Source organism: Cupressus sempervirens, chromosome 1 (genome assembly GCF_028749045.1).
Source record: "Cupressus sempervirens isolate cs-2001-9-10 chromosome 1, ASM2874904v1, whole genome shotgun sequence".
In the NCBI taxonomy this organism is placed as follows: domain Eukaryota; kingdom Viridiplantae; phylum Streptophyta; class Pinopsida; order Cupressales; family Cupressaceae; genus Cupressus; species Cupressus sempervirens.
In genome coordinates this window covers 666,121,309-666,265,487 of record NC_143118.1, presented here as the reverse complement: position 1 = coordinate 666,265,487, position 144,179 = coordinate 666,121,309, and the positions used below count along the sequence as shown (strand labels likewise).

General features: G+C 35.4%; 1 protein-coding gene and 1 long non-coding RNA gene across 2 annotated transcripts; one reads left to right on the top strand and one right to left on the bottom strand.

Moving 5' to 3' along the window:
• Positions 1-39,238: 39,238 nt before the first annotated feature.
• LOC149579644 (centromere protein X) lies at positions 39,239-85,521 on the top strand. The gene is made up of 6 exons (XM_089786279.1): positions 39,239-39,443; positions 39,558-39,606; positions 39,743-39,780; positions 84,173-84,212; positions 84,795-84,848; positions 85,052-85,521. Exons 1-6 carry the CDS (start codon positions 39,414-39,416, stop codon positions 85,153-85,155), a joined length of 315 nt encoding a protein of 104 aa, XP_089642405.1. The 5' UTR covers positions 39,239-39,413; the 3' UTR covers positions 85,156-85,521.
• Positions 85,522-111,876: 26,355 nt separating this feature from the next.
• On the bottom strand, positions 111,877-112,269 carry LOC149579643 (uncharacterized). The gene is made up of 2 exons (XR_016359562.1): positions 112,199-112,269; positions 111,877-112,103 (listed from the first exon to the last, which is right to left on the bottom strand). It is a non-coding gene; the product is annotated as an uncharacterized LOC149579643 (long non-coding RNA).
• Positions 112,270-144,179: the final 31,910 nt, after the last annotated feature.

The following is a 144,179-nucleotide window of genomic DNA, read 5'->3' as shown; positions in this document are numbered from 1 at the left end:
TAAGAAGTCCATGTAAGGATTTGTGGGTCACACTCTAGTGAGTTTATACTAGCAAAGAAGATTCTTAGGATGGGTTATTTTTGGCCAACTATGGAAAAGGATTCTATCAACTATGTTAAAATGTGCAAAAAGTGTCAAATCTATGGTAACCTTATTCATGCACCAGCCCAAGAGCTCAACCCTTTGGCCACACCATGGCCTTTTTATCAGTGGGGCTTTGATTTGATTGGAGCCATCCACCCACCTTCCTCTAATGGACATAAATGGATTATCACTGCAATAGAATACTTCACCAAGTGGGTTGAAGTGGTGCCACTTGCTGCCTCTATGGGAAAACAAATCTCTTCCTTCATTCTAAATCATATCATTTGTTGGTTTGGCATACCTCATGCCATTCTTACAGATAACACCTTGTACTTTAAGAATCAATTAATTGACAAATTATGTGAGAAATTCCACATTATACATCATTCATCATCAATTTATTATCCCTAAGGCAATGGCCAAGAAGAGACCACCAAAAAGACGATTGTCAACATTCTCAAAAGAACCATCAATGACATTGGTCGAGATTGGCATTTACAATTGAACCTTGCCCTCTGGGTCTATAGGACAAGTGTTAGTACACCTATAGGTGCAATACCCTTCTCCTTGGTTTATGGTTGTGAAAAAATTCTTCCTTTAGAGGTTGAAATTCTATCCTTGAGAGTTACTCTTCATGACATCCTATTAGATGAGGACTATAGAGTGGCTCATCTAGAGTAGCTAGAATTATTAGAAGAACATCAGCATGTGGTGCATGAACATCTCAAAGTGTATTAGAATAGGCTATCAAGATATTACAAGAAAAAGGTAAAAACCCATTTTTAGATTGGTGACCTAGTCCTCCAAGAAAACCCCAAGAATCAAGCTGCTAGGGAAAATAAAGGAAAATGGGAGGCCAATTGGATTGGCCCTTACATTATCACAGAATCTTTCGGGACTAGTACTTATAGATTTTTAGATTGTGATGGAATAGACCTAGCAAAGCCCATCAACAGCATCCATCTCAAAAAGTTTTATATCTAAAGCTTTGAAGAAACACCTCATCATTGAAAATACCAAAAAATTTAAAATTAAAAACACTAGAAAACACCCAAAGAAAATGGCACAAAAGAGATGAGAAATACCATCTTTAATTTAAAAAGGAGCGAGAGATAGTACCTTTGGACTTCCCTAAACAACACAAGTCCTTCAATGCCAAAAGACAATCAAGGTAGGACTTAAGCAACTTTCTCAGAGACAAATTTTGCTTGTTTGTGACTTACCTAGCACAGCTGAGTTACTTTCACACATACCCAATTGGAAAATAATTGTGGGTTATAGTTCAGTGGTTTCTTGGCATCAAAAATAGTTCATAGTAGTAGAGATAGTCAACATAACAACAACAATGGGAAGAACAACAAATCAAAAGAAACATGGAGTTGGATAATGTATTGAGATACCATAGACATGAATTGCAGGAAAATCAATGCACATCTCAACTATCTGCCATGACCAATAATTTTGGATATCCATTGTCATCGTCATTCCATCCATTTGAAGTCCCAAATTTTCTTTTTGCCTCCATCATCTCAAATATAGCTCTCCAAGCCCACTTTTTGCCTTTTGGCCAACTTTTGATCTCCTTGACTCTTTAGGTGCCTCCATATGGTCCTAGTTATCTCCACACTCCAACAAATCTCACTCACATCTTTGTTTCACTCCCACCAATTTAAAATTTGTCAAAAATTATCAAAAACATTCAAAAATTATCAAAAACATTCAAAAATTGTCAAAAACATCCAAAAATTGTCAAAAATTATCAAAAACGTTCAAAATTGTCAAAAGTTATCAAGAACATTAAAAATTTGTCAAAAATTATCAAAAATATTCAAAATTTGTCAAAAACATTCAAAAATAGTAAAAAAATTCAAAAATTATCAAAAACATTCAAAAATTGTCAAAAATTGTCAAAAATTATCAAAACATTTAAAATTTGTTAAAAATTATCAAAAATATTTAAAAATTGTCAAAAATTATCAAAAACATTCAAAATTTGTCAAAAATTATCAAAAACATTCAAAACTTGTCAAAAATTATCAAAAACATTCCAAAATTGTCAAAAATTGTCAAAAAATTCAAAAATTGTCAAAAAATTCAAAAATTATCAAAACTTGTCAAAAACATTCAAAAATTGTCCAAAATTAGTAATTATATTCAAAAGGGGGTAATAAGTGCCAAAAATAGCCAAAAGTCCCAAAAAATTAACAAACATGGTTTACTTCAACTCAAATAAGCTATTTAACTATGCATAATTATTGACATATTTTTCAAACCAATGATCCATTGATTTCATGTCGAACTGGTGTCTGTCTATAATTGCTACTCCTTCGGGACAGGTTTGCATACCTCGACCGGTTTTATATGAAATCAATAGTGAGGCCCACTATATTGAAATATATTTAAATATTTTATGGCATGTTTTATGGCTCCATTACCTTTAGCAAAACAATAAAGAGTGCCTCAATAGCATTAAGAAGTAGCGTAGTTATGTCTTGAAACATCTCGCTAGGCTCTGGAAAATATGGCACAATGCGAATGGTGCAAGGGGCTTTAGTAGAGCCCACTTTACTTTCATGCTATCAAGAAACAATTCCCAATGGATAATTAGTTTTATTTATGTTGCAATGGCCATGATTGATTTAGATCCCTTCAACAAATATAACAATGCTATCTCGAAAAAGGCCTAGATATCCATCAAACTCTTTCATCATCACCTAATAGAGGGCATAGAATAAGCGTAAGTTTGAGAGATCATTGTGATCTCCTCTCCTTTTTGGCCCCCAAGGTGCCTTTTTAGGCCCTCAAGCACCTTTTCAGGCCCTTAAACACCTTTTTAGGCCAAAACACCTTTTTCAAGGCCACATAGCGCCTTTTTAGGCCCCCAAAATGCCTTTTTTAGGCCAAAACACATTTTTCAAGGCCCTGTTTTGCCCTTGTAGGCCCTTCTAGCACCTTTTTGGGCCCCTCAAGCACTTTTTCAAGCCCTCGACGTGTCTTTTTAAGCCCAAATTCCTTTTTCATGGCCCTATTTTGTCTTTTCAAGCCCCCAAAGTGCCTTCTTAGGCCCTCAAGCACTTTTTCAGGCCCCCAATGCGCCTTTTTAGGCCCAAATGCCTCTTTCACAACCCTATTTTATCTTTTTAGGCCCCCAAAGTGCCTTCTTAGGCCCTTAAACACCTTCTTAGGCCCTCAAACACCTTTTTAGGCCCCCAAGCATCTCTTTCAAGGCCCAAACATCCTTCCCAGACCCCAAGTGCCTTTTTCAAGGTCCCACTAGGCCTCTTTAGATCATTAATGCCTCCTGTAGCCCCAAATGCCTTTTTACAACCCTTGTGAGCATCTGTCTCGACACACACCTAGAGAAAGATCCCAACTTTGGTCTTAAGCTTGTCTGTAAAGGCTATCAATATACACAGAATTATGCCTTACAATTCATGGTTTAGCACTTCCTATTTTTTCCACCTCAAACACCATGACTTTCCAAATATTACACAAGTTTGCACTCATCTTTCATTGAGATCCCACACTGACATTCAATACCACATGCATATGTAAAAGTCTTTCTTCCTCTACAAATCATATTGTTCCCACTTTTACGAAGATTGACACCTTTCCCAAATATTTTCCAAAATCCCACAAATATTCAAATATCTATCAAACATCCCAAAAACATTCAAATATCTATCAAAATTTCCAAAAACATCCACATATTCCTCAAAATGCTAAAAAGATCCAAATACATTCCAAAAATATCAAAAAAACAAACACAACACTATTTATCCAACACATTAACATCAGCACTAGTTGTCCTTTTTCTTGCCACAAAAACAAACAAAACTTTTATACTATTACAATGGCAACAACAACATTACATTCAAATAGCATTTGGTGGATCATTTATTCTAGCCTCCTTGGGGGAGGTGGCAGGATAGGGCATCCAATCAATGGCATGTCTCTAGGCCTAGCTCCCAAAGAAGAAGCCCCTAGCATCAATCCTCTACGTACCCACACCACATCCATGGGAATAAAAAATCTACCACCATATAATTGTGCATTCAATAGTTGTGTAAATTTCCTATCCACAAACTGTGTCTCCTATCAGTTCCCTAATCTTGTCGGTTCTCATTAGGGAACACTTGATGATAAAGTCTCATATAATAAGTGGCTTCCTAGTGTATCTTTGTCATCCATTGCATATCCATGAAGACATTCTCCACCAATTTGTTTATTCATGATATAGTGATCACTCGTTGGGCCACATCCTGCTCCTACTACATTTGATCAGTCACCATTCCCCAACGCTCCACGTCCACTTTTGTCTCACCCAACTACTACTACAACTTTCTCACCTTTGACTCACTCAATGCTAACCACTCCTATAGCTTCAATGACAGGGTGTTTGATTTTGCAATTGCCTCCTTAAATGACTCAGATTGTGACTATAGTAACACCAACTCATTTTGTGTGCTCTTCAAACGCACTTGTGCCATCTTTATGGATTCTTGCAACCTCTAAGTTTGTGACCGCTCTACCCGCATCCCTATGTCATTCCCCTCTGCTCATGATTGCTCCACCCACAATTCCACTTCTAATGATTGCACTCACACCCACTTTATATTCACCACCATTTGTTGTTGTCTCGCCTGTGTCTGCACTCCATCTTCTCATGCCTTCTCCATCAACCCCAGCAAAAATGTGACTTCCTATTCCATATTCTTCACTTGAACTCTCTCTATGGCTAACATTATTTGTAATTCTTCCACGTCATTTGATGATTGATCTCCACCTCCCGCCTCTAACTATGGCTCCTCTGCACTCACACTAACAGTTTCTCCTTTCATTGACCCTTGTCCAAAAATCTTGAGACTAATCAACTAACATGTTCTGCTCATCACCTCACCCCCTCTAAGGCCTTCCACCTCTCTCAGAGCTTTTCCTATAGATTTTTTGGAAGAGACCATCACCCCCACCTCCATCGTTGCCTCTAACACACCCTTTGCCACTTTGGGCAGATTATTCTCCACCTACATTGTCAATTCATCATCCAATACCACCTATAATTCCTATTACACCATAGTCTCTAACAACATCATTAATGCTGACAAGGGTGTTTCTTCTACCCTAGCACCTACATCCTCAGGTTGTTCTGGCACCCATCTAGCATGACTTGATTCACCCTACTCCTAAACTAACACTTGAAGTTTGGACTAATACACTAGTTCCCCCAAGGTCTACCAAGTGTGCTTCGCCCTTTGCCCTTGCCTAATCCACCTTCCCTGGCTAGGATCACCCTCCTAGACATGCTTTCACTTGCACACCTCCTCAGATTTGTCAATATACCTGATGGCCACGTTATACTCTTCACCTTGCTTTGTTCTATCTCCATGCTATCCACCTATTTATAGCCATCACTCACCATGACTCATACGTTGCTGGTGTTGTCATGCATCCACTCTTTGCACCCCACCGCACTAGTACAAGGTACACTTGACACTCGACTCTATAACTTAAACTCCCTAATTTATGTTGACACATATTGTTGGATAGAATCTGTTGCTAAATTGTCGCTTACACATCCTTCACTTTGTTATCAGACTTATACAATAGTTGCTTCTAGGAAAAATTGAACAAACTTGACACTATTATGCAAATTGTCAACACTCCTGGTCTGCAAATAATGGGTTTTTCTACTGTTATGAACTTCTAGTACCTCGATGATGTACTTGACTAGGGGTACCAGGATGAAGTCATGATATTTTATTTGCTTTTGGTTTTTCACTGTTCAACTCTAGCGATCCTCTAATTGTATGCATTATAGGTGTCCACTTGTAAGTGCCTCCTCTTGTGTAGAAAGCCATGTATACCTTGAACAATTTTGTATGATATTTTAGGTGAGCTTCTTTATCTGACATGTGCCTATTTGCATGCCCATTTTACTTACTTCAACTATAACTTTTATTTTTAGTAGCTACCATATTTTTCATGTACATTGTCTATTTTTGGTGGCACTTCTCAGCATGATACAATATTCATATCACCACAGCTGAGCTAGTGGTGGTTGTACTTGGTCACTTTTTATTAAATGCTCTATGATGATAGTTAATTTGCATCTCTTTACCAAAAGTGACAAATAGTTGCATTCATTTAGTTTGCATTTTCATCTTGAGTACCTTGCAAACACATGGTTGGCACATAGATCAGGATAACACACACACAAGTCTTAACAACAATGATCAACAAAATGGCTAAAACAATTCAAGTAAGACTATCAAACAACAGGTCATGAACCAACATACTCGTGCATAGTTAATACTCTACTATTGTGGACTTGGTCTCCTCATAACCCTACCACCTTGCATCACACTTCATTCTTGCCTATCATTTATTCCACCTATTGCATTATGTGACCTTCAAATCTCAAACAATTATGGTCACTAATTTCCCCTATTCTTTACACCATGTCACCTATTGCATTATGTGACTTTCGAATCTCAAACAATTATGATCACCAATTCATCACACCATTCATCACATTTTATGCATATTATTAATGGGGTCTCAAGTTTCATTTCGTGGCTTTTGAATCTCAAAGGTTGAGTCCCATCCCATGTCTTTTCATCTCTAGCACATTCATTTCCTTCCATTTTTCACTTTCATTTGCCTCATTTTCCCTTTTCCTATTTTTATCTCATTATGTCCATCTCACATTTCACATCTCCTTTACAAATTTCATTTCATTTTATCACATTTCCGTTGATTTACAAATTTCATTTCATTTCATTCCATTATAGTTTATCACATTTCCATTCATTTATAAATTTCATTTCATTTCATTTTATTCCATTTTCTCACATTTCATTCTATTACAATTTATCACATTTTTCGTTCATTTAAAAATTTCATTTCATTCCATTTTATCACATTTCATTCCATTACATTTTCTCACCTTCCCATTTCATTTCATTTCATTACATCACATTTCTTTCATTACATTTCATTTTATCACATTATCATTTCATTTCCTTGCATTCCATTTTTTTTACATTTCATTTTATTTCATGACATCACATTTTATTCATCACATTTCATTACATCCAATTTCATGTCATTACATCACATTACATCAAATTTCATTTCACTACATTTCATTTAATCACATTACATCTCATTTCACCACATTTTATTTCATTTCATTACATTCCATTTACACCTATTTTATTCCATTCATAATATTATATTACATTACATTTTTATTCATTACATTTTATTTCATTCATGCATCTCATTACCTAATATTTCCTTAGCACATTTCATTCCCACATTTCACTCATGCATACCATTTAACCACTTCATTCACTATCCACATATATGTTATCCTATATACTATACTAATCATCCATAAATAGATCAACATCTACTACTATCCTATCAATTAAATCACACCATCATAGGCATACATGAGTCCATGATCCAACCAATGCACAAGTCCACACATCAAAAAAGCTTGACTATCTCATAAATCAAAAGATCGAATGACATATCAAAAGAAACATGAATATAAGATGGACTGGATCAACATAAACATCCAAATGATCAAATCACATGAACATAACAAGATCGCAAAGTATATCCACATGAACATCAAAAGCTCACCATGTACATCATCATGAGTATCCAATGGTCCTCATCAATGGCACATCATATGATAAGTACTGCAATGACAAATGATATGCAATCATCCCTATGTCTCATTGCCTCCATCATCCATATGTGGTTGATCTGAAGGTCCCTGCTCATTGGGGGCACTCGTATCCTCTCGTGGAGCCTACTTGGTCGCAACTATCATCACTATGATATGTATAGCCATGGGCATCTAATTGGTCATAGCCCCATCTATCCTCGGTGGTGGTGGTGGTAGTGGTGACCTCAATTTCATCGAAGCCATAAAATCCTGTAGCATACTCATCAACTCACCTATCTGAGCCTCTAGGGCACCATTTGAGTCTCCATTTATGTGGATCCCCTTGGTCTCTCTAGTAATGGCTACACATCTAGTGGTACATACTATTGCAAATCCTATGGATCTCTGATAGGAATCTATGTCTGTGGCCTCTGTTACCGAATAAATTGCACATTATTGAGTAACCTGGCCCTGACATGCTCTGTCCTACTCTATCCAACACCATTGTCCCACTGACTAGATCCTACACCACTACCCATACCTCATCTAACCCTTACCGCACAATAGCCACAAATCCCTCCAAACCTTCCTGCAACCACATCTACTGGCCTCTACACTAGACCTCTTGCAATAACCCTCAGTGGTAATACCACTGCTGCTTGGCCTTGGCCTCCATATATGCCTCGTGCTCTAACTACACTTATAGCTCTCCCTCTAGCCTGACACCTCCCTCTACCTCTCCCTCAGCAGCCATCCTCATCCCCATCCTCTCCTCCACTTGACTTCTCATCAATGCCTGGAATAGGCTATATTGGATCCGTGTATCTAATGAATGGATTTTCACAGAACCATCATGCATAGTCTCCCTCCATCCCTACATCAGCCTCTCCATCTCTTAATGCCCATGGTTGTGGAGTATCTATCATCTAGAGGAAGGCCTCAAGGCAAGCCTCATACTCCAAGGTTGGCTCCCATACTACCCTCTTTGCCTAAACCCAAGCATAATGGGTTGATCCCTATGGCATGCCCTATTGCCACTAAACTGTCTCACAAAGTGTTTGAAACAGAATCTCTCTATCACCCTGGGAATCCACTCAATCAAATATCTTAGGCCAAAGAAATATACCACCTCATCATGATCCTCTATCCACAGCTCTGTAAACCTGTATGGTCTCCATACAACCTTATCAATGTCATCCAATATCCATCACCAATACTCTGTCTTCCCCAAATGGGGCTACATGATCACTCCTAAATATGTATATATGTAAGGCATATTCTAAGGACACTATCACACACATATTGGGAGAGTAATGGGTAGGTAATCCCATGTCCATAACTGTAACAATATCACCCCTACTAATAGTGATGAGACCCCAAAATATACAACCTAATGCAAATCATGATATAAGTGGGCTAATATGCAACTCCCCCATGCAAATATCCACAATTGATTGATCATGTCCTATATCAAATGACCCCATCCAAGTGGACATCCCCACCTTGGTCTATCTGGCAACAAGAATTCTCCTATCAAACCAGCCAACACCATCGTCAATGGCTCATACTGCAACATTTGGAACCATGATACACTATCATCACCAATACTGTCATCTCCAAACAAATCTCTATATCTAGTCCCATCTACAGTTTGATCATAGTACACCAAATCTCCTACTATCATGATCTATAATAATTGATACACATCCTCTAGAGTTACGGTCATCTCACCCATGGTCATGTGGAAGGTGTTATGGTTTGAGTGCCATCGCTTAGCCACATCTGTCAATAGCCATCTGTTCACTCAGAATTGGGACATATGTAGTAAATAGGTGAAACCACATTTGTCAATCACCTATAGCTCCTTGACTGACAATATGCCTATAGCCTCTAAGGGTCATGGATACAATCCTCGCACCATGAGCTTTCACCCACATACCTATTGATCAAAGATTTAAATGACAATGTCAATTTTCACCCCAAGTGATCATCATACATCAATGTACTATCAAATATCTAGCTAAGTCAACTAATGGTCTTGCCTTGGACCTATTATTTATCCTACTCTATATCTTGAGTAGGACATGTTTTTCCCCTACTCTATATCCTGAGTTGGGGCATCATTCTTTATCTATATATTGTTAGATTGATCCTAAGACATCACTTTATGACTTCTTGATTGCTATTGTTTGCTTGTTGTGACAAATCACTACCTTACAGACTAAGAATCTAGCCTTTTGCATTATCTTATGTTAACTTAGGGTTTCACAATCTATTTCTGCTCTTCAAGTCCCTATTAGCGCTATTTTTAACAAGCACATATGCTTCAGAATTTGTTTGCACTATTTATTGGGATGCATGCGCTAATTGATCAAATAGATGCACTAAACCAATGTATGCACTACTAAACCACTTAAAAGCACTATTACTCACTTTGGATGCACTATGAAATGGGCAAGTGCTATTACAACATTCGTATGCACTATTTCAAATGGCATAAGCACTATCAAATTACATAACGTTAAAATATCTGTCCTAAGTGCTACAAGATCCCTCAAATGCATCTAATGATTTGAATACACTATTGGAACACATATATGCGCTATTATTTTAGTATATGCTCTATTCTCTCCTAAGGTAGAGTTCCATATGCACTGATTCATCCTACGTATGTGCTAAACTATTATTCAAATGAGCAATAAGATTTTAAATGCGCTAAAAGAATAGGTAAAAGTGCTAAAACATCTAAACTACCACATTTACAATAGAAATTCATGCAAAATTCATAAAACTTAGCTACAAATTCAAAAATCTTCAAAGAGGAGGATCTCAACAATTTACCAGGGCACTGTAGTTAGTTGGACACTCGTACCTATGACCCCTCTCGAATCTGTGCTCTCATAAAGGGACCACCATCCTCACTAGCTCAGAGCTCCAAATCGCTAAATGTAAAAGGGGAGTGTGAAAATGACATGGATAAAAGGTCTTTTGACCTATTTAACCCTCCTTAGGGGCATTTATATCACCTTTTCACTCTATTTTACGCAACATTAGAACTTTTTGCTCACTTTTGTGAATTGGGTATTGTTTTAAACCAAATTGATCATCTTCATTTGTCAATTATCAACATTTCAAAAAAAATTGGAACTTCCATATATTTTGCACATTCAATTTTTTCCAATTTCATTTATGAGTATCCATATCAAATCGGGGGATCCAAACTAGGGCATCAAAATTTTGTAAAAAATAAAAACATTCTACCCCAGCCAAAATTTCAAACACCAAATCAAAGAAAAATAGGGTATCCAAACAAAAACATCGCAACATTAATCAGCACAATCAGACATCAAGTATCGACAATCTAACATCATATCAACCTCAAAACATCAAAACATCATCACTTAGAAATTAAATCACCAGAATTTGACCTAAAATCAGAGAATCAAGATAGTCTTTGAACTAATCGTCACATATTAGCTTAAAGAGGGGCATTTGTAGACACCCAAAAATTGGTAAAGACCTAAACTACACCATTTCGATTAATCAACGCAAATCAAGGATGAAATCAAAGGAACGCAATAGACTTTCAAATCAAGGATCACATTAGGTCATTAATCAATCAAATCATCTATTAAATCAATAAGACCTAAATCAACTTTAAAAAGAGGAGAAAAATAATTCAAAATCATAAAATGAAATTCAAAAACGAAAAAGGAAGAAGACAAACTTTTGAAAATAAATAGAACATTTATCAAAACAATAAAGTCATTTATCCTCACAAAAGTGAAAATCCCCCTTTTACATTTAAAAGAATTGGAAAAATCCTCATTTATCCTCAAAACTAAGTATGTTGGACTCTTCCTCTTGGTCCCTTATGAGATATTTTCAATTTCACCTCCATCCTCCAGTCAAAGGTATAATCATGATTCTTACCCCAACCCCTTCTGAAATCCTATAAATAGGAGGGAAATCCAAGAGCTAAGGGACCCAAGTTTTGGGCATTTACACTATAGGCACATTTTGAGTTATCATCTTAGCATTGTCATTATAGCAAGTTCATGTCATTTTGATAGTATTTTAGCTTTCTATTCATGTTATTTAGTATCATTTTAACACATTCTTAGCTCATTGCATATTCATTTCATAGCATTCTAGAGTTATTACTCGCATATAATCTGTATTTTAGTCGTAGAGCTTGCATGCATTCTTGTAGATATGTATTTTAAGCATACTCTCATTCTAGAACTGTCACTAAAATGTTGGTCTGAGAGCATTCTTAGCACTTCTAGTTAGGAAAACATGGGACATTCATAGAGTTTACATTTTCATAATGATTTCTTAGGTTTAGTTTAGTTCATTATCATTTTATCTACACTCTGCATTAAGGTCTCATGAATACGTGAATATACAATTTTTGAATATTTTTGAAATGGAGAAATTTTGATTCATAAGTAGAGAGCTTAACATGATCCCAAAATGTGATATACCACTATTTTGGAGTAGGTTCTTGATGGGACTTATAAGATTGCAATTTTGGGGAATAAGCACAAGCTACCTTATGAAATAACAAGTTTAATTTTTTTTACATAGGTTGTTGATATGACCTTGCAAATGGTGATTATTAAGGTTTCAAGGAGCATGTAGAGTGTACAATTCAAAATGGAAACTTTTGCCAAATTGTAGGTGTTGTTTTTAAGAATATCTTGAAATGGTGAAAAGGGGTTTTTGCAGTACAGTAATGATCATTGTGGTTTTGGAAGAGGGAGCTAGATAAACACACGAAAAGGCACAATGACTGTTGTCATATAATATATTGAGAAGTACAAAGTAAATTTTGTGAAATTTTAACTGGAAATGATAGAAATGTTGTACATACACAAAATGTGTGGAATTTCATTGATGTAATTTTCCAATTAATGGGTTATAAAATGCTATTATTTTATTTAAGATCTCGTCACAAGCTAGATGTACAAGCAAAATTCTAATGCTTGTTTCTCTAGTGAAATTCTTCAAAGTGCGGGATTTTGGATCATAAGTGAAGGATGGGGTTGCCAATACATGAGCATCTAGTAGGTTAGGAGCTCAAGCCAATAGTGTAGCCTAGTGTTTGTACTAAAGAAGAAGACCAATTTGATATTGTTAACAATATGTACCAAGATGTATGGGACCTTAGGAATAATTATACCAATTATGCAAGCAACTGCCATGAACTTGAGCTAGAAGAGGACATGGTTGCAATTACACAGATGTTGGCAAAAAGAGAAGAATATTTAGGTGAACAAGCATACATCCATGACATGCTCAAAATGTTTTGTGGCCTTCTCTCCTAAGGATTGTGAATATTTTCCTTTTTGTTAAAATCATAAATATTAATGAATGGTTATAATTAGTTTAACAATTTTTGAAAGGGTCTAAAGCTTTGTTGCATCTCTCCATTTACTATAAGGAGAGGTACCAAGACCCAACACAATATAATATATGATATACTAACTTAATACCATACAATAAATATACAAATCATGACATAACACAAAAATTGAACTATTTGTACAAGTTTTGAGTGGATATTGCAAGCAAGCAGCGCTAAATTGTACACTCTTTGAAGTTAATAAAAATACTCTATTTCTCTCAAGAATTGTGCAGATTTATCTTTTGTTTTGTATAGATTGTCCTCTTGGATTCACATTTCCATTGATAGATTGAAATTCAATACATTCCTTAGATAAGTTAAAATTCACAAGCTATGTTTTTTATTATTCAATTGGTCTTCAAAGATTAAAGTTAAAAACAATTAAACTAGGGTTTATAGTCAAGTTCTATGTTTGGTGATTGATGGTTGGAGCACATTATCTCTGAATATTTTTGATAATCCTTGATCTTGTATTGAATTAACTTTGTTTTTCCCAATCAGAGTAAGGAACTAGTCTAAATTGATTTGAATAAAGCACATTATCAATTGAAGTTGTCGGAGTTCTTTATCATACTCAAATGCTCTATAATTCTTAAACTCATACTTATTTAAACACCTAAAAAAACATCCATGCAATAAAGAATTTAACCTCACATCATTAATTTCTCCTTGGGAATAACTTGCTATCCCAGGAGTATCAAGCAATAAAATCTGCATAAGCTACATCAAAAAGTTTTCATTAGGTATACTCACCTAGGTTTGCATATTCTTGACATAAACAATCACTTTGCTTTATCAAAGTCTATCTAATCAAATGTTTATTGTAACTCTCTTTTCATAACTCAACCTTTCCTCTAGGTGCTATTTTTATGAGAAACTTCTCAAATCCTCTTCATCAATCAAATAGATATGACATTTAGATTGGGTAATAATATGTCCTATCAATAACAAAACACACTATCCAAACACCTTGCTGAGCATAGCACACCATGAGGATAACTATTGGAAATTTGGATAGAAATATGTGTAAGGAGGATATAGGGTTTTCATTTATTGCAACATAGACCTTCTATAAATAAGACAAAACATAATATTAAGTTTTGGATATCTAGACTTAGAAATTGTCTAATTATACTTCAAGAAAATAGTGAATAGTTATGCATTTTTTTTAGCACAATTTACCATCTAAGAAGTTGAGTTATTGTGCACTTGAGGGAAGGAAGGATGTGATATAATAAGCACATGTCTAAGAGAACTTAAGAATATTCATTGTACAAAGAGAGTGATGGCAAGATTTACAAGTACAAGTTAAACATGCACAATAGAGAAGATAATATAGTAAAGTCATTTTGGTTAAGGGATTATTTTGGCTTACCAAAATAATGACTTAGAAATGTTGGGATAACATCTTATATGGTAACACTCACTTAGCAAAAAATTATTTTTATATTTTGGAAAGTGTGCAAGTATTGAAGGTTGTCTGGTTAAGCAATTGGGTATAGAGGAAGAAACTTTTTGATTAAAAGAAGTGTGGCATTGTAATGTAATGTTATAATGTTGTGATGCACATATTGTATGATTAGTATGGATGTAAACCTAAAGAAAATATGATATTGTAAGTTGCATGATTAGTTTTTGTGAAGAGAGCTACAAAGGAAAATTCAAATGTTGAAGATATCAACATAGTCAGAAAGGTTTTTGTATCTATACCTTTTGTGTAAATATTGTACCTATTGCATATGTATGTTTGAGAAATGGGTTCTTCTTGCTACTTTTGTAATTGTAATACCAACTACTAATAGTTCTAAGGCTTCTAACAAGGCCTAGTCCTATAACGAGGACAAATACACTATACAAATATAATAGAATCCTAACCGGGTCAATATCTTTCACAAGATATTTTTTATTAGTGGATCATTTTGTAGGTACCATCCCCACTAGGGTTTTCCCTTGGCAAGGGTTTCCCTATGGTCTTATGAGTTGCATTGTCTTAATGTTATTTTTACTTTTTAATTTGATTACATATGTTAGTTTGAAGATTGTAAATAATATCCATAGCTAGGGAATAGTTGTTGGAACATTAATTATCCCCCTCCTAGTATTCCTTATTTCTAACAATTGGTATCAGAGAATAGTTACTCAGAGGAGGCCTAAAATATTGAGTAAGATCTTTATGAATATGGACTAGTTATGGAAGAACCTTAAGGAAGCTCTTGAGGAACTTGATGTAATCAAATAGGAAAGAGATAATCTTTAGATCAAAATTAAAGATGCACAAGATTCTATTAATAAGTTGAAGGATCATATTGAATCTACTAAATCCAAGAAGGAGTCAAAAGATCAGATTAAAGACAGTGATGCATTTCATAAACTGGAGAAGGAGAATGAGATTCTAAAGGATGAACTTTAGATCACTAATATTAAGATGAGTTTGATGGAAGATGAGAAGAAATGTCAATCTAAATTAGGATCTAAGAATGCAGATCTAAAATCCAAACTTACCAAGGTAACATCTAAACTTGAGACCATAAATCTATAATATACTTAACTTGAGAAGTATAACACTATTGTTAAAGGAGATCTTACACAAACAAAGCAACATCTTGAGAGGTTTTATTCCATCACTAAGAAGCTTCATGAGAAGGTCATGGCACAAAGACCTATTTATGATAAGACAAGGATTGGATATAATAAAGGAGAATCATATAAAGTATCTAAAGTTATTGAGGAACCAGATCTAGTGAACCAATAACCTAAACAACAAGAAGATCTGAAGAAGGAAGTACCTAGTAAACCTGATCAACCTAAACAATCTAAGGAGGTAAAGGAATAATTTAATGGAAGATTTTTTTCATGCAATGAACTTGGTCATATGAAGAAGGATTGTACATGTAAGTATTCTAAACCCTTTTATGGTTATTGTTACAATTTTTTTGCTTATAGACATAGAGATAATGAATGTAAGAACCCTAGATTTAATAATAATAATAAATTGTATCCTAACCTTGCAAATGGGGTTATGTGTTATAAGTGCAACAATTTTGGACATATTTATAGGGACTACAAATTATAGACTAATCAATTTGGACCTAAATAGGAAACAATGTGATGGCATGTCAAATTTACAAGAATATAGGACACACAACAATATTGTGTAGAGTGAATAACATGAGAACACCGAGTATGAGATCACAGAATGTGAACTATAGAAGGAATGAAAACAACAATATGAGGAGTGAAAATAGTAATGAAAGGTAGAAAGAAAATGTAAAAGAGCTAGTGAAAAACTTCAATGAAACATTTGTTAAGGCAAAGACACCTGCAAGTACACAAGTATGGGTTGAGAAGAAGTTGAAATCCATTATAGTGGATAATAAACTATTATCAATTCAAGCAATTAATTCATTTGAAGAAAACATGGGATATCACACCATAAACTCAATAGACCCTAAAATTATGAGATAAATTTTTGTGCACTTAGGAGGAGCATGGAAATGATGTCTACAAGCTACAGTTAAAAACACATAAAATTATGAGATCATATGTGAACTTGAGAAAGAAAGTCAGTTTATGGGTTATAATATCATCTTTTTGAACAATTAATGCCAATCCAATTTGTGGTAGATAAAAGGACAAATATCTAAGTAATAATCAATCCTTCAAACATTTGGAGCCAAGAGAAACTTTTGGAGGATATTGAAGTGAAAATTGAAGGATAATTAAAGTCTTTGTAAAGCAAAATTTTAGACATTCTACGCTAAATCCCTAAATTCACAATTTCAAGGTATTTATTTGCATTACTAAGGCTACTATGAAGTCATTTGTGTATATGAGAAATGTTAGTATGCTAATAGAAACCAAATTTAAATAAAGCTTCTACAAACTAAACAAAATTCATAAACTTCAAGATAGACTAAGATGAGCTCTCAATTGAGAATATGAGCCATTAATGGGCTCTCTCAATGAGAAGCTCTCTTGTTGAGTAGCTTTGTCTAAATAGATAGGATGTATGCTCAAGCTTATCCTTCAAAAAGGGCTTCAAATGGAGTTGGAATTTGGGTGTGGGTGTATGGTTTTGATGTAAAATGGCTTCTTAAAATGGCATTATGACTTTACTTCATGGATTGTGTTGTTTTGCAAAGGGGAAGGATCCAATTTATAGGCAAGAGGCTTGAGGGATTGAGGGCTAAGATGCAAGGATGGGAAAAAGCTCATGGAGGGCTCAGATTGCATGAGAGGAGAGCACATGGATTGTGCTTCCTTACAGCCAATCATGGAGTGACACATGTCACAAGGTGAGAGGATGGAGGAAAGGGGAAGGATGAGTCAACAAAGGAGGCTCAAGGGATAAAATCTTCATAAAGACCCTCATAATGGCTTGTAAGAGCAATAAAAGGGCTTGGAAGAGTCATTTATGGCCTAGTGGGCTTCATAAAATTTTATGGTTGAGATATTTTGAGGGAGATGAGAGCAATTTCGACTTGGGCTTGATTAGGAGGCTTTTAAGCTTTCTTAGGATTGTGCAAATGATTAGAGGATGGATTAGGATGGTTTAGGATTAGCTTAGGGATAGGCAAGTGGATGGCATTTAATGAGGGTGGGTGAAGGAGGAGATATTTGTTAACTTTGGCTTGGGTTAGTAAGTCTTAACCCATTTTTAGAGAATGTGACAAGGTTAGGAGGGGATTAGGATTAGGTTTAAAGACATCTTCTAGAAGAGTCTAGACTTTGGATGAGGATAAAGACTTTCTAGAATAGTCTAGAATTTCCTAGGATGAGGATGAAGACTTTCTAGAAGAGTCTAGAACTTCTTAGGATGAGGATAAATTAGATTTTTAGAAAATAAATAAAGTTTTATTTATTTCAAGGGTTTGGGTTGAGGAGATATTTATTAAAACTTTTTTAATAAACATGAGGATTAATATTTAATCTTAATTAAATATTTTGAGTTGGGATTAGGGGTAGGAAATGATGGGATTAGCCTTTAATCAAAATTAAAGAAGGATTAGAAGATTTTGGAAGAGGTTAGTGGTCTTAAGGAAATTGGCCAAGTTTTGGGCAAAAAATAAATTTTTTATTTATTTTGGGTTTTTTGGTCAATTTATTAATTAAATAATTAATAAATAAGGAAATAATGTTTAAATAAGATTTAAACATTTTTGGGAGCGATTCCTTAATTAAATATTTTTAATTAAGATAAAGGGATTTAATGGCATAAAAATAAATTAATTAATTAATAAATGATGATGTCATCAGGAATTTTTCAAAAAATAAAAATACTTTATTTTCTAAAGGATTTTTAGGTGTCTACAATTTGAAATTTGAAATGGATCAATATTTATTTCATGATATTATAGAGAAACCTAGATATAAGTTTAAAAGAGGATCGATTGCACAATTTGGAGATGACCTTACTAGGGCATTCTCGCAAATATCAGATGGAGTATTGATTATAGAGGATCTACAATCTTATATACATTGTAAGTTTGAGACCTTAGGAAACAATGACATTTATAAGGAACTTGAAAATATTAATAAATAATACATGAGTTTCAAGGATGAGTACAACCACCTAGGTCAACTCAAGATTGGACAAACTATATTCTGCCATTAATTTGAAAATGAGGAATGGGCTAGAATCATTTTAAGAAGACTACATGACAACAAATTTTGGTTAAGAAATCAAGTATTGAAATCATAAGTTACCTAATCCATAAGGTGATTGGACTTAGCAACAAGGAAAATTTTCCTATCAATGAGAAAAATGTGAAGAAGATAATGCTAGCAAACACAAAGAATAAATGGAATGGTAGAAGCATGATGCTAAACCTAATTGAACAAGATGATGTGAGATTTATAAGTAAAAACTTAGCATATAAGATGATTTCAAGTTCTAGAGAGGATGAAGTCACTGCGGGCTTAATTAATGCAACATATAAAATATGTATTAACAAAATTGAAGTAAACCTATGTGAAATTGTGAAACAAAAAATTGTTTGACAACCTGGAGAGGATTAGGAACAAAAAATATGAAACTTTCATATTTGGATCTTAAATTACATACCTTTTCTTTCATGTTATGAAAAGATTCCCAAGTATGCCAGAATCAAAGTGAAATTAAAATAAGTGTACAATGGAACTGGTGAGCTATTATTATAGAAAGACACTTGAAGATTACATGGTTAGGACTATTAACAACTTTATGAGACCATTCCATTCAGAAATGAAAATTAGAATAAGGATACCAAAGTCTATTGTTGAGAGGTATAAGAAAAAAATTGTTTTATGGTTGGAACTGACAAAACATGCATGGAGACATTTGTGCCTAGAGTAATGTTTGTCATGTAAGGAAACTTGCAACAAAGAATATAACCGTTTCCACATAACCCACAATAGATCTAAAATAAATATTTAATTGAAATCCACATGTAAGAGAATAGACAACATACCCACAAAATGTGACACAAGATATACCTTGGGAAACCTTCATTGAGGGAACAACCTAGCTTCCAAAAGCATCCATCACTATGTATTATTCAGCAAAAAACACCATTGCAATACAACCATGGAAGCTTTCAAAGTTGTAGCCACAATCAAACAATCCATGTGAACAAGCATGACTCCACATATCACATGCCATGCTTCTAACCTTCACAAATGCTCCCTTGGCTAACCTATCAAGCCTTGTCCCACTCGACTCTTTTCCTTTTTGCCCTTTTTTTTTTCTCATACTAACAACTACCCTTGTCGCTGCTTATATAGTAGCAAGTCCCACAAAACCACCAAGTGGTATTACATAAACCATGGGCTACCTAACCCATCAACCCCACATTTAATATTAGAAATTTAATTCTTTTCCCCAATATTAAATAATTACATGAAATATTATCACAATGTTACAATAGAACTCATCAAGTATATCCCATGGGAATCTTTACATGTTGCACATCCATCTAGGTGCAAAATTACATAATAAAATAAAATAATACAATATAACAATATTATGCAATGTGTGCAACACCCATTATCTCAACAATCTCCCACTTGTTGTATATATTGCTTAGGGTCAATCTGTAGCCACATAAATGAACAAGGGAACAATCCCTTCTAGCATATCCACCATCATGGATCAAGTACATGAAGTGCTCCATCCTGGTACCCACAACAAAATCAAAGTATCCAACATCTCAAATGTGAATGATCTCACCTCCTATTATGCCACTGTCACCGAACATACATAGAAGCCATCCAAAGAGAAAGCCACCCAACCTATCACATATGTACCAACTGAAATGCCAAGCACAAAAACCTGATCCAAAGGTAATCACATGTATATATATAGTTTTCAAAATATCCATAGCTAAAATAGCATCCATAACAAGTGCCAAACCCATCCAACTATCCATAACTCCAAGGTATACCAAGTGAATCTCACATCATCAACATATCCAATCTGTAACCTACAATCACAAGCCTCGAGAGCAATACCTGCCACATATAAACCAAGAAGCTCCCACTACAAAAGATAATGTCAAATCTATAACCAATCCACTCACAACATCTCAAAGAAGTGAATCCATGTAGGCTCAAGGACATCCACAACACATAAACCAATAACCTGCAAGAAAAAATCTCATAAGAAATCTCCAATGGTCTCCCAAGCTCTCGACAACCAACAGAGGAAAGAGATAAAAGAATAACCATGTCATCTCTTGCATGACATACATGAGCACAAACTAGTGATCACAATCTCTAATGAATCTTAAATCCAATGTAAGCAAAGCCAAACATCCAGGAAGATAACCAAGACAAAAAAGAAACCATGTAAATCATAACCTGGATCATGTCCTTCTACACACACCTGTAGATGTAAACTGTGCAAGTATGATCTCCTCCATAAAACCCCAACCAAGAAGCCTCAACAACACCCAAACCATACCATATAACTAATCATGGATATAAGTATCTCACAAGAAGATCAAACTCATAAGTCATTCCTAATCCAAGGAATATGCCCAATATAAAACCATCTCCCAAACCCAACCAACATAACAACATATGAAAATGGAGATAATCAATACTAAACCATCTCTCAAATGAACCCTCTATAAATAATTCATGTACCATAACTTAAGATCCATATTCATGAAAGATAAGCATAAATATAATACACTTGAGATAAACAATGGGCTATACCTCTCAAGTAGTAAACCACCACGTACACCAAGAGTGGGGAATGAGAATGCTCATTAAGATATCCAAGTCTCCAACCAAGAATCAGTGAAGAACAATCTCCTCTCAAGTCTATATCAGGTGAATTCCCCTCAAACTTCTTGATGAAACCATCAACCGTCCCAACAAATACTTCTCTAATCTAAGATAAATCAACATTACCACCGTCTCTAAGTATTCATGAACACCTATAACCAATCAATCCATGCCAACTCCAAATGCAACATAGCAATATCACGAAGTATCCAACTTATGATCAATGTACTCAATACCAAGAAAGTAAACCAATATCATTGTCAAAGTTCTGACCATGGCCTGAGGAACATAAACATGATAACATGCTCCATATGAACATACTATTACATATCACAACTCTAGATGTGTATCAAGAGTAAACCATGATAATGAAAATGGAACCATCCTCACACCAAGGGTAACATGCCAAATGAAAGCATAAACCACACCTTTACCAAGAACCCCATTAGTCCTTAAGATGCAACCATCTCCACACACCATGAAGAAAACCATCTCTATACACCATGAAGGACCATCTCCACACACCATGAATATAACAAAAAACCCCATGAGTCCTCAAGATCTAACCATCTTTACACACCATGAAGATAACAAGTGCACCATGCAAATGTTAAAGATTCTTTTGCAACAACAAGATCTAACACAAACCTCCAACATCTGCAAACACTCAATAAATATATAATGCCAAAAAAATTGACTTAATTGTGGTACCAAGTCACCTATGGAATCATAACATCCATCTCCTACATGAAGATCCTCTAGGTCTACACTCACACAACCAAAGTTTCAGTACTAAGTAAAACCAAGATCTCCAAACCAAGAAGATACAAACCAAACCAGGAACTAATCCTGCACTGTCACCTCATCACTATCACAAGTTCCCACTAAATTGTGTATCCAAGCTATCGATGACATCATGATGAGAAAACTATCCTGTAACTATGAGAATCAACCAAGGCATCAAATCATCAAAGAACTCAAAGTGCACATCATGAGCTCCTCAAAAGAAACCAAATAATTGTGATCCTCAAACAAGAAGATATACCATCATAACCAAATCAAAAATCCAAACTAATGAACATCAAGGATGTGCCTATATATCCAATCATGTCATGCCAAAATCTATGACACTATGATCACATCCATGAACGAAGCATCCGGTCCTCAAAGTGTCCAACCTGTCAACATAAAATAGTCAAATACAATCCTCCACCATGACTATCCCTGGTAACAACATCTCATCCGTTATACATGAAGAAAAAAAATCAAAAAATCATGTGACTTAGCATATAGACAACCCAAATACAAGCCACCAATCTGAATATGCATCAATAATGAAAGATCAATGGGCAAAGACAACCCATATCCAAGCCATAAATGCAACCTATAAGTATAGACCATTTACAACATTGCACAACTTGTAGACCCAACAAGTCATCATGTACATATCCAAACCAAAAATTGATAACCATATCATCTTGAGACCAATATAAAATATGAATTGAGTATAAAATGACATCAAATCTTAAATCTCCAGACATATAATGTCATAAACTCACAATGCTACCATAGTCAATATATACCATGAAATGCTTAGATCAATATATCACCAAATAAACCATGTCAAACCAACACCAAATCTAAAGCAATGTGTAGAGCTCTCCAAGAACTTTCAGTTGACTTCTCAAAGTCCAAAATCTGACTCTGTATGCCCAAGTTATGCCCTAATTTGTGCTCAAAATAAACAACATCTAATTTTTGGGCTATTAAAATCTGACAAAATTTCAAAATCATAGAACCAAACCTACACCAACTTGTAGTGTTCTACATTAGCTTTCCAACACCTGTAAGAAGTCTGAAATTCGATATCCAGAGAGAAAGTTATGGTCATTTTACTAAGACAATCGTTTTACCATTTTTACTACAAATTTTTTTTTTGGTGATGAAAATTTTGACAGGTTTAAATCTGACAGCCATCACGGGCTAAAACTAAAAAACTCTTTCATTTCCTCTGAACATGACCAAACTAAGGCATATTATATATCAAAATTTATGGAAACATCAACCCAAATCCAATGGTGAAGTTTGTTTTTACCCAAGATGTCATTTCTGCAAGCTCACTCAAAAAACTCTCAGATCTATAATAAACAACTCATATATCTTGCCCTTTCTTTTATCCTCTCATGCATTCCCATGGATTCAATCTAGGGTTATAATAATAAAACTTGGCTCTAATACCACTTCTAAGGAAACTTGCAACAAAGAATATAAGTATTTCCACATAACCCATAATAGATCTAAAATAAATATGTAATTGAAATCCACGTGCAAGAAAATAGACAACATACCCACAAAAATGTGACACAAGATATACCCTAGGAAACCATCATTGAGGGAAAAACCCAGCCTCCAAAAGCATCCATCACCATGTATTATTCAACAAAAAGCACCATTGCAATACAACCATGGAAGTCTTCAAAGCCATATCCACAATCAAGCAATCCATGTGAACAAACATGAATCCACACATCCCATGCCATGCTTCTAACCTCACAAATGCTCCCTTTGCTAACCTATCAAGCCTTTTCCCGCTCAACTCTTTCCCTTTTTTTCCCTTTTTTTCCCTTTTTTTTTTCTCACACCAACAACGACCCTAGTGGTTGCTTATATAATAGCAAGTCCCACAAGACCACCAAATGGTATTACGTAAACTATGTGCTACCTAACCCACTAACCCCAATTTAATATTGGAAATTTAAGTATTTTCCCCAATATTAAATAATTACATGAAATATTATCACAATGTTACAATACAACTCATCAAGTATATCCCATGAGAATCTTTACATGTTGCACGTCCATCTAGGTGCAATATTACATAATAAAATAAAATAATACAATATAACAATATTATGCAATGTGTGCAACACCCATTATCTCAACATGTCAATCCTTTGGGATATGAAGTCATTGAAACATAGATTATTGAGTATGCAACAAAAATGTTAAAAGAAGATGTTGATAATGAGTGTGAGAAATGGGGCACTACTAAAGAAAGATTGGATGAAGCATTAGAGTTACATACATCCAAAGCAACCAAAAACTCAATGGAGAGAGTCATAAATAAGATGCTTAAGGAGACATGGATGACACATGAAAGTATGTGGAGGTAAAGTAAACTACATTAGAAATGCAGGCAATAGGCCAAAGCAATATTTTGCTAGTTCAACCTCTGTATGTTGCACTAAGTCATCTACCATCAACAACACCTACTCTAGTAGCACTTGTTAGTGTTATTCAAACAAAAACTAAAGTAAAATTAGGAAAAAAGGAGGAAATAATAGTAATTAGTGAGACAAGTTCACCCACAATGTCAAGAATATCCACAAGAAACACACCATCAGTGACTTTTACACCTGTCAAGGAGGAAAAAGAGGAAGAGAACAAGAAACAAATTTCACCTAAAAGATCAAAGAGGATTAAGGAAATGGCTACTGTTCTAGGACCTAGTAAGAAACCAAAATTATTAATGACATATAAGAGAAAGAAGGCTACAACAAAAAATAAAGACAACACAACAAGAAAGATGAGAGGGAAAATTTTCCTACCTCAACCACAACCACAATCACAGGAAATAAATAGTAGTGGGAAGAAGTGAAAGATTTGGAAACCTAAAATTGGTAGGATGAACTAGATGATAATCAAAGATGGAAATCTAACTTAGTTGATCAAATAATGATTTATATGATCCTATGCAAAAGAGGCAATCAAAGAATGCAGTAATAAGATATAAGGTAGACTTCAAAAAATTGTTTGCATATATTAATGGGAACATTATAGAGGAATTATATAACAAATTGATTAAGAAGAATCCTAGAACCAAGGAAGGGGACAATAAAATAAGAGAGCAGGAAATCTTGAAACTATATGATATTAGGAGTGATGAAGAAAAATGAGAAATCTTGAAGAAAATTACACCATTGCTATGAAATACAAGATCAATATTGTTGATGGGAGGAGTATATGATGAGGTTATTAAAGAAATAGGGGAGGTAGTAATAAAGGTCGTGATAGGGTCTACTCTAGTAGCAACAAAAGATGAACAAGATGACACTGCAATAGAAATTGATGATGCACCAAAAGTGGAAGATCACACCATGATCATAGGGAGAGCTACAATCACTATTGATATTGGTGAAGATACATTTTTTATTGTTAAGGATGATCCCTCTACATAATATAAGAAAGATGAAGTTGGCAATTTGGAGGCAGTCTATATTGAAGACTACACTAGCTTGGAGGAAGAAGAGGATAACAAGAGAAAACAAGATTCTAATGTTGTGCATAGTTAGGTAGTATGTATAGAATTATATATAGCATCTACACATGTGAGTGTATAATTTTACTATGATGCTAATTGGTTAAAAATTATTGAAGAAACTACATAAGGAATCATCTCTCTAAAATTGATAGAAAGAGAAGAAGAAAGGAAAGTAGTAGTTCAGACAAAGAAAGAGGAGGAAAAGAAAGAGGAAGAAAAGAAGAAGAAAAAAAGAGCAAGAACAGAGTAATCAACCATCCTAGCCACCATAACAATAAGCATCTATAGTTGAACGGAATATAACAGTGGTAGAAGGACTTGTTAAGGCAGTTGAGACTACACAAGCTAGTACTTCAAAATCCCTTCTTAAAGCACTAATCACAGGTTTTTCACATGATGTTACCAAAATGTTTGAGGGTAAAAGAGACATACAAAAGTATCTACAAGTCACAACATTTTCACTTGGCAAGATAGTAGAAGAATTAGGAAAGATGAGCAAGATTTCCCTAGACACACTAGACAAAATGATAGAGAAGATGCAAGACATTATTCAAATACGAGTAGATGAGCTAGATATAGGGAAAAAAAAGCGTAAAAGACAATGGAGGAATTTGATAAGAATTTTTCAACATTGGTAGAAGTTGCAACAATAAAAGCTCAGGCCACACATGATGCTAACCTATTTAGTACTATTTGTAACAATATCACAAGTGACTTATCACTTCTTGATGCTTGTATCAAGGTATTGAGGAAATGTATACAAGAAGGAAAATACTTGTATGAAAAATGTGCTTTATTTTTTGAGTACACAAAAGACATTGAAAAGGATATCAAAGAAAAGGAAGTTGAATTGAATAGCATTTTGGATGAATTATAGAATCCAAATGCATAGATAACAGATCTGGAAGAAAAAATCAACAACATTCACGATGAGCTAAAGATTATTTGAATTGAGGAATGAAAGAACAATAAATAATTTTTCATAGTTAAGGGAACACCTTACCGTGAAAATTGACCATGTGTATAGACAACTCAAGGAATGTACTGATACAAAGGATTCTTTAATAAGATTTCTCTATTCTGATCTAAATGTTGTAGAACTAGTATCCTATGGCTTTTGTGCACTAGAACCAACATAGCAGAACTAGTCAAGGATACATGGGACAAAGAATTCATGAGTTTGAAAATAAATTTTGGAGAGTGCATGCCACTCATTAACAGTGAGAAAACTTGATGCTAAAGAGAAGGTAACAAAATTTTGACATGTATATAGATTTTGTCTCACCTTTTTCATTGATGTCAAAGGGGAAGAGTATTAAGAAAAATTATTTACTTTATTGTAAGAAGTTATAAGTGGGATAAATTATAGTGAAGGAGGGAGTGAAAGTATAAAAAGATGCTAAATATATTAAATGATCCATATTTTGCAAAAAAAATTTGGCCATGTGAAGAACTTCACAAATTTTGTAGATTTTGGAGACTTGGCCAATGTTTCCACATGTTGACATCAATGCCAAAGGGGGGGATTGTTGGAAACCTAGCTAGGAGAATATGTAAGGATGATATAAGGTTGTAATTTATGGAAATATATACCTACTATGAAGAAGGAAAAACATAACATTAATTTTTGGATATCTAGACTTAGAAAATTGTCTAAGTATAATTCAGGAAAACAATGAACAATCATGCATTTTTCTTTAGCACAGTTTACTAGAAGCAATTGTGGCTATGCACAATTGAGGGAAGGAAGGATATTATATAAGAAGCACATGTCTAAGAGCAATTAAGACTATTCAATGTATGATCATAGTTATGGCAATATTTATAGGTACAAGTTAAACATGTAGAACATAGAAGATAACAGACTAAAGACATTTTGGTTAAGGGATTGTTTTGGTTTACCAAAACAATGAATTAACAAGGTTTGGAAAACATCCTAGATGTTAACCCTCACTTGGGAAAAGTAATTTTTATGTTTTGGAAAGCGTGCAAGGTATTGAAGGTCAACTAGTTAAGCAGTTGGATATAAAGGAATACACTTCTTGATTGAAATAAGTGTGGTATTGTAATGTAATGTTTTAATGTTTTGATGTGCACTTTGTATGATCGGTATTGATGCAAACTTGATGATAATAAAATATTGTATAATTGCACGATCAGTTTTGTGAAGAGAGCTACAAAGGACAAATCAGATATTGAAGATATCAACACAATCTTAAAGGTTTTTGTATCTATACGTTTTGTGTAAAAATTGTACCTATTGTATATGCATGTTTAAAAAATGGGCTCAATTTGCTACTTTTGACATTTTAATACCAACTCCTAATAGGGTTGAGGCTTCTAACAAGGCCTAGTCCTCTAAAAAGGACTTATACACTATATGGATAGAATAGACTCCTAGCATGGTCAATATCTTTCATAAGATACTTTTGATTAGTGGACCATTTTGTGAGTACCATCCCCCCTGGGGTTTTCCCTTGGCTAGGGTTTCCCTAGTTAGCAAATAATGTTGTTATGAGTTGCATTGTGTCACTGTTATGTTTACATTTTAGTTTGATTACATATTTTGGTTTTAAGATTGTAAATAATATTCATAGTTGGGTGAATATTTGCGGAACATTGATTCACCCTCCCCCCTCTTAGTATTCCCTATTTCTAACAATAACTACCACTGACAAGTGCACCATGCAAATGTGAAATATGCTTTTGCAAAACAAGATCTAAGACATCCTCCAACATCGAAAAATACAAAATAAATATATCAACACCAACAACTCCCACTCAACCATGGTATTGAGTCACCTATGGCATCATGATATCCATCTCCTAGATGTAGATCCTCTAGGTCTACACACACAACCAAAGTGTCAGTATCAAGTGAAATCAAGATCTCCAAACTAAGAAGATACAAACCAAACTAGGAACCAATCATAGACTACCACATCATCACTATTAGAAGCTCCCACATCATCATCATGAAAACCCATCATCTAACCATAAGAATCAACCAAGGAATCAAACCATCAATAACTCAAAGTGCACATCATAAACTCCTCAGAATAAATCAAAAACCATGATCCTCAATGAAGAAGATACACTGCCATAACCAAATCAGGAATCCAAACAAATGAACATCAATATAGTACCTATATATTTAATCATGTCATGCCAAAGCATATGGCATGATGATAACATTCATGAACTAAGAAAATAACTCTCAAAGTGTCCAACTTGTTAGTATAAAATAGTTAACCACAATCCTCTATCGTGACTATACTTGGTAACAACATCTTGCCCACTCTACATGAATAAAAATCAACAAATCATATGACTAAGGGCATAAAAAACCCAAATCTAAGCCACCAATATTTATATGCATCAATATGAAAGCTTAATGGGCAAAGACAACCCATATCTGAGCCATAAATATAACTTGCAAGTATAGACCACTTACAACATTGCACAACTTGTAGACCCAACAAGTCATCATACATATCCAAATCAAACACTAATAATGATGTCAACAAGAGACCGATCTGATATATAGACTAGGCATAAAATGACATCAAATCTCAAACCTTCAAACATACACCATGTCATAAACTCGTAATGTTGCCATAGTCAATACAAACCATAAACCATTCAAATCAGTATATCACCAAATAAACCATTCCAAACTTGCACAAATTTTGAAAAAAGGTGTAGATCTCTCTAAGAACCTTTAGTTGACTATTCAAAGTCCAAAATCCAACTCGACATGCTTAGGTTATGCCCAAAATTGTGCTAAAAAAAACAACATTTGACTTTTGGACTCACGAAACATGACAAAATGTCAATCTCGTGGAATCAAACCTATACTAAATTGTAGTGCTCTTAATTAACTTTCTAATAAACATAAGAAGTCCAAACCTTGACATCCTAAGTAAAAGTTATGGTCATTTTAACAAGACAACATATTTGGTCATATAAACCCTTTTTTTTAATAACAATTTTTTTGACAAGATTAAATTTGATGGTCATCATGACCTAAAATTAAAAAAAACTTTGACAAATTATATATCAAAATCTACGAAAAGGCCAATCTAGATCCAATGGCGAGGTTTATTTTTTCCTAGGAGGTCATTTCTGCAAACTCCCTCCTAAAACCCTCATTTAAATAAAAAAATTCAAAAACCCCTTTTGACCAACAATTTCACATGCCTAAAATATGCCAACAACTCATCATAATAGCAAACCCAAAACCCTTAGATCTATAATAAACAACCTACAAAACCAATGCATCTCGTCCTTCCTTTTATTCTTTCATGCATTCTCATGAATTCAATCTAGGGTTACAACAACAAAACAATAGCTCTAATACCACTTGTAAGGAACTTGAAACCAAAAATACTGTCATTTTTGCATAACTCATAATAGTTATGATAAAAATAACACTTAGAATCCACATGCAAGAGAATAATCAACATACCGAAAAATATATGACACAAGATATATCCTAGGAAATACTTGTTAAGGGAAAAACCCAACCTCCAAAAACATTCATCACCATGTGTTATTCACTATAACACCATTGCAATACAACCATGGAAGCCTTCAAATCGATAGCAACCACCAAGAAATCCATGTGGATATGCATGTATCCACACATCCCATGACATGCTTCCAACCTCCACAAATGTTCCTTAGCTAATATGTCTCACCTTGTCTTCCTCTATCTTACATCAACAACTATCCTTGTGGTTGCTTTTATAGTAGCAAGCTCCCACAAAAACATCAAGAGGTATTTCATAAACCATATTCTACCAAATCCCCATTGACCCACATTTAATATTGGACATTTAATTATTTTTCCCCAATATCAAATAATTACATCAAATATTATCACAATTTGTCAATACAACTCATCAAGAATATTCCATGAGAATTTCTAAATGTTGCACATCTACTTAGCTGCTTTTATGTGTAACATTACATAATTAAATAAAACAATATAAACAATATTATGCAATGTGTGCAACAAACACAATCATAACAATAAATACGAGCAAAATAGAGTCATGATCTTTTCTTTGGAAAGAAAGAAGCAACAAATTAACTTCATGTTTGAAGGTTTCCCATTTGAGATAACGAAGGAATACAAGTACTTGGGAATTGATTTGAATGATAAGCTCAATTGAGACCTATATGTCAAAAATAAATTAAGAAGGTCACAAGGATTCTTATCTCTTGAAAAAAAGATATAAAAGAGTTATGTGAATGGAAAACCAATAAATCCCTCTTTGGTTTGTTGGTGTGCACTAGATGTCCTTTATGGTTGTGAGATTTGGGGGAGCAACATGTCATTTATCACAAGTGGAGGCAATTAGGAAGAATCTAAAAGCATCTAACCATTATTAGTCTCAAGTTCAAGTGAAATGTTCCATATGATATTTTTTTACGATAAGCCTGATTGTTTCCTATGGAAACCTCAACAATAGTTTGTTTGTTAAGTAATTTTAAAAAGTTAAAAAACATGTCTAAACAATGGTAATCTAAAACAATTGTTGAGGAGGAATCAAAGTGGAGAAGAGAAGTAAAAGACTCTAAACAACAAGTGGGTGACCAAGTGGGATATTTTTTACAAGTTTCCTCAATAATAACGAAGTGAAAAAAAGTTTGTTTTTGAAAAATTTACAACTACCTCATGGACAAGTAGGGAAGTTAAAAAAAAATCTCATTGTATAAAAGAGTTCAATATCATTCAACCAAATCCAAATGGTGGGAGTAGGGTGGGTGAGTCAACATAAACCAAAACATCACTACTAATTTGTTTAGTCATCACATGAAGCATCTAGAAAGTAAGAAATAGATCCAACAACACATGAACACCAAATTTATATGTGGGGAACCCAATTGGAGGAAATCGTGATGAGTACTAGCCCATATAAATAATTCAGTAATATATATAATCTGATTATGAAAGATATTAGAAGCTCATTACTCCAAATTACAACCAGAGGCTCATTTCCAATGCAATGATGAATACCAATAGAAGCTTACTGCTCCAAATTTTCAAAATAAAGGTTCACTACCAAAGTAGCAAAATACTACACAAACTTGTGCACCTAAGACTAAGTGTCTCAAAAAAAGATACCTGTGAATCTCAACAAGGTTAAAGAGTGATTCTCCTGATAATGCAACTGATTTGCATGACACTATCAACCTAAGTAGAACACTATTGCTGCCTTTTCTTCTCCACCAATATCAATGAATTTTGTTATGCTAATTATAGACGTTTACTAGTTCCCACACTATCTAATTGGTTTACACCTTACATTTTGCCAAAACACAAATTGTACTTATATACAATATAGATCAATATTGGAGATTACAACAATTTTGACAAAGCCATAATACAATTTAAGTTTCAAGTTAGCTAAAGCAATAGGAAAATTCCTTAAGGTCCCATGCTATATAACCATCTATACCAAAATATCGAATGGACCTAATAGAATAAGAGATTATCATAAAATGCATAGATCAGATGTAGCAAAAACCCATATGGATAAGATGTAATCCTTGCATGCATAGCCTCTATCCAAATCAAGAAGCGTAAACCACTCCAAGAGAGAGAATGATCACATACACACTACACATAACTTGATGTTAGATTTTGTAATTACAAGAACTCCTCAAATGTGTAGACACATTACCTAAAGACCTTCTTAATAAGCCAACCACATCCAGAGCCCACACGTTATAGATAAATCAATACACTATGTCAAAAGCCATGCCATATGCCAATAATCCATGTCAAAAGTCATCACAATATATTTCCAGAACCAAGACAACAACTAACTAAAATTGCAGCATGGATGACACAATTTACAAAATACCATGATCAATTTCTGATCAATCTAGAGAATGTTATAACCAAGATCAAATTCATAATCCATCGACATAAGTATTAGTATACCTTTAACCTTGATTTTTGGATCAAAGCCATTTTAGAAAGCACAAATGAAACACAATTAACTGCAATTCTAAAACTATATTTATTAGTTCATTAAACCATAAACACTCAAACCATACATGCTTCTAGATACAACACCGAAGCACAAATAAACATTCCCTTCACATGCTCACAAGATACATATCTACCTCTATTGTCCTGAATATACACTTGTCTTCCACTATTCAAAATTTTCAACACACAAACTCCAAGAAAAACAGACTTTAGGCCATAGTGTTTCAACAACAACAAACACCTTTGAAACACAATATTGGACGTTAATGAAAATAGACACCAAACATATATTTCCAACAAATGCCTTATAGGAGCATGGTGAAAAAGGTTTTCTAAAGGTGACAATTGCATGAAGGGTAAACTTCTAGTCTTACAAATTAAAATTGAGTCACCATACTAGATGTGAAATAGATAGATAAGTAGTCTTAAATGAAAAGTGTGATGAAGCTGCTATGTTATAGAAAATGATATCCTAAGTGGATGCCAAAGAAATAAGTTCTGCTAGGGTTTGTATGGCCTCCATTTGAATCCTTGCTGATTTCCAATGTTTGTCATACCACATTTACTATGGGAATAATTTTATTTGTAATGATTTTAGCCTTCTCTGGCCCAACAATTGATGCTGGTACTGGAGTTGTTGTTGCTATTGGAGATAATGGCTCTGCTAACCAAATGCACACGCAAGTTTGTCCCCAAAGTGTTCCACGAGGTAATTTCTCTCCTGATATTATTTTGAATGCCAAAGAGTTTGATATTACATGCACCTGGTTAGAACAACAAACCCTTATTGGGTATTTGTGGGTCGTACTCCTTCTCAAAGCACGTCGTGAGAATGGGTTTCCAAAGTTTGGACACCTCAGGGTGTTCGCCTTGAAGGCGTTCAAAGCCTTACCAAAGGGTTTTTCCATTTTTGCTTTGGCAATGCAAGCTAAGCTGAACATGTTTTTGTGCAAGGCCCCTGGACTATAAGGTCCTCCCTCCTAGTTTTTCAACACTAGTCGTGAGATTTTGCTATTTTTGATGATTAGAAACTTAAGGTACCCATTTGGGTGGAGTTCCCTAGGTTTCCAATTCTTTGCTGGTCTTTTTTACCTACTATTGCGCAAACCGTCGGCAAGGTAGTTTGTCTTGAACTAGACAAGTTTTTCAATGCTCATCCCCAAGTAGGGCTTGTGTTGAGGTTGACTTGTCTAGGGACCTCAAAGATACAATGGATATCCAGATAGATGGTATCACCTTTAGTCAAAAGGTGCTTTACCTTAACCTCTTGAATACTTGCTATTGGTGCCAGTCAGTTGAGCATAAGATTAGGGATTGTCCCTTGTTGGATTGTAACCATCCCTTTGCTTTTGAAACCAAGCCCACTCTGACCACCAAGAAAGATGAATGGACTACAGTGGTGAAAAAAGGGAAAGGTTCAACTGTGGCTAAGGTGAGTTCTTTGCTTGTGGATCATGGTAAATCTAGCTCAAGCCAGATACCCATAGAATCCTCAATTCCATTGCTCCCTTTGCCTCCTATTTCAAACCCTAGAGGCCAGGGGTCAATGGGTGTTCATACCCTAGATTTGCGCACTCCTTGGACTCGAGCACCACAAGTGGCATCGATGATTGCCTAGTAAAAGCTACATTGGTCTCGCAGCCCAGATGGCCACGATGAGTTTTTTGACGATAGGGAGAAGCTTCAAAGGGTAATTGCTATTGATGACCCCTCTTTTTTGCACAACAGTTTCTCCTCTCTAGGGCAAGAGGATGACATGCAAGTTGGGTTACTGTGAATTGCCTTTCATGGAATGTGTAGGGGCTGACAGACCTCCCTAGAAAATATTCTATGCATGATACCAAGCGTCAGTTTGATCTTTATGTGCTTTGTCTCTAGGAAGTTAAAGTTGTTGGGTTTCTTCTTACCTTAGCCTATCGTGTTATTTGGCCGGATAGTGCCTTTTTTGCTTCTCAACATGAAGCTAGTCAAGGTAGTGTTGTTACTCTTCTCTCCCCTCGTTTAATTTTCTCTATTGTTTCACATGGTTCTAACCCTTTGCATAGGGTGGTTTGGATTTTACTATCTTTTCAAAATCATTCTTTTGGTGTTGTTAACATTTATTCTACCAATGATGTTGTTGAACATTCACACCTGTGGCATTGGTTGGTAGATCATTTGCCACCTGCCACATGGTTTTTTTGTGGGGACTTCAATATGGTTGAGCTGGCCTTTGACAAGGAAGGCCTCTTGCCCTTTAGATGGGTAGCTAGTGAACATGAGGCTTCGTTTTGCATGTGGAACTAATTAGGACTTTTTGACCTAATGTTACTCGCCATTGCCCAAATGGGATTTGACACATTTGGTCCAATTTTCGAGTTGGGTCTGACAGAGTTTTTAAGAGACTTGACAAGGCTATGATTTCTACGTAGTCCTTTTTTTTCTTTCCTCAAAAGCATGCCCTAACTATCACTCCTCTGCTTGATGTGATGTTGTTAGATCACTCCCCATCCTCTTTTCCATCACCTAGTCGACAGCTCAGCCTCACCCGAATAAAACCCAGTTTTACCTCAACACTTCTTTGTTGTCCCATCCGCTAACTGTTGCTCACATCCTACATGTTTGGAATCTTGAGCCTCGACCCTACAATCATATTGGATGGATTAAATGGTGGAATGACACTATCCTTCATATTGAGAGATTTCTTTGCATTTACAACAGACAGCTAGCTATGTACCGTAGATCTTATGAAGCCACTACTCTGGATCTGCGTACGACCTCCGAGGCTCTTGCCATGAATCTGTTTGATATGAATCTCCAGGTTTGGCTTGCCAACCTTTGGCACTAGAAGTAGGTTATAGATAGTTATGTTGCTCGAGGAGCTTAGATCAAAGCCCATCTCCATTGGTTGGAGGTCGATGATTAGGCTTCCAAGGAATTTTTTAGTGCTTTGAGGGCTTGTCACTCTATTGTGGGTATTAAACACATTCGAGAAGATCAACAGGTTCTCACCAACCTACCAAATATTCTCTATGCTTTTGTGCATCATTATGAGCAAGTTTTTACTGCTCAGGGGCCCTCTATTGTGCATGATCAAGTGTTGCAAGACTACCTTGATGTTACTCCCAATAGGCTTGCTCCTAAAAAATATGCCTTTTGTGAACAAAAGCTTATGTTTGCAGACTTAAAGGAAACTATCCTATCCATGGCTGTTGACAAAGCTCTTGGATGTGATGGCTTCCTTTGTGAGTTCTACAAGATGCTTTGGGATGACATTGGCCCTGATTTACTTCAAGTTTATCTTGAAGCTTACAACTCTAATTCATTGGGCAACATCATCAACAAAGAGAATATTCAATTCATACCTAAAGCTAGAGATCCTGAAGAAATTTGCAATTAGAGGCCCATCACTTTGTTAAATGTCTCCTACAAGATCATTGCCAAAGACCTCTCTCTTAAAATTTGGCATTTGTTCCCTCAAATTGTTCAACTTGAACAAATTGGCTTCATCAAGTCCCTTTATATTTTGGACAACATCATTGTTGTCTGAGAAGGAATGGAATGGGCCAGGCAATCCAAACAACATGCCATATTCTTGAAGATTGATTTCACCAAAGCATATGACCAAATTGAAAGGCCCTTTATTTTAGCTATGCTTCAAGTTATGGGTTTTGACCCAATATTTTGTCAATTGGTGCAAATGCTTTTTGGGGATGCCTTTGCTTGCATCACCATTAATGGTCATTAGTTTGAAGCTTTTGGGCTCTTCAGATCTATCTGCCAAGGTTGTCCTCTTGCACCTTCTCTCTATGTTTTGGCAGCTGAGGGTATTGGTTATCTATTGGCCAATGCTATTTCATGAGGTTTAGTGTGTGTTATTTCTTTACCAGAGTCGACCACTCAGCTGGGTAATGGCCATTTTGCAAATGATTCTTTCCTCATGTTGATTGAGGATGAGGAGAATATTGCCAATGCTTTGCAATGTTTGGATACTTTTTGTCTTGCTTCAGGGTTGGCTATCCAATGGCACAAAACCCTTTGCTACCGACAATCTTTTTTGCTAGCCCCTCACTGGTTGTAGCAATATGGATGGAAATGGGTCCAACATGGTGAAATTTTTAAATTTTTGGGCATTCCCTTTGCTTTTCAAACATCTGCTGTGGAGTTGTGGAATGTTGCGCTTGCTTGAATTGAGAAGAAACTAGAATATTGGATCACTAAGCCCCTTTCACTTGTGGGAAAGTTTCAAATATGCTCCAAAGTGCTTGTTGCTACTCATGCATATTATTCTTCTTGTTGGGCTCTCTCCAAAGCCTCATACCTTAAGCTTGAATGTCTTCTTAGGGACTTTCTCTAAGCCTTTGATGCTATGCATCATGGCTTTCATAGAGTTGCCTAGGACTTCTGTTGTTTACCCAAGGATTCTAGTGGTCTTGGCTTGCTTTCCACTTGCAAGCAGGGGATAGCCCTCTATGCCAAGTGGGTCATATGGGCTCTCACTGGAGATGAGGCCTAGAAAATTTTGTTACGTCATTGCATTTCTTCAAGTTTTCTAGTTAACCGACCGACCTGGAAGGGGATTGGTTTTCAAACCCTTCTTGTGACTTCTAAACCTATTTAGATTCAGACCACTTTTGTTGCTAAGAGCATTTAGAAATCTTGGGAAGCCATCAAACCTTAGTTTCATTGAGTTGGTAATGGATTCAAAGATGGGCTCTCGATGAACCAACAAAACTTTTGGTGGTCACCCTTGTTTGCCACTCAAGGTGTGCCTTTAGCCAAGATTCAAGGAACCAGTGCTTTGCATTTATTTTGTAGGGGTATTAAAACACTCAAAGATTTATTCTCTAGGGTTACAATGAGTCTTCACTCATAGGAGGATTTACATGTGCAGTTTAGGCTTATCCATCCAGATCGACAGACAATTGATCTTTAGTTTCTATGGTTCCTCCCAATTTGTTACACAAGCTTGGAATTCACTCATCCTGCCCTTGGTGGAAAGATTGGAAGTGGTACCCTGCCACTCCAATGACAAGTTACAAGCCTTGGCTAGGGTATCGGTGGTTGGTGTCCCATCTTTTGATAGTTGATACCCTCAATCAGCATTGGCATTTGCATTCTTCGCATAAGACTTGGAGTCTTAGATTTGCCACTATTTGGCATACCATCACAAAGCCAAAGATTGCTCACTTCGCCTAGTGTCTCCTTTTCCAAGGCTTGCCTTTGGGTCCTCGGCTCTGACATTTGGGAGTTTCCGATCCTAGATGCCCTTTCTGTGGCCAGACTAAAAGGTTTATGCATATTTTTTAGTTTTGCAGAAGAGCTCAGAATTACTGGCTCTAGATTTTTGATTTTTTCAGGCCTTTTCATCCAGAGGCCTTCACTTGGCATATGGTGGTTCTAGGTGATACTCCTAGACTCCCTTTTAGATATGCCCAGATTTGGCATGCTTTCAGAATGGAGATATTGTTAGCAATATGGAAAGATCACAATGATGTTTTATTCTCTCATAGCTTTCTTCATATTTATGTTGCAATGTACTCTAAAGCACGTATATGTAATAATGTTATGATGCAGATTCAAGTACAAACTGACAAAGTCGTGCTAGAAGTGGCTCACATGTAGGATCTACTTGCTCACTAGGGAAATGCCCCTTGTACGGTTGCCTGAGTCCTTCTGGATGCTTTAGCCGGTGACCGTACTGCTTGCAGTCACCAGAGAGGCTGGAGCAGTTCTGCTCGCCGCTTGCAGACCCTCAGGTGGCAGCCTCGTCATTGCTTTCCCAGTGGTGGCTTTTGTGGCCGTTGCCGCTCGATCTTGCCTCCTTGGAGGATAGGCTTGGGTTGGTCCTTGGTGGCTCCCCCTGCTATCGTTGATACGGGTTGGTCGTCTACTCACTGTGACCCCAAGTGGGCTTTCCCCCAATTGGATTTAGCCATTTCTCCTCTTAGGGCCAAGGAAGATAAAGACAAGGATGTTGATAAAGAAGCTGCTATTGCTGACAGTTGGGCTCCCCTTGAGCCAACCAATAACCCCAAGGATTTCTAGGGTTCTGATGACAAAGACCCTCCTTTGGCTGGCATTGCTCTTGCAACCTTTTTTGATGAATAATTGATCTCCGGCCTTAGGCTGTTTAAATTCGTGAGGTGATCATGTATCCCCTAGCCCCTTTTTTGTGAATATGTATCTTTAAATTTTAAATTAATGGAAAAGGCCTATTCATCAAAAAAGTGTGATGAAAGAATGCTAAAAATTGGTGAAGAACTAAATGGCACTTCGTTTTGAGTGTGCAATATATAAAAATATTCATAGACTATATCAAAGGAGAAATTTATTTAAAAAGACAAATTCTCTTGTACCCTTCGTGATTAAAATCGACTCCCAAAAAAGGACGAACAACAAGACTATTAAATTTATGAACATCATTCCAACTCGTTCATTTAGTTACCCAGATTTATGTATAAGGGATTTTTTTTTTTTCTTTACAACGTGGAAAGTAGTTTCATAATCTGACGCAGACGTTTATATTCCAAAACTTATTTTTTTCATACGTCAAGCTTATGTGAATTGTGCGGGCGGAAAGGGTTTTCGGCGGAAAGCCGTGGGTCGACCAATTTAAATTCTGTAGCTTTAAGAAACCAATGAAAACCATTGTTTCTTCAGCATGGACAACCATCCAAGTGCCTTCAACCCGGTTTGTGTCTCTTAATAGCAATCATTATCTTGTCTTCACAACTGGAACTTCAAATTTATTGATTCCGAACGGGGCCCTAAAAATGCTTAACGAGCTTCAATTCTTTCGGTGCAGGATACGATCAATGAGCTTTTCAAGCTGGTTTGGACACAAACCAGCAAAGGTAATGCTTCATTTTATGTAGATTTTTTACCCCTCTCTGTAAGCTCTCTTCATATGGATGTTAATGAAACTGGTAATTAGGCATATATGAAATGAATATCTCTCTCACAAGTTCACATTGCTATCATCCTTATCAGAACGCGCTCAAAAGGGGGAGGGAGAAGCTGAAATAGAGGTATATTTGTGTGATCTCACTTACCATGTGTTTTCATGCGGCTGCTTAAGTGCATTTTGTGCTTACATTTAAGCAGTTTAGTGTTCTCATGAAAATTTAAAAGTGTCTATAAAGGATGATTTAGAATCTCTAGCTATTTTTTGGAGCGACTATTATTTAGCAATTGAAAATAAGCTATGTCAAAAGAGGAGGGGCTGAAAATAAGCAATCACTGCTTATAGCCAAAAACACCACGTGGGTCCACAAACTTTTTCCTCTCCTTTTAAAAAATATTTTATTTCTAATTTCATCTTTATAAAAATATTATCTAATTAATTAATTCAGAATTTAAGTTCCTTGTTTAAAAATATGAAGCAAAGCATACATTCATTGGGCCGCAAGTTCCACAATTATTTCCTATAATTGTTGAGCAGCCACTGCTTACCAAAATAAGCTAAGCAGTGGCATGAGAACATGCTCTCTCCTTGGGCCTCATAAATTGTCGAATATATCTATGTAAAACAGAAAAAATAACAAATGAAAACGTCCGACCTAATTTACACGTGCATTGTATTTGGACATTCGGTCCTACATGATATTGTTCGTGGAAAAATTGGATGAGTTTCCTTAGAGAGGGAGCCTTGCTCTTTGATCTTTTGTTGTAGATTTACACAGTTTTAATTGCCACACTAACATGTTCTACGGTTAGTCAGCTGGCAGCCTCTGCTTGAGAGAGACCACCATAAGTTAAAATTAAGTGCCTTGCCAAAAACTCCGTTTTGGTATTCTGTGTTGGATTCCATGTATGATTATTCAAGTCTTCTGCAGTACAAAATTTGCCGTAGTGAGCAGGGATTACAAATGGGCACAATATTTGGTTCCTTATACACAAGTTGGGTCGACCATGTTTATGCATAATATAGGGGTACCAAATATTTTACATCTTCTAGCGACCCTGTATATATATGATATAGACCTACCTTTTGTACGGATGATGTAATACAGTAATAACCACCTTCAAATAGTTTTTTTTCACTGATAAATGAACAACATAAACTTGCCAAACAAAGGTACTCTGCTATTGTGAAGTTCTGATATGAATAATCAATGCACATCAACCACTGTACAAATTTTTTTTGATGGAAGATTATTCAAAAGCAGATATCTACATTGATTTACTGGCCGAGTTGCAAAGACTGGCTGAGTTTTCTGGTGTGGCGAGTTTTTATGACTTCTACTGCACTGAGTTTTGCCAAAAACTCGGTCTTAGTTTTATAACAGCGTTTAAAGGCAAAAATTGGCCCAAATTAATTTCATTTTTGATTTCTTCGCTTGTATTTTGCTGAGGGGGAAACTAATCATTCAAACAATTGCAAACTGATTTCTATCATTTTGAAGCAGATTTGAAGGTCTATAAACTAGGAGAGAAGGGCAGAAACTAAGAAAAGGGAAGAGCTTCAGGAAGATTTCATACAAACGTTTTCCTTTTGGGATGAGAACAAACAAATCGATGAGACATTGAGAAAAATCAAGATCATATTTGAATTGGTACTAAAAAATGGGTTGTAACAAATGGATTTTCATAACAAAATAAAGGTGATCTAGAAAGAGTTTTCCTCAACTAATTATTGAACAAAATATATTAAATTCCTTTTCATGAGACATTAATTGCTTTTAACTACCAATGATTAACTGAGATAACAAAACTCAACTGAAATAACTATAACAATGATCGATTGAAATAACTGTAATAGTGATTAACTGAAATAACTATGATAATGATCAACTGAAATAATTGTAACAATGATCAACTATAACAACGATCAACAAATATAACTGAAATAACTATTTACTATCTTTCCTTGCATACAAGTAAAGTAAATGCATAACATGAAATAGAAAGAACATACAAGAAGTATTTGGTGAGTCTTTAATTGGTTGTGCAAGCCTCGACTTTCGGTAAGAGGAGAAGCATTGACTTACACTTAACCTCCCAACTTCGGACCATATTCATCCCCACACAATCTATTGAATAGAAAGACCCTCCCTACCCTGGGATCAGGCTTGAGATACTTTTAGTCCAACCACCTGAGCATTCCGGTGTTTAGAATATCCGCACAGTTATGGACGAACATGTCTGAATAACTGGCACTATTGACACCAAGTGATCATAGATGGCAAACATGCCTTTAACTATTTTGGCGAAGGTTTTCTGATAGGTTCAATGACCCGATCACCACTGCTCGACTTGACAAGGAAACAATAGTATGAACAAGCATGAGCTATTAAATGAAATTAATTTAGAATTGTTATGTCATGTCTGACTTTTATTTCAATGTTATTGCAGATTCCATCTCACTTCTTCACCTTTTTCATGACTATACAGCCTGTGAGTCCCAGGTGTTTGAATCTCAGAGCAATCGGCTCTATCTGTTGGTCCTCAACTGATATAAGAATATTATATTTTTCCAGCTTATCACATTCTGTGATTTGAGAAATGTAACTTTAAGACTTGCAGAATAAATATCATTTGATTATGACTTTCAACGGCATAAATAAAATATGATATCATGTCACGGGTACTTGGCTTTTATTCATCATAATTAGTTTTGTCCTAGAGAGGGACTAACTGATGATATTTTAAACAAAGATGATTTGCATCCTAATCTGGAGCTGTAGCTTATTGTTATAATATTCAAAAGGCAGTAATATCTGATAATAAAACATATATAACTTGGTAAAATTTGGAAATAAAATGTTGTCTTGTTGGACACTAAAAATTAGCTCCTTCACGAAATAAATCTTTAGGTGCATATTTCAGTGTGATTATCAATCACGTCTTCTGCAAAATATCAATGAAAAAGGCAAATCATTGCAAGGAAAATGCAATAGTTATTAGGTGGTATATTGCAAGGATATCGTGTGATATATGCAAAGGTATTAGGAGATATGTGAAAAAGAAATCGGGTGATATGTTATATGCTCATGGTCTCTCTCACCTTAATAATATAAGAAGTATTCAAAGTCTCTTTGGCTTCTAAGAAGCCGTAACTTATAAAGAAGAGACTTGGCTCTTGATCGCCAATAAAATATGCCAAATGTGCATTTCGGTTTTAAGCAAGAAATTGAATAAATATGGTAAAAGATTTGAAGGTTATAAATCAAGGATAATTATAATATATATCTATCTACTTGCACGTAGATGTACTTATGAGGTGGCATAATATTATTTATTGTGTCACTTTTATTCCTATATCTATGTGTACATACATAGTATACATTATAATGATGTGGTGGACAAAATCAATCAAAAAGCATTTGAGGTACGCATTATTTTTAATTAAAATAATTAATGCTTTAAATGTTTATTTAATAGCTCATGCGGGTCCATCGATTGTATCTTGATGTTCAAGTCACTAGGTCTTTACCAAGGCAATTAAAGGTCATACCTGTCAACCTGATAATTGGACTAAGCTACTATCCCATTCCGTTGATCCCGTTTAGCAATGCTTCTCCCCTTCATCTTCTCTTGCAATCACCTGTGCAATATTTCCACAATAATAACAAGTTCCATAATAACATTTAATATAGGTAAAGAATTTAATTCTTAACCATAATTCCAAAATCAAGCAATTGCTAATCATCACGTGACAAATAATGGATAACGACCATCTTCATTAAACAATTTACATAATGAATACAACGGATATATTTAACTACCCTCTTCACACGATTATGAAAGAAAAATCCATTCAATCTAGCAGCTATAAATAAATTTAAAATTAGGTCAAAATTTGGGATGTAACATGGGTACTTAGAACCTAATCTATAACCCCACAGTTAGTGACTATTGAAGTTAGTAATAGAGTGGTTGGACAAACATGCAAAACCAATAGAGTGTCGATGTTACAAGATCCACAAAATGGAAGAATCGGATACAAAGATGGATATTAAAATAGGAGGAGAATGAGGATTAGAACTAAAGAGGGATTTTGGTAATAATTATTACAATCAACAACTCAATCTCTGGGAAGAAAACATTGCAACATCAGAAAGCCCAAATATCGCGAAGATACAGGACTAGTGAGAAGAGCCAATTGTTTCCTTTGTAATTTAACCATTGACAAAAAATGAAGACATGAGTAAAGGAAGTGCTAGGTAAAATGTTAGCGGCTGGTATTATCAAACCAGTTGAGGACTCTTAATGGATTAGCCCCATGGTATATAGAATACGAAGACATCGGAGATCCAAATGTGTGGACTTTAGGGAACTCTATAAAGAATGCATACATGACCCCTTCCCTACCCCCTGCACAGAGGAAATCTTAGAATTTGTTGTTGGAACAGAGATATACTCTTTTACTGATAGATTCTTTGGGCATCATTAGGTACACATAAGGGAAGAAGACCAGCCCAAAACCACATTTACCACAGAATGGGGGATCTTTCATGTATATTGTAATGTCATTTGGCCTTGAAAATGCCCCTCCTTTTTTCAGCCACATCATGATCAATACTTTTAAAGACTTCATTCATGACTTTGTAGAGGAATACTAGGATGAATGAATCGTTTATGGATTCGTTGAAAATTATTTTCAAGCATTCTGGATAATGTTGGGGAAATGTGGAAGTATGCAAATCTCTCTTAACTTAAAGAATTGCATCTTTGCTATCCCCTTCGGCACCCTACTGGGACATACCATTTACAAAGAAGGATTGATTTGAGAGCTAATAAAGATCACTCTAATAATGAATTTCCCACCACCAAAAATAGCTCTATTAGTAAAGACATTCTCAAATATACTGGAGGCCATATAAGATTCATCAAATGTTATGTTGCCAAAGTTACACCCTGGAAGAATTACTTAAGGACATAGAAACTAATAGAGCCATTGCATGGATAGAACAATGTCAACAATCTTTGATACCCTCAATTTTTTTAATTTGAATCCCACCATTCCATGTTCACGGTGCATCTGGCATAGGCATAGCCATAGGGGCAATTCTAGCACATCCTTGGGGAAATAAGGACCATCTAGTAGCCTTTGCAAATAGGGAACTTCTCAAGTAGAAAGAAACTATACAACTACTAAAAGAGAAGTCTTATCTATGGTATACACCCAACAAAAATCCTGACACTGCTCGATATCTACCCCCTTCACAATTTACGCTAATCACAAATGACACAGGTTTTCACTAAACAAATTAATGATACAAGAGAAATGCGCATATGGCTTCTTTAGTTCCAAGAATTTAATTTTGCAATAATGGTTAACACTAGAAGAAATAATTAGCGACCAGACTACTTCTCAAGGAATGATATTGATGAGGAACTTGAAGAAGATCTACTTGAGACTTATCTATTATAGATTACAATAGTTTGATAGAATTACACAATGTGGTTAAGCTACCATCTATTGGAACATATTCTTTGCAATGAGCACCCATGACTAACTACTACTACCGAGGAAGTCTTTACCATACATTATGATGAAAGTAGCCTCTTATTAAAAAGGTAGGGACAATGTACTTTGGAGAGTCGTCCATGCACATGAGAGGGAGTAGAGTTTGAGAGAGGCTCATGAAGGAATACTAGGAGGACATAATTGTAAAGACACTATAACAAGGAAGATACTACTACCTAGGCTATGGTGGCCTAGCATTTACAAAGATAGTAAAAATTACACTAAGAACTATGATATCAACCAAAAAATTGTGTGACCCATGACCAGGGATGAGATGCCACTACAACTAGTATTGACACATAAGTTCATAATCAATTTGAGAAATGAGCAATTAATTTTATTGGCCTCATTGACACCCCAAAAAAGCTGTCCAAAGCCATATTTATTATCAATGGAATGGATTATTTCACTAGATGTGCAGAAGTTGAGCTAACCAAAGATTATACTGCATATATTGCTGCTACATTCTATATGACAATATCATTACTAATTTAGATGCCCAAGTATTACATGTGAGCAAGGTAAACACTTTGTCAACAAAAAATAAAGGAGTTATTGAAAAATTTCATGATCACCCATAATTGGAGTACTCCCTACCACCCACAAGCAAATGAATCCCTAAATGACTTTTTTTTGAAACAACATGCAAAAATGTGCAATGCTAATAGAACTAATTGGGATATAAAGATATCGAGAATACTTTGAGCCCACCAAGAAATCTACAAGAAAGCTACAACACACTCCCTATTTGGCCTTGTTTACGGCTTGGAGACCTTCCTACCTATCAATATCATTGTCAACAACCTCTAGATAGCAGTGTAACTTCTACTTACTAATGATGCATCTATAAAGCATAAATTAGAAAGAGTTAGACAACTGAGAGGAGGATAGACAGGTGACACAAGGCCATCTCTTGGTAGAATATAGGCGACAAAAGGACTGGCATGTTAGAAACATCAACAAAATAATTTTAGCTTGGAGATGCAGTACTGCTACATGAAAAGTTTAAGAAACAGGGAAAAATCAAAGTTCGGTGACTAGGTCCATACAAAATAAATTATATTCTAGAGTCCAAGCCATTTGCTTGGAAGCCCTAGATGGGAATATTCGACAAGGTTATGTCAATGTTGCATGATTGAAACGTTACCAACATGATTCTAGATTGAGTTGACTTGAGGGCAATTCAAGGTTTTGAAGATGGGATGATGTTGGCCAGAAAACAGCAGACAAACATTGGATAGATAGACAAATGAAATTTTAATGTCCGCGAGGCTAAAATTAGCCTGTGGGACACAGAGGTCCAGAATAGGAGCTCAGAAAGATACAAGATAGCCTAGGGATTTTTTTTTTTTGATCGGTAATAGTTATTAATATCACAGGTCGTACTTTGAAAATGGATAGCCTAGGGATATTACCTAAGGGTCACACACCCTATTATAGCTATATAAGAAAATAGCAAGATCTCTTCACCAACAATAGAGATAGAGAGGAATGATAGAAAGAGATCTGATATACGAGGAGATATGAGAAATGTAATGAATGCCTATTGGTATATGAATATAATTAATTGCAAGTTCAGATCTATCATGTGTAAATGGTAGTTTATTCTAATATACCAATAGTATAGGCTCTGTAATATCTTTCCTTGTTGCCTCAATAAGACTAAGTTGGGTATAAGACTACAGCAACATAAATCCTTTGGGTATAGAACTCCGGTTTGTTTCCCTTAGATTTCTTGCTAACAGGATATTACAAGAAATCTTGGAATGGGTGGTTCTATCAACCACATCATTAGGGAGAGCATTTGGTAGTTAAGACTCCTTTGTTGGTTTATGGTGAATGATTAGGCAAGTACTGTACACTTGCCATTTATCGTGGGGTACGATATAACAACCCGATCTTTTTTTGGGTTAACTCGTCAAGCATTTTGTGTTGATTTGTCAAGTATTTTTTAGGGTTTAATTGTTAACCGATGTTTGTAAACTGCCTAAAGGACTATAAATAAGCTGCGGTGTAATTTAAAATGTATTAGACTGTAATTTGCTCTTTGTTGGATGATAAGATTGGACTCTCTATTTCGTGGACATAGTCAAAGATTGGGCGAACCATGTTAAATATTTGTGGCTTCTTTGTGCTTTGTTTCTTTGCATATGGCTATATTTGCATGTAACTGTTAGATTTTTGCCTTCTAATCGTAACACCCTCCAAATTTGAAGCAAAAACCTAGATATTCTTGTATTTGAGGGTACAATTGAAGCAAATTCTGTAGATAATTTATTTTACCATGAATAATTTTATCAATGAGGAGATGATCAAAATTGTACTCTTGAAAGTCTTTGCACTTGTAAGTGTTGGCAAGTTTATGCACCTTGGGAGTAAAACGTGATTGGAGGAAATTCTGAACCAACTTTGGATCAATTGTTGGAAAGTATCAAGGATGAATTTCTATCTTGAAGATTTCATAGAATGGTCACAGTTGTAATGTCTTTCTCCCAAAGTTAATTTGGCATTTGCACTGGATTTAAATATGCTTAATACTAGAATTGACATAATTCGCAATATGTAATCTTATCAAACTAGATATAAATAACAATATACACTAGACACGTGACAACTGAACACCACATCCTCATGTTTCAATTAGATTACATCATAATTATAGTTTTTAAAATTTAATACAGAACTGTATCACCACGCTTGGAAAGATCTCACTCACCTTTGGAAGTATTTAATGGCATTGGCCTTCACTATGACACACTTGGAGGGTCTATATGAAAACACAACATGTTCACATTCATACAAAGCCCTACACAGGGCAATCTTAAATGTACCTTGTACTTGAGTTGGACAGTCCCATGTGCCTCTCTCCAAAGCCCATAGCCTACCAAACCGCCTTCTTCTTCCTTGAGTACTCAAATGTGCCTTGTTGATTTTTATATTTATGGCAGGATATACGCAACAATATTGTGATGTGTTGTGTTAGATGATGCATTCTCCAGAATCGTAATTAGCAAATAATTCTAATGAACATGAGATATATGAATACAATACAAATCAATAATAAGTCTAATTGATATAAGGATTTTGTTGTAATACTAATCATTGATTAGTTAATTCATGAATGGATGCTTCTAATTATATGTTAGAAATAAATACTTAACAACCACATCTATTGGAAATAGACCCATCCTTTCATAGTAATGAGATATATATGCATCGAGTAAAGATCATTTTGATTGAATTGATGACTACAGAAGAACGAGAATAAAAGGTCTGTACTCAGATCGAGTATGCTTAGCAATTTGTTATCAGAGATACACTCATTTGGTATCAACATTAATTTACATAGCAGCATGCGAGTCTCATCAAGCTCTCTGATCGAGTATTCTCAAGATATTATTACTTGGCATCAGAAATTGTCATCAGCAATCTCTATATACACTCAGAAATATTTACCAGCAGTGATATTCACATATATCCATAGCAATATACACTCAGCAATCTCCATCAGTTGAAGATACATATACAGCAGGAGATATTAGTGATAAAATATATACATATTGCAGCATACACTGATTGCATCACTAACTTTATTACGTATTGGAGATATGTTTTGCAGATCAATATTGATCTTTGTAATCAGATCTAGAGTATTTTATTAATTATGTTCAGTAATTTATTGCTGGGTTTTTAACCTTCAAGATTAGAGATTTTCTGAGGGTATCTATTGTGTCAACTTAGTTAAATTTGTATTTTGCTATAATCTGATCATAAAAATAACATGGTATCAGAGCAGGCTTAAGAAAAGTTCGGAAGATTCAAAACAGCAGGGTTGTTCTTTAAATTGCCATTCAAATCTGATTGCATATATCAATGTTAAGATGGTGAATGCAATTAAAATCGAATCCAGACTTTAGGGAGCATCAAATTTCAACTCCTGGAAGCTCAGAATCATGTTTGCCTTGGAGGAAAATGAATTTGTGGAAAAAATAATTCCGGAACCAAACGAAGAAAATCAGAAGCATCAATGGAAGAGACATTTCATCAAAGCAAAGAAAATATCTGTTGACTTTGTGAAAGATCACATTGTACCAATCAAGTTAAGATCAGCATACAACATGCCCAAGACATTAGAGGAGATGCATGAGATCAATAACACGAGTTGAGCCCTTGCATTAAAATGGATATTTACCACATTAAGATGACAAAAGGAGAATCCATCATCCCATATTTCATGAGGATTACTGAATTGAGAAATCAACTCTCCACCATATAGATAATAAAGAATTATCCACGTTGGCACTTAAAGGTCTCCCTTCATTATGGGAGTCATTTATACAAGATTTAAGTGCAAGAACAAAACTTCTGAGGTTTGATTGTTTGAAGATAGATTGTATTGAAGAAGAATCTAGATTGGTTGCAAGAGTGATAATCAGAAACACACAAAATGAAGACAATCATGTTGTTACTACTCACACTACTAAGAAGGAAGGAAATTGGAAGGAAAACTATCAAAAAAGGAATAGAAATTAAAAACCAGACCCTGCACCTAACTCAAGGAAGAAGAAGGTAATTCCTTCAAATATTTGGTGCTTAAAATGCCATATGTATGGACCAGGAGACAAATATTAATGATCTCTCAATTAAAGGGGAAGCACAATAAAATTCGAATGAATTTCTGTTCATATCTTCCCTATCAAGTTAGTTGATAGTGGAGCTTCCCAACACATTTTAGGCTATTGAGAACATCTTTCGGATTTGGAAGAGAAAGAGTCAACCTTCAATAGTCATTGGAGATGATTCACGATATTTAGTGGAAGGATTTGGTGCTACATCACTCAACCTAGAATATGGGATTTCACCTCTTGTAAATAATGGCCTATTTGTGCTAGGAATTAAGAGAAATCTCATATATATTTCATCTTTGGAAGACAACAGCTATCAAGTAGCACTTTCAGAAGGGTAAAATATCTTATGGCCAAAGAAGTCTAGCATCAAGATTACATGTGTGATTGGATATCGACATGCAAGTTTGTACAAACTTTCCATTCAACCTACTCAAGCTCTTCTTCATGACACTTCAAACTCCAGTGAGCTATGACATAGAAGATTTGGTCACTTACACTACAATGCTCTTCCATCTTTGGAGAAGATAGTTTCAGGCACACCTAAACTTATTCATGTTCATGATGGTACTTGTAAAGGTTGTGCTATGGGTAAAAATACTAAGAGCCCATTTAACAATAGTGAAAGTAGGTCTAAAGAAGCATTTGAACTTGTACATATAATTTATGTGGACCAATGTCAATAGCATCCCTAAGTGGTTTTTGTGGTTTTTTATATTATGTTACCTTCATAGATGACTACTCTAGGAAGGCTTGAATCTATTTCTAAGGTCCAAGGATACTGATGAAGTACCAAGTAGATTTAAGGAATTTAAAGCTATAATAGAAACCTCATCTGGAAAGAAAAATAAAACTTTAAGGACTGATAATGAAGGTGAATACACCTCTCATAGTTTTCAAGATTTCTGCCTTAAGATAGGAATTAAGAGGGAGTTTTGTGTCCCCTATAACCCACAACAAAACGGGGTTGCTGAGAAAAAGAATAGATCCATCATCAAAGCTGCTTAAGCCATGATACATGATCAAGATCTCTCAAATTTGCTTTGGACAAAAGCCTCTAGAACAATGTATTTTTTCAAATTAGATGTCCTCATTGGATATTGAAGAGTATTACTCTAGAAGAAGCCTTTATAGGGGTAAAGCCTAATGTCAGTCATTTAAGGATCTTTGGTTGTCAAGTATATGTTCATATACCCAAAGATAAAAGAACCATGTTAGAACCTTTAGGCAGAAGAGGAATATTCGTAAGCTACAATGAAACCTCAAAAGCCTACAAAATCTACATGCCTAGACATAAGCAAATAGAGTTAAGCAGAGATGTTAGATTTGAAGAAAATGTTGCATTCAAATGATCTAAAGATTCATCCATGGAGATAGATGATGAAGATCTAGAGACTACACAAAACATGGATATTGATCACGCCTCTGAGATTCAAAGGGAGTCCACAAAACCTGAAGGGGCTAATGATCCAACTGAGCCATTGGATCCTACTGATGGATCCATAGATATCATTGTGAATAAAAAGAGACCTCTTTGGGCAAGGAAACCTATGCACGAGGCAGAACAATTGGCAACTCCTAGATGCACTTTTATAGAAAGTAAAAGATCACATAGATTATATGTATGTTGCATTAATGTGTAATATCATTGAGATCAAACCTTCCAATGTTGAGGAAACCTCAAAACAAGTCTAGAAAGATCCTATGGATGGAGAATATCAATCCATCATTAAGAATGATGTTTGGGATATTGTATTTGGACTTGAAGGGAAATCAATTGTTTCATCCTGATGGCTATTCACGATTAAGCATGCAGTTGATGGAAACATTGAAAAATACAAAGCTAGATTTGTTGCATGTGGATTCTCTCAGAAAGGAGTAGGCTATGAAAAAAACCTTTTCTCTAGTTGCTCGATACAGTCATTAGGACCACCATTGCCATTGCAACAACTAAGGGATGGAAGCTACATCAAATGGATGTGAAAACAACTTTTCTCAATGGTGTTATTGAAGAAGTGGTCTAAATTGAGGAACCTGAAGGTTTTGTAATTCATGGGAAAGATTCTCATATGTATAAATTAATAAAGCCTTACATGGTCTTAAACAGGCTCCTCAAGTGTGGTATGACAGAATAGACTGATACTTGATGAGCTTATGATTCTACAAGAATGATGCTGATCCAAACCTTTACTTCAAAGTAGTCAATGGTGAAGCCTTGATACTAGTGTTGTATGTTGATGACTTATTTCTCATAGGGGAAGAACATTTCATCTCTAGTTGCAAGGAGTTGTCTTCAGAATTTGAGATGAAGGACCTAGAACCTGTCCAGTTCTTTGTAGGGTTGGAATCAGAGCAATTGCCTGATGGTATCATCCTAAGTCAAGGAAAATACACTATTGATATACTAAAGAGATTTGGAATGTTAGATTGTAAATCAATTTCTGCACCAATGGAAACCAACTTAATGAAGTTGAGAACATCAACATTTAGTTCAAACCTGGCAGATCCTACTGTTTATAGACAACTAAATGGGTCCTTGATGTATCTAGTTAATAATAGACCAAATAGTTGTTGTGCAATGAGTGCGCTTAGCCAATTTATCTATGAACCCAGACAGGTACATCTAGTTGCAGCCAAGCCTACCTTGAAATACTTGCGTGGTACAGTTGGATATGGCTTGAAGTATTTTTCCAGTGTGGGCTTGGACTTGTAGGGCTATACAGGTTTTGACAGGGTTGGAAGTGTTACTGACCGAAAGAGCACCTGTGGTTGTTGTTTCACTTTGGGATTTGCTGGGGTTTCCTGGTGCAGTAGGAAACAGTCACTTGTTGCTCAAAGTACAACATAAACTGAATATGTTGCAGCCAAGCTAGTGGCACGGGAAGCAGTATGGCTTCAGAAGCTCCTTGCAGGATTGTTACGACGATCATTGGATCCTACAATTATAAGTGACTATCAAGGCTTTAGGGTTGGTTTTCAAACCATCACTCCCTTTTACAGAGGTTGCCTTTACTTCTTATTTAATAAATATAATCATTCCTCTTTTTTAGAAGGGTTTTCATAAATATTCTTCAATAATACATTTTAACCAAAGGATCATATCATCCTTCATTTTTCTATCTTTGAATGCTTTCATACCTTTATTTCCACTCTAGGGAAAAAGTTCCATAACAATAATGGAGGCAAGGACTCGAAAAGCTGGTCAATGCTAACACTAATACCTTCCACGATCTTTGTAATACTAGCACTTGCACCAGAAGATGGTGCAATGGTTACGTTGATAGTCTTATATAGGTTGAATAATATAATGTAGATTACAGAATCACAAAATGTATAAATTGCCTTTATTAATGTAGAAAATCATGTATATCTAATGCCCATGCAGGAAATATATTTCTACTCTTCTCGTGAAGAATATAATGGGTGTTGGATACCTCATTGAGCATGAGCAATAAAGGTGTCCAAGAATGTTGTTTTCATTCTAATTCCAGGGGTTATGACAAAAATATATATGTTCTCTCACATTGCATTCTACTCAAAGAATAGTTATTTTGTGTGATGCTGAACTAGAAGTTACATTTAGAAGCATGCAGAACAGAGTGTGTCAATATAGTTGTTGTACTTTATGTAAAGCTGTAAACTCTGTAAAAGAGATTTTCATGCAGAATTAAAAAGTACATTAAATTATGTTTAAGATCCAAACTGTCCTTTCAAAGCAAAAATAAATCAAAATGGTTATATCCTACTTAAAGTTGTAAATGATGCTAAGGGACTCTAGATTTAAATAGAATATAATTACTGAGAAACATTTAAATTTGTATAAGCAAAGCAAATGTTATCCAAATTATTGAGTTTGACATAATTTGCTGCAAAAATCTTGGATACATTATTCTTGTTATCCTGCCCCATGAATGCACACTGGCATCATTCTAATGAAGCCAGGGTGGCCCCTACAGTAGGAGCTACTCCTTTTTGTATTATATAAAGAAAGCACCTAGTAATTTATCTCCAAATATCATCTCACAAAGCCCAGGGACTAGACTGATTATTTGTCGTTCATGTCCATTGGTCTATGTGATTGGAGAAGGCTACTTTATCATTTCTATACATGGGTATTTCTATATCTTGCAAATACAGAATTGCTGGATTTGTTCTTGATGCACAAAGTGGTTGCAAACAATTTTAACTTCTCATTGATAGAACTTGAACTTCGAGGGGAACCAAAGCATTTCTACTCGTGAGTGCAATCCTCTTCATTCCACATTAGAGTTAACAAAGAATTGGAATCTTGCACCAAGGTCAGTTTGCAAACTCCTGAGCTTAATCAGACAAGATTATAGTGCAGGGATCTCTAGAGCACCATAATAATCAACAGCATCCATAAGGGAAGAATGCTTTTTGTAAAGCTTAGCAGCAGGCTCAAATAGCCATACACACTGGCTCAGTGATGACTCCATTGGCAACTCACTGTAAGTAGGTACAGAATCAACAGCAATAGCTTCAGAAGCTAAAAACCAAATTATGTGCTTGCGAAATCTCTGGAGCTTTAATTAATGCCAATGAAATTATGAATCAAGCAAAAGAACAGCTGCAAGAAGACTAAGCTTGGTACTCCTTGCATTCCATGACAATCTTTGGTGCTTTGATTAAAGCCAATAAATCAAGCAAAATAACAGCTGCAAGAAGACTAAGCTTGGTACTCCTTGCATTCCCTGAAAATCTTTGGAGCCTTAAGTAAAGCCAATGGATCAAGCAAAATACAGCTGCAGGAAGAATAATCTTGACGCTTCTTGCATTCTCTGTATTGAAATTAGAGACTGCATTAACAAAAGTCTCAAATAGTCCGCCTTCACGCATTGGAAGAAGACAATGAACAAACATTAACAAATTTTCAATATGTTTCCAACAGATAGATGAAGTTTTAAATCTTGAAGACATGCCAGTGATTCCTTATTCACATTCAGGAAGGCTTTACCCTAATTTTGATGGAGAATAAGCTCATCTGCAAGACCCTGATGCAAATCATACAATTAAATGTGGAATATCAGTCTAGCAGGCAAATGGAATGTCCGGTTTCACAAATCAATTCACCCTTGCATTTACTGAGCTTCTAGTACATGTATTTGTTGCATGAATCCTTCACTATTATTTTGAAATGACTATGTAATATTGGAAAGATTTTACAGTTCAATCTGTAAAAAGCAGAATTCAATGTTACTTAATCATATGGATAGGAAGAATCCATCAACTATCTCAAGAACAATTGTTGTTCAAAAATGATAAGGACTAGAATGGCTGCATGTTCCTTCATTCTGCAACAATTAAAATGGACCAAAGTAATACTGTGGCAGGATTTGCACAATACTACAGCCACAATGATTAATGTCCAAAAATAGATTCTATGGCTGTAAACTTGAAGAAAGTTTAATGGAAAGTGAAACCAGTATAAACACTGTAGTTGTAATCAGATTTAGAAAAGAAATGCCATTGGCAGGTGTAAAGTCAAATTCCACATCCTTTGGCAACATCATACCTACCTGTGTCAAAATGGAAGCTTTGCATAGACAAAACTATTAAAATATTATAATGTTTCTTTAATGGTCATTTTTGTCTTTAGTTTATTAAGTAGCTTCTATCTTCATCTTTAGTCTACAATTGTTTCTTTTAGAAACATCATTTTTGTTAATCTATATAAGGAGCATTCATCTCCCTTGTTTAATACAACTACAACAACATCAATTTACCATAACATGGTATCAGAGCGGGTTGATGGGATTTCATAAAATTTGGCGATTTTTTTCAAGAAAAATCGAGCCTCTTTTGATCTGGATTTTTTTCCAAATTTTTTTTTTTTCGGTTTTTTGAAATAAAAATTGTTAGAAGCATTTTACGAAATTTTTGTGGTTCGCCTTAAAAGTTTTTTGCTGAAAATCGCAAGCTTGGTTGAGGGTTTTCATTTTGCAATTTCTTGGTTTGGGCAAAAGTCTTTGATTTTCGAAGCTTGCATGTATTTGCATGTTCTTACATGTTGCTTGCATGTTCTTGCACACCCCTACATGTTGCTTGCATATACTGTTTTACCATGCGAAGTTTTGTGTTTAGCCGCCTGAAGATTTTTCTGTTGGGTTTTCATAATTGTTTCCCTCCAATTTTTTTTTTTGATTCTGTAATTCGCAAAGTTACGTGGGATTCCGTTGTGGGTTTATAATTTTTTCTTCAAAAATTATCATATGGGTTTTTATCATTCTTCCTATAAAACAAAGCTTTGTATTCTCTAATCCATGTCTTGGGTTTTGTTATTTGGTTTTGATTGAGTTTTTGCCAATTTTTGTTATAAAAATAATTGTGGCTTTTTGCGATCTGTTTTGGAGCATCATGCTCACTTGCACAGTTTGGAGGGTTTGACGATTTTTTCTCAAAATCATGTTAGTTGTTCTCAGTGTTTGTCTTTGTCTCTAGGAAAGAGCAGCTTTGTGGCCCAACATCAGGTTGGATGTTTTCGTGATGATTTCTGGTAAGCTGTTTTGCTGATTCTAGGAGGTTTAGTGGCAAACTTATCTTGGTGGCAAAGTCAGTGGCAGGATCTTGTCTCTTGTGGAAAAATATTTTGAAGATGGGGATACCCTTCTTTGTTTTTTATGGATGAAATTTGGCTTCTTGGTCATTAGCATTTTGTAGATCTAGAGAGGGTCTCAGTAGCAGCAAAATGTTTTGAAGATTTTGAGACCAAAAGATTGCAGTTAGGCAATGATCATTAAGGGAGGGTATTAGAATATAATAATGTTTTTTTAATGGTCATCTTAGTTAGTCTTTAGTTTGTTAAGTAGTTTCTACTTTTGTCTTTAGTTCACGATTGTTTCTTTTAGAAACATCATCTCTGTAAATCTATATAAGGAGCTTTCATCTCCTTTGTTTAATACAACTACAACATCAATATACCATAACAAAAATATGGCAGTATTTTTGGAGAAAAATGTTCTTTCATATCTTGCAATGATTGTAGCTATGTACATAAAAGATTTGTTGAAGATCTTTAGAAGCTTTCAAGTGAATGCAATTGTAGGTGTCAAGCCAGATTCAACAACATTTGCCAGCACTTTGACTACTTGTGATAAAATAGGAGCTTTGGAACAGGGCATGGACATCCATCAAAGCATTATGAAGGTGGGATAAGGTGGGATTTTGTGGTGAAACTGACCACTCAAAATTTACCTACATCCCACACTTGAAACTTGATGTAGTTGTATTGAACCGTTTCAATATTAATTCCAATAGCTGCAAAATCATCACGACATTTTGAAAATCCCCCAAAATAAAAATCTCGATTCAAAGTGCATACATTTGGAGATGTAAATAGAAGTTGTGTTCCACCAAGTTCCCTTTGTTTGAATATACAAAAGTATATCACTCGGAGTGTACCCAAGAATCTTAGAACTTGGACAGGCTCAAAGAGTTTAGAACAGATCTGCATGTTAAGATATGGTGAAAAACATTCAGCTCACCATTAGAAGGTGAAGTGGTCCTTGGAGGTAGGGGTGATTTTAGTGGCAATTTTCTCCCAAAGTTTACAATTAAAAATGATCAAGGGTGAGCTTAGGGTGATCAAGACAATTTAATTAACAAAGGATGTGTTTTAAGACTAAGGAAAAATAATGCAGAAAATAAAAACTAAAGTAACTGAACTGTGCTAACAGATAAATTTTTTCTGATTATTGGAAATAAAAGAACTGTCAGGATTGGCTGTCAAGCATTGTAGCTCATTCCCTTGGATACCTATGTGAGTCTAGGAATACAAGGCAGATGCAAGAAGTGTGCATGTCATGAAACTGTTCCATACAGATAGGGCACAAGAAAGGAGGCAGAAAGCTGAAATGCCAACTAACTTAACAGTAAGTAAACTAAGCTAGTAACAGTAAACGGAAACACATGATTATACGCTGAAAAGAACAGAAATGAAAGACAGGAGAGAGAAACATGCTCACAGTGGAGGTAGAAGAGTCTCATGAACTGCTCCTTCTCCTTCTCCAAAACCTGTGCACATGGAAAAAGACAGAAGCGTTGGGGTTGTTTGGAGACTTGCCTCAGTCCAGTCTTTGTTTTGGTGTTTCCACCTCCACAACAATCAAGTAGACAGATAATTGGCAATAGATAACCAAGAGATAGTAGACAAATGGTAGATGATAATCACAACAATAAGATTATAATAAAGAGAGTATGATATGCTAAAAACAATGAAGCGCTGTAATAACCCCTTCGACAATAAAATATAGTATTAAATCATAATTGAAAAGCATTTAATAAAATAACTCATATAAATAGAACGACTAATTGAATATTAGAAAAAATAATTAGAAATAGATATATTGTTAAATAAAATAAATAATTGATCTAATAAAGATTAATAAACGAATAAATACGAGTATAGACAATATAAGTGATTAATAAAACTACTAATAATAACTAAACAAATATTAAAAACAAATTAACTCCCTAATCCCCAAGTAATGTTAAATGGCTAAAAATGATCTAAGGATGCCAGGGTCAGAGGTCACAACCCTTGATAGGCTGTACGTAGGGTACATAAGTGGGAGGGACCATGAGAATAAGACATCGAAAAATAGAAATAAAAATAAACATATTAAAAAGAACATTTTGTGGATTTTTGATAGAACGCGTACCCTATCATGAAGGAATACTATTAGTGTAAATAATTAATTATTATTACACTTTACTTAAGTTTACTTAGGAATATGCATAAACATATGAGTTGTTTTGTTGACAACATAGGAGTTAGCAACTTATTTGAGCACATGGTGTCTACAACATCTCTTTATGAGATACACCTATATAAACTTATCCTCTCATCATTGCACAAACTCCTGTGCTCAATGGAGGATAATCCACTCTTGGTGGACATGTAATTAGTTGTTATGTTTATCTCTTTGCTAACTCCTAGTCATTCTAGTTGCTTTTATATACAGACACTTCTAGTGTGTATTCATCTGATATCCATTATCATCTTGATCATTATTGAGATTCTCATTTGATAACTATTTAGTCTCTCTTGTGCTATCTATTGAGCTTCTTGATCTTGGTGTTGAATTATTGCTTTAGGCAAATTCTTACATGGTATCGGAGTGATAAGAGATCTCTTCACATAGCCATTGAAGACCATTTTTGCTTCACCTCTAGGAGGGCCATGATTCAGATCCGAAGTATCTGCAGAAATTGAGAGCATTTTGAGCAATATTTGACCTCACCATTGTGTCCGGAGGATCGATTCAGCGAATTTTGTCTATAAATTTGCCTACCTTAGGCCACAGTCAAATCTGAGGCAAATTTTTTTTTGCAAACCAGAACCCGAAGGCCCAATTTGCGAAATTGGTATGATCTCTTTAGATCTGTGCAATTAATTTTTCAGATCTACATTTTTTTTGCGTCTTCGCTTTTGTTTGTTTTCGGATTTGCAAATTTTTCCGGATTTTCCTATCAATTGTGGAATTTCGTCAAAAATTTTGACCATTAGGCCGGTTGGAAAGCATCAGTTGTTGCAAGCGAATCAGGCAATTACACCTCGACTCCCTCGGGTTACAATAGGAGGTTAACTACTACTGGTCTCATAAGGGGCACTGCAAACCATGCAAGTTAATACACCGCGGAAAGAGATGCTTCACACAACCAGGCGAGAACGTGCACCATGGCTCTTAAGCCACTAGACACTCTGTAGCCTCTTGCTTTTAAAGCCCTCTGCACACATAAACAGGGCGAATGTGGGGTTAAAAATCCCACACCTGCCGCTCTCTCCACTCAGATTTGCACCAAGCCACCACCCTGTCGGTGCTGCGACACCATCAACTCAACCTTCCTTCTGCCACGTGGCCAAGTTTCCGCCAGACACACGATGACACAGAATTCCACGACTGCCACGTGCGTAGCCCATCAGCATCGCCCATGTGACCAATGACTCACCCAGTTAGCAAGTGACTCCGTGCCCACTCAATCGCCATATGTTAGGCCATGTTAGTGATCGTCAGCACGACACATGGATTGCCACATCACTGTACGGAACTGCCACATCAACATTTGTACCGTACGAATTGCACAGTCAGTCTGCCAGGCTGGTTTTTTGCTGACGTTATCACTTGACAAGCTTTAATTTGATGACCGTTTGACCATCACTAGAAAGCGAAATTGCACTGTCGAGACAATCGTTTGGATTTCAATTTTAACACAATGTTTTGCTGACTTCATCAGGGAAGACCCCTCACCATATGCAGTTTTGATTTGACAGTCTGACTTTGGGAGGCCATATCTCAGTCATCCGGACTCCAAATTAGATGCAATTTTTTTTGATTTGGGCTAGAATTTCTTGAATTTTTCATTGGTGTTGTATTTTATGGATTTGGCGCATGGATTTGTCAGAAAAATCAGTTTTTGGTGACTGTACTAGTCCAATCTTACATTTTGCAACTTCAAATGCTTCATACGGACTCATCTGGACATATTTAGGTTCTGTTTTTTTTGAAGGTGCATAATTTTTCATCTACTTTCGAGATCTGCAATCAGATTATAGGCTTGTGTGGATAGAAATACTACTTTCAAAAATAGGTTCTTTTTTGCATTGTATTGCTTTGATCAAATTTCAAATTTATTGTATATTTGAGCAACATTGCTAAGTATCAGATTTGAACTCCAAGAGTAGGTTGTAAGCAACAAAATCAAAAGTCCACTTATGCCCTAAAATGGCAAGTGGCTATTGTAATCGCACTAAGTATAAAGTGGCTAAAGCATTCATTTGGGGGGGGGGGGGGGGCGGGTTCTTTGATTGAGTGAAAAGTGGGGGTGTCTCTTGGTGTTGTGTTCCTTTCTTCTTGCTATTATCTTTCTTTCCTTGCATTATGAGAAACATTAATGTTCCAAAATTAACACCACATAATTATGCCACATGGTTAGTTCAAAAATGGTGTGAATTAATGAATGAAAAAGTTTCTCAATATGTCGATGGATCTCTTCTCAAAACCACAGGTGATAATGTAATTCAAAATGATATCCGTGCTTGGGAATTGGCAGATAGAAAAGCCCTAGGAATCCTTTGGGGTTGATGACAAGATCCTTTATCAGATCATAAAATATGATACATCCAAGGAAACTTGTGATGCCCTTAAAAAGCTATATGAGAAAGTGATTGAGGAGGATGTCTACAAGATTGAAGATGAACTTATCTCCCTAGATCCTAAGAACTTTTATTCCATCCAGGATTTTATCATTAAGGTGAATGAGTTGAGAACAAAACTTAATGATTGTGGTAGTCCCATTAAGGATGACAGGTTGATTTATCTAATTCAGAATAAGCTGCCATCAGACTACTCCACATTTGTCTCTACTTTCAACACCTCAAAGACAACCTTAGGGGCTTCTTATCAGAAACTCACTTTTGATGAATATGCCCAGTTGTTAGAAAATGAACAAGCTAAGTTGATAACAATGGGGATTCTCAAGTCTTCAAAGTCTAAGGCATTGGTGGCTAACAATAAGAGCTCCAAAACTCCAACTAGTGGAAGTTCAAACAAAGGCAAGGGTGAAAAGAAGAAGAGGAAAGATAACAAACAAGGGGACACAGAAAAGTCACCACCTAAATCAAATCAACAACAAGGCAAGTGTTCTCTTAATACTAACAAAAAGGGGGACAATAATCAGGAAAAGGAGAAGTGTGCCTATTGTAAAAGAATTGGTCATGTTGAACATCAGTGTTATCACAAGCAGATTGACGAATTGAAAAACATCATGAAGAAGCACAATGTTCCATTGCCTAATGCTTATAAGGAAAAGGGCTCTTCATCTTCAGATTCTAAGAGCAAAGGGCAAGCTTTACTCACACACATTGTCAGTCAGGAGGAATGGATTATTGACTCAGGTGCCACACATCACATGGGGGCTTCAAAGAGAGATTTTTCTTCAATGACACCTTTAGAGGTACCTCACATCTTTGTAGGGGATGATACCAAAGTGGAAGTTGAAGGAAACGGTGAAGTTAAGATGGAAAGTGGAGCGTTCAAGGATGTTCTCTATGTTCCTAATCTTACCTCCAACCTTCTTTCAGTGTACCAAATCACTCACTATGGATGTGGAAACAAGGTTGAATTTCTTCCAGATTTAGTTGTTGTGAAAAGTATTAAAGATGATTCTATGGTTGCAATAGGTGAAGCTAAACATGATTCAACGCTTTACACTTTCTCTTCCTTTGTGCCTAAATCTAATGCACAAGCCTTGTTGATTCATTCGAATACAGAAAGCAAACTGTGGCACGAGAGATTTGGACATCTCAACTATAGGTATCTTCAACAGCTTAGTAGCAAGAACATGGTTCATGGTCTACGTCAAGTCCAGTTCTCAGAAGATGTTTGTTCAGGTTGTACACTTGGGAAGCATCTAGAAAAAATGTTTGACAAGGGGAAGTCTTGGAGAGCACAAACTGTTCTTGAACTAGTTCATAGTGATTGTGGTGGGTCCATTTCCAGTGCCATCATTTGGAAAGTCTCGCTATGCACTCACCTTCATTGATGACTATTCTTGCTATACTTGGGTATTCTTCATGGCTCATAAGAGTGGAGTGGTTGCACGATTTCTTACCTTCAAGGTTTAAGTAGAAAAGTAGTTAGAGAAAGCCATCAAGGTTCTTCGAACAGATAATAGAAGGGAGCATGTGAACTCAAGACTTATAGATTTTTGTACTCAAGAGGAATTGACCCTCAGCATTTAGTACCATACACTCCACAACAAAATGGTGTTGCAGAAAGGAATAACCGAACCCTCAAGGAGATGACCACTTGCATGCTACTACATAAGTCTCTTGATCAAGTTTTTTGGGCTGAAGCAATGAATTGTGCAAACTACATCTAGAATAGGATTCCTCATAAAGCTTTGGATGGTTTAACTCCTTTTGAAGCTTGGAATGGAATGAAACCTACTGTAAAGCACTTTAGAGTCTTTGGTTGTCCAGCATGGGCACAAATACCTCCACAGAAATGCAAGGCATTGGAACCTCAAAGTAAACCTTGCATCTTTGTTGGTTATGCAGACTCTCATAAAGCCTACAAATTGGTGGATCCAAAGACACATGAAATTTTCTATGAGAGGAGTGTCCACTTTGAAGAAAGTTGTCCAAGCTTTACTTCTTCAACTCCTCCTTCCTCCTTTATTGAAGAGAGTGACAATGATGACAGTGACTTGGAAGATGTTCGTCCATGACGCAAACAAAGGCAGCAGACAGATGAAGTTCAGGAAATCCCTTCTACTTCTACATCTTCTTCCACTAGATCTAAATGGGCTCAGTAGACATTGGATGCAGCAGGACCATTGGCAAGGATCACAATACAACTCCTTCCCTCATGCTTATCTTGCAGTTGCTTCCAATCCTCAATCATTCAAAGAAGCTTCATGAATTCCAAAATTGGATAAAGCAATGGAGGAAGAATACAATTCTCTTATAAGAAACAAAACATGGGATTTAGTCTTTCTTCCTAAGGGAAGAAAATTGGTTCGGTGTAAGTGGATCTATCGGACCAAGTTTGTAGTAGATGGAAGTGTGGATAAGTACAAGGAAAGACTTGTTGCAAAAGGTTTCTCTCAGGTGCCTGGTATTGACTACACTGAGACCTTTGCCCCAGTTGCAAAAATGAACTCCATTCGTTTGACACTAGCTATAGCGGCAACTTAGAGATGGGTTGTTCATTAGATGGATGTGAAGAGTGCATTCTTGAATGGTGATCTTTATTAAGAGATTTATATGGAGTAGCCATAGGGGTTCATTCAGGATTCTACTTTGGTTTGCAAGTTGAAAAAGTCTATCTATGGACTAAAACAAGCTCCAAGAGCTTAGTATGCCAAGATGGATTCTTTCCTTCTCTTAGTAGGGTTCACCAAATGTCATTTAGATTCGAATGTTTACATTCTTCACCAGGATGATTCTCACTTGCTACTTGTGCTTTATGTAGATGACTTAATCATTACAAGGAGTACAACATCCATCATTGATAGTGTCAAGTCTACTTTGTACGACAGATTTTCCATGACCTACTTGGGTCTACTTCATTACTTCTTTGGTATTGAAATACAATAGTCTTCATCAGGGATCACATTATCGCAACCCAAGTATGCTCTTGATCTACTTGCTCGATTTCGTATGAGTGACTGCAAGGCTGCATCTACTCCATTTCTTTTAGGAGTTAAGTTAGAAGCAAAGTGTTCCACTCCACTTGTTGATGCTACTTTGTATAGACAATTGGTTGGAAGTCTCATCTACTTGACACATACATGCCCTGACATATCCTTTGTAGTTGGCATGGTTTCTTGCTTTATGCAAGAGCCACATGAACTTCACTGGAAGGCAGCCAAATGCATCTTAAACTATTTCCAGGGTACACATACATATGGGATATGCTATTCAATTGGTACTGGACTATAGTTAGTGGGTTATACAGACTTAGACTATGCAGGGGATCTTGATTCTCGCAAATGCACTTCAGGATACATGTTTCATCTTGGTTCCAGCCCCATTTGTTGGCAAAGTAAAAAGCAAAACACTATTGCTCTTTCATCTACTGAGGCTGAGTATCAAGGAGCTGCCACTACGGCTACAAAAGCTATTTGGTTACAGCATATTCTGAAGGAGTTTGGTTTTGACATACCTAGACCCACAATCATACATTGTGAAAATTAGAGTGCCATTGAAATCTCAAAACATCCAGTGCAACATCAACGCACAAAACACATTGAGGTTCATATGTAGTACATCAGAGAGCTGATTCATGAGCAAGTCATTGCATTGCAGTATTGTCCTATAGAGCAGCAGATTGCAGATATCTTCACCAAGCCCTTCACTGAGGTCAAGCATCTTCATTTGCAAGATCTCTTGGGGTTGCGGGATTTTTCACCAGGGTGGGTCACATGACTCTTCTCTCCTTTATTGTACTTATCTCTCTTTTTGGGGGAGCGTTTTTCCCACGAGGTTTTTCCTCTTTCTCCATTTTCAAAGAGATTGCATTGCATTGCATAGCATTGTATGTAGAGCATTGCATTTGTACATGGGTACCTAACATGGCCTAGTAGTCGGAACCCACATTGCATGTTGCATTTAGCTTTAGTGAGCTTAAGTGCATTCGCCTAAGTTGCACTTAAGGGGGGTGTTAGTGTAAATAATTAATTATTATTACACTTAAGTTTACTTAGGAATACACATAAACATATGAGTTGTCTTGTTGACAATACAGGAGTTAGCAACTTATTTGAGCACATGGTGTCTACAACATCTCTTTATGAGATACACCTATGTAAACTTATCCTCTCATCATCACACAAACTCCTGTGCTCAATGGAGGATAATACACTCTTGGTGGACATGTGCTTAGTTGTGATGTTTATCTCTTTGTTGACTCCTAGTCATTCTAGTTGCCTTTATATACAGACACTTCTAGTGTGTATTTATCTGATATTCATTATCATCTTGATCATTATTGAGATTCTCATTTGATCACCATTTAGCCTCTCTTGTGCTATCTATTGAGCTTCTTGATCTTGGTGTTGAATTATTGCCTTAGGCAAATTCTTACAAATACAATCAAACCAAGTTGAAGAATGATGTAGGAGCATCCTGGACTTTCTTGCAATCCTGCATGTTGGGGGTATTTTGGTGAGGAGTTGTGGACTCGGTCACCAAACGGTGGTGCTCGATCGTTGAAGGTTATAGTTGTGGTTGAGGAGCTTGGTCATTGAAGGGGGCTCGGTCGTTGTTGGAGCTCGACACCTTCTGTGTGCTCGGCATGTATTGGAGCTCGGTAGATACAAATTGCTCGACATTCACTGTAGTGTTTGGCATGTGTTGGTTGCTTGGCATGTATTGGGGGCTTGGCAATGCTTGTGGTTTGGCTGATGCTCGGCTTGGTTTCTCTGTCACTTGGCTTGGTCTTGGTTCTTGTGGTGCCGAGTTGTCAGTGAGCTGACTTTTAATGTTTAATTCGTGTTGTAGCCGACTTTGGGTATTTAATTTGTGTTGTAGCTGACTTGTGGCTCAACATATATTTAATGTAAGGGTTTTAATTTAATTGGTAATGAACTGTGTTGACTTGTGGCTTAGTTGGGTATAAGTAGGGGGCCTTGTGGAGTCTTTTAGTAATTGTCATCCATCTTGGAGAAGAGGATGTGAACTTTGAAGAGCTAGTAGCTGGGGCTTGAAAACTTGGAGATTGCTTGGAGGGTTTGTAAGCACAAGTTAATATTTCCTGGGAGGTTTCTACCAAATTGTGGATTTGGACTAGCTGGAATTAGGATTGTAAGTTGGATCTTGCAGAAGGGTTTTGTAATTGCTGTTGTATTTGGCCCTAATTGTGAAGGCCTTATAGCTCGACACATTGCATGCAATTAGTTATTTTATGAATAAGAGTTGTGATTTGGTATCAGATTTTGCATTATTGTTGTGTTTCTGTTGTGTGGTTATTTGATGGGGGCTAGGACATATCCTTTGGGGATTCTCCTGCCTTGCACTGCATCAAAGAATAACTGTAAAAGTTGTTACATCCCAAATTTTGGCCTAAAATTTTAAACTGATTATAGCCGTTGAATCAATTATTTCTTCATGATCGTGTGAAAATGAGTTAGTTAATATAGCCGTTGTTTATTTCTTCATAACAATGTGAAATTGAGTTAGTTAATTATAGCCATTGTTTATATCTTCATGATCATGTGAAATTGAGTTAGTTAATTTTAGCTGTTGTATTGATTTAATTATCATATGAAAGTAAGTCAGTTAATTATAGTTGTTGTATCGATTTATTCAGGATCATGTGAAATTGAGTCAGTTAATTATAGCCATTGAACATATATGATAAGCATGTAAAGTTAGTTATTTTGACATTAATGAAATCCTTAACGGTCACTTGATGATTTCGAGTTAGCAATTTATAAATCTTGAATTGATGTCTTGGCGAGAATGTTGTTTTGAATGATTACAGGATGAAGATTGAAGAAAGAGGGAAAGTATTGCGAAACGAGGTCATCAGAAGGGGATGGTCGAATGGTTCAATCATCAGAATTGACAGGTTTGACCTAAAACTATCTTGGCAAGGTTACTAGGACTTGGCAACATATTTCATGGTGGAACCGCATGAGCTAAAATGTGAAATATTATAATAAAACAATGTAAAATAAACATAAATTCTTACCCTTAAGAATTATCAAATATTAATATTATTTAATTATCATCTTATGTTCTCAAATATGGTCATATGTAAATAATAATAAAATGACATCATTACATCAAAAATATTAATCCAATGATGCCACCTTATCATTATGTACATATAAGCATAGTTGAGAAAATAAAACAATAATAAAATAATATTAATTTTAAAAAACCTTTCATCTTCTTTCTTTCTCACTATTTCCTCCTTTCTCTCTTTTCTTTCTAGCCGTTTTGAAAGACTTTCGATTTGGATCTTGTGACTAAAGGTAGCTGTAGAGACAGGCTTAATCTTTATTATGTTTTATCGGCATTCTTTCATACACTCTTGATCGGCTTCTCAATCCCTAAGCAATCGAGTTCCTTGTTAGCTATTATTGTGGTGACTGAACCTTGTTTTGATATTATTTTGCCTTGACTCAAACCAATACCATCTACTGCACGTCTCTGAGCAAGATAGGCGGGATTATTCAAGCATAGGCACTTCTCAGATATTGGTGACAGAGAGTCATGTAAGAAATCCATTTAAACTCGTGTAATCTTTTATGCTTCCATTTGCTGTTATGAATGCTGAGTTCAATCTTAAAGCCAGCCGTAAGACCCGAACTATACATAGTTACCATTTTTCATTGCAAAAGTGTGTCGTTTTTCCTTTGTGATATAAGACAACGATCTATGCTTGAAGCCTATCGTTTTTTATTTAAAGTTTGTCGCTTTCTTGTGATATAAGACAATGATAAAAGCTTGTCGTATTCCTTTCAAAATCTGTTCTGTTCTTTGAAAAATCTGCCGACTGCCATATGTAATAACATAGCAATGATTTTTACTCAAGTCTGTTGTTTTCTTTTAGATATCCGATTATGTAATCTCTCTGAATTTTTCTTTTGAAAGCAATCATCTCATATAAAATCATTTACAACCTGACATAATATTAGATAATTGAGATTGAGATATTGAACCCAAAACACCAAGGAGTTGACCACGCAAAATGCTAGAATATGGTGAAGAAGGTGTAAAGTATCTAAGTGAAGTTAATCTGAAGGCACCAAGGAATCACCGGCTTGATGGCCTGAATTTGGTGAGGAGGTGTAGAGATACATGTAAAACAAGAATGACATCAGAATCAAATAAATAATAAAATAAATAATGCATTAGCTCATGCATGTTCCACTGATGAAGTATGTTGTCAAGCCGAGTGGTGGAGATCAGGTTTGACGACCCACATTTTGAAATCCTTGGCCAAGGTGGAATTAGGCAGATTTGCCGGAACAAGTGCGCTTTGTTGATTGTCCAGACGCTTCAGTTATTTTGTCGAATAACTGTTGGGACTTCAACCCACCTAGATACTCTAATGGTTGGATTAATGAACATCCTAAGCTTGACCTCGGGGTAGGGAGGGCCGTTCTATTAAATTAGAATAAGTGGGGATAAGTAATGGTCCGCGGTTGAGAGGTTAAGCCTATGTCAATACTTCTCCTCTCACCAAAGCCAGGGCTTGGACAAGTAATAAAAGAAGCTTCACAATATTCACAGTATGTTCATTTCACCTCTGAATGTTTAGTTATTTCATTTCAAGATGAAAGTTATTTACTTTTTAATTAGCTTTTACAAATAACTTCACTTAAATTAGATATTTCTTTTCAAGAACATCTGTTACTTAATTTCAGTTGAATAATTAAAAGTAGTTAAATGATTACATATGATATTTACTTTCAGTTGATTGAGTTAGTTAATTGTTATCTTTTCATTATGTATTCTTGGTAAATTCAGCATTGTAAATAGATTTTAATTCAGTTTTAACAACCATTGGAAATCTTAGTCATGTGAATTAGGAAATCAGTTTAATTCTAGATTGAAACTTGATTAGGAAAATTGGTATGTTACAAAAGTCATGAGAAGTCATATATTATGGGCCACTGAAAATGAAAGGAGAAATAAAGAGGAGACTCATGTGGAGAGCAGCAATAATAGGTTTAGAAGACTTGTCTTTTATGTGCACCAATATTTAAGGGAGATAAAGACTTCACATGGGATACAAGAAATAGTAAACAACTTAAATTATCTCCATTTTGACATTTATAATAGAGGAGTAAGGAGGCAACCAAAATATATGGTAAGGACAACAAATTTAATGCTTAAAGAGGTATGGACTTACTTTATAATTAAATTATGTTATGTTTTTTTCATCTCAAAATATATTGAAAGTATTATATTAGTTTCTTTAACATATATTTGTTTGAAAGAATAATAATTAGATGTTTATTTAAATTATGACCACTAATAAAAAGATATATTGATATTTTATAAAGAAATAAACATAACTTCTTATGATGGAAGATTTATCTAATTTTGATAGTGTGAGTATCAGAGACACAATTATGTGTATAATTTTTATAATATCGGTATGTGAGATTGGTGTTCTCCATTTGACCAACATAGCTAAGATTAAGGAATCTATATAATGCTAGTATGTGAGATTGATATGCTTGAGATTCTTATCATCTCTATAATGTCGGTATGTGAGATTGATAGAATCTCCATCTGACCGACATGCCTGAGATTGATGTGTCATAATATTCTGATGATGTCAACATATGCACATGTGATTGGCCTTGGATAGAGGATGTCCCGTTCAAGAAGAACCTCAATGGGAGTGCTCCATTAGAAGATGACGAAATAGCTAAGGGTGAGGAAGCCCGATCTAGAGACATCATTAAGGTTAGGATTAAATTAGAGGGTAGAATAGTATAGTTAGATATGTTATTGTTATGATTCTAACAATAGTTTTGCAGCTATTACTTGTCCCAAGATAACCGATAACCCTAATAGTGGGGACATTACAAAGTGAGAAACTTATCTTCAAAGCAACAAAGTAGGAGCTCAATGGAGTGAAGGAAGACTAACAAGAATGATGAAGCTACAATGCTGTGAATGCCAAGAAGTTGTATGGAAGCTGTCCAAACATAAGTGAGCCCAAGAGTGTGAAGAATTTGTGAGAGATGTGTAGCTTGAGTTTGAAATGAGCCTAAAAGAGACCAAATGAGGCTCAAAGATGAAGTTGTGAGCCACTCTAACGATTCTTGATGTCGATGGGTGGAGGTAAGAGGTATTACACCGTAGGGGTGTTAGTTGTAATGTCTCAACAATTCATTGGATGTCGGAAAATTCCCAGGACTAACGTGTGCTAGCGAATATCATAGTGGCTAGCACATTTTTTGTGCTAACCAGGTTGCGTGGTCAAGAATCCATAAAAAAAAAGGATTAGGGAGATGGACAAATGGGGATGTTTTTGTGGAATTTTGGGTTTTGACTCATCACACAATGATATTTACACAAGGTGCAATTTTATAACACTGTAACATGGATTTTTACAAAACTAATACTTAAATATAGTCTTCAAGGAAATCAACAAATAAATATAAATATAATGATAGAAATAAATAGTTGATTGAAATTATCCCTCCATTAAGGGAGTTTAAACTCAAGTTATTTAATGAGTGGTACCAAGCCTTGTAAGATTTCACGATTGAAGAAAATTGAATTCTATTAATGGCAGAAAATTGTATAGCTAGTCATTTTGTGTCGCATGTAGAGGAAGCAAGAATGGAGACTTTCAACAAAAAACATAGCAATTCTGTAGGGAGTTTTTCCAAATGATAGCTTCGAATGATAATTTACAATCTAACTTTGGTGTAAATAACTGATAATTTTTCTATGGTGTGCCTTGTCAAGTAGACAAGGTGGCTCTCCTCGACATGATCATTTCCATAATAAATTCAATTTTATTTACAATTGAAAAATAAACAGCATAACATTAAAAAATTAACTACATTTCCTTTTACTAGAGTAGTTGGGAGATGCATCTCTACACCTTTGAGATGGGTCTCTGTGAGTTGATGTGCACCTAGAGACCTCAAGAATGGCTGGAGATTTCATCTTGCGATGTTTTATGGTGTTTCTAGTGAAAAAGGCATGTTAAAAACAAATATTTGTTGTAACCATCATTGATTGCTGTTGGAAGCCTAGACGTTGCACGTTGCAGTTCAAAGCCTTAGTTGACTAAATCTATGAATTGCGCACACAAACAAACCAAGGTTGGGGGATTGAATTTGTAATGTCCCCACTAGTAAGGACAATAATACCTGCAAAACCAATGTTAGAATTTATACAATAATAAAATATATTTCACTATTCTACCCTCTTAACCCAACCTTAAGGAGGTCTCCACATTGGGATCGATAACCCTCTTGAGGATCCTTAGATCCTCGATTACTTCTCCGTCTTTTATGAAGTGCTCCCTTTAAGGTCCTTCCTAGAAGAGACATTCTCTATCCAGGGCCCTTGACACATATGCATATGTTAAAATCTACGGAATATTCTGACCTTAAAACCATAGCAAGATCACTCTCTTCCCAAAGGGACTCTCTTGATCTTAAGCTATTAACCATATTAAGATCACTCTATTCCCTAAAAAGGGTCTCTCTTGATCGTAAACCATTAACCATTAAGTCATGCATGTTATCCATTTTGAATTCCATCTTTACATATACATATGTTTATGCATAAATTATCCACAAGTATGATTCATGAATATAAATAAATTCATAAACATAATTAAACAAATATAATCCATAAACATACCTTTCTTACCTCCCTCTTTGCTAGGTCCATGTGGCTCTTTTGTTTCTTCTTTTCCAAAAGTCATAACCTTTCATGGTACAAATCCTTTTCAGAAAGTCACTTCCTTATTTTCTTCATATTACTTTCCTCTTCCATTTTTCTCTTTTTAACTCCTATCTTCTCCTCCTTTTTTTCTCCCTCTCTAAAATGAACTCTCCTCCCTTTTAAATCTTGATTTTAAGGAGTCCTGTCTATTTGTTAAATATCTCGACTTTTCATTAGATTTAGTTAATTTATATTATTCTATGTTATATTATTTACTTATTTGTGTTTATTATTATTTATTATTAAATTCTTTTTAGAAAGTTTAACATACTTTTTACAATATTGTCTCTTGTATTTAGTTTAATAGCTTTATTTATTTATTTTGATTTTATTATTTTTTAATTATTTAAAATATCATACTAAATATTATTTTATTGATAATGTAAATTAAATAATAATAATTTCCTATTTTTATATTTTAGTATTAGTTTTAATATAACTTTATTTTCATTATTTATTTACTAACATTGTATTATCTAATTATTATTAAAATTCTATCTTAAAATAGGAATATGACAGAATTTTAGCTATATATTGTTGAATTTTAGATATGAACATATTACTTAGAAATCAGATATGTAATGTGAGTTATAAACTATTTGATTCAGATTTGATATTTCGATTCAATGGTTTTAATGTTCAAACTTAAACTTTTCCATTGTTTTTGTTGTCAAATCTTTGTGTTGTGATATATCCTAGAAATTATTAAATTCAATTAAAAAAAGTTGCCATCTCCAAGTATCCTTGTCTCTTGTTTTTGAAGTTCAGCCGTACCGATATTGGTACCAGTCTCCAAGTCTCCCATTCTCCAGGTGACTGCGGCTTTTACTATAGTAGCATGTCGATTGGTTGAAACCTATAATGATAAACTTCAACAACCTAAGATTTAGTTCTTTTCATTTCGATAACACGTATAATTGAGTCTTACAATGGAAGAATCTAGTTGAAATTAGAATAATTTTTACATTTCATATTCACATGAAATTGATGAAATCAATTTCAAATGTGCATATTGTTAGGAACTGAGGCCTTTGTCACTTGGATGAGTTGCAGAGTTGTTGTATTGATGACAAGTTTTGTCATTCAAAACATCATATGTTCTTATGCATGACAAACATAGATTCTGTATGTCGCAGGTGATTTACTAGATCAATGAAGTTAATGGTTGACACAGTTATTTATGCGAGCTTACATGTGTGCAGTAGAATGAGTATAGAGATCATATTTATGTTTACTATGTTTTATGTGATGATTTGGTAAAGTTGCAGATTGTTTGGTGAAGACTGCTAATAGACCAGTGAACAAGGAACATTGATAGAGATAGTTCTAGACATTTTGGTCATATCTTATTGACGAATAGGATTATTTTTGGCAAGCTTAGAAGGTGATAGAAGACTTGTTCGTGCGCGTATCTTCGAGAGTAGGAAGCATTTAGATTATTTTGGAAAGGTCGCTAGTGTGAAATGTGTGGTATATTTTACTGGAAACCAACTTTGTTGAGAAAAGGTATCATGTAGTAGTGGCAAATGTAATATTCTCATTATAACGTGTAGGAAACTTATTATAATTGTTGTATTATGCTTATGAAGGCTTGTATGCCTTATTATGGACCTATGTAATTAATTGTTCATTGGGAAAGCTTTAACAGGCTGATCTAAATTATTATTTGCAAAGGGCATAGTTCAAAATCTCGTTCTTTGGTACTTATAGACGAGGCAATTTTTTTTTTCCTCGACAAATATTGGAGTTAAATTGGTAACTTCTTGGGAAAATATCAAGAATTTTAATAATGACTTAGATTTAATTGAAAATGCATTTTTATGTAAAATTCAATAAATAGATGCTCCCATTGAGCTAGCAATTGAGTAAACAAACCAAACAAGCTGATATATTTATTTATAAAGACAATAAGTAATGAAATTGCATCCTCATGTGGAATGCTGATGTAGTTAGAGACTCTAAACTTTGAAGCAAACAACAACAAAGTGTCTTTATTAAAAGATAGGCAAACACAAATGTCAAGTAAAATATAAAACTAGTCTACATATTCCCCTCTCCCTTCCTAGTAGTTATAGTAAAAACTATGGGAGAGGGAGGGGGTTTAGTGGCTATAGTGTTAGTAGTCCACTGTGATGTAGATAGTGCTGGTGTTGGCATTGTCAATGACTCCTCATCAACTGAATCCTCACTGTCACTGTCCTCATTCTCATTGCCCTCCTCCTGAATGTTGTCTAGTCCTGGTGCAAAACCCTCCTCTTCCATAGGTTGCCTCTCCAAATCATATATGTCATCCTCTGTGAACAATGGAGGCTACTCTTGTGTTGTCCAATTACCAAAAGGATCTATGTCATCTAGATTTAGTGGCTCAATTGGTGATGACTTTACCTTTCTTACACACAACTAAGGTTATATTGCACAAAGACAAGGTCACTTAGGCGTTTTTGTGCCAACTTGTTCCTCTTCTTTGTGTGAATGGATTCAAATAAGCTTTAATTGCGCTCACAACTAGATGAGCTACATGGTTGACATAAAATGCGAAGGGCAAGTTTTTGCAGATTTGAGACATTTCCATTGCAATTTCACTGCCAGGGATCTACACGATAAATATTAAGGAGCTCGAAAGCAAGGTGAGGACAAGTTTTTGTAACTTAGTATTTATCTACTTATCATGCATGTGAAAGACTCCAAATTCCAAATATTGTACCTAGGGTTTGAGTTTGTTTGCCTCTTTTTGCCATGTCTGAGGAGAATAACTTGCCTGTTGCATTTTGATACACTTCCATTTCGGCTACAATGAGATCTCACACCTCAATGTTAGATACCATCCTTTGCATGCATTCGCTGAAGCCCTCCATGACCTCTCCATTGGGATCCCCGCACGATGGTGATGTAACATCAAATTTTTCTACCCTTATATTTTCCCATTCTTTTAATATTCAAGTAAGCAAGATATACATATTCACATGTACATGATTAATAGTTATAGCAGATCAACTGAATTTTTGGTATTGCCTTAACTAACCAATGAATTAGAGAAATCAAAATCTAACTAATGCAATTATAAACTATCAACATAACTAACCATTGCATAATGAAAGCGAGAGAAATCATTTCCTATTCGATATAATTTGGAAGTAATTGCAACAATCACATAATAATTGCGTAACTAACTGAACATGAATAAGCATAAAGAGGAAAATACTTGCTGACCGAAAAGGGTAAGAATGCAGTCTTGATCTGTCTTGTGCAAGTCTTGGCATTAGGCAGAGAGGAGAAGCATTGTCAGAGGCTTAACCTCCCAACCATGGACCAAATGTGTCCCCTCTTATTCTCATCTGAGAATGGCCTTACCCTGCGCAGGATCAAACATGGGAAACCACCATGTCCTGCCACTTGAGCATCTTGGTGTTAGAGTGTTAGTTATACAACTGACTAGACTGTAGAGTCCTTCCCATCAACCTATCCGTTCGACTGCAAGCTATCCTTACCTATAGTGGTCACAAAAACAAGTTTGCCATTAACCTACCCTAACCAAGGATTTACATGGGCACTTTGTACCTATCAGCCACTGCTCGACTTGACAAACAAGACTATACCCTATTGCCCACCATGAGCTGACTCAATCTACCATTAAGTTGCTTATGTTTCTTTTAATGTTTGGTTTGTTACCAATTTTCACTTCTTGACTTGCATGTATTTTCCCACAATCCTTTGATATCAACCTACACCTTTAATCTTGACCATGCTTGGTCATCCTTGATGATCATGGGTGTGGCCATCCATAAATCTTGAATAATTCTGTTTACCATAGTCATAATTTCTTTGCCCAACCTAGGCCTTATATAGATATTAGAAAGTCACATGGCATACATTAAGATTATCAACACATTGTGAACGTGCCTCATTTTATCTCAGAGGCATATTATTTTATACCTATATAAGAGCATATAGTTTTGGGTCTTCCCCCAAATTTAATGTCTCCAATTTGTCGGCATCTAAGTTTTAGGGATTAGCCTATTATTGTTATCCCTGTAGGCTAATTATTGTGGATAGAGGGTCTTCTATAGCAGAGGCTTGGCTTGGAAGGGTCTTATCTTCTCCACATTTCAGTAAACTACAGATTGGTCTTTGTTTGGCTCAGATTAGACTTCGTTTGGGCTTTAGTTTTGTGTACTTACTATTTGTGGTAAGTTGGTGTTGATTGAGATGGACCCTTTCTATTTTTGGAAAGTGCATTTGGTCACATGGGGAAATAATAGGTATGACTCCTATTTCAGACGACATATTTAAATGATGAGTATTTTGGGAGAAATCATATTTTTAGTGGCCAAATTATTAATAATTATTTAGTGGCTTGTTATAAAGTTATAATTTAACTTTATAATTTCACTCAAGTTGGGAGTTGAGTTATCATTGGAAAGTGCCATTTATTGATTAGTTAAGCCAAGTCAAGTGAAAGAATTTAGAGGAAGCTTCTAATTAATGTTGTGTGGTGAAACTTCTTGAGTGACGTTATATTTTGGCAACAAAAGGGAATTTGGAGGTTATAAATACAAGTCCATTTGTTGAGAAAAACATGCTTGAATATATATTTTCTTTTATTGCCTTTGTGGCTTTTTGAGGTACTAAATTTTGTCGCCCTTGCTGAGGTTATCTATATTTTGCCATTGATTGAGAAGAGGGCTGATAACTAAAGAAAATCTCATGCTTTGGTACACCTAGGGTCTGGAGTTTGGCATCATTTCTCAAAGTTTTGCTGTAAGTTCTCATTGGCTCTTCACATGCCTAGATTTCTAGTTGCAGGCGTTGGATTTCAGTAGTTTAAAAGTCCTGTCAAAGGCCACATTAATGTCTGCTGTTTGGCACGTTTATTTCTGCTATTTGGGTTGTTCAAACTGCATTCTAGAGTGGTATTATTTCTGAATCTGAATACCATAAAATCTCTATTCTGGGCATGTAACTCTTTAGATTTTAAATGACAATATTGTGCTGCTATTCGTTATTTATTTCTGCATATCTGGGCTGCTGCAGATACATTTTCAGGGCCTGCAATTAATTAAAGGAAGCTATTTATAGGTTCCTCACACTAGTCTCATTTCATATATTGTGCCAGCATTAGCTTGAATTAATAAGATTTTGCTATAGCTTTCAGTATTAGCTATTGTTAAGAAATGTCAATTCGATATTCAGTATTGAAATTGGTGAATCTTTAAGAATCTCAATCTCATTTCCAGTTGTGAAGTCATAATTTGAGAATTTTGTACTTGCAAAATCTGATTACAATATTAGAAGAGGTTCTTGGGATTAGAGGAAATTGGCTCTAATTCTGTAATAATTACGGGTGAAATTTCTTGGAAACAAAAGTTGTAGTTGTGAAGCATCTAGTTGTGAACCTCCTTAGTTCTATTTGTTTGAGCTTGATTTGGGTTATTACACCAAATTATTTAAGTTCTTAAGGCAAAATAAATAAACATGTATATCAACTCTTAACCAGACCCATTGCATGCATATTTAATTCAATCAATTTTGATCATACATTTTATCAGTTTGGAAAGTTTAAGCATATTTAGAGATCATACTTTCATGGATCCTAATTCGACTGCAACAATTTTGTTGGCTAAATTTTTTTTACGTCATTGACTACAACTTACAAAATTGTGACTTTAGGCAACATTTCATGCAATTTATCTGTCTTCATAGCATTAGGGGAGGCTCCCTTCTTACCCTAGGTGGCTTCAATAGGAACTTAACTGAAATTACAAAAATGATAATTCTTTTGATCAAATTTCTCTTTTTTCATGAATGATTTGCATACAACTCTAACGTTCCAACTTAACAAAAAGTGCCTTATTGCTACGATAATACCAATGACCTTAGAATTGATGTAAGAACAACACTAGGGCAGTTGTTTACTTTTTATATTTTGTAAAACAAAAAAAGGAACCCAAAGTCTCCTGCACTTGTCTTCAATGAAGATTCAAGTAGAATAACTAGTAAAGCACAAAGTCTTTTACTAGATACCCTCAAATTCAATAAAAACACTTACAATTGAAGCCCAAAGTCTTCCGATCTAAGTGATTACAATCACTACTTTCTATTACAATTTGTCCTCTTGTAGCACAAAGTCTTCAAAAGTTCAAATTGGTTCTGCATGCAACAGGCAGCTCAAAGTCTGCACTATTAAATTCAATCCCTATTGATCAAAGCTCCAAAACTCACAATCAATGTCCAGAAAATGTCATCACATAACACCTTGAATCAACGCAAAATTTGAAAGCAAGTTGCCTCTTTTATTGATAGCAATTTAGATCTACATCCAAGCACAAAGTCTTAGAGTGTACATATAAACTGATAGAATTTTTCTATCTTTCGAAAAGATGATTATTTACAATGAGCTCCCTCCTTTATATAGGAAAATAAGAGAGAGAAAAGTGGAGACGAAAGGGCAAATTCTCAACCACTTTGACTTGTTCTCTAACAAACTTCGAACTAACTAATTTGACTTATTCAAAGTTGCATGCCTAATGCGATTGCAACTTGATTATATGTTACAACTTTGCACGTGATACTATCACATGCAATTACATCATGTTTTTCCATCAGATGTAATATGTCAATTACAAAAAATATTCTAAGTGCCTTACAAGACACAAATTCTATTACATCAAGCTTTATTAGTCTTCATGTTGCTACAAAACGCCCAATGTTTTACGACTGTTGTGCTCAAGTTTGGTGGAAGCATCTCGAACTGGAATATGAATATGCATCCTTGCTTGCTTTGTAGTGTATTGGTGATTGTCTATTGAAAAACACATTTGTTTCTTTTCATCTCCGTTTTGAAATATTTATGCATTCAATCGTTCACTCATCTCATTGTAAGCTCCATTATGTGATCGTTCTTGCTTCGCATTCCTCTTTCTTCTTTGCATGTCTAGGGTTATGCATGTTGTCGTTATTGAGTTTCCAGAAAAACCAACGTGTGTTCTTTCAAGCATAGATGGGTCCATTTCTCACTTTTGATGTGTAAAAACATGGATTTGGACAATGTATAGGGAAAGTGTATGGGATGATTATGGAGAGCGAATGGGCAAAGGGATTTAGCTTGAAAGGGCTAAAAATTGAATAAAATGTTCAAAAATGGGTTTTTGAAGTAAATTGCATATACGGCCAGCAAACTTGAAATTAAGTGAATAAGGGGAAAGAATGAGTAACACATTGAGCATAGCATGTTTTAATAAGTGCAAAAAGTGATACTCTATCTGGCAAGTATGTGGGAGAAACTTCAACCATAGGGCAGCCATATGGAGGTCCATGGAATGCATGGTGGTGGAGTTTCTCTTGCATTCGCATGTGAGAAAAATAGCGAGCTTGTCTTTCTTTTGAGAACGAGATTTTACACCTGACTGTATATGCAAGTAAATGAAACCTTGCACATGCAACTTGGAGAAGAAGACAGATGATAGGAGCAACTTGACATATACAAAAAAAATGCAAATCAAAAAATGGAAATGACAAAGATTTGCAAGAACAAACAAAAACAAATATATATACCAATGACTTAAGAAAAATAACAAGGAACCAAACCTTTTTCTCAAGAGGCAAGAGAGGAAGTCTTTTTTTAAATAGTTGTGAAAAATCTGAAAATGCAATCAAAGATATTTCTTGAATTTAGAAAGATTGCAAGATGAAGTGCTAAATAGATTTTGAATCTTGACAGATGAGTCAAAATTTGTAGCTTGCCAAGTGTAGGAAGCTAGAGCAAAAAATTGCATCATTTTAGCAACCGTTTTGACCAAGCAATGTGCAACATGCAAAGAATTTAGAAAATGGCGTCCAAAGCACATCAAGTGATTTAAAAGACTTGAATGTAAGCTAGGAAGGATTGGTAACACTTTGAAACTTACCTTGATCCAAATACTTGCTGTTTTGATGGTGTAACTTGCCCAAAACTAGGGCGTTTTTGATCAGAACATGGTCCATGATGATCTAGAGGAGGCTGACAGAAGTAGAAATGGGATAATATCGAAATCTGAATTTTTGTTATTTTCTATGTTTTGGTAATTTGCATTTTTAGAGGCCTTTGGGGCATTTCTAGGCCCTAAAAGCTTCCAACAACTTCAAATTTGTAGATAGATAATTGGATTATCTTTCCAACGGTGTAAGCAACGTACATTTTCGAGCTATGTGCTAAAAGTTATGACTTCTACAAGTAGACTTAAAATTTAAAATAAATTTTTAATAGTTTTCATAATTTTGATATTTTATTTTGTAATAAACATTATGTGGACTGTTCGTTTCTTTTTGAAGGGATGTTGGTGGCCCTTCAAATTCATCATACCTTGTATAAACTTGAATGTTGAATGAAATGAACCACTTTTTGGCTTGCATAATCTGTTCTCTAGAAATAATTTTATTCGCATTAGAATTAACAATATTGCAGGTATCACACCATGTATTGTAATCCGGAATCATAATTTGGATCAGTGGTATCAGGGCTTGTTCACTTCTGTACATCCCATTGTACGCAGTTAGCTTACCAAAGGTTGGGATTGGCTACGAGAGATCCTTTAGATTATCTTCCTTTGAGACGCGCTTGATCGCAAATGGCAAAACAACAAGTTGACAGGATGGAAGAATCCTTCAAAACATTAGTGGAAGATGCACTAAAGAAACAACGTGAAGAAATGATGAAGCAATTTTCACAGATGTTGGGAAAACAAGAGTCGCAACCCAATCCAAGGAGTTCAACATTTGGCGGACAAACTCCATTTAAAGTACAGGTAAATTTTGATATCCCAACTTTTCAAGGGAAAATTGATGCAAACGTTGTTGAGGATTGGTTGTTGAAATTGGAGAGGTACTTTTGTGTTAATAATTTCTCAGATATTGAAAAATTCACCTTCGCCCTCCTCAAAGTTGAGAATTGTGTGAAGTTGGCATGGAAAGTTTATGTAGAAACCAAAGAAGCCCAAGTAGCACAAGATGAGCATGGATTTTCTGGATAGTACACCAACATGGGAAGATTTTGTGGAGCACAAAAAACAAGAATATTACCCTGAAGATACCTATGAACAAAAATATAAGCAATGGCAATTACTTCGACAAAAGAAAGACCAATCAATTTTGGAGTACACTAACATATTTCATTCTCTTTCTATGAAGCTTGGTATCAAGGACTAGGAAAAACATCGCGTTTTGAAGTATAAGAGTGGCCTTCATAGATACATCTAGATTGAAATGAATTTCTTGAATATAGAGACACTGTCTAGTGCTTTCAAATATGCATCAAAAATTGAGAAGTTCAAACAGAAAGGGAGGAGGGAAAGTCCAATGAACAACAAATGGAAAGGTGAAGGTAATGAACCTATAGGGAAACAAATGGCCATGGAGCCATTTCCAAATTCACCAGCAAATAAGACATGGGGTGTGAAGAAAATAGGCCAAGAATCAGGTATGTAGTGTGAAGTCCACAAAGTCCCCCTCATAACACTAAAGATTGCAAAACTATAAAGAATTTAATGATGGAAACCCATGAAGAAATTGTTGAATACGAGGTGATAGATTTTGGAAAACAAAAGGAAGATGAACAAATCATTGAGGCTGACCCATATGCCACAGTGGCCATTGCAAAGGTATTTGCTCGGGATGATGAAGAGAGATTATTTCATTCACAAATGTTGGTAGGAGGAAAAGCTTTGCATTTTATTGTTGATAGTGGTAACCAAAAGAATTTGATATCTGTAGAAACTGTAAAAAGCCTAAATTTGAAGATAACACCACACCCACAACCATATTCTATGGGTTGGGTAAGCCAAGGGCAAGACATTCAAGTAAACAAGCAATGTTGTATTTCATATTCCATAAAACCAATCAAAGATGAGGTGATCTGCAATGTAGCTCCTCTTGTGTGATATTTTATTGGGACAACCTTACATGTATCAGTGCCATGGGGTGTATGAATCTAGGCCACGAAGTGTTGTAATCAAATTGGGTGAACAAAAGTATCGGATACAAGAGGTAAGTCCTAGTCACTCTGCATCTTTGATTAGTGCAAAACAATGTGGAAGATTGATTGCCCAAACTGGTACATTTGTCTTATTAATCATTTGTCTTGGGGAAGAAAACAAAATGGTATGCAATTCCCATACCACCATGTCCATCACAACAAAACAGCGAAGGTCAATGGATTTTTTTTTTAACAAATTATCAAAATGTGTTTGAGTTACCAGTAGGAGTACCCTCACACTGCTAGGTTAGATATTCTATCGATTTGATTCTAGGGCTACCATTGCCGAATGAGCTAGTATATAGTAGATCTATGTTAGAAAATGATGAGATGAAAAGGCAGATACAAGAGCTGATTCAAAAGGGTCATATTCGCCCAAGTGCATCTCCTTGCGGTTGCCCAAAATTATTTGCAAAGAAAAAGGATGGAGTGTGGAGACTTTGTATTGGTTATAGAGCATTAAATAAGATCACTGTCAAAAACAAATATCCAATTCCTTGGATAGATGATCTATTGGACCAGCTTAGAGGGGCAAAATTCTTCACAAAAATTGATTTAAAATCAGGTTACCATCAAGTGCCAATTGATCAAGTAGATGTATGGAAGACTACTTTTAAATCTAAGGAGGGATTGTTTGAATGGTTGGTGATGCCTTTTGGCCTCACAAATGCTCCAGCCACATTTATGAGGATGATGAATGATGTACTCAGGCCATTCACTAGTTCTTTTGTAGTGGTGTATCTAGAGGACATTCTCATTTTTAGCAAAACTTGGGAAGAGCAACTCCAATATGTAGAACAAGTATTTTCTACCTTGCAAGACCATGGACTCTATGCTAACAAGGAAAAGTGCTCTTTTGTATAATCAAAGTATTAAATATTTAGGCTATGTTATTGATAGCGAGGTTGTTCATGTTGATCCTAAAAAGATACAAGTAATTAAAGACTGGCCTTCTCCAAGGAATCTCACTGAGTTGCGTAGCTTCTTGGGGTTGGCTAATTTTTATCGTAGATTTGTGCTTGGGTTTTCACATTTGTCTTGGTCTCTAAATCAGTCACTACGAGGAGGAATGCAAGCAAAATTCAAATGGATAGGTGCTCATGAACAAGCATTTGAGGAGTTAAAACAGAGGTTATGCTCTGCACCAGTTTTATCTCTTCTTGATTTTCAACAATCTTTTGAAATACAAATTGATGCATCAGAATATGCCCTAGGAGCAGTCCTCATGCAACATGAACATCCAGTTGCCTACCATAGTGAAACATTATCCAATATAGTACGTAGGTATCCCACCTATGATAAGGAATTATATGTCATTTTTCAAGCTTGCAAACGATGGAAGCATTGTATTCTAGGCAAGGAAACTATCATACATACAGATCACAAACCCATTCAATTTTTGCAAACACAAGGAAAATTGCAGAATGATAGACATCAAAGGTGGTCAGCCTATCTTCAGCAATTTCATCTCAACATTCGTCATAAGAAGGGAAGCTCGAATAAGGTGGCAAATTGCTTGAGTAGACCCCCAATTGCAGGAATAAGTATTGTGTTTGTTGTCGATAAATTCTATATTGTAGTCGACGGGTAGAATAGTATCCGAAAGGGCATGTGACAGTTGAGTCACCCCTTTGGGAAAGTATATGTACACCATCCGGAAGGGAATTTGGATCATCATGGTAATCATTGTAATCATAATCATATTGTAAACATTGGAGTGCATATTGCGTATATGAATAAAGTATCTGTTCTGTGTTATATCTTACTATACTACATGCGATAAGTATCCTTTTACACTGTACGGTAAACACATTCAAGCAAACACCTGAAGCAGCTTGGTGAACACCTGGAACATTGCTGGAGGAGAACCTGCAACACTGCTGCAGTTAAATTTTCACATTTTCTCAAGTGTCCTGTCTTGATAGCTTCCAAATCAGATCAACTTATACCAAGTTTTTGGATCAGAGACTCAATAAGGGTGAAAAGGACATTATGGTAATTGTTAAATTAACTTATTTAGTAGAGGCACAATTTGAAGGTGCTTGACAATTTTAGCATGCAAGCTCTTGGCTATGAGCTGAAACTTTGCAAGGACCATAGATGGGTGCAATAAAAGCATACAAGGGAGCATTACATTTGATGTTCTGTCCTAACCAGTCTAATGATGATAACATGTAGGTTATGAATCTATTTTCTTCACTTAAGATGCTGGGTAGGTATATATGCACAATTAAGCAGGATTGTTTATGATCTAATTTTAAACATCATATGTTCTTTGGCTATATTTAGAAATGATTTGGTGTAATTATTTATTAGTGGGCAGCCAATAACGTAGTCTAGTTATCATTTTCTGCAACAGGTTGGTGCTGTAGCATTGAAAAAGAGTCGAGCTACTATAGGTATTGCATTTACAACACATTTATTTTCCATGTTTGTCCATGACAACTTCCTAAATTTGATTAGAATATCAGGACAAATTATTCAATTCAAAGATAGTGACTTTTCTAATAAGGTCAAAGATGTGGTAGATACTATCCTCTGTTACTATCCTTATTAGGGAGAAGGGAAAAAGTCTCCTTCCTTTCATGTTATAATATTAAACCATTATCATATTTTCCTTTGACAGATAACCAAAATGGATTTGATGAACTAACTTATGGTTTCTGTTTTATGTCAGCATTAACATAATAGTTTAATTCTGATGCATAAATTTGAGTACACACACACACACACACACACACACACACAAAACATGCAAATTTAGCATGTCATGCTAGTTGAAAGTAGTTTGAGTGCAAAATTTAGCATCTCATGCTAGTTGAAGGTAGTTTTAGTCCAAGCATGTGCCATTTTTTAAAGGATCTACAAGAAGGAAATAAATTAATAATTCATTTAGCTTGTGAGAGAAATATAAAGTTTAAACAAATGAATCGTAAAATATTAATTATCACATTGAGGATCTAATTCATATTTGGATGCAGTGAATGCCAATGCTTTGAAGCTGAGCTGTGAACTTCTGAGGCTTTTTGTTACAGGTATATGTGGTTATAGGAATTTGCTAAGTAATCTGGGAAAAAATTAACTGACTTTGGAATATTTGATTTCATTAAATTGCGATATGTGTTTGTTCTTATTAAACTTTGCAATTCTATCAAAATAGAAAGTTATTATTGATTCTGCAGGGAAATAAGTTTTCCATATTACTAGTTGCTCAAATTAATTCTTTTCTGCTTCTTAGAGGCTGTTCAACGTACTGCTATAGTAGCCGAAGCAGAAGGGATCACTCAAATCGAGGGTACACACCTTGAGAGAATATTACCCCAGCTGCTTCTTGATTTTTAAATTGGCCATTTAAAGATTTACACTCAGACTTATAGCTGAATTTGTTCAAAATTTGTAATGCTTGTTAAGTTACACTCCAAACACTTTTTTCTGCTATGTTAGCGGGTTTCTTTGTTTGATGCCGGGTTCTGGTTCCAGTTCCTATCAGGTTTGGGTTAAGGTTTGGTTCTCTTCTAGGTTCAAGCTGGGTTCCTGTGGTAGTAATCTGGGTATGCCTGTGGCTGCGGATGCCATAAAATGGGCTCCACATGCCTCAAAACAATTTTGCATTCTAAAAAGTCCATTTGCAAATATATTTTGAGATTTTTGGAAATTATGAATATGATACATGAGGTATTAATTTATAATTTTATTGGCAATTGTCAACTTACGAGCATCACACTTCTAATTTATTATTATGGTAACATGGGTATGACCACACTTATGACCACATTCCATGCCTAATGGTTCCGGGAATGGAGTGTGGTTCAAAAGAAGTTGAACCAAATGCTGACCTTGATGCCTATGATCACGATGAAGATGAATATAAAAATTAAATATAAAATATTGCTTTATTTGATTTTTCTTCATGTAAATGACATTTTGAGACTTTTGCAAACTATGAATATGATATTATGAGGTACTTCAGTTAAAATTTTATTTGCAATTATTGATTTATGTGTATCACACTTCTAACTTATTATTGTTATATGTTTGGTGTTTTGAACATGTATGACATATATGTATACTTAAAAATATATGAACATGTGTGCGTGCGTGTGTGGCTCTGAACCTGAACCCAAGGATTTTTTTGTTTAGCAGAACCTTTGTACCCGAACCCAAAACCAAACTTGTATCAGAACCAGGATTGGTAACTTAGTTTTTCTGCAAAAACATCAACATTGGGTGGCAGCTATTGCTCTATAGTGGCATAACCATGTTAGTAAAGTCTTGAGATAGTCTCCCTAATGAAACTTAAATGATCTGTAGACTATGATGGTTTTGCTATACAATATTTATCAACATTAGAATTCAAAGTGAATGAATTAAGATCTACGCTTTTAGGCAATTAAATAAACTAGATTTGAATGTAAAATGAGAGAAAATGACTAGTGTTCTATGGTTAATGTACCTTGGGATCTGAGTGATGTCCCGAACATCTCAAACATCCTAGGGATTCAAAGGGATGTGCCCTTTTTAGGATTGGACAAACCTACTCCATTTGATGCTTAAATTTTTTACTTTCTAAGAAAATCTCCAAAAAACCATAAAGGGTGAGGATTGGCATTACAATTGTAGCACATTGTATTTACTTTCAAAATTTGATTGTTTTTAACAATTTAAGTTATTTTAATAGCCAGGTTTTGCTGTTCCAAAAATTTTGGATTGTTTTTCTGTAATTGAAACATTTTTCCATGTCTCTCCTCTCAAAAACTGGGAGAAATACTGCATGCAAGTAACCAGTTGAACGCACTGAGTTTACTACTGAGAACCAAAACATTGAGATAAAATACTAGGACAAGGGAGCCAAATACCCTATGTTCACTATCTCCAATGACAAATGCAATTCTAGGCCTCTTGGGCACACAACCAGCCTGAAACAACAATGTTCACTACCTCATATCACTCACAACATGCATTTAATAAAAAATGCATTCTACTTTTCCACTTGGACACCTGAATTCTCTTGAATTCACTTCAATTCCATCGATCACTTGTTTAGAACACATTTGCAACATATATTTATGGTTATGGAATTCAGAATAGAAGAGGAAATGTTGTCGTGTGTCAAGAAGTACAAAATTGAAAATGACATTGTTTGTTTTGGTCTGTGATGGAACACTGTTTTCTATTGAATCTAAGCAAAATGTGAGTGATTTATTATCGATGAATGGTGAAATAAATACATGAGAATGTTGGCAGAAACATAACTGACTGACCAAAATTTCGAATGAAGGCTTCTAACAATAACAATAAGGTTTATTATTGTTAATAATTAATAATTATTACATTGTTATAATATCAAATATTTACAACAGTACAAGTCAAGAAGCATTGAATATCTCTTTACTGTCACGAGTGATTTAATAAATATTTCAGCAGATTATTCCTGAACTATATCGGGGTTGAATATTTTGTTGTTGCACATGCGTACAAATCTGTTCAGTGTGCACAAGAAATTTGGGTAGCTTCAACACTTATGTATTGTTGCAAATTCAAAATTTAGGCTGTTTTTTAGATTTGTCAATTAAATGCATTGCTTTGCAAATGACTCCACATATGGAACAATTGAGCCTGGAAGAGTGAGCAACAATGGTTTTCTCTTTACAACCTTATGATATCAAATTGGATTCCAAGAAGAAGATTGATGTAAGAGCATACAAACCTTCCTTACAACGTTGTTTTTTGTTTTCACGGTTTTGATGGTGATTTTCTCTTGGGTTGGATATGATTTCTTCAACATCTATGCTTGGTTGTTACTTTTAATTTTTAGCTCTCTTTTGGATCTATTATAGCAAGGCAGCTTGTATTATTCCATCATCTCTAATTGTCAGCATGGTTTAAGATTTGGGCATTTCTAATGCTATTTTGGGCAGTCATAACAGTTGGGAACTTGAATAAGATTTGGCAACCTTGAATCGATGATTATTGTGCTAGGAGAATCATTTATTACACTCAAAATTTTGCTGGCAACGCAATTGTTCTTGCACTACTTTTTATGAGTAATGATTTATCCTTGGTGAACGGTACTGTGGTTGGCCAGTCAAAATATGGACATTAGATTGGAATGTCTTAGATGCCATAACTCTTTATAAGTTAAAAATAAATGATAATAGGTGTGGAGGGAAGATTGGCTCAATCTAGGGTGATTGATGGATTGGTGAAATTGAAGATAAAGGAACATACAACAATGATAAAGAATGAATTTGCAATAAGCTAGGAGGCCAAAATGATTGAGTTGTAACATATAAGATGCCTTGATATCTAAAATGTCATTCTTGAATAAAGAATTGTTGTAAGTTGATTATCGTAGACTAATCACCTAACTAGGGGAATTGATAATAGAATGTTGATGTAAGAAAGTGCTGAATTGTCATTATGAATTTGTAATTTTTTTGTTATCTATTTTTGTGATTACAAATCAAATATTATAAGGAGTTGCCTATTTGTAGCCCTTAATTGTGTTAATGAAATTGGACAATATTATTTGGTATTAGAGTAGGATTAGACATTGGGGTGTTATGAATTTCATCTTGGAAAACCTCGAAGCATTTGTTGGAGGTTGTGGAAGTCTTGCAAATGTAGAGTTGAGAAATAAAGATGGTTGATGGTGATTTTCAAATAGTAGAGGTGTCAAAGAGAAACATTGGTAAGGTTGAAAGCTTTGGAAACATCATAAAGGAGGCGTAATTGTTGACAATGTGTGCATATGAAGAAGCTCTAGTTGGACAATGTACAAAATCTTTGATAATGGCCATGTCTCTTATTGAAAATTTATCACAAATGGATACTTTGTGTTGGGTAGAAGTTTGTATTAGAAAGTAAGGTTTGCCAAGATAACTAAGGGGAGGGTGTGTGAATTAGTTACGTGATCAAAATAACTTTTATTATCCTTATCAAATCTGAAACATGTGATCAACATAAAAAACACCAATAAGAAGATAATCATACACAATAATACCAAATATGGTGACTAGGGAAACCCTTGATTAGAGGGAAAACTTCGGTGGGGATGGTACCCACAAAATGATGTACCAATATATAAGTTCATAGTAAGAGGATGGACTTTGTTAGGAGGAAATGAAATACATTTAGTACATATTAGTCCCTTTTAGAAGACTTTGAATCCTTGCACGGAGATTCCAACCCTGTTAGGAATTGACGAAGGCAGAAAGACCCATTGTTGAAACAATTTCAAGGGCAAGACCACCAAACCCATTGTCCAACTGGCCTATGTATTATTCCTTTCAGAACAATAGCAAATGATCAATCGTCCACTGCACTCTCTGCCAAATATAATCACTGCGCTAATTCACTGTATCTCTGTTGCATCAAATACTTCTCAGATTTCAATACCAAATCTGCATACTAGCATCACAATAATCCCTTAGATCACTTAGTCACATGTAACTTACACTTATAATTCACATTCTATTTCAAAAGCATCACATACTCCATACCATACATTGACACAAGGAAAATAACTTTCCTTTATACCAAGTCCTCAAAATAATCTATTGAGTCGACCTTGAGGCTTTCTCAATTTACAATTATAATAGGACCTCATTAAGATAAAATAATACACTTTACATTTTTTCATAATTGCATAACACTGTTGACTCATAGTCTTCACAAATCTTTTACACGTGCGACCTCAAACTTTGCGCGCTTATTGATGTCATCACCAGGCTGTCTTCTCTCTTTGTACAATTGTGCATAGCTAGATTCTATCCTTGTTAAGAGATATAATCCGGACATCACAAACTACTTCTCAGGTACTTTGCTTGTAAATGTCTTCTGTAAAGCTTGAATAATTGTTCCTAGTCTTTGACTTTTTGTACATGCTCTTAACCGCATCATTAGGACACTCAATAAAACATGTCCTCAACTCCACATAACCTTATCTGCAATCCTTTGTCTGTGTTAACTCAATCGATGCCAACTACTTTGCCAATCTTCTCAGTACATTGACATCAATGACAAACACTACCATGAATGCAACATATGATCACAAAAACAATCTCCCAAACACTTACAACAATGCTAGGATACTCCCTATAGGAATATCATCAACATTCGTGCTAACAATCTCCCCCTTTGACATTAATGACAACATAGATGAAAAACATCTAAGTTCCAAAAATACCAAACATATCGCTCTATTGTAATTGCTCCACTACTGTAGTCATCTTCTTTTCAAATACTCTTCATCAATCAAATCAAGCACTTATAGAGAACATCTCTGCCCCATTGATATACTTCCATTAATATTCATCAAACTTCTCACCCATAACTTGAAGATGTTTTCCATGTATTCCCCCATTGAAATCAATGACAAAGGCATCATTATGTCAATCTGTTGCAAAAATATCTCCATCAAGCTCAAGTTTCTAGAGGCACTGTTTGATACAAGAATTTGCTCAAACATAGATACTCCCCCATAGAGGAAGCATCAAGCATTCAGTCCAGAGAAACAATATTGCTCTGTAGCATTGCATTGATGCAACCTCTACATCATCTACTCTAAAATAGGCAGGGGTATTACCCCAAGCATACCTCACAAATACTCAAATGTATCTTTCAGTAAAGGCTTTGTAAATATATTTGCTATCTGCTCCTTTGTACTCACATACTCTAGTCTGATCTCTTTCTCTGCAACCTCTTTCAAAACATGATACTTAAAAGATATGTGCTTCGTCTTAACACATGATTCTTTGACATACTCATTGTACTTCTGTTATCACAATGAATGATAACAGATTCTGAAAACTCTATTCCAATATCCTTCAACATTTGCTTCATTCACATAATTTGATTGCAATTATTTGATGCTGCTACATACTATGCTTCTGTTATGCTTTGTGAAATGCAATCTTGTTTCTTACTTAGCCAATAAACCAATCTTCCTCTTAGAAAAAATGCTCCACCACTTGTACTCTTTCTATCATCCATATTGTCTACCCAAATCTACGTCAGTATATGCACACATAGTAAAGTTATTTGATCTGTCATACCACAACCCAAAATTAGATGTACCTTTCAAATATCTGAAAATTCTTTTTATTACTGCATAATGTGATTCCTTAGGATCTGCTTGAAATCTTGTTACTATACCAACTGCATTAGCCAAATTTGGTCTTGTGTGTGTCAAATATCACAAACCTCCAATCCTGGATCTGTACTTCTTCTGCTCAACAATAGGTGTCTCATCTTTGCTAGATAACTTGTGACCAGTTATCATAGGTGTACCAACAAGCTTACAATTTCACTAAACCAAATCTTCTCAACAAGTCTTTCAAATACTTAGTTTGAGAAATGAAAATACCTTCATCATTCCGCACAATTTGTAGACCCAAGAAATATTTCATCTCACCAATCATCCTAATCTCAAATTCTTTCTTCATATATGTTGTAAATGATTATGCCATCCACAAATACTTCAATAATCAACAAACCATTCTCAACTCCTTTAGATATGTAAGTTACTATCTACAGTACCTTTAGCAAATCCCAACTTTACAAGATGCATGTCTAATCTTGCATACTAGGCTCTAGGTGCTTGTTTTAGTTCATACAATGCTTTCTTCAACTTACATATCATATATCTTTCTTCACACAAAGGAAAACCATCAGGCTACTTAATGTAGATTTTTTCGTTTAACTCACCATTCAAAAATGCTGACTTCACATCCATTTGATACACTTTGAATTTCTTATTAGCCGCATAAGCTAAAAATATTCTTACTGGTGCATTGTCTCCTCATGATATATACCTTTTTGCTGTGAATATCCTTCGCATACCAGTCTTGCTTTATTTCTCACAACTTCATCTTGTTCATTCATTTTGTTTTTGAAAACCCATTTAGTCCCAATGGTATTCTTGTCTTTAGGTCTTGGAACGATTTCTCAAGTATTCTTCTTCTCAATTTGCTCTAATTCTTCCTTCATTGAATCCATTGGTCATCCTTGCAGGCTTCATCAACACTTTTAGGTTCAACTTGAGAAATCAAGCACAACTCTTCATGTACCTTGTTTCTCGTCATTACTCTTCTATCTTTGCTTCCAATAATGTGTTCAGTGTTAGGATTTAACCATAGATAGAAACAACAGTTACATGCAAATATAACCAATATCAGAAAATAATAGATCGCATAAAAGAGAACACAAGACACAAAGATTTAATGTGGTTCACCCAATCCCTAGGCTACGTCCACCAATAACAAGTCCAAAATTATTATAATCCAGTGATTACAATATGATTACAATCCGTAATCCCTTACAGCTCAATATCGCTACAAGAACCAAATTTTGCATCACACATTATGAAAATGCCTAACCCTAAGCTACAAGCTTTTTGTCGCTTACAAAATTAGGGCTAGAATAATAGAAAAATAGTAGCCGACGCCTTTTAAAATATAAGGTCATTTTTGACTTTGGGGGCATTGCCCCTAAAAACCCCTGCGAGGGCATTGCATCTCAATCCCACACTGTACTAAGACAAGGAGCGCACCTGGGGCACTGCCCCAGGACCTCGCACCCTGTCTTGGAGGCGCTGCCCCCAAACCCCTGTAGAAATAATATGGGAAGAAAAATGCGCTGAGTAAACCTCTGAGTCTAATTAGGCTCCACATCACAACAATCTCCCATTTGGAGACTGAATAGACTCTATAACAATAACCTCCCACTTGGAGACTGATCATAACACTGCTAAACCTGTAGCTCCCATTGAAATATCAAACCACTTTGGACTTTGTTGTTCTTTTATTTTGTTCAGTCTAGAAGACCAACTGAAGCTGAAGAGGAGGTCAACTTCTCCCTTGTCACTACGGTGGTAAACATATCTACTAGATTATCATCTATATGTATTTTCTCTAGCTTTAACTATCCATCATCCAAAACTAACCAAATGAAATGGTACCACAACTATATGTGTTTGGTCTTTGAATACAGAGTTGAATTCTTTGTAAGATGAATGACACTCTTGACTATTTGTAAATAAATAATTATCCTTCTGAGGGTGTCCCAATTCTTCCAAGAAGAACTGAAGCCATATCATCTCCTTGGCTACCTTTGTAGCAGCAACATACTCTGCCTCTGTAGTGGATAAAGCATTAACTTTCTGTAACCTAGAAACCCAGCTCACGGCTGCCCCATCAACAGTAAATATATAACTTGTAGTACTCCACTTGGTATCAATATCTCCTACCAAATCCGAGTCAACATAGCACTGTAAATTAGTAGTAGAGCCCCCAAAGTGTAAACTTACTAAATGTTCCTCTCAAATATTCGAGAATTCATTTAATTGCATTCTAATGCTCAATTCCTGGATGACTCATATACTTGCTAACAACTCCCACTGCATGTGCAATATCTAACCTTGTACATGCCATAACATGCATCAAGCTTCCTATAGCTGAAGCATAAGGTACCTTAGATATCTTATTCTCCTCTTCTCGTGTCTTGGGACACATCTCCTTAGTCAACTTCACACGACCAAGTAAAGGTGTGCTGAAAATTTTAGCATTCTCCATAGAGAAACATTGCAACACCTTCACAATATAATCAGCTTGAGATAATGTCAATTTCTTCTTCTTCCTATCTCTGCAAATCTTCATACTAAGAATTGGTTTTGCTGCCTCCAAATCCTTCATAGCGAATGCATGTGCTAACTGACATTTCAACCCTTTAATATGATCCATGTTAGACCCAACTACAAGCATATCATCAACATATAAACATAAGATAATATAGCTGTCATCATCCAACCTCTTAAAATAAACATAATGATCTGAGTGGCACCTGTTATATCCATGCTCATGCATAAACCTATCAAATTTCAGATACCATTGCTAAGGTGCTTGCTTCAAGCCATATAAACTTTTCTTAAATCTGCACATTAAGCTCTCCTTACCTTTGACCTTAAACCCCTGTGGCTGTGCCATTTATATCTCTTCATCCAAATCACCATGAAGGAAGGCTGTTTTAACATCAAGCTGCTCTAAATGCAAATCTTCAATAGCCGCAATGCTTAAAACAATGCGAATAGAAGTCATTTTAACAACATGAGAGAGTATCTCATCAAAATCAATGCTTTTTTTCTGTGCAAATCTTTTTACAACTAACTTGACTTTAAATCTTTTCTTACCTCCATCTTCTTCTTTTAACTTGTAAACCCATTTATTTTATATAACCTTTTTACCTACAGGCAATTTGCATAAATCCCATATCTTATTTTTCAACAAAGTGTCCATTTTGTCTTTCATTGTAGACTCCCACTAAATCTTAGTATCCACCTGCACAACTTCATCATAACATTTAAGTTCACCAGCATTAGTAAGTAAAATAGAATACAAAGAAGAAGAAAATCTTTCTGGAGGTCTACTTAGCCTTGTTGATCGTCTAACATTCATTAGGGTGTGTGGTATTTGTTTTTGTAGTTGTTGCAGATCATGAGGAATTGCTGGAACATCTGCTTTTGGAGTATCATCTAGCACTACATAATCATCTTCTTTCTTCTCATGTTGCTGCAATAGATCATTAACACTTTCTCATTGAATATGACATCCCTGCTTCTTACAATTTTATGATTTTCAAAATTCCAAAGCCTATAACCAAATTAATTAATGCCATATCTAAGAAATACACATTTCTTTGACTTAGCTTCCAGCTTGGTTCTATTTTCAGAATCTATATGAGCAAATGCTTCACAACCAAAAGTTTTGAGAGAAGAATAACTCATCTTTTTACCAATCCATGCTTCCTCTAGAATACCACAACCCAAAGGAGTAAAGGGGCCTCTATTAATCAAATATACAATAGTATTGATAGTCTCCACCCACATGTTTAAGGGTAACTCTGCATGCAACCTCATGCTCCTTGCATGCTCCATTATAGTCCTATTCATGTGTTCAGCCACTCCATTTTTTTGTGGAGTTCTTGGAACAATTTTCTGTCTATGAATACCATTAGCAGAGCAATAATCTTCAAATTCATGACTGCAATACTCACCACCATTATCAGATCTGAGACATTTTAATTTTTTTTCAGTCTCATTTTCAACCAAGCATTCCCATTTCTTAAAAGTTTGAAATACATAAGATTTCTATCTAAGGAAATAAACCCATACTTTTTTAGTTGCATCATCAATAAATATAACATAATAATGAGAGCCACCAAGGGAAGATACCTGAGCCGGTCCTTATACATATGTATGCACAAGCTCTAATCTCTCACTTTTATTTTCTTTCCCAGTCTTTACAAAACTCACTCTCTTTTACTTTCCATACACACAACTTTCACTGAAATCCATATTGACACATTTTAGACCTGGTAAAACTTGCTTTGAATGAAGTACTTTCATACCTTTCTCACTCATGTGCCCAAGTTTATTGTGCCACAATACTGTATCAGAATCTATAAAAACTATTTGTTCTCCTTGCTCAATTGTATTATATGTTCTTGAACATTCATTTTTCTCTGAAACAATCAATGTAAAAGGAACAATATGACCTGTACAAAGATTTAAGATGCTTACTTTCACACCTTTTGCTACTACAAGGGAACCTTTTGAAACCTTCCAATTTTTATCATTAAAAGTAACTACACAACCCTCATCATTGAGTTGCTCTGCTAAAATTAAATTTCTACTTAGCCTTGGAACATGTCTTACCTCATGTAGTAGCCAATGATTCCCATTCTGCAAATAAAATTTAACTTTTCCCTTTCCAACAATTTGACCGGGTTCATTATCCTCCAAATAAACAAGTCCAAAATCCCCTTGGACATAATCACTAAAATAACCTCTATGAGATGTAGCATGAAATGAAGCACTAGAATCTAAAACTCATGAATCATCAACACTTCCTAAAGATAGAAGCAAACTATCCTCTTCAGATTTGTTATTTATCACATTTGCCTCTTTGTTCCCTTCTAGTTTATCTCCTTTATTGTTCTTTCAAGTCCAACAATCTTTCTTCTTATGCTCTATTTTACCATAGTACCAACAATCTCTCGATCCTCTGGATTGAGACCTCTTCCCCTTTGACTTTTCTCTTGATTTCCCACGATGTTTAGAATTATTTCCTCTCTCAGTTGTTCTGTCTCTACTTTGTGTGTTCAAAGCACTTCCCAATGTAGATCCACCTGATGTTTTCCTATGAGTTTCCTCACTCAAAATAACATTGATCACATCATCATATTTTAGGGTATTAGATCCAGAAACAGAATTACTCAGTTATTATCAAACCATTCCAACTTTTAGGCAAAGAACACAAAATCAAAAGAGCCCTAATTTCTTCATCAAAATTAATACCCACAAAAGATAACTGACTAGTAATAGTATAAAACTCATTTAAATGATCTGCAATAGATCCACCTTCTGCCATTTTCATATTAAATAAATGCTTCATGAGAAATATCTTATTTGAAGCAGAGGGCTTTTCATACAATTTCGCTAGGGTTTCTATCAACTTTTTCGTTGTCTTCTCTTTTGTAATGTTAAATGTCACTGATGGTGTAAGGCATAATTGAATGCTTCTAAGTGCCTTTCTGTCTAAAATCTCCCATTCCTCATTTGTCAGAGTTCCTTGGTTTTTAGTTTTTCTTTCCAACGACTTCCATAAATCTTTCTGATAGAGATAGTCCTCCATTTGCATATTCTATAATTGAAAGTTCTACCCATTAAACTTGTCAACCTTAGCTTACCCTCGTCTACCATTGCTCCCACTCAACTGTGAGAATCCCACTCAACCGTGAAAACCTTTCTGTAGAGGATCACAAAAAAAAATGTCGATAGTCTGGCTAAAAAAAAACAATGACTGTCTAGCTTTGATACCACTTGTTAGGATTTAACCATAGACATAAATGACACTTACATGCAAATATAACCAATATCAGAAAATAATATATCATATAAAAGAGAACACAAGACACTAAGATTTAACGTGGTTCACCCAATCCCTGGGCTACGCCCACCAACAAGTCCAATATTATTATGATCTAGTGATTACAACCTGATTATAATCCGTAATTCCTTACAACTCAATACTGTCACAAGAACTAATTTTTGGATCACACATTATGAAAATCCCTAACCCTAAGCCTTTTTATACAAGCTTTTTTTCTGCTTACAAAATTAGGGCTAGAATAATAGAAAAGTAATAGCCAATGCCTTTTAAAATATTAGGTCAGTTTTGGCTTGTAGGGGCATTGCCTCTTGACCCCACCTTGTATAGTGACAAGTAGTGCACCTAGGGTGTTGCCCCAGGACCTTGTAGGGGCATTGCCTCTTGACCCTTTTGGGGCATTGCCCCCAAACCCAGTGGAAATAATATGGGGAGAAAAATGCGTTGAATAAACCTCTAAGTTTGATTAGGCTCCACATCACAACATTAAATAGGGCGATTCTTTGTCAAATTCTTGTTTAGTGTTACTGTTTCAACTCTTGCCTCTACTCTAGGTTTAGATCTTGGTTCCTCTCTTTGTTCCATAACTTGAATCTCATTCTGCAAGTCATTATTAGTTTCATAAAACAATTCAACATTTTCTTGGATATCTTTAGGGTTAGCTTCTTGATTAGAATTGTAATCAAGTATTCTTTCTTGAACTCCAAACTTTTCATCCACTTTAACATTTGTGCTTTCAACAATAGTCTTAGTCCTCTAATTAAACCATCTATGAGCCTTGCTTTTCAATGAATAACCAAGGACCACACCTTCATCGCTTTTTGAATCAAACTTACCAATATCATCATCTCTCTTGAAGTAATGCTTACTTCCAAGAATTTTAAAATACTTCATTGATGGTGCCTGTCCAAACCATAATTCATAAAGAGTCTTGTTTGAAACTTTCCTAATTTGAATTCTATTCATTGTATACACTACTATATTTATTGCATCTCTTCAAAATGTCTTTGATACATCATTTTTAAACATCATAGATCTTGCTGCTTTTGTCATAGACCTATTTCTTCTCTCTAATATACCATTTTGCTAAGGTGTATTAGGGGCCGAAAGCTGTCTTTTTATACCATTCACTTCACAAAAAGTGTTAAACTCATTTGAAGTAAATTATCTACCTCTATCAGATCTTAGACATTTAATTTTCAATTCAGATTCATTCTCAACTCTATTCTTGAACAACTTAAACTTGTTAAATGCTTTAGAATTTTCTTTATGGAATGCTAGCCACATCATCCCAGCAAAATCATCAACAAGAATCATGAAATACCTTTCACCATAGAATCCTCTTGTCTTTGTGGGACCACTCAAATCTGTGTGAACCATCTCCAACTTCTCTGTTGTAGTGAACTTCTTGCTAGGAAAATAACTTTTCTTCTGTTTAGCCATAAAACATTCCTTGCATACAACATTAGTATGCTTCACAATTTTAGGAAAATCTCTTACTACAAAGGTAGTTCTTGCTTTCACAATATTATCAAAATTTATGTGAGAAAACCTTCTATGCTATAACCAACTGTTGTCGACCTTAGCAACTAATCATGTCATCTCCGTAGGATTCTGTTGAAAAACATTACCTCTTGATCTTGTACTAGTACCAATCATATTATCATTCTTATCCTTGATAATACATGTCTTTTCTGTCAACTGCAACTGATATCCCTTGTCAACTAGCTGTCCAACACTCAAAGCTTATGTTTCAATCCATCAACAAAGTAAACATCATCAATGTTAGTTTTACCAGCAAGAGTTATATATCCTATTCCCTTAATATGACAAACTGCATTGTTTCCAACTCTAACAATTCCTTCATCAAAATTGTTGAAATCAACAAATTTATTCCTATCAACCCTCATATGATGTGAACAACCACTATCTATGATCCAATCATCTTTATTCTCAACTTGTGACACTAAGGCTCTTTCTTCTCTAACTTCTTTTTCAAGACTTTCTTCTTTTATAGCAACAAATCCTAACTCATCATCACTTTCGTTCATAACTCTTTCATCTAGTTTATCATCATCATTTGCATACAAACATTTTTGAGGCTTTCTAGGCTTGAAATTCTTTTTGTACTTCTTTACTCTTTTAGGACATTTAGAAGCATAATGACCAAATTCATCACAAGTCCAACATTTAAAGATTTTTTTTCCTTGTGGTTCTCTTCTCACAAGTAGGGAAATTCCTTCTTCAAGCTTTTGGTCTTCTTTAGATCTTGATTTACTACTGCTAGCAAAATCTCCACTGGTGCTTGCACTTCTAGATAGGGCAGGTTGAACACTTAGTGCGCTAAAGGTAGTCTCCACTCTAGGAAAATCTCTAGACTGTCTCAAACTTATTTATGATGCTTCTAATCTTTCAAGAAGAGTATCTCTATTTGTGTTGTTTGTTTGAATAGTGGTGTCAAAGTTTTCAAGATTTTCCATATGATCTCATTTTCTTCTTTGCTTCCTTCACAAGCTTTGATTCTTGCAACAATTTCTAATATTATGCCAATATAACTTCTTGCAAATTCATCTTCCATCATTTTAGCTTCTTGAAATAGACATATCCAATTTTGTAGTCTAATCCTTTTAGCATGTTGATCACCTTCAAAAGTAGATTCCAAAGCTTTCCGAATTTCACAAGAGAACCTTAAAGATTTTACTTGATTGCACTCATTTTCAGGAAAGATGACAAAAGTGCCTCTCTGGAAAGCATGTTACACATGCACAAATCTCTTTCAGCTTCAATACATTCTTCAAGCTTGTTTTCTTCAACTACCGTTTTCTCATTCTTAGTGATCAACCAATATGCTAGACACATGCATAACAAATGTGTCTTCATCTTCTTTTTCCAACTCTCATAGTTAACTTCATCAAACTTAAGACTTTCTTTTTTGAAATGACCTACCATAGATCTCCTTAAGCTATTAAGATTTTCCTTCAAGGACCCGATGCTCTAATACCAATTGTTAGAAAGTAAGGTCAACCAAGATAATTGAGAAGGGGGGGGCGGGGGAAGGTGTGGGGTTGGGGTGAATTAATTTGATCAAAATAAATTTTATTATCCTTATTAAATATGAAACATGTGATCAAATTAAACAACAACAACAATAAGATAATCATACACAATAACACCAAATATGGTAACTAGGGAAACCCTTGATCAGAGGGAAAACCTTGGTGGGGATGGCACCCACAAAATTATGTACTAATATATAAGTTCCTTGTAAGAGGATAGACTCTATTAGGGGCCAATGAAATACATTCAGTATATATCAACCCCTATTAGGAGACTTTGAATCCCGACAAGGAGATTCCAACCCTGTTAGGAGTTGTAGAAGGAAAAAGGACAAACTATTCAAACAAATTTAGGGCAAGACCATCGAACTCACTATCCAATTGGACTTTGTATTATTTCTTTTAGAACAATAGCAAATGATCAATTTTCCACTAGCACTCTCTACGAAATATAATCACTACGCTCATTCACTATGCCTCTATTGCACCAAATACTTCTCAGATCTCAATACTAGATCTGCGAACTCGCATCACAATAATCCCTTAGATTGCTTACTCACATGTAATTCACACTTACAATTCACTTTCTATTTCAAAAGTATCGCATACTCTATACCATATATTAACACAAGGAAAATAAGTTTCCTTTATACCTAGTCCTCAAAAAAATCTATTGTGTCGGCCTTGAGGATTTATAAATTTACAATAATAATAGGACCCCATTAAGATAAATAATGCAGATTACATTACATCTTTTCATAATTGCATAACACTATCGGCTCACAGTCTTCACAAATATTTTACATGTGTGACCTTGTACTTCACACACTTATTGATGTCATCATCAGGTTGTCTTCTATCTTTGTACAATTGCGTATAGCCTGATTCTATCCCTATTAGGAGATATAAAGCAAACATCACAAACTGCATCTTAGGTGCTCTGTCTGTAAACTATCTTCTGTAAATCTTGAATAACTATTACCAGTCTTTGACTTTTCGTATGCGCTCTTATCCACATCATCAAGATACTTGGTGTAAGCAAGTTTTTAGCAATCGAGTTTTAAACTTGGAAAATTGGGTTGGTGGGAAAAGGATACTTAAATTGTTTTAGTTTCTCATTAGTTTTCGCAACTAATGATGCCTTTGTAAAGTTTAATTTATGAAAGAGGCAATGTATGAGTTTGTGTCAAACTTGAACTTTGAACCTTTAGGTTCAAGTTCTAGTTCGAGGTTCAAATTCTAGTTTGAGGTTCGAGTTTAGGTTCAACAACACAAATGATAAGTTCAAATAAGTGATTTCAAAGTTTGAGGATTGAAATTCAAAAGTACACTTCAAGGCTTGATATGCACGTTCAAAGGCATTAATTTGAAGTGGTAGTCAAAAGTTCAAAATTGAATAGAGAGAATCAAAGTATATACCCAAGCTCAAGATACAAGCTTTAGAGTTCAATGTGCAAGACGAGATTCAATGCCGAAATTTAGTTTCGGTTCAACGCTCGAATGCTCAAGAATTCAAATTCAGAAGTTGAATCTAATGAGAAAAAGCAACCTTGGAAGCTTCATCTACATGCGATTATAAGAAATAACACACTAAAAAGTAGTATATGAATTAATAAGTGTAAAGAAAATATTTGAATATGAGTTCCAAAAATGAAAATGAAAGAAAGTAAAATTCTATGAAAAACTAGTAGGCTAGGTATTAATTATGGTTTCAGGAAAACACAAGGAAATTATAAAATTATCATCTAAAGCTCAAGCTTGATAGTGTTCAAATTTAATGACTAAGAAGTAAACAAGAAGCAAAACAAATTCACTAGAGTTGAGACATAATATAGAGGATTTACATTCATCACCTAGTTAATTGATACAATGCTTAAATAGTTGCAACTCATAAGAAATTTATTTTTTTCTTTGGGTCACTATAAATTTAATGTGTATATTATGGTCAAGAACTGTAAGAACAAAAAATGACTAACATTGCTACATACACAAAACAACCATAAAATGTGGAATTCAAGAGTTGAAAAGTCAAACATCTACTACATAAGCATAAGTACTTGTTTCCATTCCATCAGAGTTGAAATTTGAATTTACAACAACAATAAAATGAGTTATAAAGACAAATTATGTCATCATTAAATATCATAATTTAACATAATTAATGTTGTTTATAACTAACACAAAGCCGACCACATGTCAGTACTATAGATGCATAAAATGATGGAATATACATATGAACACGTGATCCTATGCCACAAACTATGTTGACCTACACATCGAATATAAGCAAAGCATCAATACATCATATGATATAAATCATGTAATAAAATAAAAGTACCAAAAAGAAACATACCATCAGACCTTTTAGCCCATCCGTGTGTAGTCCAATACCTAAGCCATCAGAGTGTCACTAATACATTTAGCATCGATTTGCGACGGCCAAGTGTCGGAATTGCGACGCAAATGTGTCGCCACTGCGACGGCAGCAAATGTCGTTGTTTTTTAGTCGCAAATTACGATGTCTACTCTTGGACGTCGCAATTGCGACGCCTAACCGTCGCAAGCTCAACATTCTATCCCATCATTGCTCTTGTCGCAATGGATGTGGTTCCCGTCGCAATTTCGACGTCTTCACCACGCATTGCGACGGGGTGGCATCGGCATTTGCCCACGGGTTCGCTGAGGCAGGAGCCTTTATAGTTCATCCGTGGGCGTCGCACTTGCGACGTCCATGGAAACTTGCGACGGTGCTGTCGACGCCGCTAGCCGTCGCAATGTTTGCGAATGTGTCACAATTGCGACGCAAAATCATCAATTGTGATGGCGTCGCTATGCACACGACGCTTATTTCATCGCAATGTGCGTGCGTACGTCACAATTGCGACGTCCGTGGTTAGCAATATGGCGGGGCCGCTGTGGCGGCGACGCCAACTGCCGTCGCCGCCACAAGCTCCCTGATTCCAATTGTATGGTGATTGGATGCTGTGAAATAAATTTAGATGTGGCATGAATAGGGAGGGTAGATACCAACACTCCACTAGGTAGGCCGCCTCTGTTGGGCCCATTTGCCGTTGCACCAAAAGCCATGACTGTTATTGAACATGGAACACCACATAATTAACCACCTGTGGGTAGGGGAGCGCGTCGCATCACCCAAAAATCTCCCCCTCGAAGCGCATACCAGGTGCTTACGCGGGTCGGGAAGGCACCGGGGAGATTTGAACCCATGACCAGGCCAAAACTAGGCTCTGATACCAATTGTGGTTTTGTGGGACTTGCTACTATATAAGCAGCCACAAGGGTAGTTATTGTAGGAGAGAGAGTGAGAGTGACAAAGAGAAGACAAAAAGCAAGAGTCGAGTGGGACAAGGCTTGACAGGTTAGCCAAGGGAGCATTTGTGAAGGTTGAAAGCATGGCATGGGATGTGTGGATTCATGCTTGTTCACATAGTTTGCTCGGTTGTGGCTATGGCCATGAAGGCTTCCATGGTTGTATGGCAATGGTATTTTTTGCTGAATAATACATGGTGATGGATGCTTTTGGAGGCTGGGTTTTTCCCTCAATGAGGGTTTCCCAGGGTATATCTTGTGTCACAATTTTGTGGGTATGTTGTCTTTTCTCTTGCATGTGGATTTTAATTCCGTGTTTATTTTAGATCTATTATGGCTTATGTAGAAATGATTATATTCTTTATTGCCAAGTTTCCTTACAAGTGGTATCAGAGCTATGGTTTTATTATTGTAACCCTAGATTGAATCCATGGGAATGCATGAGAGGATAAAAGAAAAGGGCAAAATATATGAATGATTTATTGCAGATCTGAGGGTTTTGGGTTTGCTGTTATGATGGGATGTTAAAATATTTGGGCATGTGAAATTTTTTGGACAAAAAGATTTTTTCGGATGTTTCATTTAAATGAGGGTTTTGGGGGGTAGCTTGCAAAAATGACCTCTTGGGTAAAAACAGATCTCACCATTGGATCCGGGTCGACATTTCCATAAATTTTGATATATAATATGCCCTAGTTTGGTCATGTTCAGAAGAAATGAAAGAGTTTTTTAGTTTCAGCCCATGATGGCCGTCAAATTTAATCCTGTCGAAATTTTTGTCACTGAAAAAATAAAAAATGAAAAATCGTACTGAAAATGGTAAAAAGACTGTCTTAGTAAAATGGCCATAACTTTCTCTCAGAATATCGAATTTTAGAGTTCTTATAGGCGTTGGAAAGCTAATTCAGAGCACTACAAGATGGTGTAGGTTTGGTTCTATGATTTTGATATTTTTTCAGGTTTTAAGAGCCCTAAAGTCATATGTTATTTATTTTGAGCACGAATTAGGGCATAACTTGGGCATACGGAGTCAGATTTTGGACTTCGAGTAGTCAACGGAAAGCTCTTGGAGAGCTCTACACATTGGTTCAGATTTGGTGTAGGTTTGGCATGATTTATTTGTTGATATATTGATCTGAACAGTTTATAGGTATATTTTGACTATGGTAACATTGTGAGTTTATGGCATTGGAGATTTAAGATTTGATGTCATTGTATACTCAGTTCATATTTCAAATTGGTCTCATGATGATATGGTTATCAGTGTTTGGTTTGGATATGCATGATGACTTGTTGGGTCTACAATTGTGCAGTGTTGTAAGCAGTCTATACTTACAGGTTGCATTTATAGCTTGGTTATGGGTTGTCTCTGCCCATTGATCTTTCATTATTGATGCATATTCAGATTGGTGGCTTGGATTTGGGTTGTCTATGCCCCAAGTCACATGATTTTATCTTCATGTAGAAGGGATGATATGTTGTTACCAGGTACAGTCATGGCAAAGGATTGTGGTTGACTATTTTATGCTGACAGGTTGGACATATTGAGAGCCTAATGCTCGATTCATGGATGTGATCATGGTGTCATGGATTTTGGCATGACATGATTGGATATACAGGTACATCCTTGATGTTTATTAGCTTGGATTTTTGATTTAGTTATGGTGGTATATCTTCTTGGTTGAGGATCATGGTTATTTGGTTTCTTTTGAGGAGCTCATGATGTGCACTTTGAGTTCTTTGATGGTTTGATGCCTTGGTTGATTTTCATGGTTAGAGGATGGTATTTTTCATCATTATGTCATGGATAGCTTGGATACACGGTTTAGTGGGAGCTTGTGACAGTGATGGGGTGACATCGCAGGATTAGTTCCTGGTTTGGTTTGGATCTTCAAGTAGGAGATGGATTTTATGATGCCATAGGTGACTTGGTACCACGGTTGAGTGGGAGTTTTGTTGGCATTGATATATTTATTGAGTGTTTGCAGATGTTGGAGGTTTGTCTTAGATCCTGTTGCTGCAGAAGCGTCTTTGACATTTGCATGGTGCACTTGTTATCTTCATGGTGTGTGAAGATGGTTAGATCTTGAAGACTCATGGAGTTCTTGGTTATCTTCATGGTATGTGGAGATGGTTTTCTTCATGGTGTGTGGAGATGGTTGCATCTTGAGGACTCACAGGGTTCTTGGCAAAGGTGTGGTTTATGCTTTTATTTGGCATGTTATCCTTGGTATAAGGATGGTTTCATTATTATGTCATGGTATACTCTTGATACGCGTTTAGAGTTGTGACATGTTATGGTATGTTCATATGGAGCATGTTATCTCTTTAGTTGAGATGGTAAGATCATGTTGTCATGTTTATGTTCCTGAGGCCATGGTTGGAACTTTGACATTGATCTTGGTTTAGTTTCTTGGTATTGAGTACATTGATCATAAGCTGGATACTTCATGTTATTGCTATGTTGCATTTGGAGTTGGCATGGATTGATTGGTTACAGGTGCTCATGGATACTTAGAGACGGTGGTGACACTGATTTCTCTTGGATTAGAGAAGTATTTGTTGGGACAGTTGATGGTTTCAACAGGAAGTTCGAGGGGCAGTCACCTGATATGGACTTGAGAGGAGATTGTTCTTAGATGAGTCTTGGTTGGAGACTTGGGTATCTTGATGAACATTCTCATTCCCCACTCTTGGTCTACTCGGCGATTTGCTACTTGAGAGGTATAGCCCATTGTTTCTCTCAGTTGTATTATATTTATGCTTGTCTTTCATGGATATGGATCTTGAGCTATGGTACATGAGTTAGTTCTGGAGGGTTCATTTGAGAGATGGTTTAGCATTGATTATCTCCATGTGCATATGTTGTTATGCTGGTTGAATTTGGGAGATGGTTTTATATTGGGCATTTTCCTTGGATTAGGAATGGTTATTCCTTGGTTTAGGAATGGTTTATGAGTTTGATCTTCTTGTGAGAGGCTTACATCCATGATTAGTTATATGGTATGGTTTGGGTGTTGTTGAGGCTTCTTGTTGGGGTTTTATGGAGGAGATCATACTTGCACAGTTTACATCTAGAGGTGTGTGTAGAAGGACATGATACAGGTTATGATTTGCATGGTTTCTCCGGTCTTGGTTATCTTCCTGGATGTTCAATTTTGCCTACATTGGATTTGAGATTGGTTAGAGATTGTGATCACTAGTTTGTGCTCATGTATGTCATGTGAGAGATGACATGGTTATTTTCTTTCTCTTTCCTTTGTTGGTTGTGGTGAACTTGGGAGAGCATTGGAGACTTGTTATGAGAGTTGTTCTTGCAGGATATCAGTTTATGTATTGTGGATGTCCTTGATGCTACATGGATTCACTTCTTTGAGATGTGTTGAGTGGATTGGTTATAGATTTGACATTATCTTTTGCAGTGGGAGCTTCTTGGTATATATGTGGCAGGTATTGCTCTTGAAGCTTGTGATTGCAGGTTGCAGATTCGATATGTCGGTGATATGAGATTCACTTGTTATACCTTTGAGGTATGGATAGTTGGATGGGTTTGGCACTTGCTGTGGGTGCTATTTCAGCTATGGATATTTTGACAACTACGGATACATGTGATTACCTTTGGATCAAGTTTTTGTGCTTGTAATTTTAGTTGGTACATGATTTTATGATCTTCTAATGCGACAGGTTGGGTGGTTTTCTCTTTGGATGGCTTCTATGTATGTCCAGTGGGAGTGGCATAATAGGAGGTGAGATCATTCATGTTCGAGATGCTGGATACTTTGATTTTGTTGCAGGTACCAGGATGGAGCACTTGGTGTATTTTGATCCATGATGGTGGATGTGCTGGGAGGGATTGTTCCCTTGTTCATTTATGTGGCTACGGATTGACCCTATGCAATGTATACAACAAGTGGGAGATTGTTGAGATAATGGGTGTTGCACACATTGCATAATATTGTTATTTTATTATTTTATTTTATTATGTAATGTTGTGCCTAGATGGACGTGCAACATGTAAAGATTCCCATGGAATATTCTTGATGAGTTGTATTGTAACATTGTGATAATATTTCATGTAATTATTTAATATTGGGAAAAAGAATTAAATGCCCAATATTAAATGGGGGGTCAGTGGGTTAGGTAGCACATGGTTTATGTAATACCACTTGGTGGTTTTGTGGGACTTGCTACTATATAAGCAGCCACAAGGGTAGTTGTTGTAGGAGAGAGAGTGAGAGTGACAAGGAGAAGACAAAAGGCAAGAGTCGAGCGGGACAAGGCTTGACAGGTTAGCCAAGGGAGCATTTATGAAGGTTGAAAGCATGGCATGGGATGTGTGGATTCATGCTTGTTCACATAGTTTGCTCGGTTGTGGCTATGGCCATGAAGGCTTCCATGGTTGTATGGCAATGGTATTTTTTGCTGAATAATACATGGTGATGGATGCTTTTGGAGGCTGGGTTTTTCCCTCAATGAGGGTTTCCCAGGGTATATCTTGTGTCACAATTTTGTGGATATGTTGTCTTTTCTCTTGCATGTGGATTTTAATTCCGTGTTTATTTTAGATCTATTATGGGTTATGTAGAAACGGTTATATTCTTCTGTGATGTCCCCAGAGTGGGCCCCTAACGGAAGGTGACGTAGGTCTGTCCGTGCGGTTTGTTGCTACCATGTGTCCGGGGTCCTCGCTAGCGAGGCTATCCTGGGGTTGCCCCCTTAACGCGAGGAGGTGCCATTTACTAATAGTCCGAGCTTTTGGTACAACGGTTACTAACTTGCTATCAGAGCCAGAGGTCTCGAGGTCGAGACCCACGAAGCATGGTGGGCTGTGATGTCCCCAGAGTGGGCCCCTAACGGAAGGTGACGTAGGTCTGTCCGTGCGGTTTGTTGCTACCACGTGTCCGGGGTCCTCGCTAGCGAGGCTATCCTGGGGTTGCCCCCTTAACGCGGGGAGGTGCCGTTTACTAACAGTCTGGGATTTTGGTACAACGGTTACTAACTTGGTTTTTGGGCCCATTTTCCCTTGCACCAAAAGCCATGACTGTTAGTGAACATGGAACACCACATAATTAACCACCTGTGGGCAGGGGAGTGCGTCGCATCACCCAACAGCCTCTTGCTTGATGTCCTATGTGCTTGCTAGTTGGGGCCAAGAGGGCGAGGGTCCGTGCTTAGTCTTAGTGCAAGGATTGTTTCAGGCCAATCTATCATGCTCCCTTCTTCAAATGTGAACTCTAATAAAAAGATGGGTTTAATGAACTATACTTCAAATATTTTTCTAGAAGGGTTGCGTGGGATCTCAACCAGATTTATCTTGATAAAGTCTTTTTATGTAACCTGCAATAGTTATATATTCTACAAGAAAAGTGTGCAAGATATAGTGCAATAATTATATGTTTACTACATTGAAATGTTTGTAAATAATGGGAAAAAAATTGTGATGTGTGAAAGTTATGATGGTGTTACGATGATATTTTTTTTGGAGGATGGGTGTGTTTTCACAAAAAAATATCAAACATGTATTTATGATATGCAGTATTTCAAAATTATGCATAAGGGCAAAGAAATACATTGCATTAGCTCAGAACTAGAATGTATTTAACTTCTAAGTCAAACCCTCAAAATCAATCAAAAACTACAAAAGGTAAATGCCAAGCAACAAAGAAACACTTGTCAAATGAGCCAGTAAGGCTGGCTGCTATGATGTACGATCCATGAGGGGGTTGTAGTTCTTAATGAAAAATTCTAGCTTTGTTTTAACTCCTAATTTGGTTCAGTTGTTCCACATCAAATACATCAGCCATTACAAAGACTCTCAATTAATTATTTTAGCATTAATTGGTGCCATAGAATTATGAGACTGCTAATGTCCCAAAAAATTTCAGCCAATTTGTTTTTAGTACAATTTTCCCTATAAAAGCCATGGGACCAGCTGATTTATGAGTCTCCTAAACTTCTTAGCAGTTTAAGTGGCTCCCCTCTCTTCATGGGACTATACCCTAAGTAGTTGCGATTTCTGCATAGGGGTATAAAAACTTGTTTTTGTTTGTTTGTTACAGTATTCACTAAGATGATTTGCCTACAAATGACACAGGAAGCTACAAAAATGATGTTACTTCTATTTTTGAAATGAAAATTGTGTGTGAAAGATCTGCATAGCTTTTTGACAGTTTGTGGTAATTTTGCTCATATATTTGAGTACCTCAAGGAGGCACAAAATGCTCATTAGGCTTCACAAGTTTTGTTTACCATCTTTTACGATTCAGAAGAACCAGTTTTGTGCAATTTGAAAGCTAAATTCATAATAAAGTGCTCTCGATTGATCCATTTCTACTCAGCTTATATAGGCAATGGTGATGTAATAGCAATCACAAATAGTGACATGGAAAGGAGAAATGTTGTGCTTATTGTGACGGGCCAAACAAAATGAATTGCTAGTGATGTATTTGCATTTGAAAAGAATCACTGTGTTTTTAGATGAAGAGCTTGTGGAGTTCTTGTCAAATTTGGAGGCAAGAAGTCAAAAAGTTTGATTTTCCTCCTTACTAGCTAATGCTAAGAGGAAAAAAATTATTGACAAAATGTGGGCCAAAATTCTGGAAAAAATTGGGAAAATCCTGATCAACCTTTTTTTGGGAAAATATCTTGATCAAGACAGCAAATCAGAGACAACAAATCAGAGATCTAGTATCACAACAGATCATTTCCCAGGAATAATAGAATCACATGCCTGAAATAATGATGGAGAACTTCTGAACCATTGGAATAACTATATCTCTGACTCACCTTGTGCGGCATCAACTTTGTAATAGGAACCAACGATGGAAGATTACTGGGTTAGAACTTGATATGTATCAATAGAAAGGAATGAAGAACATTGTGTACGTAGTGAATCATAATATACATAATGTGTTATACAACTATGAGGATGAAGGAAGATGTCATAGTAGTTTCAGTGAGTAGCTGTCTTCTATGCAAAGCAAGTATTGTTACCAAAACTACTTACCATGTCACATGCAAAGGCAATGAAAAGATTAAGATCTAAAGTATGCGGTGGGAGTATGCAGTGGAAATGATCTGCATAGGGCCTCTTAGAGCACTCTACGATTACAAATCATAATTGCAATTTGTCTATGTTGATGGAGAATTTTATTTTGGTGAAGACAAAGACAATATTCAAGCATTGCTGGTACCAGATGATCGACCTCATACTTAAAACAATAACAGCCACAAAACTGTATATTGGGATGGCACATAATGAAATATTCTGGATTTATTTTGTTCTTAGCTCCTCATCTCAAGTCGTAATTTCTAGAAGACATATCGACTTTTATATATCCAATGACTTATATGAATAAAACAACAATTATATATCTCACAAAGGTAGAAGTATAATGAAGTGTGATACTAATAAGGCACTGAGACTGAAAAGTTAATTATTTTGGGTGACCCATCTGCTAGGTGAACCAAATAAAGGAGCTGTGTGGTGGGAAAAATGCCACAAATAAGACCTCATTCAATTAAGAGGACCGTGGCTATGATGTACCAACACAATGGATAAAATTGCTAATCATTGACACAAATTCTCATTTATAAAATCCTTAAAGTTACCTTGACATAGCAGTAGTGAATATGCAAGGGGAGCAATTACTGTCCTTTGGGGAGCTTCTAATCTGCTTGCAAGGGATTGCATAAGATTGATAAAGCAATATTATATTGTTGACTGAACTGTTGACATCTTTGCGTTTACAAGGAGTTGGGAATGAAAATAAACATCCATTCATACAAGTACTCTAGGGTTCCCATATCAATATCAATGGGATGGAAATAATTTTAGATTTCAAATATTAATTTTAAAGGCTCTATCTTGGAAAAATATAAGGTGTGGATATGTGTGAATGAGTAAGAGTGCGTAGTGTGTGTGAAATAAAAAAGAAGACCAATGGAGCACAACACACGCTAGAATCGCAACATAATATGGGAGTACAGACAGTATATCCAAATTGTTGGACAAATTGGCTTAAGGGAATGTTACCAAGAGATGGGATGCATCGATTGGAGATTAAGGGCATGCATAAATATTTTCGTGAAAGAGAGTGTATGTGATATAAAATAGAATACTAAAATAATAACAGATAATATGGCTAATCCAAGATGATTTGATTATGTGGTATTTGTAAAACCCATTAGGAAGAGCCAAACCATCTTATCAAACTATCAATATGGCTAGTCTCTCATTCTACATACTACGACATTAACCCTTCTTGATATGTGTAACCCTTGTACTTATGAAGTCCTTGCATAGCCATTGGAGTTCAAACGTTGTACTATGAATTGATATAAGAGTGGTGATCTCTTATGAAGCGTTGGAGTTTATGAGTGTATCACAACCTATATGGAGAATTAACACACATTCGTGTGTTTTGGGGTAGGGTGGTTATTTGAGTATCTTATTGAGCTTCACTTTGTTTCGAGAATAGTTTAATATTCTCTACTAAACAGGGCCAACAATGTGAAGGTGGAAGCTCATTTGGCCCCACCCCCCTCCCCCTAACATCACTCTACATTCCTCGTTAACATCTAACATTCATTCATTCTTTCAACCATTAATAAAATGTAACATTCAATCAATATCACATGATAACATTCAATCAATATCACATGATAACATTCATTAACACATTAGATTCGTTAACATGCAACATTCATCAATATTCTGCATTAACACATAATTCATGAACATTCATTAGCACATAATTAAATTCATTGAGACATAAAATACAGTCATTATCAATTAAGGTATGTAGTGACAATCATTTCTTTTTTTTCTTTCTATTTCTTTTTTCTATGTAAGCTCTAAGAGGAGCATCAGTGTCATCATCAATTCCCCCCTCATCAGTTGTTCTGTTCTCTGTTCTTGATGATCTCAAATTCCTATGCTGTTGCAAAGGGGGGTCCTCTGCAATAACAAATAAAAGAGTTAAATTAAAAATAATTTATTATAATTGTTACAAGTATTTAATTATTTTAAATAACATAAATTTGTCTCTTTACCTGATCTGACCACATCATTTTGTCTGGACTCAACGTCAACACGGTCATGAACATCGACCCCTCGATCCTCTACAACTGCTATAAAAAATGTTACGTTAATCCAAACACCAATTTCAATTACATATAAAAAATTTAATAGAAAATGTATACCTCCACCACTGGGATGCACATAATGCGAACCTTCGAAATCCACAGATTGTGTAGAAGGATTGTTAGGCTGCATTCTAACATCCAACGCATTGTTATCATTGCTTGCTTAAAACAGATATACTCACTTTATATTGGAACTTAACATTAAAAGACTAATTGGTAAAGTATTCAATTTGAAATAAATTTTATTTAGCTTATTTACCTATGGCTGAGATGCATCAGTATTAGAACCTTCCACACTAATTTCAGCGTGTAGCCATTCAACCACGGATCTATAGCCTTGTTGGAAGCCAATTCTCTTATCGTCTTCTGTGAGGCATCTCTTGAACTCTGAGCCCTGCATTTTTGCGTAGTATGGTGAATTTTACTTGCATTGTTTCATCAACCAATGGAGGGTAGTTAAAATATCAACTTCCATAGGTGAGGTGTCATTCTTCGTGGCTTTGATGTAGTCTCTTCTTTCCCATTGAAAAGATGTTTTTCCGTACTTCGATACTTATGATTCCTGTGGAGGAAGTGTCTACACTCATCAAACACCTACTTTCCTAAACTTTTTGAATGATGAGATTTCATCTTTGGACCACAAACTGGACATGCAAATTTTTCCTTTGTTTGAAGACCTACAAGATAATGATGTAATTGGATTATTAAATATGTTGATTTTTATAATTAGAATTATTGTGCGCAACTTGAATTCACTATAACATACCACAAAAATGTGTTAGCCCTGGGGCATCATGTATTGTCCATGCAAGTATTGCATGGAATTGAAATTGTCTTTATCGTATTGGTCTAGACACGTCATACATAGTGACACCATTCCATAACTCCACCAACTCGTCGATAAGAGGCTCAATATATACATTCATATCTTTTACTTGATATTTACCTACTTGAATGAACAATAACATTACATAGTTATTGTGACTGTTTTAATACAAGATTTGTAAGTACGTGTAAATTAATAACTATCAAATGATAAGATACCTGGAACAATCATTGTCAACATAATGTGCTCCCTCTTTATTGACATCCACGGAGGAATGTTATTGTTGATAACAAAAACAGGCCACACCGAGTAAACAAATCTCATCTCTCCAAATGGATTGACACCGTCCGCTGCCAATGAAAGCCTGAGATTATGAGGTTCTTCTTTGAAGTGTTGCCACTTTTCCTCTATGTGCATAAATGCCGAACCATCCGCAGGGATTTGAATAATGTCATCTCGACTTCTATTGTATGCATGATAATCCATAAATTGAGCCAAGCTACTACACCTGAATAATTGTCGCATCCGTGGAATAATGGGGATGTAATGAAGAACCTTTTGAGGAACCTTTTTTGTTAGTCGATCTGTTCGATATCTACTCATATGACATACAGGGCATTGTGTTGCAAATTCATGTTCTTTATAATATATAATATGAGCATTGGGACAAGCATGTATTGCTTCATACTCCATTCCAATATCTTTCATAACAGCAGTTAATTCTTGATATGAGCGAGGTAGAATATTTGATGATGGTAACAGAAACTCGCCTATCAATCTACAATAAAAAATATAAGTTGTTAATATAAACAATATTAGTGGTACATTATTCACCCTTTGTTAACTATAAAGACATATATGACATACCTTAACATACGTGACATTGTTATGTTGGATAAACCATTCATAACCTTCAAGTTCAACAACAACAATACAACAGAGAGAAGAGTTGTTTGGGAGTCTTTGTATAGGGGCTTGTATGCCTTCTGAAGTAGAGGTACATCGAGGCTATCATCATCATCATGATCAGATACGCTTGGACTAGATGTGTCATGGATCAATGTATTTATACCATCCTCTTCAATTGTGTTTTCTGGCGCATGATCATCATCTTCCATGGGATCATTATCTTCACCTTGGATATTTGCACCTCCATGTTCCTCCACTTCGAAAACTATATTCTTCGAATTGTTGTGGTTCATATCATGTACTTCCCTGGGAAGATCAACCTATATAAAATTGATTAACATAAATAAACCATGATCATCAACTCATTATCAAGTGATTTCATATGTATATAAATTGTTAAAATGATATAATGAATGACTTACCATTGGATGATAGTCATGCCCCCCTTCAATGTGACCATTCTCCCTACAATGTCTCTTAACTGTTTTGATTAGCAGTCTTCTATGGTTTAAGCCCTTACAAATATTGCAAGGACAATAACATTTTCCATCACCTTTTCTTTTCAAGTTAGACCACAATCTAGCGATTGTCTCCCTGTTTTGTTCTTCACTTATATTATTTGACATGATCGTTCTTTGCAGGAAGCAAAAATCGGGCTATGAAAACTTCGGTCTACTGCAACTTTCAAAAACTAAGCAAAACTGTTGAAAGTACACGAATCTTCTTAGACCTAGCTAAATACTTTAATATTTTAAAAATACTTTCTTTGACTTTATTCCTAAGATTATTTGTAAAACTTTGACCAACCGCCTGAAGGTCTTATTTCAAGAGACCTTACAACATTAAGCCACTAAAAGCAATTTCAAAACATATAAGCTAAAAGTCTAGTTAAAATATACATTAGAATTAAAAAAAAACAATTTTCATACCTGAGCGCGCGGCTATAACTCGTGCAACGACCGTCTTGCTTAGCTGTAGAAGCTCTCCAGCAATCAAATTATACAAACTACAAGGCCTAACAAAAATTTCAAAACATATAAGCTACAAGTCTAGTTAAAATATACATTAGATTAGATTCAACAATAGCAAGCAATGTTATTCAGAATTAGATTCAACAAACCTTAGCAGTGTAAGTAGCCATCTCCTCTAAACTGGACTCCAAACACGAGGGGGCATTCACATACTCTTCCCCTAAAGGTATCCTGAAGAACAAAAGCCACTATTCTTGAGTTTGTGAATTGCACTTCGAGATGAATGAAGCTTAAAAGGAATGAATTTTTTTTTCATACATTTAAATCAGGATGTAATATTTATTCATAAGTATATACCTTGCAAGCACTTAAAATTGTTGTTATATGTGTTGCGGGAAAAGAAGAATTTTATACTTATGTGTATAGACGCACTTCCTGTATGCGATCCAAAGCTCGAATGTTATCAAGTGTGTCCAATGATGGGGAGAGACCTCCGTGCAAGAAAAAGATCTGCAATGAAACAAAAGAAAAGAAAATTTTCTTATAGTAAGAACAAGTTTGTTGTGCTGCACAGGGTACCAACAAAATAGTGTATAATATCTTTTTCTTTACCTGGCTTTCAATTCAGCATGAGAGCCTTTAATAGAAAAGTCAAGTTGATAACATATTTAACAAGAGCTGCAGGGCAGCATAGTTCCTGCGTAAGTCCAAGAAAATGTGTGAGGATTCACATAGATTTGCGTAAGTCCAAGAAGATGTGTGAGCATTGACATAGATTTTGTGAACATTTTCTATGTAATGAAGATTTTACTGCAAATGGAATGAACCTAGGGGTGGATTGGTAAACTGATTATTTGTATCAAATGGTGTAAAATTGAAACTAAAACCATTTCAATTGGCCACGCCACTCATGGACTGTTCCTCCATATGTTATAATACTTTCATCATATATCACAAATATGAAATAGAATATGTAGCACACTAAAATAAAGCATTAAAAGATAGTGTCTAAATGTAATTAAATATATGGAACTGGTTATAAGAATTTGTACAAATCAATTAGAATGGGTTGAAATCAGTGCCCAACTTAAGAAGATCAACACTTATAATATGTCAAATATTTATTGTTAATTTCTGCTCGTAGCTGTAGGGAAATTAGGTAAGCGAGAAACAAAAGAGCTAATAGTTTGTAAGAGTATACCATTTAAACTGTGTATGCTCATTTAACAAGAGAGCCCATAATTTGGCATGAAATACTCAAGACAATATATTTGATATGCATCTTACTTCAGCATTTCATGTAAACGTGCATATCAACTCCAAGTGTCAGATGTCAGCTGTAAGTGCAACAATGCAAGTTTCCATCTGTGTAACTTGTTTTTCTACTACAGTCAATGCTGATACATCCTGCTTTAACATAAATAGATTCAAAAGGAAGCATTGTCAACTTAAGAAAAATAGTAAAAATATACAGATGGATAAATGATGCATTTGTTTGGTATATTGTTAACTAGTTGAGCAACAACAGAAGCTACGCTGATTGCTTGAAACTTTTTGTATGGCTTTTCCTACCCCTGTGAAGAAGATGAAAAAATGCCATAGATAGTAATCAAAAGGAATTAAGCCTACTAACAACATCATGATTTGCATTGACAGAAAAAACCACAAATCCATACATTTAAAGAATGACTTGAGTGATCTTTCAAACAATTTGAAAATGAGCTTTGAACAAATACTTTTAACCATATTTCCTTTTATTATGCTATGTCTCCCTGCAAGAAAAACAAATAGATCTACAAGAAAAATATTACACATGCTCATCTGCATGCCAAACTAAACATGCAATTAAACAAGTGTTACACCATTTGTAGAAATGGGAAGCTCAGGAGCACCCTCTGCAAGAATGATAGGCCCAACACTTTGGTACTTGCTCCCTCATGCCAAAACGTGCCAACAAGCACAGTAACCTTCTGCTCTCTAACATCTAGATGATAGATCATAGAGTGAGATCTGAAACATTGTGATTCAAAAAACATATACAATCTCTTCTAGAAACAACATCAAGTAAAATATTGGATAGCAGAAAAATTGTTATGTATAATAGAAAGTTGTTTTTAAATAAACTTAAGCAATTTTTAATTTACCAAAGTATTTTCTAAGCCCACATTTTCCAATTGTGTAAGGAACTTCATATGATGCTGCGAGGAATGTGTTGATGAAGCCAAAAAATGTGATTTTTTGATTAATCACTAATTGCCAACGTTCATGATTATGTAATTCTGAAGGACATGTCTGAATTGTATGTACTCTAATTTACAATCAATTTTCATCCTATCACTGTGAAAAATGGTTAAGAAATGTCAGGATAGCAAAAAAGTGAAAGCTCGACTTGGAAGGGAGACATAGGGGTGCATGTGAGGCTGAGCCCAATAACGATGGAGTGAGAGGTTGTTCTTAAAATTGGTTGATACTCCACCAATTTTGGAGGCCGATAAGATTATTAAAGTGAACTAGAGTAAGTAAACAAAAGAGAGACCTACAATTGATTTAAACTTATCTCTAACCTCCCAATTCTTCGAGAGCCTCTCATAATTCTTCTTCTACTCACGGTTGAAGAAGCTGGAAGGTAGCTTAATATTTTGCAGCCACAAAGACTATTTTTTCCATATTATCATCTGCAGGTTCATGCCTTCATCAATAGTCCAAAGATTTATCTCCAAGAACTCAGAAACAAATTTGAGACATGCAGGCTTTCATAGGTTGTGGAGTTTGTTATGGCAAGTCTGATGACTTTCAATTTGTTCCATTCAATGTTGTTGATTGACCAATCTCTAAGGATAATAGAGTCCTCATTGAATCTTGTTCATCCTACAAAATTGAATTGATATGTAGTATGACATGTACTGTCCCTAATCCTCTGTATGAAAGTGTGATTACAGCCTTCAATGGCATTCTGTGCTTTCTCATAATGTCATGCCTTTGTTTCATTCTGCATGCCCCCTCAACCCTACTCTCTCCAACATCAAGTATCCCTGAAGCATGATCCCTACTCCCTCCATTAGCATGTATCCTTGAACCCCAATCCTCACTATTTGAAACAAATTTGAGACATGGGGGAAGTATTCTTATTTCCTTCTTAGGATAATCAGAAACCTAGACCAAGTTAGGAAAGAGGCATTCCTATAGGAAACAAGGGATTAATTATTTATGTTATTGTTAGGATTGAGGGTGTTATACAAGAAACAATACCCAACCCTCATGCATGCATGCACACCCTGCAGGTTCATGCACTGTCGAATAGTAGGGCATCAGGGCGGCTGGCTTTTTTTCGGTATCTAACCAGCCAGCCAATAAACTCCATTTCCATCTCATAGATATCCATTTCCTCTTTAGACGCGGCTATTCAGGAATGGGCCAAGTTTTGGGGACTAAGCCATTCCGGGATATGGAACTGAGCGTTATGGTGGGGGTATGGACCAAATCAAAAAATCAAAAATTCATATTCCCGTTCACATCTAGCCCCAAAAATAATACTCAAACTAACTGTCCACTACAACACCTTGTACCATTGAAAGATTTCACAAAATCTATTCTATTTAAATGTTATATCGACCAGATAATGAATCGAATAAGGCGAGATCAAAGAGGAGGATGTCTCAGAGAAAGAGATATTTTACCTCTTCACATCAAACCTGGAGTCCAATCAAGATTTGTTTCTTTCCTTCATCTTCAAGAGGAGGATGTCTCAGAGAATGAGATATTTTACCTTAGACCTGAAGTCCAATGAATATTTTTTTGTTTCCTTCATCTTGCATACAATTCATGTAGTCTTTGGATTCAAAATTTACTCCAAATAATTGCAGTGCTCTGTGCTCGATCGGGGGCAGATTCGCTGATTCACTGTGCTCGGAGGTATTTATCCGCTCTGTTGGGAGATCTAATTCATTGGGTGCAAACAATGTGAGCAACGCGCCCTTCTTTTTTGTCTTATATCCTGACGACGTCGCAATTGTGACATTACTGTCGCAATTGCGATGTCGTCGGATATAAAACAAAAAAAAATGCCAAATACACATTGATGTCGCAAATTGACGTCGCAAAAAATTGCCTAATGTATTAGTGTGTGGTCCATCTACTACATGGGACGAAAGAGTGACTCAGGTACTTTTACCACATAACCATAGAATGGTTAGCTCCTCGATGTTCTCTGGTTAAGAAGAACTGGCCATCCTTGGCACGAGAAGACTAGTAAGTCAACACAATTGGGTTGGAAAGATTTGGTGTAGCCAAGTGCCCAATTCTACTTTACACTTATGCATAGTAGAAAACATACACATGGATGTGGAAGAGGGAAAACATAAACTAACTATGCATCTCAAACTTATGCAAAAAAATTTCATGAGCTTGGCCAAGCTTGAAAACCAAAAATATGTAAGACTGGTAGGTAGAAAAATGAGGAAAAACATCACAAGTTTTTCTATTAGAACTACCCTCCTCTTTACGCCCATATTCAACACCCCTCCTTTTATACTCAAATTTAAATGAATAAGAAACAAAAACAAAACAATATTTCTCTACATTCAAAATTATGATTTCTATATAGATGAGAATTTATCAGCAAAATTACATTTGTTATCTCATTGTTTGGCCTTGCTAGTTTGAAATGTTGATACAACTTAGAGTAGTGTTACTTTTAACTTATAAAAACGAATTTCTTCTTAAGATTTATTCCTTTGTCTACAACACTATTTTTATAATAGCTAGTAATCGGAAATTAATATGAAAATTTAAAGAGAATTTCTCCTTAAGATTTATTCCTTTGTCTACAATATTTTTATAACAGTTAGTAATCAAAAATTAATATGAAAACTTAAAGAGAATTGTACTTTTCTACATGCATTCAATATACATAAAACAAAATTTAGCTCTTATATATGGATATACTATCTTGAATGATAAAACCATGTGACCCAATTGATTTCATTCAATCTTAAATTTAAAACAAATGATAATGTACACCCATCTTTGCACATTGTTATCCTGACAGGACCGATTCTAAAACTAAAAGCTTACAATTGTATACCTATTAACTCTGAACTTAGCTACCCTATATGCAACACATACACAAATTGTTGTTAATAAATCTTTGCACTATAAAGCGTAGTGTTGGCTACTCATAAAAATGCCTATCTAATAACCAATGAAAAACATACAGGGGTTCATGTCTTAGAGAAAAACTACGTTTGCTTGTACCTAATAAAGGAGAATTGGGTGTTATTCCCTCAAATTCCCAATATGCTCTCATGTGTGTGTATGTAAAACACTATTGCTTTAAAGGAAAATTGCCTAAAGATTTGTAAACCGCTTATTTACTAACTTATTGTCAGACGAAAATAGGGATAATTGAAATGGTTTGATCATTTGACATGCCTAGAGTCTTCATTAAAAAGTGGAAGATTAACTATGCAAACAACTCTTTCACATCCTATACTTCCATCAACAAACCAATGTGAATAGATTTCCATTTAACAACAATACATATAAACAATATAAAACAAACATCTTTGAGATTTGCAGTTAAAAAGATTAGGGAACTTCTTGTTTGTAGAAGAGTCTCCTTCTAGCTCAGCTAACACCTAGTCTCTGTTTGCTCTCCTTCACCTATCTCCTTTTGATTTTAGAAGAATTCTTGAATGTTTTTCTTTCTTTCCAAACAAAACCAACTCCTTCCTCCTAGTCTAACCATGACAATACTTTGTTCTTGAGTCCTCAACAATAAAAATTCTTTAGAATGCCTCCTCCATTCCTCTCAATTCCCTTTCTCTGTATTTTCTCTTGGTTCCCTCTCTCTCTCTCTCTCTCTATATATATATATATATATATATATTATTTCCCTCTTGTTTTCTTTTAAAGAATTCTTCCTCCTCAAAGTTGTGATTCCTCTTCTTTTGGCACTCACATTATGAGATTTTAATGAAAGCCATTGATGTTTAGTGCATTATCCAACGAATTTGGAATTGTAACTCCAGTTAGTTTGTGGATGAAATATTCACTAACTGTTCTCTTAATTACCAATAAATTCATCAACTAACAATTAGTATTTCAAATTTGAGCATGTTAATTACCAACAATATTAAACAAAAATTTAAAAAGTGTTTTATTTTTCTTTAACTACTACATTATAATATTTCAAAAATAATTATCAAATCTACTTATTGTACCCATTTCCCTATATATTTAACAAACCATATAATCCAACTACATGAAAAATTGAAGTAAATGACTTGAATTTGAATTAAAAAAAAATTGTGTGTGTGTACACCAGTCAGTTTGAGCCAACCCTACTAAGAAGCTAAACTCCTCAACCTCAACCACCCTTCCTCCTTCAATACCTGCACACTCAGAAACTCACACAGGCCAAAGCGTCAATATTGCCAACAAAATAATAAGATTACATCATAAAATCAAATATGATATCTTATAACAAAATTCATGATCTCATTGACATTTAATAACATGAGTTATAAAATTCATCATTAGTTAATTTTGAATTCACAAGTGAGTCATGACATCCCTCCACACTAGGAAGAGACATTGACCCAATGTCCATTAATATCCAATGATCAACATAGCATAAAAGAAACTACAACATCAATATAAAAGTACTAATCTAAGTAAAAATATCTGGAAAAGATTGATGCATATCATCAACATCCTCCCATGTAGCACTGTCAACAGAGAACTAGTCCCATTGGACCTTATATTGCAAAATGTCTTTGTCATGCACTCAGATAGTGTGCTCATCCACGAGGCAGGTAGGTAGTACCTACACTACCTTTAGATCCTGAACCTAAAAGGCACACCAATCAAGAATATGAGATGCATTAGGATGATATAGCTTCAACAACGAAACATGAAATACATTATGGATACAGGCTAGAATTGGTGGTAGAGCAAGTTGATAAGCCATATGATTTACAACCTCCAAAACATCAAATGGTCCAACATATCTCGGTACAAGCTTAGAAGAATTGTTGAAAGAGATTGAACTATTGTGCAGATGCACACGTAGGAACACCTTATCCCCTACTTGAAATTGTCTAAAAGTACATTTCCTATCCGCATAGCTCTTCTGCCAGTCTACTTTTCCTTCAGAGAGAAAAAATCATAACCATCTATTCTTCCATCTCTTTGAGCATCTTAGGAGAAATCACAATTCAATCCTCCACTCTATCCCAACTGATAGGTGTTTGACATTTACACCCATAAAGTGCCTCAAAAGGAGCCATTCCAAGAGATGCATGATAAGAATTATTATATGTGAAATAAACCAAAGGAAGGTATTCCTCCCATGTATATTGATGATCCATGCAATACATATAGGGTAAATCCTCTACAACTTGATTTACCCTCTCCATCTGTCCATCAGTCTACAAATGATAAGTAGTGCTAAAATTTAACTATGTCCCCAAAGAAGCATTCAAGGTTGTCTAGAACCTTGATGTCATTCTTGTGTCCCTATTGGAGATGATAGTCTCAGGTGCAACATGTAACCTGAACATCTATTTCACAAATTTGTTAGCCAAAGACAATGATCCATCCTTCAAACTCCCAGATATAAAATGTGCAACTTTGGTCAACTTATCGACTACAACTAATATAACATCATGTCTCCGCCTAGTCATAGGTAAACCTTGTATTAAATCCATAGAAATCATTTTCCATTTGTACTCTGGTATGTCATGAGGGTACAACAATCCTGAAGATGAATATGCTTAGCCTTAACTCATTGGCATTTTAAATATTGGGCAATAAAGACAATCATGTCATGCTTCAGCACTAGCCAAAAGTAAAGTGGCCTCATATCTGCAACCATCTTAGTCATTCTAGGGTGGCCTGAATAAGGATTACAATGTATTTCCTCCATCACAATATTATTCAACCCTACACAGTTGAGAATATATATATACTTGTGCTATCTAAGAAGACCCTTATGTCAAAATTGTATCCGTCAAAATGGTGATCAGATGGATCAATGCACAAAATTGTTTTAACTATCTCATAATGGTCATCACCTATGAGGTTCTCTACAACATGCTCTCTCAGTCATGTTCTAGTAGTAGATATAACAAAGATATACATTCTCCTACTAAGAGCATCAACTACCTGATTCTCTTTTCCCTTTATGAACTCAATACTAAAATCATACTCACTGAGGAAATCAAGCCAATGCCTCTGTCTAGCATTCAAATTTGGTTGAGTGAAGATATATCTCAAACCCATGTGATCCATTTTCAACTCAGAAGGTTTACCAATAAGGTAATGCCTCCACATCTTTAAGGCATGAACAATTGCAACCAACTCAAGATTGTGAGGTGCATAGTTAATCTCATGCTGCTTTAGCTTACAAGCTTCATAAGCTACAACTCTACCTTCTTGCATCAACACTCCACCTAAACCATCACCTGAACCATTAGTGATCATAGTGAAATTCTTATTGGGATTGAGAATCACTAGAATAGGAGTGAAGGTGAGCTTTTGTTTCAATAATTGAAAAGCACTCTCACACTCACCAGTCCACACATATCTCTTTCCTTTTCATTGTAGTGAGGTAATAGGTGCTAAAATTTTCAAAAATCCCTCTAAAAATTTCTGATAATAACTTACCAAACCCATGAAGCTCCAAATTTCACTCACATTCTAAGGAATCAACCATTCAAGAATAGCCCTAATCTTGGAAGGATCTACTAAAACTCCATCAACGGAGATGATGTGTCCAAGATAGTGAATCTATTTCTGATAAAAAGTGCACTTGGTTAGCTTGCATACAACTTTATATCATGAAGACATTGCAAAACAACACACAAGTGTTCCTCATACTTCGCCATAAACTTTGAATAAATCAGAATGCCATCAATGAAGATCTCAACAGACTTATCCAGATAGTCTCAAAATACACTATTCATTAAATTCATGAATGTTGTAGGTGCATTCGTAAGACCAAAAGGAAAAACCACAAATTCATAGTCCCCATATTGTGTTCTGAAAGCTATCTTAGCTATATCTTCATCCTTGATCTAGAGTTGATGGTACCCAAATTGTAGATCTATCTTAGAAAACACCTTAGCTCCCTTCATTTGATAAAAAAGCTCATCAATTCATGGAAACATGAATCTGTTCTTTATGGCAACCTTGTTCAACATCCTATAATCAATACATAGGTGTGGGGTACCATCCTTCTTTACAAAATCACAAGTGATCCCCACAGTGACACACTTGGATATATAAACCCTTTTTCCAACAATTCTTGCAACTGTACCTTTAACTCGTACATCTTGGTGGTGGTCATCCTATAGGGTGCCTTAGATTTTGGCTATACATCTTGTTTAATATCTATAGAGAAATCAAAATCTCTTAGGAGGTAGCTAGGGTAAATCCTTAGGAAATACATCTTGAAACTCCTGTAATATTGGGAAATCATCTATGGAAGGTATATGATCTTCAAAAACCTTCACATGTGCAACATAAAGTTGACATCCTTTCCTGTTTTCCTTCTTTAGCTGCATAGCTGAAATATGCCTCAACTCTATCGACCTCTTAACCTCGTTCACCACTACTAGATTCCCAAAGTCATCCAAGCATTCTACAAAATTATCCTCATAATTTACTATAGCCTTATGTTCAGTGAGCCAATTAACACCAAGACTAACACCGTATGACCCAAGTGGAGCTACATATATTGACTTGTGTGTGAAAAGTTGGAAGTTCTAACTCACTGTAGGATAGACATTGCTCTACTCATCGCTTTCTCTGGTTTCCATACTCAAATAACCAATGGCTATCTATATAGCCAACTCTAATTGGAAGTCTAGATACTATACTAGTATCTACAAAAGACTTTGTATCACAAGTATCAATCATAATAGAAATTTCACAACTGTAAAGCTTACCGGTCAACTACAAAGGAGTTGCCTGAAACTCTACCTAACTATGGTCCATAGCTGCATGAATTTGGTGTTGAACCTTTGGTCCATTTCTAGGCACATTCTGCTAGGGACATCTAGCCACATAGTGATCACCCCCACACAAAAAATCATCATGGGGTCCTGATTGAGTTGCTAATTTATCATTCTTGTTGCAATTCCTATTATTGTTACCACCGCTGTTCCTATTGTTGTTACCATCTCTACCCTTGTTTTGTCCTTGGAAATTCCTATTATTTTTCTTTTGTGATTCTTCTTGCTCCTTTCCTTTCATGTTATTCATCTGCTATCAACCACCCTGTTGCTTGTTATCCTAAAATTTTCTCTTGAAAGATTGGTTATTGAATGCTTTTATTGGAGCTAAATCTTTCAATCATTGTTCCTATTTCAATGCCTTCCTTAGTGCACAGTCCATAGACTCTGGCTAATGCATATCCACCTCATTATGGATCTTCAAATGCAACCCCATGAAAACTTGCAAGTCATAAACAAGTCATCATTCTAGTATTGAGGAATGTATTTAACCAGATGACAAAACCGTTCATGATATTGTGTGTCTGACATGACTCCTTGGATCAACTTATAGAACTTTGATGCCTTCTTGTCATAAAATAGTTGAGGCAACAATCCCTTTAGGAAATGCTGCATAAGTCTTCCAATGATATCTCTCTATGGTGTAACTTCTTCTCAACCATAACATTTTCCTTCTATGTTTCTGGTTCACCAATCAGCTAAAAAGTAGCCCATACTACTTGGATTTTCTGGCAAAATTATGGACATGAAAATAATTTTCCATGGTAGTTATCCAAGCTTTTGCCTCTTCTCCTAAAGTCTTACTATTAAAGGTAGGAGGTGTGACCTTCTTGAGGTCCTTATTGAGATCTTCTATGATTTGGACCCTATCATGAACTAATCTAGCAATCCTATGGTTAGCTTCTTCCTTCTGTTGCTCTTCATTCCTTCAATCTTCCTCATGTTTCCTCTAAGCCTTAAGCAATTGGTCCTCCTCTCTTTTTCTATTCTTCTTCCTATTGATGCATAGATTCCTTGTGCTCATCCTTCTCATCTTGTTATCCTCTCATGACATTTTCTATGTCATCCGTGTGTTTTCCCTGCTAGGTGAGGAGCACCATGTTTTGATCCAGCCTTTGGTTTTCAAGCTCATTCTAAGGACCATTGTTGTCTCCAACCCTATTTCCTCTATGTAATACATGGTGACAGGTTACTCTTGTACCAAAAGAAGACTACACAAAATCAACTTCAATAAACCTTAGTTCCTACTATTAAACACAACTTTGATACCACATGTAAGAATCAAAAACCACTAACATTGCCACATACACAAAATACCATTAAATGCATAATTTAAGAGTTGAAAAGTCAAACACCAACTACATAAGCATAAGTACTTTTTTCCATTCCATCAGAGTTGAAATTTGGATTTACAAAAAAAATCAAATGAGTTACAAAGATGAATCATGTCATTATTAAATCTCATAATTTAACATAATTAATGTCGATAAGTAGGAGATAATTTCTATAAGAAGTCAAATTGTGATATTGCTATCAAGATTTAACTGTGTAATTTTGAGTCAAACTCATTGACCCATGTTTCATGAGTAGTGATTCAACATGAATCCATCTCTCATGAGAATAAATGGAACACTTAGCACTCATTGGATCTAGGTGATGTTCACAGGGGTGAAGCATCGAGACTTCCTAGGAGGTCACCCATCCTAGTACTACTCATACAAAGGTGACCACACATGGTACTATAAATGCATAAAATGCTGGAATATACATATGAACACATTGATCTTATGTCACAAACTATGTCGACCTGCACGTCGAACATAAACATAACATCAGTACATCATGTGATATAAAGCATGCAATAACATAAAAGTACCAAAAAGAAACATGCCATCGAACCTTTTAACCCATCTGTAGGTAGCCCAATCCCCAAGCCATCAGAGCGCGGTCCATTTGCTAACATGGGACAAAAGAGTCGCTTGGGCGCTTTTACCGCCCAGCCATGGAGTGGTCATATAATTAATGTCATTTATATCTCATACAAAGCTGACCACATGCAGTACTACAAATGCATAAAATGTTGGAATATACATATGAACACGTCAATCTTATGTCACAAACTATGTTGATCTGCACATCAAACATAAGCATAGCATCAGTACATCATATGATATAAAGCATGCAATAACATAAAATTACCAAAAAGAAACATGTCATCAGACCTCTTAGCCCATCCGTAGGTAGCCCAATCCTCAAGCCATCAGAGTGTGGTCTATTTGCTAACATGGGACAAAAGAGTAGCTCAGGCGCTTTTACCGCCCAACAATAGAGTGGTCATATAAGTAATGTCATTTATAACTCATACAAAGCTGACCACATGCGATACTACAAATGCATAAAATGTTGGAATATACATATGAACACGTTGATCTTATGTCGCAAACTATGTCGACTTGCACATCAAACATAGGCATAACATTAGTACATCATATGATGTAAAGCATGCAATAACATAAAAGTACCAAAAATAAACATGCCATTAGACCTTTTAGCCCATCAACAGGTAGCTCAATCCCCAAGCCATCAGAGCGTGGTCCATTTGCTAGCATAGGACGAAAGATTAGCTCAGGCACTTTTATCGCCCAACCACAGAGTGGTTAGCTCCCTAAGGTTCTTTGGTTAGGAAGAACTACTTGTCCTTGGTACGAGAAGGTTAGTAACTCAACACAATTGGGTCAGAAAGATTTGGTGTAGCCAAGTGCCTAATTCTACTTTACCCTTATGCCTAGTAGAAAACATACACATGGATATGGAAGAAGGAAAACATAAATTAACCGTGTATCTCAAACTTATGCAAAGTTTTTTCATGAGCTTGGCCAAGCTTTAAAACTAGTAATATGTAAAAGACTGGCAGGCAAAAAAATGAGGAAAAACATCACATGTTTTCCTATTAGAACTACCCTCCTCGTTATGCTCACATTCAACACCCCTCCTTTTATACTCAAATTTAAATGAATAAGAAAAAAAAACAAACCACTATTTCTCTACATTCAAAATTATGATTTCTATATAGACGAGAATTTATCAACAAAATTACTTTTCTTATCTCACTCTTTGATCTTGTCGGTCTGAAATGTTGATACAACTTAGAGTAATGTTACTGTTAACTTATAAACATGAATTCTTCCTTAAATTTTATTCCCTTTTCTATAACACTATTTTTATAACAATCAATAATCAGAAATTAATATGCAAATTTAAAGATAATTATACTTTTCTACAGGCATTCAGTATATAAATTTTTTTTAAAGCTCTTATATATGGATATACTATCTCGAATGACAAAACAATGTGACCCAAACGATTTCATTCAATCTTAACTTTACAAAAAATGATATAGACACCCATCTTTGCGCATTGTTATCCTTATAGGGCCGATTCTAAAATTAAATTAAGCTTACAATTGTATACCTATTAACTCTGAACTTAGCTGCCCTATATGGAACACATAAGGAAATTGTTGTTAATAACTCCTTGTGCTATCAAGTCTAGTGTTGGCTACTCATAAAAATGCTTATCTGATAACTGATGAAAAACATACATGTGTTCATGTTTTAGAGAAAAAACTATATCTGCTTGTACTTAATAAGGGAGAGTTGGGTGTTGTTCCCTCAAATTCCCAATATGCTCCCATATGTGTGTATGTAAAACACTGTTTCTGTAAAGGAAAATTGCATAAAGATTTGTAAACCGCTTATTTACCAACTTGTTGTTAGACAAAAATAGGGATAATTGAAATGGTTTGATCATTTGAAATTCCTAGAATCTTCATTAAAAAGTGGAAGATTAACTATGCAAACAACTCTTTCACATCCTATACTTCCATCAACACATCAATGTGAACATATTTCCATATAACAACATAGCATATAAACAATATAAAACTAACATCTTTTAGATTTGCAGTTAAAACAATTAGGGAACATGTTGTTTGTAGAAGAGTCTCCTTCCAGCTTAGCTAACACCTGGTCTTTGTCTACTCTCCTTCACCTATCTCCTTTCGATTTCAGAAGAATTCTTGAATGTTTTTCTTTCTTTCAAAACAAAACCTACTCCTTCCTCACATTCCAACTATGACAATACTTTGTTTTTGAGTTTTCAGAAATAAAAATTCTTCAAAACGCCTCCTCTATTCCTCTTGATTCCCTCTCTCTCTGTATTTTCTTTCGATTCCCTCTTTCTCTGTACTTTCTTTTAAAGAATTCTTCCTCCTCAAAGTTGCGGTTCCTCTTCTTTTAGCACTCACATTATGAGAATTTAATGAAAGCCGTTGATGTTTAATGCATTTTCCAGCGAATTTGGAATTGTAACTCCAATTAGTTTGTGGATGAAATATTCACTTACTGTTCTATTAATTACCAATAAATTCATCAACTAACAATCAGTATTTCAAATTTGAGCACATTAATTAACAACAATAATAAACAAAATTTAACAAGTGTTTTATTTTTCTTTAACTTCTAAATTATAATATTTCAAAAATAATAGCCAAATCTGCTTATTGTATCCATTTCTGTGTATATTTAACAAATCGTATAATCCAACTAGATGAAAAATCAAAGCAAATGACTTAAATCCAAAAAAAATAAAATTAAGTGTGTATATGTGTGTACACCAATAAGTCTGAGCCAACCCTATTGAGAAGCTAAAATCCTCCACCTCAACCACCCTTCTACCTTTAGTACTTGCACACTTAAAAACTCACACAGGTCAAAGCATCAATATTGCCAACATGATAATAAGATTACATCATAAAATCAAATATGACATCTTATAATGAAATTCATGATCTCATTAACATTTAATAACATGAATTATAAAATTCATCATTCATCAATTCTGAATTTGTGCATGATTTAAAAGATCAACCATTTTCATCATCTAATCACAAGATATAAACATGTAAAATACAACCAAAACATTAACCAACATGTCACTAACTCATAAATCAAATATATAACAACTATCATAATGACAAGTCAATTAAATTACCCATCTAATAACATTGACAATAAAAGTCTAATTAGAGTCTATAAAGTATTCGACTCAAGTCAAGTCATAACATAGTCAAACACAATCTAGGATTCGACCTCATAACATGTCCTAATAAATAGCATGTCTAAAAGTGAGCCATGACAAGGACATACTCAATATTGATGTACATGAAGTGATAATATCGTTAACAATGAGAGTATATGATTGGTCCATTGATATAGAAGGATTAAGCTTGGAGTTGCATTCAATGGGAAGAAGCAACCTTGGAAGCTTCATTCACATGCAATTCTAAGAACTAACACACTAAGATAAAAAGATGAATTAATTAGTGTAAAACAATTATTTGTGTAAAATAATTATTTCAATATGAGTTCAAAAATGAAAATGAAAGAAAGTAAAATTCTATGATAAATCATGATGCTAGGTATTAATTATGGTTGTATCAAAATGTAAGGAAATTATAAACAAGAAGCAAACCAAATTGAGTAGAATTGAGACATAAATTGAAAATAATATAGAGGTAACTAATTTTGTGTTGATTTGGATTTGCTAATGGATGACTTTGTTGGTTTGTGATCAATGACTACAAATAAGAATCTCATAATATATTTACAATCTAGAGCCTATAATGAATCTAGGCTTTGATGTGACTAAAATTAAAGTAGGGCATGTGATGTAACTTAGTTTGGGACATTTCTATGATCTAAGACATTTTGTCATAGATTTTGTCATTGTTGATTCAACCTTCCATGCTGCATTCATGTTAATTTTGAATAAAAACTTGTGCTAAGAAGGATACTGGAGCTTGTTGTAAAGGGAAGGCCATTTACTCCCTTCATACCTATTAGGGTCCTTTTTGATGTACACATTTTTTAGGATCCATCAAACACTCGTTGATGATGGAATAGTGATGTAATATTCCAATGCCTTTGTGCATATGCATATTAAAAATTATTAGATACTATTTCATTAATGTAATCTAATAACCTAGAGTTGTCTAGAATATAGGAGTCAAGTCACATAATTTGTGGTATTTGACATGCAAGCTAATATTATAATAGTGAAATTTTAGAAAAATGAACTTTAGAAATGAGACATTTGAAATTTGAAATTTGAAACTTGAAATTTGAAATTGGTTAACTCTAACATGTGATGCAGGAAAAGGGTGAATAACTAGGGCCAAAGGATCATCTAGCTATCCAAACCACCCTGCAAAAGTTAACACAACGAAAAAAAACACAAGGAACAATAACCAAAGGAGGAAGAAGAGAGAAATACTTTTATTGATTCGTCAAAACATCTTCATACATGTCCAGCTGTAAGGCCTTCGGGTTACGAATAACACCAATTAGTATTACAATTCAAATTCAATCCTCCAAGTTCACATTTCTACTTTAATCTCATGAATCTTCTTCTAAAACTCGCTCCTCCCCCCTTCTGATTCTAATCCTAGACACTCTATTTATACTTGCCAAAATGGCTTACAAAACATTCTAGAACATAGAGAGGCCACAAGTCAGCTCTTTACAAATATTAACTACCTAACATAAATTAAATGCAAGCAAAATTGGCCCAAACTAGAACCAGACACATACAACTTGGCAAATAAAAACTGGCACTCGACATCCACATGAGCTTGGCATACAAAGGATTCACACGGTAGCAACTACAAACTTGACACCCAAAGGAATACTCAGCACCAATAGGAACTCGACACCCAAAGGAAATCACTTGGAACCAATAGGAAACTTGACACATAAAGGAAATCACTTGGCATCAATAGGAAAAATGAACAAAGAGTGCAAGATTTGCAAGAAACCCAGGATGTTCCTGCATCAACATGACATGTCCTAGTCTAAAGAACAAGACCACATACATGATCTAACCTAATGAATACAAAAAAAAATCTATAAAATTGACCAATCTTAACTAAAGCAATAGATGGATCAATTTTACATGATAAGTTCAACAATAAAATAATTTGTTCATAAAATCCAATAACAATACCTAAAAGTGATGCAAACAACAAATATAAAAGTGCAGATACACTTTTATCCTTGTCCAGCTTACCACTATATTTGAACATGTGAATGAAATAATAATTCCTGCAAAAACAAGACAAATTACTTATATATCATGTGATATAAATATTAAAGTTGAAGAAATCACTGGCCAAGAGAGCCCACCTGCAGTGAACTAGGGCGATGTCCATATATGAGGTGTTAAGATATACTCTCAGTTACTAGTATATTGTTGGAAATGTGAGAGGAGTAACTAAGACGAGAGGAGTAAATTAGTTACCACAAAATGAATCCTAGTCCCTTAAGACATCAGTACAAATCAAAACCAAACTTTGCTGAAACTGAAATACTGTTGTAAGATAGTTAGCACTGAAACACTCGGTTAACATAGTAACTTGGTTTACACTAAGAATGACTATCACTCGATAAAAACTTGGTTGATACTAAATATATGCATTGTTTCTTTGTTAACATGTAGATCTTATGATATTAAGTGTTATTAACATTAATTAAATTAGTTGCAGAATCATAAAGCAAATAACATGAACATAAGAGACACCAAGATTTAACAGGGAAATCCAATTTGGGAAAAACTACCAATTGCATTTAGTTACTATTTTTCACTCTTCTGAAGTGAGCCCTATTAGGAGCCAACCTTGTTAAAGGTTACAAAACACACTGTTAGGTGTGACCCTGTTAAAGGATTTAGTTCACCCTATTAGGAGTGGCCTTGTTAGAGGTCTTTAGACACTTCAATTTAGAGATGCCACCTTGTTAGAGAATTTGGAAAATAGCTCTTAAGCTAACTCTGTTAGGAGATTTTATTCATTGCTACAATTATTAGAGAGTAACAATTATATGACCTGATTCCTGATACAACTGTATTTGCTGATTTTAGCTCTCTGTTCTGGCTTGAATACTTGATCCTTCTTGATCAAAATGTTCTTTGCAGCTCAGTCAACTTGAATACTCTGATATCCTTCCAATTCACTTTTTTGAATTATCTTTTCATGATATAGGGGCATCCGAGGGTCAAGTCTATTGACTCAGATGTAGGTTTTCGTTGAGATTTACTTCTAAGGGTCATAACTTTTGACGCAGATGTGGGTTTTGGTTGAAATTTTGTAGGTAGTTACATCAAAAGGAGTTATTTGGATTGCCAATGAGCTTAGCTTGATAGGTGGTCATTTTAACATTTTTTCGAGAGCCTGAAATCTCATCTCAACCTTCGAAATTAGCTTTTTTATGTCTTTTCTAGTTTTTTTAGAAATTTGTTTTTGTAATAAATCTGAAATCATATTTTTGATTTCATGGATTGATTGGCAAATCATCTTGCCTTAGTTGGGGGATTTTCCTGGGAAAAATTGGAATTCATGGGATGGGTTTTAAAAATGACCAAAAATAGAAAAAAATGTTTTTCCTAAAAATTTGCCAAATATGGTAATTTTTAGAATTGTAATAAGTAGGTGTTGGTTTTCATTGTAGAGGGAGGGTAGAGTTGCAAAAGTTTTAATGAAGAGTTATGGTATTCTGAAACATCTGTCTTGTGTTAATTTCTAAATTATTCTTTGACGATATTGGGTTACATCATTTGGTATCAGAGTAGTAAGATGGCAGGGAGAGGAAGAGGAAGAGGATGCGTCATGCTGATGCAAAGATTGGTACTAGATATGAAAAGGGAGATTGAATGACTCAATAAGCGACTAGATAATCAAGGAATACAAAGAGGAAATGAATTTGATGAAGAGGGAGAAAATGTAGATGAAAGATTGGGAGAAATGAGCTATGAAGATAGAGTTTTTAGGACTTTAAAAGGAAGGAGTGAAGCAATAAAGATTGATGTTTTAGACTATGCTGGTAGTCTTAAGCTAGAAGAACTAATAGACTGGCTAAACGAGATGGGATTTTTTTTTAAATGGAAGCCTATGACAGAAGAAAAGAAGATGAAGTTTGCATGCACAAAACTAAAAGGACCTGCAATGATATAGTGGGATCACCTCCAAAAGGAACGAGTTAGAAATGACAAGGAGAAGATTAAGACATGGATCAAGATGGAGAAAAAGCTGAGAGAAAAATTCTTATCCATGGATTATTCACAAACCTTCTTTCACAGATTCCAAAATTTGAAGCAAAACTTGTCTTCAGTGCAAGACTATACAAATGAGTTCTACAAGATATCCATGCACATAGAGCATCAAGAAAATAATGAGTAGATGGATACTAGATATGTGAATGGCATGAAATTCTCTATTCAATATGAATTGAGCATGCATCCTATTAACAATATGGAGGAAGCCTACCAATTAGCTCTGAAGGCTGAAGAAAAGCATAATAGACAATATAACCAAAGGAATAGAGGTGGTCAAAGGGGTAACTCAACTCCATTTTAGTGAGGTTCTAATAATGACTAGGGAGAGAGTTTTAAAGGTTCTAAAAAAAATTATAGATGCTAGGCAGGATCCTCCAAATCAAGAAAGAGGAAGGGGGTTTCAGCGAGGTCGAGGCTACAGAAGCAGAAGAGGCTGGAAAAACTAGAGAAGGCTTTTCACTTGTTTTAGGTGTAGAGAAGAAGGCCACATGGCTTTTGAGTGTTTCAATTGCAACATGCAAGATACAAATCAAGGAGGGCCATCCAGAGTGAACCTAACCCAGGTTGACAATGAATTTGAAAAAGAAGTATCTACAGATATGGGAGAAAGCCTCATGAAGAGGACAATGATTATTCTAGCCAAGGAGGATATAGAGGAGAAAGGCATTGATGATTCATGGCTCAGGACCAACATATTTTGAACAAGGTGTACCTCAAGGGGAAAGGTATGTCAAGTAATTTTTGATGAAGGTAGTTGTGAGAATATGGTTTCTAAAGAAATGGTAGATAAACTAAATCTCTAGTGTGAAAAGAACCCTCATCCTTATCGGATTGCATGGTTTAAAAAAGGAAGTGAAGTCACAGTAGATAAGAGATGCCTTGTTAAATTTTTCATAGGGAAGGTCTACAAGGATGAGCTATGGTGTGATGTGATTCCGATGGACGGATACCATGTCCTCTTGGGTTGTCCCTGGTAGTATGATAGAAAGGTTATTCATAATGGGGAAAATAATACTTACACCTTCTAGAAGGATGGATCTAAGGTAGTCTTATTACCTCTCAAGGGTGATGGAAAAACTAAAAGTATGCTATCTGAAAAGGAACTTGTCAAGGAGATGAAAGTGACAGGGTGTTGTTATGCATTGGTAGTACAAAAGGGGAAAGAGGAAGACTTGACTATACCACCAGAAGTAGTTGCAGTGTTGGAAGAATATTTAGATGTCATTCTAGAGGAGCTACCTAATGGACTTTCCCCAAAATGAGATATCCAACATCATATTGATCTTATTCTAGGAGAAAGTCTCCCCAATGAAGCAACACATTGAATGAGTCCGACACAACATGCAAATTTGGACAAACAAGTGACTGAGCTCATACAAAAGGACTTAGTACAAGAAAGCATGAGCCCCTGTGCTGTCCTAGCATTATTAACTCCAAAGAAATATGGAATGTGGAGGATGTACATAGATAGTTGAGCCATCAATAGGATAACCATTAGGTATCATTTTCCTATCCCACATTTGGATGACATGTTGGATGTTCTTGTTGGAGCAAAGTATTTCTGTAAGATTGATCTACGAAGTGGGTACCATCATCTATCTACATCTGAGAGAGGGATGAGTGGAAAATAGCTTTCAAAACTAGGGATGGTTTGTATGAATGGAAGGTTATGCCTTTTGGTGTATCCAATGCACCTAGTACTTTTATGAGACTCATGAACACTATGTTGCATCCCTGCATTGGTAAGTTTTTAGTCATTTATTTTGATGATATACTGATTTTTAGGGGTATTGAGAAGAGAAAAGCTCTATGATAATTTGAAGAAGTGTAGGTTCATGCAAGAAAGCTTGGTTTTTCTAGGATTTTTCATTTCTATAGATGGTGTAAAGATGGATCCAGAGAAAGTTTGAGCCATTACTGAATGGCGTAGTCCACGTAGTATCACCGAGGTGAGAAGTTTACATGGCTTGGCTACTTTCTATAGAAAGTTCATTTGTAATTTCATTAGCATTGTAGCACCTGTGACAAATTGCACTAAGGGTCGAGAGTTATCATGGGCCAAATAGGCTGAAGAGAGTTTCCAATACCTAAAGAAGAAGGTCACTAAAGCTCCAATATTGGCACTACCAGATTTTGAGAAAGTGTTTGAAGTGGATTGTGATGCCTCACATGTGGGCATTGGTGCTATACTTAGCCAAGAAGGTAAGACCATTTCCTTTTTTAGTGAAAAAGTTGAATGATGTGTGAAAGAAATATTCCACATATGATATAGAATTCTATGTAGTTGTGTAAGCTTTGAGGCACTGGAAGCATTATCTAGCAGCCAAAGAATATGTGTTTTTTACATACCATATTTCTCTAAAACACTTGAATACATAAAATAAATTGAACACTAGACATGCAAAGTGGGTCTCTTTCCTACAAGGGTTTACGTTTGTTCTGAAGCATAAATAAGGGAAACAAAATCAAGTTGTAGATGTCTTGAGCAAGTGAGTTGTTCTTCTGAACATCATGGAAAAAGAGGTGGTTCACTTCAATGCAATCAAAGGCTTGTATGAATTTGATAGTGACTTTTGGAAAGTTGTTGATCAGTTGAAGAATCCAATACCTGGACATGCAGACACTATTCAAGGTGATTATCTAATGCAAGATGGTTACTTATTCAAGGGGAAGCAACTATGTGTTCCTATAGGCTCAATGCGAGAAAATATTATTAGAGAATTTCATAGTAGTGGTATGGTTGGGCATTTTGGGAAGGATAAAACAATAACTTCAGTGGCATATAAGTACTATTGGCCAAAGATGAAGCGAGATATCACCAGGTTTGTGGAGAGGTGTCAAGTTTGTCAAGTAGCCAAAGGGCACTCTTAGAACACTGGATTGCACATGCCATTACTAGTACTAGTTAGACCATGGATAGACTTTAGTATAGATTTTGTATTGGGATTGCCACATACACAGCAAGGTAATGATTCTATCTTTGTAGTTGTGGACAGATTCTCAAAAATGGTTCATTTCATTGCTTGTAAGAAAACTAGTGATGCTACTAGGGTGGCTGAGTTATTCTTTTATGAAATAGTTAGATTGCATGGGGTTCCAAAAATTATCACCTCTAACCAAGATACTAGGTTCTTGAGTCATTTTTGGAGGACGTTATGGAAGAAAATGGGAAAAAAATTACAGTTCAGTAGTGCTTACAATCCACAAATAGATGGACAAACATAAGTTGTCAATCATAGTTTGGGTAATATTTTGTGATGTATTGTTGGAGAGAAGCCCAAACAATGGGATTTAGCATTGCCTCAAGCAAAATTTTCTTATAACAACTTAGTGAACAGGTCAACTGGTAAGTCACCATTTAAAGTTGTTTATGGACATAACTCTCAGGGTTTTCTCGGTTTGGTACAACTTTCTGTGGGTGACAGAGTCAGTGATGATGGAGAAGCCTTTGTAGAGTAGCTCTACTAGTTGTAGGAAGATGTAAGACAACAATGAGCGATACAAAGTTTCTATAGATGCTACTCGAAGGCATCAGGTTTTTTGTGTAGGGGATCTAGTGATGGTTTATCTTAGAAAGGAGAGGTTTCCTACCAGAACTTATCATAAATTGAAATATAAGAAAATTGGTCCTTACAATATTTTGAAGAAGATTAATGATAATGCTTATGAGGTAGAGCTCCCACATCATCTTGATATATCTCCTATATTTAATATTTCTGAATTGTATACTTTCCATGGTGATGATACCTCTGTTGAAAAGGAGGATGAGGTAGACTGGACACACACCATACCAATCAAAAAGAGAGAAAAGGTTGCATAGATTCTAGACAAGAATACTATTCAAACTCACTAGGGTGACTATAACATATGTCTCATGTAGTGGGAAGAGTTGGCATTGACAGATAGCACTTGGATTACAGAATGGGAGTTGCAAAAGCTAGATGAGCTTAAATGGAAGTAGTTTGAGGACTGGAACTCATAGGAGCTTCATTCTTTTCAAGCAGGGGAGAATGATGTAGGGGCATCCAAGGGTCAAGGCTATTGACTTACATGTGGGTTTTGGTCGAGATTTACTTTCGAGGGTCATAACTTTTGACTCAGATGTGGGTTTTGGTTGAGGTTTTATAGGTAGTTGCACTAGAAGGAGTTATTTGGATTGTCAACGAGCTCAATTCGATAGGTGGCCATTTTGACATTTTCTCAATAGCTGAAATCTCATCTCGACCTCTGAAATTGGCTTTTTGTATTTTTCAAGTTTTTTAGAAATTTGTTTTTGTAATAAATCCAAAATCATATTTTTTGATTTCATTGATTAGTTGGCAATTTTTCTTGCCTTAGTTGGGGGATTTTCTTGGGAAAAATTAGGATTTGTAGGATGAGTTTTAAAAATTACCAAAAATGGAAAAAATTGTTTTCTCCAAAAATCTGCCAAATATGGTAAATTTTAGAATTGTAATAAGTAGGTGTTGGTTTTCATTGTAGAGGGAGGGTAGAGTTGCAGAAGTTTTAATGAAGAGTTATGGCATTTCGAAACATTTATCTTGTGTCAATTTTTGAATTATTCTTTGACGAGATTGGGTTACATCATTTCATTCCCATACTTATTCTCTCAATTCAATCCTCAACTTGACCTTATATTTATATATTTTTCCTTGTCAAATCATCTTGAATATAATTTCAAACAAATGAAATTCATCCCATGGGTTGGCTAGAACTAACCAAAATAATTGTCAAATCAAATAAATTGATATAGGAAAATCCTTCGTCAGTCGACTCAACCCGGTCAACACTAAATTAGAAGTGACTTTCCTTCAAATTTCCTTTGGTAACCAAGTGAGCTTGGTTAACACTCATTCTATGCCAACTTTTCTTTGGTAATTGAGTGAGCTCGATAGACACTGTCTTCCCGCAAACTCCCTTTGATAACCGCATGAGCTCGGTTAACACTAGCTCTGAACTTGTTTAATACTGAAATGCTTTTCATACATTGAAACTTCCATTGAATCCCAAGTGATCTCAACATACATTGATTTCTCAGTATATACTTGACATTTGTGTAACATCAAAGACAACATACAATTGAATAATTGTATCCAACAATCTCCCTCCTTGGATTTAATGACAACACAACATGTCATGATACATATAAATTTAAGAGAAAAATAGAAGTAAAGATAATATCCTTAGTTTCATTCTGATTCCCATCCATGAGAACTCCCTCTATCATCAATATTTGATTATAATGACTGTAATATCAAACTCTCCCTCTTTGATATCAACTCAAAATTTCTGATATGAAAAAATCTTCTCACTCTTTGACATCTCATGCCAAAGACAACAATCAATGTACTTTCCATATACCTGATGTACAGATCCATATGCAATCTGCTTTGATAATACTACACCAACTTGTTTGATCTTCAACATGCTTAGTTGATGCATCACTAAAATCAGATTAGTGAGCTTCAGATAGGGGAATGACCCCTAGCTTACCTCTTAGATACAAAAATGCATCTTTAGGCAATGACTTGGTGAATATGTCTACAATCTGTTCTTTTGTATTCACATATTCTAATCTCACTTCTTTGTGTTGCCCCAATTCTCTTAAGAAATGATATTTTATTGCAATGTGCTTGGTTTTAGTATGCATCACTGAATTCTTGGATATGTTGATTGCATTGGTGTTATCATAGAAGATAACAACTGGGTCCTTGATGTCCTCCTTCATACATGAAAATAATTGCTTGAACTACACAATGTTGGAACAATTGGATTCTATTGCAACATATTCTACTTCTGCTATAGACTGTGAGATACAATTCTGCTTCTTGCTTGGCCAAGATACTAGCCTCTTTCCAAGAAAAAGTGCTCCACCACTAGTGCTCTTTCTATCATCAACACTTCCTGCCCAATCAACATATGTGAATGCCTTCAATTCAAAGTTGTTTCCTTTCTTATACCACAAGCCATAATCTTTAGTACCTTTCAGATACCTCATGATTCTTTTGATTGCCATTATATAATTTTCTTTAGGATTAGTAGAGAATGTAACCACCATACCAATTGGTTATGCTATATCAGGTTGTGTGTGCATTATATACTAAAGTTTTTCAATCATTGATCTATATGTAGTCTGATCTACCTCTTTGGAATCATCATTTTTGGAAAGCTTATGTCCACTAGGCATAGGTGTTCCAACTAGTCTAGAATCCTTGATTCCAAAGTTCTTCTATATCTCCTTGATGTATTTTGATTGATTGATATAGATACCATCCTTCATCTATTGAATTTGTAAGCCAACAAAGAATTTGATCTCTCCAAACATTGACATTTCAAATTCCTTAATCATTTCTACAGAAAAATATTTGCACAAATCATCATTTTTAGTAAATAATGTATCATCCACAAAGATTTCTATCAACACAATCTTCTTATCTAGTCCTTTTTTGATGTATAGGCTTGCTATTATCATTAGTTTTCTAAAAACCAATCTTTATGAGATAATTATGTAACCTTTCATACCATGCTCTAGGGGCTTGTTTGAGACCATACAAAGCTTTATGTAGTCTACAAACCATGTCCCTTTTGCTATGATCAGTGAAACCTTTTGGTTGCTCAATGTGGACTTCCTTCTCTAAGATTTCATTAAAGAATGCTAATTTCACATCCATTTGATATACTTTGAATTTTTTGTGTGCTACATATGCAAGGAGTGTTCTAACACCTTCTAGTATAGCAATAGTAGAGAAAGTTTCTCCATAATCAATACCCTCTTCTTGAGCATAACCCTTGCAAACTAATCTTGCCTTGTTTCTTGAAACTTCTCCATTCCCATTCAACTTATTTTTGAATACCCATTTTGTGTCAATTACACTCTTTTCCTTGGGTCTAGGAAAAAGAGTCCAAGCTTTATTCCTTTCAATCTGATCAATCTCTTCATTCATTGCCTTAATCCATCTTTCATTTTCTAACGCATCATTGACAATTCTAGGTTAAAACTCAGTAAGAAAGCATATGCCTTTTAATTTGTTTCTTGTTATTGTACCATCTGACTAATCTCCAATGATTTGTTTGGGTGCATGATGCCTTTTGACATATCCAGCAAGTCTGGGCTCCTTTTTGAATTCACTAGGTTCACCATGATCTTCTAATTTATCCTTTAAATACATAACTATCATCATGCTAGAATAATCATCAACAAAAAAAATAAAGTACTTATCTCCAGTGTAGCTTTGTATGCCAATAGGTTCACAAAATTCTGTATGAACGAACTCTAAGACTTCTTTAGAATGATAGTTCTTGTTTATAAAACTTGTCTTTCCCATCTTTCTGATTTGACAATTCTAGCATATGCCCATATCCGGTTTCTTCAGGCTTGGAATGCCTCGAACCCTTTTGTTCTTGCTTATGTTGACTAGGTTATCAAAATTCACATGACACAACCTTTTATGCCATAATCAACTTTCTTCTACTTGAGCTATGAAACATGAATTTACAATTAAATCTAGGTAGAATAGATTACCTTTTGTTTGATTACCAGTCTCAACTAGATTTCCATTTCCATCTAGCAGCTTGGCTTTCCTATTCATGAATTCTACCTTGAATCCAATGTTATTCAATTGTGCCACACTAAGTAGATTATGCTTTAGTCCTTCAACCCAATAAGCATTGTCACATCTGAGATCATTGGTTAGTGCAATACAACCTTTTCCCTTTACATAATAAGGTTCATCATTTCCAAATCTGATACTCCCACCATCATAGTGTTCCAAGTGCTCAAATTTAGATTTATCACTAGTTATATGGTGAGAAAAACCACTATCAACAATCCATGTATCATTCTTACTAATATGTGAAATGGGGGCCATCTTATCATTTTCATTATCTAATTCATCCTTAACAACAATGTAAACTATTTCATCTTCTTCACTACTATTAGAATCTTTAGCTATGTAACAAGATTTCTTACATTTGTCCTTGTAGTTTTTATAGCTTTTGAAATCCTTCTTGCCTTTGTACTTTTCATGCTTCTTTTCTTCTTTGCATTCTTTGTTTGGACATCTTTTCGTAATGTGACCAACTTCTTCCAAATAAAAGAAAATCAAAAGAATTTTGCCTTTGTACTTTCCTTTTCCTTTGGGAAATCTTCTTGCAAGCAATGCTTTAATGAATTCAAGATCATTATTAGAACCATCTTTTTCTTCACCATCAGACTTCATGCTTTTGGACTTTGTAGCTTTCTTCTTGAGTGATAGCTTGGCTTGGAATGCCGACTCAAGGTTATTGGAGTTAGGAACATAATTATCAAAATTATCTAACTCAAATGTTGTCAACCTTCCCAGTAGTGCATCCAAGGTTATATCATTCTTAGGATCACATCTCATTTCTTGAATAGATGACACTCTGATTGCATAAATAGGAAGAAGGGTTCTGAGTACCTCGCTTACCACTATTACATCATCAATTTTTCCACCTAAGGCTCTGATTGCACACACACTGGCTTTGATTCTTTCATTGTATTTTGTAATGTTTTCATCTTCTCTCATCTTTATTTGATCAAATTAACCTCTAAGATTTTGTGTCTTAGCTCTCCTTACATTGTCATCTCCTTTATAGATGGCTTTCAACTTGATCCACATCTCATAAGTAGTAGCAAAATCTTTGACTTCATCAAATTCAACATAATTTAGAGTAGAGGCAATGCCAATCATCATTATGGTGTAATTCTTCTTTTTTGTAATCTCTTCCATAGTCATAGTTCTAGTAGGTGCCACATACTTGGTGTTTAGATATTTTAGGCTTGAGTCTCCAATTGTTGCCAAACACATCTTAATGAGTTCCTGTCATGCTTGAAAGTTATCTTTGTTTAGCTTAGGAATCTCCCTTCTTTAAGACATTTTGATCTTAAGCTTAGGTCCTTGAAACCTTCTCTGCAAGCACCAAAAAATTTGACACTATTTATTGGAAATGTAAGAGGAGTAACTGAGAGGAGAGGGGTGGATCAGTTACTAGAAAAACAAATCCCAGCCCCTTAAGATGTCAATAGAAAACAAAACCAAACTCTGCTGAAACTAAAATACTGTTGTAACTCGATTAGCACTACAACACTCAATTAACATAGTAACTTAGTTTACACTAAGAATGACTGTCACTCGGTAAACACTCAGTTAATATTGAATATATGCATTGTTACTTTGTTAACACTGAACATACATATCTTATGATATTAAGTGTGATTAACCTTAATTAACTTAGTTGCAGAATCATAAAGAAAATAACATGAACACAAGAGACACCCATATTTAACGTGGAAACCCAATTTGGAAAAAATTACCAATTGTAACTAGTTACTGTTTTTCACTCTTCCGAAGTGAGCCCTATTAGGAGCCAACCCTGTTAAAGGTTACAAAATACATAGTGCCGTTAGGTGTGACCCTGTTAAAGGATTTAGTTCACCCTATTAGGAGTGATCTTGTTAGAGGTCTTCAGACACTTCAATCTAGAAATGCCACCTTGTTAGAGGATATGACAAATAGTTGTTAAGGTAACTCTGTTAGGAGATTTGATTCACTGCTACAATTATTAGAGAGTAACAATGATATGATTTGATTGTTGATGCAACTGTATTTTCTGATTTCAAATCTCTGTTTTGGCTTGAATACTTGATCCTTCTTAATCAAAATGTTCTTTGCAGTTTGGTCAACTCAGATACTTTGATATTCTTCCAATTCACTTTTTTGATTTATCTTTTCATTCCCATACTTCTCTCAATTCGATCCTCAACTTGACCTTATATTTACATGTTTTACCTTGTCAAGTCGGCTTGAATACAATTTCAAACAAATAAAATTCATCCCATGAGTCGGCTAGAACTAACCAACAAAATTGCTAGATCAAATAAACTGATACAAGAAAATCCTTCGTTAGCTGACCCAACTAGGTCAACACTAATTTCATGCCAAATTTTCTTTAGTAATTGAGTGAGCTTGGTAGACACTGTC

What these genes read in the sequence shown, in the direction of transcription:
- LOC149579644 (XM_089786279.1), top strand. Translation starts at nt 39,414, where the DNA reads ATGGACAACCATCCAAGTGCCTTCAACCCG. An exon ending in AGGGAGAAGCTGAAATAGAG is followed by an intron (nt 39,781 to 84,172) that starts GTATATTTGTGT and finishes TTTCTGCAACAG; the next exon opens with GTTGGTGCTGTAGCATTGAA. An exon ending in AAAGAGTCGAGCTACTATAG is followed by an intron (nt 84,213 to 84,794) that starts GTATTGCATTTA and finishes ATTTGGATGCAG; the next exon opens with TGAATGCCAATGCTTTGAAG.